Consider the following 144,179-nt stretch of genomic DNA (forward strand, 5'->3'; position numbering starts at 1 on the left):
AATAGACAAATAACCAAAATGAATGGAAATTATGCTTTTATATGATTTAAATATTAAATATGATTGGTAAGTTTGATTCATGTTATATGAACTTACTAAGCATAAATATGCTTATTAGATTTTATTTTCCTTGTCTTATAGTGCTTGAAAGCTCGAAAGAAGTGGAAGACGAGTCGAAGACTTCATCACACTATCATCTTGTCAATTTTGGTATAATGGTTTACTTATTTTGAAAACGGCATGTATAGCTAAATTAGTGAAATAATAAATGTTACACAATGTTTGGGAGTTAGCCATTGGTATGGCTAGCAATGATATATATATATAAACATATGAGTTCATAAGGTTATAAATGGTTCTCATACACACATGGATGAAATAGTATAAGTATGGTAAGAAAAATATGTATATTGATGTACCATATGGTATATTAATTAAGGATATATGATATTATGTAATAGGTATTTGTGATGTTAAAGTAGAGTTTTCTTACATGAGGAACTATGGTCATAATATGATAGTGAAGGAAAATAAAAGGAAGTGATAGGAAATATTGTAGTGAAAGGAAATAAAGGTGTTATAAACTTAGTCATTAATATTTTGTACTAAAACAGTCTTACATAATAGCTGTAGTCTGACTTTGAAAATCCACCAAAAATTATGGAAATTGAATTAGAGGTTGAATTAAATATGAAATTAAAGTATATTGATTCTAGTTTCATATAAAGAAAACGTTGTAAGCAAAAGAATTTCATATTAAGAGATATTTGAATTTGTGAAAGACAGAGTCAGAATGATTTTGAAATCCCCTATTCTGATTTTAGAAAATCATTAAAAAATTGTAAAAAAATAATTATGAGTTATAATTTATATGCTTAGAATCCCTGATGAGTCTATTTTCAAAAAAAATAAATGATAATATCATTCAAATCTTTTACGAAGAGATAATTAATTTTTTGTGAAGAGGGGTCAGGACTGTTGGACAGTGAAACAATGGTGAATTTAAAGAATAAAATGTACTAATTGGCTAGATCAAAAATTCAGAAAATTTTATGGTAAGAAGATATGTGAGTCTAGTTTCAGGAAAAAGTAGCGGTTCTCAATTTGGAGTTCTATAGCTCAAGATATAAATAATTTAATGACTATGACTCAGGTGGACAGTTTTGTTATGAACATAGGAAAATTTTTTAAATTATGTGTAATTATTCTGTAAACTTCGGTAACATCTTGTAACCCTGTTCTGGTGATGGATACGGGTTAGAGGTGTTACAGTCTTACGGAATTGAGTACTTCATTTTCTCGATGCCATAGTTCAACTATGATCTTACACATCTTCACATAATGATGTCATAGCCCAGCTATGGTCTTACACATATTCACATATCGATGCCATAGCCCAGCTATAGTCTTACACGAATCACATATCTCACTGATGCCATATCCCAGATATGGTCTTATACAGTTAGCATATATCACACCGATGCCATATCCTAGATATGGTCTTATACGGAAGCACATAATCACATCTCTCCGATGCCATAGCCCAACTATGGTCTTATACGGAAATCACATATCACATGTTGCCATGGTCCAACCATGGTCTTTTCCGTCAATTCGTCTTAGCCACATCTCTCCGATGCCATAGCCCAACTATGGTCTTATACGGAAATCACATATCACATGTTGCCATGGTCCAACCATGGTCTTTTTCGTCAATTCGTCTTAGTCACTGAACGAAAGTACTCAACCCTGCGTTCCACTCAATTTGAACATTTAGTTCAATTTTCATACTTTTTCAATATTTACAATTTAATAATGAACATATGAAATAAAACATTATATCATTACTAATTCAACATTTATTGTTTATAATCGGGTATGTAATAAATTTATACACAAGTCATTCATATATTTTTCCTCCTCCTCTTCTCCATCCACATCCTTGGTATAAATAACACACTTGTAAGTAACCTTATCCATAATTTTCACTAATTACTTATGTGAATATTCAAGCTATCCACCCGTGTCATAGTCACTAAATTATTTATATTTGGAGCTACGGAACTCCAAATTAAGATCCGCTAATTTTTCCTGAAACTAGACTCACATATCTTCTTACCATAAAATTTCCAGAATTTATAGATTAGCCAATAAGCACAGTTTATTCTTCAAATTTACCCCTATTTTGCTGATTAACAGCTTCTACCTTTTTTTTACTAAAAATTAATTATCTCCTCATACAGAATTCAGATGATGTTCTTGTTTGTTTCTTTTGAAATAGGCTCATTAAGGATTCCAAGCATATAAATTATAAAACATAATTATTTTTTCATAATTTTTAATGATTTTCCCAAATAAAAACAGGGGAACCCGAAATTATTCTAACCTTGTCTAACAAAATTTATTATAACTCATGATTTACAATTCTATTGCTTACATTGTTTCTTCTATAAGAAACAAGACTCAATAAGCTTTAATTTCATATTTATTCATCCTCTAGTTCGATTTCTACAATTTTTGGTGATTTTTTAAAGTTAGACTACTGCTGCTGCCCAAAACAGTTTTAGTGCAAAAGGTTGATTTCCATTTTACCCCAAATTTCACAGTTCATACAATTCAGTCCTTACTCAATTAACCCCTCAATTGTGCTAATTTTTCTCAATTAATACTTTATTCTATCATTCTAAACTACTTCATAACCCCTTGAAAATTAGAACTTTAGCACTAGACCCTATTTCCAAACTCTTTCACAATTAGGTCCTAAAATCAATTTCCATCAATTTTCCTTGATAAAATTATCACATATCAAAATTAAAGCTTCAATTCTATGTTTACTCATCATATGCTCCCAGCATTCATTCATAAAAACTTTAAAAATTAGCCATGAAATCAAAAACTAATGAAATAGTAAGTTGGACCCAATTGTAAAAGTCCAAAAACATAGAAATTTCAAGGAGAAAGCAAGCATTAAACTTACATACAGGGGCATAGCCAGGGGGGCTGGCATGGGCCCCAGCCCCCCCTAAAATATAAAATTATATTTTAGACCCTTAAATTTTTTTAAAAATTTTAAATTAGTAAAGGTAAAATTTCACTTTGGCCCCCCTAAAATTACAAAAATTTGATTTAATCATTTACAAATTATAAAGATATAAACTATAAAAAATTAAAATTTCATCCGGTCCCTCCTAAAAATTTTTTCTAGCTTCGCCCCTGTTTACATGAACCTAGAGTATGAAAACTAACTTGAACTCTCTTTCTTGGCTGTTTTTTTAGCTGATGAAAATGAAGAGAAATGAAGAGAATTGAAGAGAATTCTAGATATTCTCATTTGGTCCCATTTTTATTTAGTTAATTTTGGCAATTTTCTAATTTTGCCCTTAATTCACCCATTTCCTAATTTTTCTCAGCTATTGCCGCCCAAAATATCTCCTATGGGCTTATTTGCACTTTAGGTCCTTCCTCATTTGACAATTGAGCTATTTAATTCTTTTAACAACTTTTACACCTTTTTCAATTTAGTCCTTTTATTTAATTAACCACTCAAACGTTAAAATTTTCTGACGAAATTTTAATACTACCTTATTGATACTCCATAAATATTTATAAAAATATTTACGGCTCAATTTATAAAATCGAGATCTCAATACATGTTTTCCTCAATTTCTTGACTTAATAAATCTTTATAAAACACAAATTACTAATTTAAAAATCTCTCAAAAATCACATTTGGCTCATAATTATTAAATAAATAAATTTACGAGCTTATTTGTCAAATTTAGTGGTCTTGAACCACTATTCCCGACATCATTGAAAGTCGGCTATTACAATAAATCTTTCACCAATAAGAGGAATAACTTTTTATTGGTTTGTGTAAACCATGACAGGTGTTAGACTATCAAGACTTACTTGAAAATATAAATTAGATTCCTCTTTATTGGTTGGTGTAAACCATGACACGTGTTAGGTTATCAAGATATACTTGAAAATATAAATTAGTTGATAGTAACAAATGGGATCGTATCTACAAAAATCGATAATAATTTTATTTCTTAAATAAAAACAAGTACATATAAGGTGGTTTCCAAAAATAAATTTTAAATTTAAATTAGAAACTTAGAGAAGAAAAAAAAAATTAAAAGTTTGGAAAATCAATGGAGAAAAATTTAGCCAAAGGTAAAATCTCCTTTTGATTCATAAGTTCAATCATCGATACAAGGATATATTTAATGCTTTTGTAACTACCCAATTTTTATTGGTTTCGAAAAATATGGTTTCGAGACTCTGTTTTCATAAATCGAGACAATAAAGATTTAATAGAGATATTTACGAGGTTATCATATTGATGAATTGAAATTTGGTTAAGTTATTTAACCAAAATTGTGAGTAATTATGGCTCAGTGACTAAATTGTAAAAATTTAATTGTTATAAATTTTTAATTAGTTAAAGCTTGTGGACTTAAACAACAATTAACCAAAGACTTAAAATAGCAATTATACCATGTTAAAATGTTTATTAGTGGACGGTATGATTAAGAGACCATTAACTTAATTAAAATAAGGTTTGTTTAATTAAATTAAGGTTAATTAAGCTAATTTAAAATTTAATCCTAGTATATAAGTGGAACATCAGTGGAAAGAAAGAGAAGTTTATCATCTCCAATTGATTCCAATGACAAAATGGTGCTTGATGCCATTGTTAGGTTTTTCCAAGCTTTTGGCTTAATTTCAAGTAAGTCGTTAGCCATTTTTCTTTGATTTTTATGGAATTTGAATCATGAGAGCTTGATCTAGCTAACTCATGCACTAATTTGCAAAACTGTTAAAGTTATAGAAAGTTTTCATGGTTGAGAATTGAATGATTTAGGTGTTAAATTGTTAGAAATTAAGCTTAGTATATAAAAAAAGGACTAAATTATAAAGCTTAATTGTTAATTTTGTACATGAGGGACCAATTTGAACAAAATGCAAAAATATCATTAATTTTTGGTAGAGAGAAAATAGAGGGTCCCTAATGAGTTTTGGTGAAATCAAATTTTAATTTGAGGCCCTGAAATGGAAGTTATGCTTGTCCCGATTTTAAGGACTAAATTAAAATTTTTACATGAATTGATAATTACTTGTGAATTGGCTGGAATTTGATAGTATGTTATTTTTATGACTATTCCTAGCTAATGTCGATGTGAAATTATCGAGAGAAAAAGGAAAAATAAAAGTGGTTGACGAGTGGTCGGAAATTTTGGTTTGTGCATTTATAATTTAAAGTAATAAATTGCTTGAATTTTCATGTTAAATGCATACGGGAGTATCAAGGTAAGTATATAGTAATAATATAAACTATTATATTGAGCTTGAATGTGAATTCTCGGAATAAAAGATGAAAATGAAAAAAATGTAAAATAGCAGTAATTGTTTTAAATATGTCATGTGCTATGGAAATTGTATAAAAATGTAAGGAAAAATATGGGATGTGTGTGATGTATTGTTGAATTGAGTTTTAATAGTGGAAATGATTGACAAATGATATGTGTACTAAATTGTAAAAAGGAATTAAATATTGGTATCCTATTAACTAGTCGACTGAGTAGGATATAGTTGGTATGTCATAGGATTGATTTGTGTACGGGTTATGCATTTATGCGCCAAGATGCACTTCATGTTCCAGCACGTGCTTCGTGCACTAGAATGTGCATTATGTGCCAGTTATTTTTACTTCGATTTAATTAACAATGCACTTTGGTGTGTTGGCTGGACGATCGTGTATCCATCCAAGTCCGGTTAATAGGGTTGTAAAATGTAACTTGGTGAATGTCATGAATGTGTATAAATTGATAAAATTGAATGAATTGTACTTAAATGCAAAAGAAATGTTGAAATCACACAACTGAGTATACAAATCAAATGAAATCGAGCCCTGAGGGCCAAAATGGATATGAATAAGTCAGTAGACTCTAGAAACTAATAAATAATGTGATATTAAGAAGTGAATTATGTGTCATAAAATGTAAGTGATTCATGGAAAAGATTTATACTTGAATGCTTAATGTTGTAATTGGATTGGATTAAATAAACATTTGGTACATACTTAAGTATAAAGTTTGATGTTGAAAAGTATGAAAACTAATTTGTAAGTTAGTAGGATGTTATGTGCATATAGACATACATGTGTGGAATTCAAATGTTTTGCTAATGCTTATGATATATGCTTTTGAATTATAAATGTACCATTAAGCCTTATTGCTCAGCATACAGTTTGTTTTTCTCGTATGTAAGTTTAGGTGATTTTTTGTTTTGATCACTTAATTATTCGAAAGTTTTCATTTACGTCACTAAATTGTTAAAATCAATCATATATGCCTTTATTTGTTTGCACTGTCTGTATCAATCAAAAGCATTTTTTCCCCTTCTCTTCTATAGTTTAGTTTTTTTTAATGAAATAACTTTAGATGCCACGAATCTGCAAATCAAAATTCAAATAACTTTTTCTTTTATCTCCAACATAGACCGTCAGATTGACTTGGATCTAATATATATTTTTTTACTCGTCGATGGGTACCAATCCACCGTACCGGTTGTGAAATCGTCGCTTGGAGCTCACTGGCAGAACTTTTTCTTTTAAAAAGAACTTAATATCCCAATCACTTAAATAAAAACTTTTAAATAGTTTGTTAACTTAAATAAAAACTTTCGAATAGTTCAATGACTAAATTATAACTTTGTTTAATTTAGTGACCAAAACAAAAAAAAAAGACCATAGTTTAGTGACTAATGGTGTAATTTACCCTAACTCTAATTTCACAACCTCGATTGCGCCTCCAACCTCGTCCCACGCGGCCGCACCGCTACGATCAGTCGGCCTCTGTCGTCAGTCGTCTCTCTCAGCATCAATAAATACTCAATTGCTCACCCTCTCTTCTCTCAGCCGCCTCTCACAAACCGCACGTCTCCCACTCTCTCTCAGTTCGCTGAATCACACGTTTTATTTACAAATACTCACCCTCCATCGAATTTGATATTTTATTTTCAATGATATGCTCTTGCACTCTTCAGTTTTTCAATATTTGTGATTGTTTCACCATTTTGATTTTTACATGCTTGGCCTTAGATTGTTAAAAGAGAAAAAAAAATGAAATAATGTTTGGATTTTGATCTTTGGAATTAGTTAATCTTAATTGAATGTTTGCTATTTAACAAGTTTACAACCTTTTTGACATTTCAACTGGAGCTCTTAATCTTTAATTTTACTGTAATTTCAATACAAATTGAGTTAGATCATTGTTTATCTAGCTTTCGTTTTTTTTAAAAAAAAAAAATCAGTCTGGTCGGTATTATAAGACAATAATCAACTTTATTGTATCTAACAAGTAATCATATCCGACACTTACCTTTCGATTTTTGTAATAAAACATATAAACATACAAGGAATAAGCAAACGGAAAATGATAAACAAAACAAAAGAAAAAGGCTTTCACTTTATATATAATCATATGCTATACATAATACGAATATTTTTTTTTTTTTTTTTTTACATTAACTCAACATATTCACAGCTACTTGCTCATCAGTCACCCTTGAATCAAAGCAGGCTAGGCTCCAAAAAAAATAAATCCAAAAGCCTGCAACTCCCATGGAGGAGACAAGATGCCATTACTGGAATTTCATCCTCTACTAGCTTGTTCCTTTCTAACATGAATTTTAGTACATGAAAGTTGAACATGGAACTCTAGTAACTATACAATGGCAACTGTGGTGAGGACATTTGGGTCTGCCAAAAATATGCCTAACATCATCCCCGGGCACCAACCAAGGTTTTCTCCTCACTATCTTTACGGTTTACGTATGTTTTCTTTACCAGAATGTCTTCCACTGCAGGAACAGGATTGGGATCCAATCGAACTGGTTTTGGTTTGTAGTTGAAGGAAAGGTCCTTGTTGGCTGCCAATGCCAAAAGCTCCTTCTCATCAAGACCTTTTGTCAGTCCAAGGCTGCATCGATCTGCTGTGTGCCTGGCCAATGCATCCTTGAACTTATGGATCTGTGGAATCATTATTACAATTGTAAATGGAACATGTATCATGATAAAAATTGTGAAAAAAATTGAAAAAAACAACCTATATTATGCCAATGTTAAATAAGATGCAAAACCAGTTGCATCAGCTGAAGAGCAATCTATCTGTCAACAATCTGGAAAATTAAGTGAAAGCAACAAAACCAGTTTTGGTTTCTCATAAGAAGCCGATTCATAACTATTATGCACCGTGCAATGTTCATAAATGAGCACAGAATGACAGATAGGCTGCCCGTTCTCATTCTAATTACTAAACATATCTGAAAAAAATTGTACAAGAAGGGAGGGAAAACATGACTAACCGTTGCATTGGTGCAGCTAAATTGGCATAGACGCCCCTGAGCCCCTCTATAGAACCGGAAGAAAGGCAGCACATGGACATTAAGGGTATAACACATGGATTTGTGCTCCTCATAATTTACCTGAAGAAACTGCAAATCCGGATTCATCTTTGCCAATTGACAAATCTTCCAGATCCCAACATCCAAATTTACAATTAATCCTAATGCAAACAGTACAAATACAAGTATGTAAATTATTATACCTAGTTAAAAAGAGCTCGCAATCACCACAATTAACCCAAATACAAACAAAATAGTATAAGTACATGGAGATGCACAACCATGCAAAACAAAGCACATAAAAACTACGAGTCTAGATCATTATATCTTGGTAAAAAAAGTGCCTTCCAACCACCAAAAACCCAAAAATAATACATGCAGATACACAAATATGCAAAACAAAGTGTATAAAAGCTATAAGTCTATTTTATTATACCTTGGGAAAAAGAGCCCTGCAATCACCACAATTAGTCCAAATACATGGAGATACACAATTATGCAAAGCAAAGTATACAAAACTATGAGCCTACATCATTATAACCTTGGAAAAAAGATCCATGCAATCGCCACAAAGAATCCAAATACATGGAGATACACAAATATGCAAAACAAAGGATATAAAACTATTGAGTCTGCACTATTATAACCTTGGGGAAAAGAGCCCTGCAGCCACCACAATTAGGGGAGAAGAAATCTAATATAACGAGTTTATCACCAGCATTCAAAAGCGAGTCCACAAGGTCTTGTACAGATGCCACTTCTTTCATATTTGGTGGCAGTTCCTTCTCCCACCAGTTTTGAGTTCTACCAATAAGGCCACTTAGCATCTGACTCTATTGAAGAACAATACCAGAAAAAACAAAAGAGAAGCCAAATAGTATTTTTTATTGATCTTTGAAACATATTAAATTATAGGGAAAAAAGACTTTTAATCATAAACCTAATATACTACTAATTATGCTAATGTTTAGTATCATTTAATGAATAGCAAAAACCAAAACCGTTTTATAAATGTATAAGGTTTGATCTTTAGCATGTGAAACCTAAGATAAGAACTAACTACAGAAAGCTTATAAGAGAACATACTTTAAAAAACAATACCCACACTTCTCCAAAAAAGAAGGATCCAGAAATTGAAAAAGAAAAATAAAGTTAATTAAAACCAACCTGTGCTTTGATGGGAAATTGATAAAACCTTCTCTTGTTCACAGTTTTCTTCTCCAAATAGACTACTCTTTGCCCTTTAAAATCACACCTCAAAGCCATAGATTTCATCTTCAAAGAAGTAAATCTACTTTTTTTAAAACAAAACCCAGAAATTCTCTTAGAACAGAATGCACCTCCTCCTTTTTGATTCTTCTTCTGGCTATAGTCACAAGCTGCAAAGAGATTTGCTTTCCCCAAAATCTTAGCCATTGCTTCCTTTTTCTTTCTATTTTTCTCTCGACAAAAACCAAAACCCACATTGAAAAATGAACCCTGTCCCTCCAATTCCCAAAGAAAATCAAAATTAAATAAATAAAAGCAAGAAGAGCTTTTTTGCTGTGTCTATGTCATGTACTGTTTATTCCTTAAAGTTGTTGCCTTTTTCTTTTATTTCTTTATTGGCATTGCCAATTTGGTGTTTCCATTTTCATAATCGTAACACACTGCTAGTTTTTTTCATGGTTATTTTAAGGTGTAACGAACGACTTCAACTGTTGATCTGTTTTCTCTTGACTTGAATCTAACGGTTAATGATGTTTTGTAATGAAAAAGATTTTACATGAAAAAAGAAAAGTGTTGGGGCTTCTTTCTAAGGTTGGCCGCTATTTATGGTTGTCTGGAGATGCATGTAATTAGTGAATTTTTCAACAAGTGGCATTCATTATCCCTAAGATGTTGCATTTTTATAAGGGAAGTTTTCACTATGTTTTTTTTTTCTTTCTTTCTTTCTTTTTATTTTCAATGTTTTCATTTATGTCTGATTATCTTTCTAACATTCACACTATTTTTTTATGACATAATATTAAATTTATCCTTTATCTCTTGTTAATTTGTTTTTAAAAGTTAGATTTAGTTTTTAATTTTTTAAAAATACTTAATTTTATTAAAATGATTAAATTATTATTTTTAATTAAAATATTAATTAAAATATTAAATTTTAAATATCGCAACACATATAACTATCCACTTATAGTTCATGAGAATTTTAATATGTGAGTTAATGAGAAAATTATTGTATAATCCTTTTCAAAATTAATAAAAAATCGATTTAATCTTTTTAATGTTTGATTAAGGTAAAAAATTATATTTTTAGTCTTTTAAAAATTGGTAATTTAATTCAAGCATTTGTAATACAAAATTTTTAATTTTATACTCAAATTTTATAATCTTATCTTGATCTCTTTAAACAAAATTTTTACTTTACTCTTGTTGCCACGCTAATATGGTTAAAAATTAATGTTTTAGTTAACATTTTCGTTGAAAAATGATTTAACACTTTTGAAAGATTGATAATCAAATTAAATAAAAATCAAATTGATAAAAAAATGTAAAAGTTAAAAGCTAAATTTGACATCATAACAAAAATAAAGAATTGACGCTATTGAATACCCTTGATATTGCCAAGGTTTATGCATATTGCTTAAAGTTGTCTATGGGTTGGGTCGGGTTAAATCCTAATAAAATGTTAGACCCAATTGATATGCCTAGGCCCAACCTAAAAAAAGTTTAAATTTTTACCCAAGCCTAACTTGATCCAACCATATTAATTTTATTTTTTATATAATTTTTTAAATTTAATACACCAAACACACTAAAAATATAAAAATAAATATTTCTCAATAAATTAAAAGTATATTTAAAAAAAAGTCTTTATACTTAAATAGTTTTAAAATCAATACAACCTAACAAGTAAATGCCTCTAAAATAATAATAAAATTAACAAAAAGTGAGAAAACAGTAGCAAAACAATAGTTTAAAAAAATTTACAAATTCAAGCCGGGCCGGATAGAAAAACATTAACTAAGGTTAGACACATTTTCTAAACGAGTCATATTTTTGTCTAAATTCATTTTTCGAGCCTAAATTTTTACCCAAACCCTCCGATTTTTCGAGCGGTACTTCATGCTGGGCCAACTCTAAATTAGCAGCAACCTCTTCCAAATTCATATAGCATTTTGTGACTCTATGTTGAAACTGAAATTGCAGCAAAAAATTATGATCCTATCGATGACCGAACGATTACGAACCATAAGCAATAACTATGGTTGCACATTAGATGGTTGCACATTAGAAGGCACCAAGGTATCAGGTCAAACTAGAGCCAGCAACTTTGATGGCATTCCTCTCATCCATCAATCTTCTCAACCTCTGAGCATCTGCAAACCTTCCGGCACCAACAAGGATGTTGGACATAAGAACATAGTCACCTCCGTATCCCCTCTCCAGCTCCATTATCTTGTCCGTCGCCCTTTCCCCCATCTCAACATCACCGTAAAAGCTACAGGCACCTAGCAGTATTCTCCAAACCACTTCATTTGATATCTCACTAGGGATCTCTAGAGCAATCTTTTCGGCTTCTTCCAACCTCCCTGTCCTCCCCAACATGTCAACCAAACACCCATAGTGCTTAATGTCAGGCAAGATTTGATACTCATTAACCATCTTTTTGAAAAACTTGAGCCCTTCCTCAACCAGACATCCATGGCTACAAGCATTCAGAACACTCACAAAAGTGACCCTGTTTGGCTTCCAACCTTCTTGCTCCATCTTTTCAAAACTCTCTACAGCTTCTTTCCCCATTCCATGCATTGCAAAACCAGAAATCAACGACGTCCATGACACCAAATTCTTAGTGTCAGTTGAAATCTCGTCGAAGAACCTCAATGCACTTCCCATGCAACCGCATTTCGCATAGGTATCGATAAGCGAATTCATGACTCGAATGTCAGACACAAGAAACCCTCTCTTCTCTCCATAAACATGAATCAATCGACAAATCTTGACATCTCCAATGTTCCAAACAGCTGGCAAAATAGCTAAGAAGGTTATTTCACTAGGATCAACCCCATCATCCGCAACCATTCTTCGGAACAAACCTAAAGCCTCCCTATGCTGGTTCATCCTAGTATATCCATCAATCATCCCGCTCCAAGAAACAATATTCCTATCAGGCATCTTTTCAAACAAAAAACGCCCGAACTCAACATCTCCTTGCTTAGCCAAGCCAGTTATCATCACATTCCACGTAACACTATTCTTCTCAGGCATTTCATCAAACACCTTTTTACACTCAACCAAACCCCCACTTTCGACATACATGTTAACCAACACTGTTTGCACATAGAGATGAGACTCAAAACCCATTTTTATTTCAACCCCATGGAACTGTTTGCCTAAAGCTAAGTCTTTCAAACTAGCACAAGCTTTAATAAGGAAAGCATAAGAAAAGCTATCAAATTTGAAGTAAAGGTAGAAACTTTGGATTTGTTGGTAAAGAAAGATGGTATCTTTGGGATTTTCACTTACAGCATAGCATCTAAGTACAGCATTGAAGAGCCTAACAGAGTGGGAAAACGAGGCAGTTGTGATTAAGTGAGAGTGAACTTGCTTTGAGACTCTTTGATTTGTTGGGTTTTCGTTTAAAAATGAGAAAAGGTAGTATTTTTTATAGTTTTGTTTATGCTGATGTGAAAGGGAAAGATGGGCTTCGTTTTGTTTAGGTGAAAGGAAAGAAGTTAACGAACGAAAGAACCATACAGAAAATTTAGTTTTGGATGGAAATGGAGAGTTTGTGGACTTCAACATTGATAACCAATGAAAATGTTTTGGTTTCCTATCTTTTAAATCGAAATTTTTACTGAAAAGTTGTCAAAACTCTGTTTATCGTATTCTATCTTTTTCGGGATATGATTTTGAAAGACATCCAATTTGTGGAAAGATTTTAAGGAAAAACAAGAAATTCATTATGGCGCTGAAAATTTTAAGGGTCTGCTATACTTTTTACACAGCTGAGAGTCCAATAACTTTACCACATAAAAACAGGAATTTCTGGAAATTTTCTTGAACCAAGCAATGAAAAATGAAGAACGATGAGAAATTTCAGAACTTTGTTTATAAAATTAATAAATATTACAATCCCAACATTCAAGAGTAAGCAAAGCATTTGCTCTACCCACTACTAAAATAAACAAGAAAAGATTTGCGACCCCTTAGATGGATGGTTAAAGCCATCCAAACGTCGTACAGGTTTTAAAGCCAAGTGTCGACTAATAACACAAGCTTGTACCAAAATTTATGACTAACTGCCTTCAACTTTAAATACACTATTTACAAAGTGTGAATCTGATACAATTTTTCTACAAAAATTTTGATACGTTGCAAATATTTCATCCCAAGTTTTCTCATATATATATATATATATGTTTTAGAATCTTTCTTCTATCCTAGGAATTGAAAATGAGGGCATAGGAAGTAAACTATGGCTGAAAAATGACTGGTTTAGAAAGTTGGATTGAGTCATATCAGATTGAGCGGTGCTCTTAGTATGATTGCAAGAACTGATAAATTTCTTTGGTGGCTCCAAGTAATCCTGATCAATGCTAGAATATGGTCGCTTGAGTTTGTTTTCCATGGCTGGAACTACTGAAGAGGTCAACTGGGGAAGCTTTTGGGGAAACCTGCTGGTGTCACAGACCGAGGCCTGTTCGAAGTTTCGAAAGCCAAATGAAGAAGATTCATATCCAGCTGTGTTGCACTGGTTATCTGCAAGGAAACTACTAAGCATTGAGTAGTCCATGGCATCTAACAGGTTGGAGAAAGAACAGGACTTCTGGGACTGAAGTTTAAGATTACTATTGTTGTTGCTTGAAGGACTTTCAAGAGCTGGTAAAAGGGCATCTTGAATGAACTGTTCTGCTTCGTCTTCCTCTTGGTTTTGATCATTTGTTGCTGTTGATGTTGAAGATAAAGCATGTGATTTATTATAGATGCGGCAAAGAACCCAATCATCCAACTGAAAAAAACACATTCAACAACATAAAAATCAGAGATTTAAACTTATTCCAATGATAGCAAGAATTAATGAGAGCAGATTGGAACTGTGTAAATGCAATGTGAAGGGTATTTTATGCAAGAATAAAGAAGAGGTTTTCTCACCCTCATGGAGCAATCTTTAGACTTGAATGATCTATTATTAGAGTTGGGGTTAGGGTTGTGTGAGAGGCGATATTCATGCATGATCCAATTAGTCTTTATCCCTTTAGGAGGCCTTCCTTTATAAAACACCAAAGCTTTCTTTACACCAATATTGGAATACACTCCACCCCTCCCAGCTGCCATCGAAGATGCAACTATAATCTTATCAGTCCCAGTTGCTTTCCAATACCCAGATCCAGCTGCCCTGTTTGGCCTTGCACCATTAGGGTACTTTCTGTCTCTCGGGCTGAAAAAGTACCATTCTTTCTCACCAAATACAGCTTTATCTGATCCAACAAAAAAAAAAAAAAAAAGGAAAAAAAACATTACCACCATTAAAACAAGCTTTAAACATAACAAGAAGCTACGTTATGATTTATGAATGATTCTTTAGATGATAACATTGAAAGGGTTATTAAAGGGAGTCTCACCTGGTAAGTCCCAGGGATCGAACTTATAGATATCGACGTCAGCGATGATGGAAACAGGGAAAGGTGAGGAACTCAGTTTCTTCATTAGATAATGGAGGATGAGTTCTTCATCAGTGGGGTGGAATCTAAACCCTGGAGGCAAACTTGAATGAGGGTGCCTCATCGTTTAAACTAAAATTCCCCCCTACTATGTTAGTAAAAGAAGAAAAATAAGAGCACTGTAAATGGAAAGGATAAAGCGTTTAAGAGCTCTCAAACCAAACACAGAGGGGCAGAAGAAGAAGAAAGGCATTGAAATTTTTGAGAGGGGAAGAAAGGTTGGCATTTTATGGACGTAGGATTTCTGTCGTCTTGTGGAGAAAAAAAAATATAAAATTAAAACTAAAGCTAAAAAATAAAAATAAAATTGATACGAATATCTCATTTATACAATTCTGTGTTTTAGGATTTATAAACACTAATTCTTTTAAGTGAATCTAATTTTTCTTTGTATCGTACTCACCAAACAATTATTAGTATATAATATGAAATATCAACATCTATATATCCATAAAATATATTAGGATAATTTAAATGAATTTAATTTTAAAATTCTTTTTATGATATTAGCATAAAATTAAATATTATTTTAATAAAAATTAATACAATTTAAATTTTAAAAGGATAAACCCAAACTTTAAATATAAAACGCAAAAGTTACGAATATGATATAACAATAATAAAACATAGTCAAAGAGAGATAGGAAATGTGTAGGAATAATGGCATAGAAAGTGGGGAATGCGGAAGATGATTGGTTAATGGTTTGACATCTCCAAGGAATGGGAAAAGGTGGCGGCTTATGAAGGGATGAGGTTAATTTTCATGACGTCATTCCATTTTTGTCTTTAGTTAATTGCCACGTTTCTTCTCTTCCACATTCCCAATGTCTAGGCCTCTTATCCAAGGTTATCCTATTAAGTTACTCGTAAAGATTTAGTAATACCATCCTTATTTGACTTCATTTATATCCCATCTACAATGCTTCAGACCGATCAGATCATTTATTCTTAGTTCCATCGTTTTATTAAAATTAACAATATCTTCATGAATAAAAACAAAATAATATAAGGTTAATTCAGTTAAAAAAAAAATTAAACAAAGACTTGGTTGATTAAAGTGTACTAGTTTAGTATGCTAATCTCATTCCAAATGCTTCAACTGTAGGATGCAATAAACAAATATTTTCCCTAAAAACCCACCATTATCCACTATTTTTTTATTTAAGAAATTTAATAAGTGATCTCATACCAAATCTAATAGTTAATCAATCTTTTTTTTTACATACTTAATGACATGTCAGCTTATCCAAATCACGCTTCATTAGTAATATGAAAATATGCTCATTTTTATATATATAATTAATCAATAAATTAAAATGACAATGACATTTAATAAATGAAGAAAACAAAAGAATTGGGTTAAGTCAATTCTTGAATAATCTGCCTACACACTTGTGATATAAACATGGATTGCTTGTATTTATTTATTTATTTATTTCCAGTCATTTTTTTAAAAAATTTAATGGGTGATTTTTTGGTTTATTCATCAACTAATTATATATATATATAAATAAAACAACCAAGAATCTTGCCTAACTCCAAATCCCTAACCAAAAATATAGATATAAATTAAGTGGAATCCAGCTATTTTAAAAAGGTACAATTCATCTCGAAACTTATGGCTTGATTGGATTAAGTTAAATATTTTTTTTTTAAAGAAAATAAACTTCAGTTGAATAGTAAACCATAATTTGAATTAATAACCACTAAACAACACACATAATAACTTTTACGTGGAAAACTCAACAAATTTACGCGTTTTTTTCCCTAATAGACCACGTGCCCCAATAATCTAATCTCCAAATCAGTTTATTTCGTTACGATCTAATTTCAGGAGGAAACGATAACGTACTGTATGGGCTAGGAATTAGCCACCATTAATAATTTATTGAGGAAGAATTGTTGACAAAATCAAAAAATAAAATCCTATTTCTCGGTGCAGATGATTCCTCTACTAAAATTAACCATTATATATTAAATTAATGAGTAAACTAATCCTGTCTATTAAAAATTTTATCTATTTCTACTATTAAAAATTGATTTAATTAATAGAATAACCAACCAATACTTGTTTTGATGTACAAAACTAAATTTTAACAGTAAAATGGATAAACTTTTTAACAAAACAATTAATTTACTCTTTAATCTAATGAATATGATCCACATTAACTAATTTACACATTTTAAATAAATAGAGGTACAAAACCTCTAGGCGAAGATTTTCATGGGTTGCATAATTCTTCTAAATGTTATTTTTATATTAATAAATGTTTATAGAAATATTGTATTTGATTTCATGTTATGGTGTTTATTATATTTCAGGAAGCTTGTTGTTGTGATATGAAACATAAATTTTTTTCAATTTATTCGACACAGAAGAAGATGAATAAAATAAAGGGGAGGGAATAGATAGATGATGGGTTTAGGAGCATATGCTAAAGAAGAAGAATACTAAGAGTGAGAAAAAGTTGTTTTATGATTATCCACAATTTTATTTTATTTTTTGGAAATTTTGAGATTTATCCTTCAAAGATGCTTTTGTTTGGCTGAATACGAGTTTTTTCTCCTTCATTTTGTTCTAAATGCAAACAATAGGGATTCCATGCTTTGAATCTTATTATTATGTCATCTATGATGAAAGAAAAAACAAAAGTACCTGGGAGTTCAAGCATTCTTGCCCTCAACCTCCATTACTTTCCATGTACCAGGTAACTTGTTCAGCTGAAATTCTAATACCCACATGTCAAAATCACAATTATAATATCATCCCTTGATCCAGTAGCCAATGACCTTTGTTTTTTTCTAAAGCATTCGTGTTCGCTACTTCTATTCGATTCATATTCAAACATGAATATAAGACATGATTTTTACAAATACATAGAAAAAGAAAAAAGGTTTAAAAAGTTGAAAATATTAGTATTTAACACATATTGGTATCCAATAATCATCCCCAAATTCGAATTAATGATATTTTTTAAAAGTTGCCATTATCTGAGCTTGCAGATAGACATGAAGAGAATAGTGGAAAACTTTAAGAAAAGCCAATATGGGAAAGGGAAGGTGTAATACCTCCTTGATTGTTGATAAATACCTTCAAAAGCATCTCTTTACTTGGTTGTGAGAACCTTGACTTTTAATTCACCTGTGAAAATAAGCAATGGGCAATCAAATGTTAATCAGTTCCTTTTCAAAGTTCATCGTGTTATTTGGACTTGAACGTGAGTACCAAATACGGATATGTTCAAGTTTTTCTTATGTATTTCGAAAGTTCTTGAAGGATGTCCCACACCCATATCCAAAAATGTTTTCAAATTCGAGTTCAAGAATAGAAGCAATGGAATCAGTAATTTACATCAAGATAGAGATATTTGACTGAGAAAGGGATGATCAAATAAACAGACAAGTTAAGACTAGTCAAAGGCAAATGGATGGCATATAAGAATACGCATCAGCTAACTAAGTTCCAAGTGTAGAAAAAGTCATGAAAATGACCCCTTGTAGTTTTCCACGTGTAGTTCACCTAATCTATAGGCTAGTGGTTAACTCATGCAAATGGCAACACACCAGCTTTTTCCCATATGAAGGCACCCCACCAGATAATGAGTTAAGCCTAACTTGGAACTAAATCCATACTGGTTTACAATTATTCTGACTCTTCATTTTTCTTATCGAAGTATTTGGATCCGATAATTATACTTGGATATAGATATGATGCTTATGGATATGAAGATATGATACTCCAAGGACGCTCTAATATATGATAAAACTTGGAAGAATATATAATATACCAGTATCCAACACCTATCCGTGTCAGAATAACATAATCAAATGCCATCATCTACCGTGTCCAAGTTTTTGTATGGTCATATTTAATATCCATGCCCTGATATACACGGGACATGGATGTCAAAAACAAATATTCCAAAAATATAAGAATATGAACAACATAGTGCTATTTCATTCACAATCCTGTTCACAATTCACTAGTGAAATTTATGTGACATTGGAATTGAGAAGGCAAAGAAAAGTAGAGAAAGAGAAGTTTACTTACTTTGAAATGAAAGGACGTAGGGACAACTAGGTAACTCCGCCATTGATGAAGCTACAAGATGTCAAAGTAGGCTTTAATGAGCATTTAATTTCACTACCAAACTAAAAAGCTGGTGATTATTAGACCAACTTGATAGGCTGCTTTAGATCTTGACTTCAAATCAAATCTCAACATCTGTACTTCTAATCCATCAATTGTCAGCCAGATTTCAATGAATTTCTCCCCATAACAAAAGATGGATTGCTCAGCTCAGCTTAGAACATAACATATATGACGTATTAAACAGTATTAAGCTTTGACTATCCCTTGCTGGATGGAAGACCTTTTAAACTAAGACATGGACATGGCTTGGAGGTCAGTGGCTATAAATAGTATAAGAATGCTTGTAGTCAATAAACAACACACTTACAAAATGCAAGTGGGTAAATTAAGATTTTTGAGATCCTGAAGGAACAAAAAGACAAGCTATGTAGCTCAAAAATAAACATGAGTCTTGGATACAGGTATGTTCTTCACCTAAATCTTTACAGGTATTTAGTCATTACCCCCTACCCATGTCCAAATCAGAAACAAATTTCAAACATGGGTACCTCAAAAACGATGAAGAGTCAGAGCAACATAGACCAGAAGTATTACTAGATAAGAATAAATTGGCAATATGAAAGAGGCTCTATTACAGTCAACACAGAACAAAAGTATGAATGGATGAAAATGAATTGGCAATATAAAAGAGGCCGAGTTACAGTTGAGTGAAAATAATCCAGTCAATGGTGTGAGATTATGCATTACAGCTACCATATCATTATGTAAATCCATACATCTATACATGCATGAAAGCATACATAAGAACAAATATAATTTAATTAAATAATCTCAATAACTCTTCATTAAACCAACTACTTACAAGTAGGAATGCAAATGAGCTAAAGGATGTTGGGTTTAATCATTTTCACTTTTTCTTCAATGCAGTGAGTAGTTGAGGGAATAAAAGCAATCTGATTCATAGTATAGGAGACATGAAAAAGCATGGGAGAATACAGACTTCATGAGTTCTGGAGATTATTCAGAATGATTCATAATTCCAAGTTGAAAGTTATGCAATCTTTCATTATATGCTGTGTTGGCTTTCTAAGGAACTCTAATTTCCTCATCTCCAATGCTTTCTGGAGCACTGAGACCTTTCTTTCAAGGGCAAACAAAATGACAGAGAAAACAAGGTTTTATTGCTGGTCTCACGTTACACCCTCAAGCATAAAATATGTGAATTAGTGCCAATAATGTCTTACAGAAATTGTACTACTAGGAGCAGTGTAACCAGCATAACAGAGATGAGCTCACAGCAAAGGAACTGTAAACAATCGAGATACTTGGTTCTCGTGCCTAAAATGCTGCAAAAGTATAGCCATAGATGTCTAGGCAACAATATCCATTTAATCTTTTTACTGAAGCAACAGTTGTGCTAGCCTCCTTACTCTATGCCCATTAGACTAAGTAGCCACACAGTTCCATGTTAGATACACAAAAAAGCATAGTTCATATTAGGCCAAGTAAGATTTTGGATCCAAAAACAGTTTTGAGGAGCAGCACAATAACATCTTACCATCCATAAAAGGATGCCATTTGCATTTCATACAGATGTATAGATGACATTCATCGTGTAACACCCAATTAATATGAAATCAATGCATTTTTCGAATCGGATATTCAGTATTCAAAAAGAATATTCTCAACCACAATATTAGACAGTATTATCAAATAGTTGCAAGGGAATAAGGCATCCGGCATTGTTGTTGCTGATGGAGAATCCCATGCACTGGATAGAATCCAAGGTAATCTCAGTGTTGAAGCCTATAGTCCCATATGCAGAGTAGATATTGTGGCATTTTATGGTACCATGCAAACCTATTGCTCCTGAAAAGAAAAACCTCTTTCTCTGACAACTCTTCTGGTTTCAGGTTGCTTGAGAAAATCTTTCTCCTGATCATGTTTTTTCGATTGAACTCTGATCTGGTTGTTCAACTTTTTATCTAGCAATTGATTATTCTTCAGATCAGCCATTACTCGATCAGCATATTGCTTACCAGAAACCCAATCCTGAAGCATCTGATCTATCTTTGGTTCCGGCAAAAACTGCTTTTCTTTCATCTCCATGTAATATTTGTATGCATCATCCAACCTTCCATTTAAAAACAACCCATGAATCAATACAATATATGAACTACGGTCAGTGCCAACCCCCTTTTCAATCATCTCATTCCACAACTTGAAGACATTATCAAATTGGCACCATCGACTAAACTTTCTTATCAGCATGATATAGGTATCATTGGTTGGTTGACAGCCCAACTTTCTCATTTTCTTCAAGAGCTCAAACGCATCTTCCCCGTTTCTTAGAATACGAAAGAAAGCATGGTAGGTCTGAGTTGTAGGAGAGAGGCCCTTCTGCAACATTTCATCAAATAACTGTCTAGCCTCATCTACCTTCCATGCTTTACATAGAGGCTTTATGAGTGAATTATAAGTAACAACATTTGGACCAATACCATTCTCTTCCATAACTTTGAGAAGATTGATGACCTCTTTTACATGCCTAGCCTTTGCAAGAGCATGGATCACTGCATTGTAAACCTTCCTATCTGGTTCAATCCTCATTGATTTCATTTGGCTGAAAAGCTTAAGTACCTTGTTAAGATTAGAACCCTTTGAGTAGCAGGACATGATACTAGCATATGACACAACATCATGGCTAACACCTCTCTTGCTCATTTCCCTCCAAACCCTTTCTGCTTCACGTGGACTACGGATGGCATTACACCAGCCATTCAGTATAATATTAAAACTTTTGGTATTAAGTGGGAAGACACCCTTGTTACAAAACATCAGATGCTCAGCATCCTGCACATTTTTGTATCGACAAAGGGCAGATAACAGACTATGGAACTCCTCAATTCCCACATCAAACTTAAACTTTTTATACGCGTAGAATGTATTTATAGCCCTCCCCACATCATGCACAGCACAGTAACGCCTTATCATGATCAATAGAGTCTGTGGAGTCACAAGACAAGGGCCTGCTCGTCCTCCTCTCATTTCGTCAATCAACGCCCACGCAGTATCAAACTTCCTCATCTTTGCTAGAATAGAAATCATTGAATGATATTCACGCAATGAAGGAGCATAATCAGGTCGTTTCCCAGCCCATAAAAAGAATGTATAAGCCACTTCCCAATCATGTCGAACCCGAGAAAGCACCTCCACCACCATGTCAGAGGAAACCCTTACACCACATTGTTCAAGCTTAATCTTCAATTCAAGATAATTCCTGCCAGTTACACGGATTATGTACATAATTTCCTTTACGTACTCAATAACACCATCGCTTAAACTCAATCTCTTATTGCCCTCAAAATCATCACTATCTTCTCCACCATCATTATCATTATCACTATTTTCATCAAAATTTTCAACCTTTGGTTCTCTTGGGAAATCAGTATTCGAAGTACCAAAAGAAGATAATTGAAATGAGAAGCATAAATTCAAACGCTTGGTGGTAGCTATTGATTTTGTTGTTGTTACAACTGTTTCAAAGATGGGATTTCGATATTGGGTTGGTATTTTCAAATGGGCACTTGCGAAAAATGAAAAAGCATAAAGCTTTGATCTTGTAAACCTGATTCCCCACATCCCCAGATTGTACAGGAAGTGTTCGAGAAAATGACAGAATAAGTAGAAAAGTGTTGAGCAATAAATTATAAGAGGAGAGCAATATCTTTCTACTTACTGTCTCAACGATTTGACTCTGGGAGTGAAATAACTTTGAATCAAGCTTCTTTGTTTCTTGTAAGTCCGCTACTTTCCTCTCTGCTTTCCGTGCTTTTACAAATTCTCATGCGAGGACTCGGGACAGATAATTTTCCCATCTCCCAAGCAGTTCGCGCCTCTGATTACCGCACGTCGATTAAAACAATCAATCAAAATGGTACTGAATTGATCACGCTTTATAAATTTTCCCATCTCCCAAGCAGTTCGCGCCTCTTTTCTGAAAGACAATTGATCACGCTTTATTATTTATCTCTATGCACTATTTTGCCCACATGATAACCTTTCTCCACCAAGTATGCATATTTTTTTATGGAAATTTATTTATTTTACCGAATCCCTTATTTTTTGTCAAATTGGGCCAAATTTTTTACTAACAGTTTGGACTTGAGATTGATTTTGGTGATATAAAAAATAGTGAAATATATATTTGAATTTAAATGTAACTATAATGATGAAATGAGATTAAATCATATTGGGGTTGGGACATAACATTGCAAAGGCATTGCAATGGGAGTCAATTACCTTGCTAGGACGAGTGATCCTACATCTCACTTCTTTTTTGTCAAGGATTTAGATTTGTTTTACTGGATAAATCTTATATTGTACATTCTATCTGAGTTCAGATTAAACATTGAATTAATGCTTGTAAAACATTAATTTAATTTTCACCAAATACAAAGGAAGGAAAAAGTGATGATGGCAATCATTGATAAATTAGGTTTTTAGTCGGTTTATGATTTGGGGAAAATTATGGATGTTCCCTTGCTATATAAACGTGTAAGTAATAGCACATATCCATTCATTGTTGAGAAATTTCATAGTCAATTCAATAGATGGGATGTTAAATTGCTATCATTGAATGGTCAGGTGATCCTTGTTAAGTCAATTCTTACAACAATCTCTAACTATTTCATGCAGACAATGATGCTTTTGGTTTGCATATATAATGAGATTGAAAGGTTGGTTTGGAGATTTATATAGGGTGCTAATGAGGATGAAAGGAAATTTTTTTGGCTAATTGGGAATCCATACATCAACCTCTCAATAATGTGAGTTTAGAATTATATCGAATGTCTTTTATTTTAAGTTGGGGCTCACATTTATTACCAATGCTTATGGTTTTTTGGTATAGCTTTTTTATAGAAAGTATCGAACTCAAGTGATGTGTCTCGAAAAATTTAACCGATCGGATTGTTTTTTTTTTCTTTCTGTGAAGGTTTCTAATGTGGAGTTGGGATTACCTACGAAAGAGTATGGTATGTGATAGAAAGATAAATTTGTATTTTTAATGCATCTATTTTTGGCTAATTATTGAATAAGATGCTACTAAATTTAAATTTTTCTTATCAAGAATAAAGTTAGTGTGCTGAAATTCAAAATCATACAAAAAGGGGCTAAATTGGAACTAGAAGCAAAGAGAAGGGGTAGATTAAAAGATTGAATATTTAAAATTGGCTGGATAAAGATAAAATTATTTTTTGATATTGTTAAAATTCTATAATTAGTGTAAATTTAAACTTCAGTTTAAATTTAATTTTTAAATTTTGATTTATATAGTGATAATATTTAGGAAAAATCTAACTAAATTTTAATGCTAAAAGTGTGTATAAATACTTAGTTGCTATAACCAACTGGACGCACTTGTTTTTACTGGAATAAAATAATTCCTTCCTTTCTTTCCCTTCCTACGTCAGTTGCTTTTCATTCAGCCATTTTTATTTTCTTTTACTTTCAACATTTTTTTTTATTTACCTTCGAAGCCCTTTCCCCTTTTCACTTTCCACAATTCCAATTAAAAGCTACTTCCATACTACATTTAACATGATTTATTTCATGATTAACTAAGTCCTTTTTAGCCTTAATTCGGTTGTCGCTCTGACAAAGTAATCGTAAGATATGAACCCACACTAAATACTTTGCAATTCGATATTCGCTATAGTATATGAGATAGTACAAATTCGTCCCTTAAAGTTGATTCGATTTCAATTCAAAAAGTACACGTTGGGTTGGAATCATTTGGCGTATAGTTGGAAAGTTGGGTCGACCATGCTGTATTCAAAATCCCGCGAACAAATTGGTGTGTTCAGGTGGGAAAAACCAGTTGGACTCCGTCAAGAGAGATAGTGACCGAATTTAAACGTTCTTATTTTTACACTCATTTATTTTATTTCCTTAAATTTATTTTTCCAATTTCGAATTTGTTCTTATTTTTATTTTATTACATTGCGTATTTACTTATTTTATTATCTTTATCAATTAAAACCCTTTTTTTTTTCATTTTTCAGCATTGCTACACACAGATCATGGGCAGGACCGTGACTGCGATAGTGATTCTGGTCATGAAAAAAGGAAAAATTGGATAGCCAATCCCTGTGGATTCAACCCTACTGCTTTATACTGCTATTGAGTGTTATTTTGCTATAGGAATTTATATTTGATGTTTTTGACGCCCATCAAATTTTGGCATCGTTGCCGAGGCTGAACCTATACAATGCCGCCAGAACAAAGACTTCAAGGGTTTCTAAGTTTCACGACATTGGAATACCGAACAAGATACGTGGAAATTCAACATCAGCCAATTCCAATCTATAAATATATCTTTCTCTTTATCGTTGATGCACTTAATATGCGTGAGTCGGTATTTAATTATTTTGTTGCTATTAGTTGGACGTCATACGCGAATATTTACTATGCTGCATATTATGAACTTATGTTCGGATTTTATTCGACATTTAATTTTAATATGTCTGCAGTTAGGACTGTTGAAACCCCGAATGTAACTAAATTCAGATTGCTTGGTCATTCATTTACTATGTCTATTTCTGATTTTAACATAGCCATAGGTTTTGTTGACCCTGATGATGCTCAGACTGACTCGTACCATACTGTTCTTCTAAAGATTCCTAGTGATTTTGATGTTAATTCAGTTGGTCTTACAATTCTAAGACCTCTAAAGCTTTGTTAGTGCATGAATCGACCCTAAGGTACATTCATAGGTTTCTCACTTTTAATTATTCAGGCTGCAATGATTTTACGTCTGTCTTAACTAAGATAAACTATTTTTCTTATGGTGCATACATTCTGGTTTTAGGGTCAATTTAGGATATTGGTTTGCACGTAATTTTCATGTTGTAATTCAAACCCACCGACCTCTCATACTCGACCCTTACATCACACATTTAGCTAGAAATATTCTTCCATTCAGTGCTAATTTTTCATCCCTAACGTATGCTTATAATATGGATCCTTTGGATGAATATTGTTTGGATTCTATGGGTTTATTTGCTGGCACCTCTACTATGTTTTATTTTGTTCCCCCAAGTATACAAACCGCTCAAAGCAATAAAGTCTTTCGACGAAGACACGATTCGGCTACTAGAGATCAAGAGAAGCAGCTACCTTCCACTATGGACGAATGACTTCATCGCATTGAAGCTCGTCTTAAAACAACGGATGTTAACATCTCAAGCATCCTCACCATACTGAAAAGCGGTCATTTCTACCGTCCTCCAATCCATTGAATATACACGAGGAGTACACTTTACCTCAACTTTTGTTATTCTTTTTGCACATTGTGGGCAATGTAGGCTAAGTGGATGGGCATGCCATACTATTGAATCTTTGCATGTGTTCATTCACTAAGATAATTCCTCAATTCTTTTCGAAAATAAACCTTTATTTCTTATGCTAAGTTGATTTAAATAATTGGTTGAGTCATGAATAACTATTGCTTACTTGATCAATAAATATTTTGTAGAATTGAAAATGTTATGGCTTAGTCAATATTTCGTATAAGTTATTGGCTCTTTTAAACTTGCCTAATGAAAGTACTCATTTTAATAAATAAATAAATAAGTAATCTGTTAATGGCTTTGTTAAGAGTGAAAAACTGGAAATGTGATCAAATTGAGTAACCAGGGTGAGGTGCTTGGGTCGTCATCTCATTTTGCGTCAAAAGATTCGGTGATAAAGTGAAACTTGTAACATTCCGCTAACTGAGCTGCCTTAAGAAAAGAGAAATAAATTTATTAAGGACATGCCAAATTGAGTAACTGAGGTGAGGTGCTTGGTTGTCATCTCATTTTGCATCAAAAGATTTGGCTATGTCTCGAATTCGTAAAAAAACAAAATAATAATAAACAATAATAAAAAACATGTCTAGTTGAGTAACCAGGGTGAGGTGTTTGGTTGTCATCTCATTTCACGTCAAAAAAGACTTGATCATGTCTCGAATAAGTTTAAAAATATATATATTGAGAAAGACTGTCTTGCAAGTTTGATCAAATCTAAATTTAGTGAAATAGTTGAGTTTGACATACTGTTCGAGATTTTATAAAATACTTGTCGATTGAGTCTAGCAATTATTTATTTTTGATTCAACTAATTGTTTGCATTATACTTGACTAAGAAAGCGGGTTTGATTTAAAAAATGTTTGTCAAACGATTTTTAGTAGACATCATGCTTGAGGATAAATATGGGCTAAGTGGAAGGGGGATTTGATAGAAAGATAAATTTGTATTTTTAATGCATTTATTTTTGGCTAATTATCGAATAAGGTGCTACTATATTTGGATTTTTCTTATCAGGAATAAAGTTTGTGTACTGTAACTCAAAATCATGCAAAAATAGGCTAAATTGGAACAAGACGCAAAGATTAGGGGTAGATTGAAAGATTAAAGATTTGAAGTTGGCGGGATAAAGATCAAATTATTTTTTATATTGTTAAAACTCTGTAATTAGTTTAAATTTGATTTATGTAGGGATAATATTTAGAGAAAATCTAGCTAAATTTTAATACTAAAAGTATGTATAAATATTTATAGGCTATAACCAACTGGACATATATATATATATATATATATATATATATATATATATATGGAATAAAACAATTCCTTTCTTCTTCTTTTTTTCCCTGAGTTGCTTTTCATTTTGCCATTTTTATTTTCTTTTACTTTTAACATTTTTGGTTTACTTACCTTCCAAGCCCTTTCCACTTTTCACAATTCCTATTAAAAGCCACTTCCATACTCCATCTAGCACGATTATTTCATGATTAACCCACACTAAATACTTTGCAATTCGGTATTCGCTATCTCTCCGGTGTATGGGATAGTACAAATTTGTCCCTTAAAGTTGATTCAATTTCAATTCAAAAAGTGCACATTGGGTTGGAATCATTTGGCGTACAGTTGGAAAGTTGAGTTGGTCATATTGTATTCAAAATCCCGAGAACAAATTGGCGTGTTCAGGTGGGAAAAGCCAGCTGGATTCCGTTAAGGGAGATAGTGATCGGATTTAAACGACCCACGCGGTTGAGGCCATTAATTCAAGTTGGACTTTTTAAATCGCAAGGCTATCGAAGTCTTAAATTACGGGTACATATCACGTGGTTAGAAATTCGACAAGGGTCGATTTATAGGTCGTACCAGAACTGACTACAAAAGGAAAAGCTGGTGGTTTGAGGCATCATCGATCGCTATAACCAACTTATTTGTTAGAAGGAAAAACATTGAAAAACATTCTTTTAATGATCAGTTCAAGTTCGAGGTGTACTGAGACTAAGGCTAAGCTTAAAAATATTTTATTCACTCATTTATTTTATTTCCTTAAATTTATTTTTTTAATTTCGAATATGTTCTTATTTTTATTTTATTACACTGTGTATTTACTTATTTTATTATCTTTATCAATTAAAATCCCCCTTTTTTCATTCTTCAGTATTGTTACGCACAGGTTGTAGGCACGACAGTGATTGCGACAGTGATTCTGGTCACGAATAAAAGCAAAATTAGATAGCCAATCCTTGTGGATTCGATCCTACTGCTCTATATTGCTATTTAGTGTTATCTTTATCGAAACCATTTTTTTGAAAACGGGTCGACTTTTATTTTGAAAATGGAAACAAAAATTGGGAGTCGCCACCAATCTTTTTTGTTTAGGTGTGATCGGATCACCTAGAAATTTGGTCATTTTAATAAAACATTTCGATTTACTAAAATAACAATTTTGGTCTACGAAATTTGAGAAAACGGGTTCGGGAATCGGTTACGTACGAGGAAGGATTAGCACCCTCGTAACGCCCAAAATTGGTACCTAATTGATTAATTAATGTCTTAATGTCGAAATTTAAAAACTCGAAAAGAATTTAGAATACAATCCCTCTTTTCATTAATGTTAATTTTACAAAAATGTTTGAATAAATCGAAGTAAATGCTAAAGACCTTCTTGTCCCGAAGTAATAAAATGTCACATCCAGTACGTTAAGACACGACATTTTAAATCCTTGAGAATAAGCTTGTCTTTTGATTTTCAAAACTCATGTATTTTAATTTTAAAAGGATATTCGATTATTTGGTCAAGCGATAAATCGAAACACAGCATGTTAGGGCACGATTTACTCGAATGACCAAACAAGAAATATTGCCTTATTATTTTTTGAAGAAAAATGTGGACAAAATTTTAAAAGGGATGAAACTTAAAAGGGAAATCTGATTATTTAGACAAACGAAAGAACGAAACCCAACACATTAGGGCACGATCTCTTGAATTTCTAAGCATCAAACATCGCCTTTGTTTCATGGTTTAGAAAATGAGGACGAAAATTTGAAGGGAAGTTTGATTATTTAAACAAACGAAAGATCGAAACCCAACACATTAAGGCACGATCCCTCGAATTTCTAAACATCAAACATCGCCTTTGTTTCAAGGTTTAGAAAACGCGGACGAAATTCTAAAAAAGGTGTTTAGTCGTTTGGTCAAACGAAAAATCGAAACACAACACATTAGAGCACGATTTCTGCGAATTTCCAAATATGAAACATTACCTTGTTCTCGAAAAAATTCCTTTCATTGTAGTTTTAAAATAGAAAGAATTAATGATTAAAAGATAATTGATTGAACTAAAACTTTTAAATAGTCACTCATAGTAAAAAACATGCATGAGGATAACGACATATTATCTTGCCAAAACATATTGCCAAAGCATTTACGGATCATGGGGTTGGAAGACATAAACAATCAAATATGAGCAACATAAAAGCAATGAATTTAAAATGTGACCCATAAAACAAATAATCATATACTATTCTAACATTTATGCTAACAAGTTTCAAGAGATATTAAACAATATATTTAACCAATAACAGAAAATAAACATAAGGCAAATTAAAAAAAAAGAATCTAAATAAATAAATTTCAAACAAACAATGTGAAAAAGTAGTCTTAATAATCATTAATATACAATAATTTAAAACGAATGATATATAAAATATTTAAATATATATATATAAGTGTGAAAATAATATTGAAACACTTCAAAATAAATAAATAAAATCTAAAATAAGGTATTTAAAATAATTTAATATAAAAAATCATAAGAATAAGAACAATAATAAATCGTATGTAACATAGTAATATCGATTATTATTATTATTATTATTATTATTATTATTATTATTATTATTTAAAAAAACATTATGCAAGCAAAGAATTAAAGCAAGTAATATACGAGACAATGTATACATATGTATATATAAGTAAATAATATACATAAATTAAAAAGATTGTCTAATATAAATAATATATATAAAAATAATAGGTATTTAAGAATAAACATCATATGAATGTTTAAAACAGAGAAATATAAAAGAGAATTTTAAATTAAATGAACTATATAATAAAACAATTAAAATATATACAAATGCAAGTAAAAATAACATACTAAGACAAATGTAAAATCAATAATAATAATTCAGAATCATATACCCAAAAACTAAATAATAAATAAATTAATAGAAATTACATAAATTCAAATAAACAAACTTAATTGAAATAAATGCTAATTGAAATAAATGCAAACTAAAAGGGGGAATTAATAAGTAAAATGAATCATTGAAACAAAATCAAGGGCTAAAATATAATGCGCGCAAATCAAAGAGGACTAAAAAACAAATAAACCAAATATTAAAACGAAATATTAAACCGCAGACTAATTTGAAACAACGCAAAAATTCCAGGGGAAAATTTAAAAAAACAAAAAGGTATAAACAGGGCTTAATCAAATGATGGCGCAAATACGAAGGACTAAAAGCACAAATTCTCCATTTGGAATGAAAACATGCGGATCTGAGGGTAAATAGGTCGGGTCAAAGCGGGTCACCCAATATGGCGTCGTTTTGGACGCTCAAGGGGAGGACTAAAATGGCACCGTTTTACTTAGGGTATTTAAACCCAAAAATCTTTAAAAAATTTCATTTCAGCTATGCCTTAAAAAAATAGGAAAGGGGTTTTGGGGTTTCTCTGGGGTCCCCTTCTCCAGCGATCGGACCACCGTCCGTCTGTCACCGACGACCACCGCACGCGGTGGCCGGAGGTACAAAACTGGCCCCTTTTCACCCTTTTTCCCTTCCTCGACTCAAATCCTGTGTCCAAACACTCAAAAAAAGCCCCGCAAGCCGATAGAACGTGAAGGAACCTCTCGGTTTTCAAACCTTCTAACCGTCGAAAACGGGTAAAGTGGGTTGTATTTCTGTTTCTATTTGCGCATACGATATTTGACAAAACAACAGGATATGAAAATATCTCTTCAATTTTCAATTGATGCTTTCGTATATACCCAAATGAAAATAAAAGACTCGAGAATAAAAGCATAAAAAGATAGAGGAAATCACCTCCCGAAATTTGTTTTTGTGTTCGTTATGTGCGTGTGTATTACAGTGTTTTTTTTTTTTTGCATTCCAAAATCCCCCCTTTGAATTAGAGGTGTGCATGGGCCGGGTCGGGCCCACAAAAAATTTTAGATCTATTTTCTAGGCCCGGGCCTGGCCCGGCCCAAAATATAGGCCTAAAAATTTGTCCAAGCCCGACCCGAAATAAAATTGTTAAGCCCGGCCCATATTAATTTTTTAACTTATTTTATTAAATAAAAATTTTAAAATATATTAAATAATAAAATATATTTAAAACAAATATTAAAACAAGAAACAAATAAAAATATATTAAAACAATACACAAATTGAAAAATATAATAAAATTGATTATATTAAAATTAAAATTAAAATATAAATATAATTAAAAATAAAAATATATTTATTATATAATTGGGCGGGCAGGCCCGGCCAAAAAATTTTACCGAGCCCGACCCATTTTCTAAACGGGCCTCATTTTTGTGCCCAAACCCATATTTCGGGCCTATATTTTTACCCAAACCCTCCCATTTTTTAGGCGGGCCTTCGGGTCGGGCCGGGTAGCCCGGCCCATGCACACCTCTACTTTGAATACACTGATTTTCGAGGCTCTTATAGCCTAATATTACAATATATTTACTCCTTTTTTGTCCTATTTCTCTGCTCTGTTGTCTTTGTTGCGTGTTTGTCTCTCTTTTGTAGGTGATGGAATGGGAGCAGGTGGCTGCTTTGTTGGTCAGGCCTCGAGCGTTGAATGTGCTGACCAGGCACGTGGGGAGCGGCGGCTGAAAGTTTCAGAAACCCTAGAGTTTCCTGGTTTAGTCTTTTGGGCCTATTGGGGCCAATAGGAATTGGGTTAGATTTTTTGTAAAATGGGTTTGAGTTTATTGGGCTTGGATTTGTAAAATGGACTGTTAACAATTGTTCGGTTTGGGACTGTTCAACCCGGGCTAAAATTGGGCTCTACAATCTTATCGTAGGAATTTATATTTGATGGTTTTGACGCTTATCAATATGGTCAATCAGTAATAGAGAATCAGTTAGATTGTGGAATGATGATTGGGTTCTTGATATTGGGCAATTTTGCAAGGTGTAGGTTGGTGATAGTGTGCGAGATGATGGCATTTTGGTACGAGATCTCGTTGCTGTAAGGGGCTATGGAGATAGGACATTCTTAGTTCTTGGTTTAACAGCAATGTTCTGTCTCACATTGCCAACATCAAACCTTCAATTGTAAGATATAGCGTGGATGTTTGTATTTGGCGTTGGCATCGGGGATGTGTGGAAAGATTTTCGACCAAGGGGGCATATGAATACCTCATGAAGAGCAAATGGGATGCAAATCTCAAGCATTTGGAGAAGGTTAGTTCTTTACGGAACATATGGCTGCATAGAAATAAATATATTTTTACAGATGATTTTTACAGATGATGTATTGAGTGGAGCGTTGCGTAGTGAGGGTGAATGGTGTGAATGCAATGCAAAACCATCAATAGTTACTGCTGGTTCTAGACTGAAGAATGTGCCCTCTTTCTCATTAAAACAAAATTGTATACAATAACATTTTTTGGTTATTTGGTTTATATAAATTTGTTAAAAATATGTTAAACTACAATTTTATTAATAATATGTATAATGTTTTTATTTTTACATATTCATTAAATTATGATGTAAAATAAATATAATAAATTGATTACTTAAGTGAATAAAATAAATAAAAGTAAAAGCATCTCAATTTTGGTGTTAGTGAGAGAGAAGAAAAAAGGCAAGTATCAATAAGATTCCATTTCGTTATGGGTGAGATTCCATCAGTGCGTTGGGATCCCATGCACTAAATATTTGAAAATCCAACAGTAATTGGAATGTGTTTTTAGATGCACTTCGGTTGAATATTTAAACACACTCACACCTTCTAATTTCACCAATATTTTATTTTATTTATTTTAATTATCATTTAACATAAAAACAACCTTAATGAATATTTTAATTATATTTTAACACAATAATTTGTATTTGTATATTATTAGTTAATATGAATATAATTTTAGTTTTTTAATTATTTATTAACAGACATCTTTGATCTAATGTCTTTTAACTACAATTTTATTCTCATTTCATTACAACCACTATGTTTAAATTTAAACACATTTCATCATTAGTGATTTAATGTTAAACTCATTGCTATACAATTCAATTTCACTCCTCCAATAACTAATCTCATCGCTATTATTTTCATTCTGATTTAAACTAATTTCATTGCTCATCCAAACGAACCTTATATCTATCAAAATCAAATATCAAGTCAAAATATTTCAAAATAATCAAAAAGAACAAACATTTTCAAATGTGCTTATGAGCCTTTCAAATGTCATATTTTAAATTCCAAATTATGTTTTCTTTTCTAAGTTATATTTGATTTAATTATTATATGTTTATTTTAAACACATCAACATTAACCTATTTTATACTAAAAAGTTATAAAGAAGATAAAAAGTCTTTCAAAAGATCTAACTTAAAAAGAAAGACTAATTAATCATTACACAAAGTCAATTAAAGATCTTATTATAATTTTTATTTAAGTAAAAGAACATAAATATTCTTGTAATAATATTTGTTATTTATTTTAAAAAATATTTTAATTATTTCTTAATTAAATAACTTGTGGATGTAGAGATATTGAATTGAATAATCAAAAATAATCCGATTGAAAGGAGACCTTAATATAATTGTAGATAAAATGCTGCAGATAATAAATATGCCACGTAGTACGGAATTAGCTTCTAAATAATCTTACAAAATACAAATTCAAATATCTAATAATCTAACTAAATTTTTATTATCTAAATATCAAATTAAAAAAAAAGATTAGTGTATGTAATACAAGAGACAAATGAGAATTGAACATCATTTTAACTATAACAAAAAGATATTAGGGACACAAACACATTGGTAACATAACATAATCAGTTTACAAACTAAATGAACTAATTCAATTAACTCACAAAAATTATAAAAATCAGGGGGGAAAAATTGTAAATTACCAATGAAGAAGATTAAATGAAACTGTTTTCTCTTCCGATTATTCCGCACCAAAAAATCCAATTTCTGAGTAGTTCTGCAAATTTATCGACAGTGTATTCGGTTAGCAAATGCCAATATTAACCCAAGTCATGCAATTTTTCAGTGACTCATTTAAAGTTGATGATGCTGACCTGGAATTTTTACTTCATTGATGATACAGCTTCAATCGCACTGCCTAGCGGCCAAGCAGCTTCAACAAGGGAATTTCGGTATTTCACTTTCTTCACCAACGTAACATCTTGGTACGGATCAAGGCCTGACCGAGAAAAAGATAACTTCGGTCAATTAGAATCCTAGGAGGCCTATTTATTACGAAGTTGCATAACTTAAATTTGATGCTAAAAGTTACCGAATCCATCGACGAGCAACGTGTACTGGTAAACCAGATCCATGCATATATATGCCAGGTTACTCTCGCCCAAATCTTTATATATTGCTTTAGCATCTGCATACTTGGTTTGACAAGCACGTTTAGCAGCATCTGCAAACGAATGGGGCTGAACTTTTGCAACAGGATCACTGGCTTTAATAAAACCAGCCTGAATTCATAAACAATTTAGTTAGAATGTCTAATGGGCTTGTTTCAGGCAATAAGATTCTCAAACGGGTAAATACCTCGGCAGCCCTGTCAAAGAAAAATGAAGCAACAAACAGATTCTTCTGTCCATCTCCACCTCCGCCGTTCCATATGCCACCAAATGTGCACTTCATATGCGTGCATGAATCATTTACTTTAAGAGCCTTGAGAGTCACCCTCCTGCATTCTTCCATGCTTGAACCAGATGACGGCGCCGATGCTTTATATTCTTCTCCTCCATATTTATAAGTACCTTGGAAAGATAAAATTCCCAATATGTCAAGTACTTAAATGGCAAATATTCTGCTGAACAACGATGATAGGACGTTACAAACATTCGAACTATTCCATTATTCAGTGCATTCAAAGTTTCAGAATAGAGAGATGAATAGAGTTAGCAGTAGGAAGCAAATACAGACAATTGCCACATTTTCAGTCGTCGTAGCTATAAACTTAGTTACTGAATTCATAAATCGTGCCTGCCATTTGCAGCCCAAATACACACACATATATATATTTAAAAAAAGCAGCACCTTATAGTGTTGGTTGCGACCGAAGAAATTCAAACATACCATCAAAACCCTCCAAGATGCAAGGGTTGCCAGAATCTTCAGTGGCCTTCAAAATTTCTGCTCGAGCTGCCAGTAAGCCATAGTGCAAATAACTGTACACAAGAAAGCCATAAGTATATAACTAAAATATAAAGATTATACAAATGACTGAATAGAGACCTGTGAAATAAGACTGCTGAACGAATCACAAGCCATTAAGATTTCTCTTTATATTCAATTTCAAATCATTAATAGAATCCTATTTTGTTAAAATGGAGGGTACCTGTGTACATAGAGGTAATATTTTGATCCCTTGAGATACATTTCATTTACATAATTGTCCTGTCCAGCTGGTACACTTGGAGCCCTTGAAGCAGCATTCTCGGAGATGGCATACGCCATTTGAACAGATCCACCACCAAGATCAACTATGCCAACTGTGTCATGATATGTCCTTCCCAAATTCCCTAGTAGGTAATTTATTGTCACCTATAAAAGAAGATGGAGGTTAAGAAAGTCCAAATTAGGTCCATTCTCCATCAGTAGGAAAAATTACAACAGATCCTAGCCCCTGACAGCACCTAAATACTTTATTCTAGTTTCCCTAAGTTACCCTAGAGAAACCCCTCAGATTTCTCCAATTGGCTCCGGCACCACCATGAAATCATCTTAAGCAAGACTGATCATGTTGACCAGTTATAATATTAAAATATCAAGCCTTGTACTTAGTCAAAAGTACAATTTAATCCATTATATTACAGAATTGAGTCCTTCAATCTCTTCCATGTTTGACATTGGAGAAATAAGTAAAATTGATAGCAATGTTAACGGGAAACCATCTAAAACCTAGCATAGACCCCCGAAATCTGACAATAATATTGATCTCTAGATGGAACTGAAGTAGCAACATTTTTTCAATTAAGAACGTACATATTGTCGGATTTCAACTCATGTACAAATCATGTACTTTGTAAGATTTGAGAAGAAAAGTCCACATCAGCATTTAAATAATTTTACATCAATATTGTTATCAATTTTACTTGTTTGCACCTATATCAAATGTTTAAAGATTAAATTACTCGGTTCTATAATACAAGCATTAAACTGCATTTTAGCTATAATATAGGGACCGCCAAGATACTCTAACCCCAGTAACAGTATGCAAAGTAAAAGCAAAGTATAAAAGTACAAGAAAATTCAGCATATCATACCCACTCATAAGAACCTTCTTGAGAGCCGTCCAGAATTTTGACCCAATTTGCCTCGGATTTAAGGGTGCTTCTACTTTTCAAAAGTTCCCTAACCTAAATACATATTTAAATTGCATTAGCTTGAGGAAATGGTAAAGTAAATGTTGTGGCCATAACAAACATGTATCCGAAAATAAAATTACCGATTGCAAAATTTTATCAGATGCCTCGCCTCCTAATGCCCTCAGACCAGCAGTTGCCTACACAGACAGCCCCATTGTTCAGCAAATTAAAAGGCTTAGAATGCATAACGCATGAAAGTAATACCTACCCCAACTCTCACAGGGGTCCTTGATCGTAAATCTAGCGGAACAACACTTTCTGCCTTGTCAAGAAGAGAAGTTAATGAATTTGCAGCAGCCTGTGGATCTTTTGCATAGTAGCTCAAACCTGGTTTAAGCTGCAACAAAACAACCCACATAAAACTAACTAATACTCGGACAAAAACCTCCATCAAAATTGAAGAAAATGGTCCACAGCACACAAGTAAAATGGTACCTTGGAAAGAGATCAAAGAATTGATGTTTTGAACCTTTTTTTTTTTGTTCAATTCAGGTAAAATCCTTTTCTAGAGGATACAAGTTAAAATCCTACCTTACAATTTTTGAGTCAAAATATATCACAATTCACAAATATCAAATAAAGGTCACAAATATAATCTCCCCCCCTCCTCCCCAACAAAAAAAAAAAAAGCTAAGAAATAGGAAAAATAAAACCCATACTATGCCATTGAATTACCATATAAATTATCATCGTAAAGTCACGGTTCTCATCCAAATTCCAGATTTAAATCCACAAGTACATCATCGACAGAACTCCATTCCAAGAAAATATAATTCTGTCTGAAAAATTACTAACTGGGAAAAAATTAAATTACCTGTTCAAAAAGCTCTAAATCAGAGCCAATTGGAACAAGATCCAAATTCTGATCAAAACAATAAACATGAACTCGACTCCCGGAACTCCCCGCATCAAAAATCACCGCATAATTCCTATTCCCTCTGGAATTCGCCCCTACTCTCCTGCTATTTAACTCGATCTCCTCCAGCACGGCAGCATCAGACGCCGATTTCCCCGGCATGACGTATAAAAGAAAGGTTATAAGCACGATAGGGATGGAGATGACCAGAAGAACGCCTCGGTACTTATGGATCTTGTCGGAGATGGACTCATGCCTCGCCATTGAACGCTTGATCATCTTTTCTAGGTGATCGTCGGTGCCGTTTCCGGTCGGAGATAATGAGCCTCCGTTTGGACCGGACTCGAGGAGCTCGGCTGAGGATGGTGTTCGGTACCTGATCTGGCCGTTGCCGGTGGAAGCCGGTAATGGCTCCAGATCTTCCAGGTTTCTGAATTTCGGTATCTTCGAATTTATAATAAATTTAACCTTAAAAAACACAAAAAATTAAAAAATAATAATCTGTGAAATTATGATGTGATTTTGAAAGGATTGGTATTGAAAAGGAAAAGAAGGGAAAGAGAAAATGTAGAGGGAGGGATTCGGGGAGGAAACGAAGGGAATGGAAATAGCTTAGGGAGGGAGAAATTATTTTGTTCTATATAGATATACATATACGCACCGTCATATGCCGATTGTTGATGACAGTGAGTGATTTCAACAATTGATTTTATTAATTCATTTGATTATTATTGATATATGTAAAATGATTAATAAAGGATAGTAAATTCTACTTTTAAATATTTATTTATTTATAATATTTTATTTTTGTTGGGTGAAATTATTAAAATAAAATATTATTATTAAAGAGTTAAAATTTTATTATGAAAATTAATTAATGAATAAATTTAAAATTTAAATAAAACTTTTTATGAAAATTAATAAATATTAATAGTGTATATTATAAATTCTATTTTAACGATAATTATGTCACACTTTAAATATTTTAATTAATATAAAATTATATAAAAATCATTTTATATAAATAAATTAAAATAATTTAAGAATATATAAATATTTAAAAATAAATAAACATGATTAATATCCAACAAATTTATTTTGAAAGTGAAAAATATTTATAAGGAGATAAGATAGAATAATAAAATGTGAGGAAATCATGTTTGCGAGTTTAACGTACAAAGTAATTTTCTTGTTTCTCGGTTTAGACAATGTTAAGTATTCGAAGGTTTTATTATTTATTATTTTTAAAACTTATTATTTTTCACTCTAAAGTTTTGCTTAAAAACATCGCCTTCCTTAGAGAATTTAATAATTAAATTATTTATTTATTTTTATTTTTTAGTTACAAAAGAGGAAGTTAAATTTAAATCTTAACTAAAAAACTAAAATTACTATTTAATATTGATCTTGTAATAAAATAACTTGTACCACTAAAAGTGATTATATAAAGATATATAATTTAATTACGTAATCTCTAACCTATTTAGACATTGTATCTACTAATTAACTCTTCATATTGATTATCTATGGATCCAAAGGTTCTGTTAGAAAAGATTGTCTTTCTTTGGAAATATTGTGTTCTTAGAATATGTAATATTCTAGTTTTAAGGTTGGATTCATGGTTCTTGTTACTTATGTTTTCTTTTCCATGTTTTTATATATGGATTTTTTTTTGTTGGTCACTATAACTTTCAGGTAATTTTTATGCTCAGTTTGGGAACATGTTTTTTTTTTTAATTTCAATTTGAATTTCATTTATTATGTATTTGTGATGCATATATTATGAGTAAATTAATTGAGATTCAATACAATATATATTTTAAAAAATAAAAACATAAATTTGTCAAATTTAATAATAATTTTAAATTTTCAAAATCGTCACTAAATACACATTTAATAATTTCACAGATTTGAGAAATTATCATAAATATTACATTTCTAAATAGTTTAATACTCAATTTACTCTAACCTAGCTCATAAATTAAGATATAGTTGGATGAGAGATTTTGAGGAGAGATTTCATTTATGTAAGATTTTGAAATTCTAAAATTTTTATTTGATTAAAAGATATTCATAAAATTTTAAAAATATAACAATATACATAATGAATATTTTTATATTATTTATTTTTAATATAATTGTCCTTCTTTTATAATTAATTTTTAATTCATAAAAATCTAATAACTTACTTTTTCTTAATTTATACAACCTAAATAAAAATACATTAATTATATTTGTTGCTCAGGCTTTACCTTATTATTGTAATTCAAAAATAATTATTGTTAATTTTTTATAATCCTAAATAATGAACTGATATTAGAATATTTATTTCAAATTTAAAAACTGTACGTAAAATTAAAATTTAAAATTATCTTAAAATTAAAATATATACATAACTAAAATTCGTTATACGTGTCTAAAAATATAGTATCAAATTTAAAAATAATTTTTATATCTAAATGAAGAACGAATATTATTTGTTTAAAATTACTTATATTAATTTTTCATATATCTTAAATCATGAATGGAAATTAAATTTTGTATTTTAAAATTAATATATATATATCAAATTTAATTTTTTTTATATAAACAGGTTTAAAATTATTTTATTTATTCATTTAAATTGTTTTTAAAAAAAACATGATATCCAACATTTTCAAAATATTATCTACTTACTTTAAATATTTTCAATAAGGTAATTAACAAACTATATATCAAATTTAAAATTAAAAAATTATCTTAAAATTAAAAATATACCTAGTCAATTTCATTTGAAATTTCAAAACTATCTTTTCTTATCTAAAAAATTGAATATCAAAATTAAAAATTTAAAAATAATTTTTATATCCTAAATAATGAGCATATATTAATTATTTTTAAATTACAATATTTTTTTACAATTCGTCAACTTTAACCTTTTTTAATTCTGAAATAATATATTTAAAATCATTTCTCATTATAGAAAGATTATAAAATGATTTAACATGTTTTAATTTATACATGTATACATATAATCAACTTGTGTAGTGCATGGGTAAACAACTAGTTAAGATATATTTTATTTATATTATACTAGAGAGCTAAGAATGATTGGTCCAAAACGTGCAAAGTTCTGCATGAGTTCAGATTCTCTGCTGCCAAACATACTTCTGATACGTGTTTAAAATTTAAGAGCTGAAACAACATTGTTCTTCCAAAATAAGGATGGTTCTTTCATATTATCCACAACTGATTGAAAGAACCAAATCCAGAAAACAACTGTTTATTGCATAAAAGTTGAGCTTATCTGCTGTTGTTGATGAGCACACGAATCTTTTTAAGCCACCTTATGTTTTCTTCACCTTCACTGGTGGTAGGGAGAAGAATTGCCGGAAAACCCACCCAGCTAATGTAGCTCCGATGAACGGACAGATCCAATAAACGTAAAAGTGATCCCATGTGTCGTGTTGGTTGTATACATATGCCCAACCGAAGGCCTGCAATATGGTTCACAACTCCAAATGCATTAAGGGTTTATAACAATGTCTTCGCCGGTAATAAGATTTAGCAACTTATGAAATTTAAAGAATCCATGATAAGTGAGGAAACACATGCATGATAGTATGATATATATGTTAACATTAATGGGAGACAACATTAATAGCAAACAATACAAAGTGGTGCAAGTTTAGCAACCTAAAGTTGACTTTAAAAAAGTGGCATGGGATACTTTTTTTTTGGTCATTGAGATAATGGGCTATTTATTGTTTGGTCCTTGAACCTCAACTATAAATAGCTAGGCCTTCTCATTTCTCATTTCAATCATCCCAACCAATCTTTCTATCTTAATTTTCTCTCTTCTCCCATTTGAGAATTCTTAAGGAATTCTATTTGTTTGTAATATTTTGGAGATAGTAAAGTTATCATCTGGTGTTAGTACCCGAGGACGTAGGTATAATTTACCGAACCTCGTTAAAACTGTTGTGTTCTTTTTTGTCCTATTTTTCTTTCAATATTTGAGGGTATAATAGTAGTATTTAATTGTGCTATTAAATTACTATAGAAGGGATATTCTGACTAAGGAAAGACTTGGTATTTAAGAGATCCATGTGATCTACCTCTCTTCCCTGAGAATTGAACTTTGTGTGATTTTTTAGTACAATAAATCACACGCTTCCGACCCTATTGGAACAACAAGTGGTATCAGAGTCGAAGGTTAATCGTAGTATGCTCTGTGGTTGCAGTTTAAACTGATCTTCCACATCAGAAAAGATTTCCTTAGGTATATTGAAAGATTATGGAAAAGATGGACGGTTTAGGAGCTTCAACATCGTCCATGTGGACAAGACCGACAATTGCAAATGCAAGATTGGCCGTGGAGATCTTTGATGGTACAGGCCATTTTGGTATGTGGCAAAGTGAGGTTCTAGATGCCCTTTTTCAGCAGGGTCTAGACATTGCCATTGATGAAGAGAAACCAGATGATGTACAGGAGAAAGATTGGAAGGCGATCAATCGGTTGGCATGTGGCACAATTCGATCATACCTTTCTCGAGAGCAGAGGTATGCTTTTTCAAAGGAGACTTCTGCAAATAAGTTGTGGGTGGCACTTGAAGAAATTTTTTTGAAGAAAAACAGTCAAAATAAGCTCCACTTGAAGAAAAGACTGTTTCGCTTCACTTACGTCCTAGGTACCACAATGAATGATCACATCACCAAATTTAATTAGTTAGTCACGGATTTGCTAAATATGGATGAGACATTCAAAGATGAAGATTTGGCTTTGATGCTGTTGGGGTCACTTCCTGAGGAGTTTAAGTTCCTAGAAACTACTCTACTTCATGGCAGGAGTGATATATCTCTGAGCGAAGTCTGTACGGCCTTATACAGTTATGAACAGAGAAAGAAGGACAAACAGAAAAACTCAATCAGAGATATAGAAGCTTTAGTAGTCCGAGGTCGTTCGTACACTCGGAAGAAAACTCAGAAGGGGAGATCAAAGTCAAAGTCCAGACTTGGGAAAGATGAATGTGCCTTTTGTCATGAGAAAGGCCACTGGAAGAAAAATTATCCAAAGCTAAAGAATAAGGGAAAAGCTGCTGTAGATGCTTGTGTTGCAAAGCATGATACTAGTGACTCTGAACTATCACTGGTTGCATCATCATCGTCGTTCCATTCAGATGAGTGGATTTTGGATTCAGGTTGTACCTATTATATGTCCCCTAACCAGGAGTGGTTCTCTGATTTAGTAGCACTAAATGGAGGAGTTGTTTATATGGGCAATGACAATGCTCAGAAAGCTGTTGGGATAGGTTCAATCCAATTAAAGAATCAAGATGGATCAACCGAGTTCGATCGATGTTGAGACGTGCCGGTTTGAAGAAAATCTCATCTTATTGGGAGCCTTGGAATCCAATGGTTCGATTATTACTATGAGAGATGGGGTTTTGAAAGTAACATCTGGCGCACTTGTGATATTGAAGGGCATCGGGAAAAATAACTTGTATTACTACCAAGGTAGTACAGTTATTGAAGCGATCATTGCGCTTCGGTAACAAAGAATTGGACTCAATGCGGTTGTGGCATATGAAGTTGGGACATGCGGTGAAAAATCCTTGCAAATTCGGCAAAGCAAGGATTGTTGAAAGGTGCAAAGGCTTACAAATTAAAATTTTGCGAGCATTGTGTTTTGGGAAAGCAAAGAGAGTGAAATTCAAGATCGCTATCCATAATACAAAAGGTATTTTGGAATATGTTCACTCAGATGTGTGGGGGCCTTCCAAAACACCTTTGTTGGGAGGAAAACACTATTTTGTTACTTTTGTTGATGACTTTTCCAGAAGAGTTTGGGTGTATATCATGAGAAATAAAGATGAAGTGCTTGGAGTTTTTCTTAAATGGAAAACTATGATCGAAAACCAGACTGGTAAGAAAATCAAGCGGCTTAGGACGGACAATGGAGGGGAATATAAAAGTGATCCGTTCTTCGATGTGTGCCAAGAGTATGGTATTGTTCGACACTTCACAGTTAGGGATACACCACAACAGAATGGAGTGGCAGAGCATATGAATCGAACATTGCTGGAGAAAGTTCGATGTATGTTGTCCAATGCTGGGTTGGGCAAGCAATTTTGAGCTGAGGCTGTGACATAAGCTGGCCATCTTGTTAATCGTTTGCCATTATCTGCATTAGAAAGAAAAACTCCTATGGAGGTATGGTCTGGAAAATCGGCTACAGATTATGATTCCTTACATGTGTTTGGATCCACTGCATATTACCATGTGAAGGAGTCAAAATTAGATCCGAGGGCAAAGAAAGCTCTCTTTATGGGAATCACTTTTGGAGTGAAGGAATTTCGTATTTGGTGCTTAGACACAAAGAAAATGATCTGTAGCAGAGATATTACCTTTGATGAATTTGCCATATTGAAAAAGGTAGCAGATGAAGATATTCAGACAAGCGATACTCCACAGCAGGTGGAGTGTACTCCAAAACAGGTAGAGTTTGAACAGATAGGGATTTGCCCAGTTAATAAGTTTAATTCTCCAGCCATAATAGAGGAATTAGAGGTTGAAGAGGTTCTGACCCAAGAACTATTAAGTAAACCAGCACCAATTACAGTTGCAAGACCACGGAGAGAAATTCGTAGACCTGCTCGATTTACTGATATGGTAGCCTACGCCCTTCCCATTGTTGATGATGATATTCCTGTCATTTATCAAGAAGCAATGCAAAGCTTAGAAAGTGACAAATGGAAAGGCGCCATGGATAAAGAAGTGCAATCTCTCCGGAAGAACAATACTTGAGAGTTGGCGCAATTACCGAAAGGTAAAAGGGCAATCGGATGCAAGTGGGTATTCGCAAAGAAAGATGGATCTCCTAGCAAGAAAGATGTTCGCTACAAGGCAAGATTGGTAGCTAAAGGCTACGCTCAAAAGGAGGGAATTGATTACAATGATGTATTTTCCCTTCTTGTGAAGCATTCCTCCATTAGAATTTTGTTAGCCTTGGTAGCATAGTTGAATTTGGAGCTAGCTCAACTTGATGTTAAGACGACTTTCTTGCATGGTGAGTTAGAAGAGGAGATCTATATAACTCAACCTGAAGGATACACAGATGCTGGTGGTAGAAATTGGGTTTGTAAGCTGAACAAATCGCTATATGGATTGAAGTAAACCCCGAGGCAGTGGTACAAGCGATTTGATAGCTTTATGAGAAGCCAGAAGTACACAAGAAGCAAATATGACAATTGTGTGTATTTGCAGAAGCTGCATAACGACGAATCTTTCATTTATCTACTCTTGTATGTTGATGATATGTTAATCGCTTCGAAGAGCCAAAAAGAGATAGATAAGCTAAAGGCTCAGTTGAATCAAGAGTTCGAGATGAAAGATCTAGGTGAGGCCAAGAAGATTCTCGGCATGGAGATAAGTAGAGATAGACAGGGAGGCAAGCTTTGTTTGAATCAGAAGCAATATTTGAAAAAGGTATTACAATGTTTTGGTGGAAATGAAAACACAAAATATGTAAGTATCCCACTTGCTTCTCATTTGAAACTTAGTGCTCAATTATCTCCGAAAACTGAAGAAGAAAGAGAATATATGGCAAAAGTCCCATATGCTAATGCAGTTGGGAGTCTGATGTATGCGATGGTGTGTACGCGGCCTGACATTTCACAAGCTGTTGGAGTTGTGAGCAGGTATATGCATGATCCTGGAAAAGGACATTGGCAAACTGTGAAATGGATTCTACGGTATCTTCGAAAAACCGTAGACATTGGTTTAATTTTTGAGAAGGATGAAACACTTGGTCAGTTTGTAGTTGGATATGTTGATTCCGACTTTGCTGGTGATTTAGATAAACGTCGTTTAACTACGGGGTATCTGTTTACTCTTGCTAAAGCCCTAGTGAGTTGGAAGTCTACCTTACGATCTGATGTCGTGTATATCTGCAGAGGCGTAATATATGGCGATTCTGAAGTCATTAAGAAGGCTATTTGACTTAATGGATTGTTGAAAGACTTGGGAGTTGTTCAAAGTCACATTAGTCTATATTGTGACAGTCAGAGCGCTATTCATTTAGCGAAAAATCAAGTCTATCATTTAAGAACCAAGCATATCAACGTAAGATATCACTTTAAAGGGAAGTCTTTGAAAAGGAAAATTCTACTTGAAGATTCCGCAAGCAGATAATCCCGCAGATATGATGACCAAGGTGGTAACAACAATCAAGTTTAATCATTGTTTGAACTTGATTAACATCCTGAGAATTTGAGCACCTTCAGGTGTATGGCGCTCGAGAGCGTATTTGTAGGCAATATAAAAGATAGCTTTATCGAATTTGAGGAGTTGAAGGAAGTGTGTGAAGATGTGATTATCCTAATCAAATCTTCAAGGTGGAGATTGTTAACATTAATGGGAGACAACATTAATGGCAAACAATACAAAGTGGTGCAAGTTTAGCAACCTAAAGTTGACCTTAAAAAAGTGGCATGTGATAATTTTTTTTTGGTCATTGAGATAATGGGCTATTTATTGTTTGGTCCTTGAACCTCAACTATAAATAGGCCTTCTCATTTCTCATTTCAATCATCCCAACCAATCTTTCTCTCTTAGTTTTCTCTCTTCTCCCATTTGAGAATTCTTAAAGAATTCTATTTGTTTGTAATATTTTGGAGATAGTAAAGTTATTATCTGGTGTTAGTGCCCGGGGACGTAGGTATAATTTACCGAACCTCGTTAAAACTCTTGTGTTCTTTTTTGTCCTATTTTTCTTTCAATATTTGAGGGTATAATAGTAGTATTTAATTGTACTATTAAATTACTATAGAAGGGATATTCTGACTAAGAAAAGACTTGGTATTTAAGAGATCCATGTGATCTGCCTCTCTTTCTTGGGAATTGAACTTTGTGTGATTTTTTAGTACAATAAATTACACGCTTCCGACCCTATTAGAACAACAATATATTTATACACACACAAACACATTAGCGTAAAACTTTATTGAATAGGAAGTGTCATCAGGACTCTAAGGAGACAATGCAATAGGAGGACAAGGTCCTCCCAAAAGGACCCTCTAAATGCATAGAAAAACTCAAAAAAAAAAAAATTGAACATGCTCGTATTGGGCACGTACTGGTATCTAGCCCTCGTATCTAAGTCTAAATAACTATCCTTGACTGACCAACCAAAGAAGCACTGTGTAAAAGCGCCCTACCTAATCGAAATCCAAAACTAGAAACACGAGGCAGCAGTGATGGTCTATGTTACTCTAACTCTTCTTTTTTCTTGAAGAACCCATGTCCGACACATACGGAGATATGATCTTAGAGGCTCTCAATATTAATAGAAATCTAGGGAAAGAAAAATGAACATATTCGTGTTGGACACACATAACCTATGTTGCTACTCTTTATTTTTCTTTAACTATGTTCAATACCCATGTCCGATACATATCCAAATATAGGCAAGTTAGACACAATTCAAAGTAGAATACCATATGGAAATGGAAAGGGCAAAACTTACAAATGCAGGATTCATGGAAGGTCCAGTGTAAGCAGAGCCAAATGTTACTAATGCTACGATCACAATAGAAAGAAACCACGTCTTGAAGATTTCACTCTGCGGGCCTCTAAGCATGATTAAAAGAACAATAAAGGTGATTGCAAAAGTCAAGACCCCCTCAGCAAAGGCTCCCGTGTGCGTATCTACTTTCACAGATGGTCCCCCTATCATGTGCTTGTATTGTTCCGGGATTGCCTCCATGATCGCCAGGGCACCACCCACGGCACCAGCAGCCTACCAGTGAGAGACTTGTATTTTTCAGTAATGTATCTCAACATTGTAGCTTTAGCTAATCGTTTAAATTTGTCTTTTAAACAGCCTAAGATGACATGACTCTGTTGCTAGAAAGGAAAAGCAAGGCAAAGATTTTAACATGATTTGTTCTTTGCAATGCATTATTCTGTCTCAAAGTAATACAATCACGAGACAAATATAAGGATGTGTCAAACCAGCAAAATTTATTTTGTTTAATATTTTATAGTTTGAACTAGTAAAATGAATGTCTAACCAGTTAAAATATCAATAATATTAAACCACACAAAAAAAAATTCATATAATTTGATCCAAAAAGGTAAGAGAACAGCGGAATCCATGTCAAATCCAATAGAATTTCTTAAAGAAACCAAGAACCCAAGAAAGATACCAAATTGAAAATTTTTTTTTTACCTGAGCTGGGAAGCGGAGGGCCATGGAGATAAGGGTATCGGCGCCGGAACCGGCGGCGTAGAAGGCAGTTGTAGCAGCAGGATCAAAACTAGCCCCGCCAAGAAATCCACCAATAATATTAAAGATGGAAAGGAAAACGAAAAAGACGACGGTGATGATAACAATAGAAGCCCAAGGTACGGTTTGAACACCAGCGGCGGTGGCTATAAAATAAGTTAATAGACCAAACGCAGATGAACAAAATACCCACATGAAAGAGATCACCATGTCAGCGATTGCAATCTTTATTGGACCCTTCATTATTAAGTTTCACGGTTCACTCTACTGGGTTATTTGTTTCTCTTACTTTTTCTTTTCCAGAGAATTTTCAACTAACAAGCAAATGGAGAGGATAATTACTAAAAAAAGAAAAAGGAAAAAAGAAAATAGAAAATAAAGACGAAGGATTTGGTTTGTTACAAAGAAAAACTTTGGTTTAGACGGGGACCGATACGTATATATATAACTTTAAAAATTATAAAAATATATATTATTAAAATAATATGTAAAATATATAATTTAATTCTCGATCCTAAAATTAATTTGTCTAGCTCCAACATTGCATATAATCGACGTAAGATCTCCCCAAGACTTACAAGTTTAATACAAGTATAATCAATCGAATTCCAGATTCTGTTAAACTTACCAACTCAAAACATTATTGAAGCTATAAATACGAAAAACCATACCTACCTGACAGATGCTTTTACATCAGCTAACTACAATAAAGGCTTTGTTAACTATACTATTATTATTTATAAGAATTATAATTAAGTCTGTTTAAATAAAATTATTAGTAATTATTTATAATTATTTATAATTCTTTTAAAAAAATTTTATGCTATTTAATAATAAAATATCATGTGGTGATGTATGCAACTCATATAATGCATCAAATATATATATATATTTATATATATAAATCAGCTGAAAATGAATGAAGTACCAGTAATATCATTGTTCCTTAGGTCAATCACTAAAGTAGTAGAGGTGACAACATCAAACATTACACATAATTATTTAAAAATACAACACTAATAAGACATAAAATATAGGAGCATCTTCAATTTATATAAATTAAAATATAATTATCAACATGAAAAATATATTTTGAGATAAAATTATGGACTCTAACAAATCGAGAAAAGCCTTGAATAAAGAAACTATTGGGCTTAGATCCATCAAGAATTCTCGGCCCGATTTGAAATTTTCTTAGACGGTCACAAAGAAATGGAAAATTTGAAGTATACCCCTTTTGAAACGGAAAAAAGAAGGATTAATTAAAAACAACGGGCATCCAAAATGTAGCCGTTGAAATCTCGGAGCTTAGGGCTACAACGGCTATTTTTCTTTTCTTAAAGCAGATTTTCCCATTTCTTTTAAGTGCTATCTCTCAGCTAGCAATCAAATTCAAACACTGAGATCTCAGATTTCCTTTCCATTTTTCCTCTTCACTTTCTTCCTAATTTTCTTTCCAAGCCAAACACCCATTAATCAAATTCTTTCCTTTTTATCTTCCTCTCTTTGTCGGCTAATTCCAGAAATAGAGCAAGCAACACTGCTACATTCAAGGTATGGAGACATCCATTTCATCAGTTCATATATATATATATTGAAGAATTTAGTAAATATTAACCTGATCTTTTTTTTTATGTTCTGCTGATTTAAGAAACCCCGTTTCATCAAATTGGGATCTTTTTTTGTTGTTATGCTAAGTTTCAATTGGTGAACATGGCCCTGTTTCTCTACAGCTTTAGTCTGTTCGTCCTGTTGATATGATATTTTTGGGATCGTTTTCATGATACTAACTATTTCGCTTATTTATCTGATGGTTGTTGGGAATTTCAGAGAGCAAAGATGAATGATCTGATGACCAAATCGTTTATGAGCTATGTAGACCTCAAGAAAGAGGCAATGAAAGATCTTGAAGCTGGACCTGACTATGATCTCGAAATGTCTTCCAACGCAAGCACCATGGACCAAAACCTTGGTCTATTCCTTGAAGAAGCTGAGAAAATTAAGCAAGAAATGGCAGTAATCCGTGAACTGTTAGGCAAGCTCCAAGAATCAAATGAAGAGAGCAAATCACTTCACAAACAGGAGTCTTTAAAGGCCCTGCGGAACAAAATCAACAATGACATTGTCACTGTGCAAAAGAAGGCAAGGACTATCAAGGCACAGCTCGAAGAAATGGACCGTGCTAATGCAACTAACAAGCGCCTCTCAGGGTGCAAAGAAGGCACGTTAGCTTACAGGACTAGGATTGCAGTAACCAATGGGTTGCGCAATAAGTTGAAGGAGCTGATGATGGATTTCCAAGGTTTGAGGCAGAAGATGATGACCGAGTATAAGGAAACAGTAGGGAGAAGGTATTTTACAGTGACTGGCGAAAACCCAGATGAGGAAATCATCGAGAAGATAATATCAGATGGGAATGGAGGGGAGGGGTTCTTAACAAGGGCGATACAAGAACATGGTCGAGGGAAAGTGCTGGAGACAGTGGTTGAGATTCAAGACAGGCATGATGCAGCGAAAGAGATCGAGAAAAGTTTGCTGGAACTGCACCAGGTGTTTTTGGATATGGCGGTGATGGTGGAGGCACAAGGTGAACAAATGGATGATATTGAGCATCATGTGATGAATGCAAGCCATTATGTGAAAGATGGTTCCAAAGAGCTCAACACTGCGAAACAGTATCAAAGGAGCAGCAGGAAGTGTATGTGTATTGGGATTATTCTTTTGTTGCTCATTGTTCTAGTGATTGTCATCCCAATTGCTACTAGCTTTTCTAGTTCTTGATTGAGATGTTCTTACAGAGGATTTAATGTCCAGTTATTCCTTCTGCTTTATTTTACTTGAAATTGTATGATCTGGAGTATGCATATAGTCCTTATGTTGGGACTCCCATCCTCAAAATTCATTGTGTAATAATAGTTTGGATACATTCCTTAAATTTGGATTTTTATTTTTTTAGTTCATAAAGACTCTTGAATTATTTAAGTAGTTCGTACATATCTTAATAACAAATTATTACTTTTCTCTCCCAAGAAGGCTATCTATGCATCCTCGTCTTTAAAAGCTTCGATTTCTGCAGTTTCCACAAATTGAATCAAAATCAAGCTTTCATTTCGTCGGATTCAACTGGTTTCTCAGCAATAACGATTGTAATCTCTTTGATTTCTTGTTCATGATCTGGAAAACATGGATTTATATCCCTCACTGAGCCCTCCATATCTCCTTTTTGCATCTTTTCTGTTATTTCAACACCCTTGTTTCCATTCTTGTATATCACATAGATGACAATTTGAGCTGTTCCAAGCAGAAATCCCAACACATTTGGAAACTGAACAAAAAACAAAACATGTCAATGTTATGAAAGATCAATCATGGTTAAATTTAAGAACTATCAATGTATGAATTTGACTTACAGCCACGTATAAATCTTGTAAGAAAAGTCCATAGAAGAACCACATTGTGGAACATAATGTAAGAAAAAAGGAGAGAAGAAATGGCATGTATTCTACACTTTTTGTCCTTATCACACGTCTCTGCAATATAAATGGTGATTGCTTTGTTGAGATAATATCATCCCCACCCACCCCCAAAAAAAAAAAAAAACAAAGAAAGAAAGAAACTGTTGTAAACAAACCATTATGCCTAAAGGAGAAGCAGAGACTGCAACACTGTTAACAGCACAAACCCATCCCATCACTGTCACACGTTTAGACCTTTCTCTAAACAAATTGGTGGCCACCATTATCAAACAATACCCTCCTAGGTTGAATAAGATTATCCATTTCACTGTAAAAACCTGCAAATTCCAAAAATCAAATTCCCAGTACCGAGTTTAATTGAGTTCAGCTGAGTTAACAAATGTTACCTTATCCCTCTTGGGTGCGTATACAATGTATAATATAAGATAGATAATTTCGATGGCACATCCGAAGCAACTGATGCCGACGATCAGATTGGCGTTGGTCTTAAGCATACCGTAGTACAATAACATCATTGAACTGGAAAGTGCAACCATGTAAGGGATTGATTGGTACCCTTCAGCAGTTCTTTTCTTGTATATTGTATAAAAGGTTTTCCTGAGAGAGATAATATGAGTCAGATTTAATAGCAATGTGCCATTGGTTCATGAACTAATAATATGTATAAGGCTCTTACACTGGTGACAAGAACACCATGAATGAAACAATGCTACCTGAAAATTAAAAAAAGAACAGAAAAAGCATAGCAACATCAATAAGCAATATGTAAAAGCAAAGGCAACATTCATCTCTAGTCTGAATTACATAGAAAAATACCCAAGACCCCAAATATGAAAGCAAGCTGATGATGAGGTCCAAAGAATCCCATTTTGATCGATATATGCTTGAAGCTCTTTACACTGATTCTCAGTAGAAAAGAACTTAAGTCCAAATACACTAGAATCCCATTATTTATATATATTCAAAAATAAGAGTTAGGACAGTAATTGATGTTTCAAGTTCAAGCATACAGTGTCATGCTAGGGAGATAACTCGGCCGAGTTTAATTTTCCACTTCATCCTCATCATACATTGGTGGATGATTGAAGAACAACATTCTCAAATCTTTATGTTGAACTTTACAATTCCAAGAAAGAAGTTAGTTGTTCATCCTCATCAAAAGAAAGTGGGAGGCAAATGTGATCATCAGTGAATTTGAGTTAGAAAAGCAAAGCATTTTCAGCCACGTAAATGCACATAAGATCTAGCCCCTCTGTTTTGTTTACCATAAATGAGCAATACTCAAACCCAATAAGGACTAGATTAGTTCCAGCGTCCAAAAAAAAAAAAAAAAATTTAAAATATGAATATCCGTATAAACGAGAGATTGACTAAAGCTTTGTTCTAATGTGTAATTTTATAAAAGAAATTTGATTTTGTATAATTTTATATATAAAATTTTGATTTGATACAATTCTCATAAATTTTAACACAATTACTTATTAACATCATTTTATGTTTATTTATTACATATATATAATTATATTTATCAAATATAAAAATAAATTGATGTTGTTATTTCTTTAAAAATATGTATGATTGAATAAAATTAAAGTTTCATGTATACATTTAAATCATAACCAAAGTTGGTATATCATATTGCGAATGAATCTAAGTTCACGTATAATTTTAAGATTTATTTCTTTATTATTAGGGTTGAACAAACACTTTTTCAACTTAAATCTTGATTTAAAATTTTAAAAAATTAGTAAACAAACACCTTTTCAAGTTCAACCTTGATTTTAAACTGAGATTTTAACTCAAACCCACAAATTTTAGCTATTGACTTTTGGAAAAGTGTTTTCCAATGAAATTACATTTTATTCTCCAATTAAATATTTTACTTTATAATATTATATCTAAAATTAACATTTTATCTTTTAAAATTTGTTTTTGATGGTAATGGTAAACACAATCAAACTCTTTAAAAATATTTTTTACCATCCTTTTCAACCTTAATAGTAAACTAACCTTTAATAACGAGATTATAAATTTATAAATTCTAGAGTTTTAAGTTTAAGTTTTATATTTGTAAATTATATGTAAATTAATTAATCAATTCAATACTTGTAATAAATGATTTTACTAATATACATAGCAAGAAAAATATTTTGTTTTTATTTAATTTCAAGCTATAATTTTAACCAACAAAAATAATTTATTTGATCTATCTAAAGTTATATTTTTTATATGAAAGAAAACAATGCTAAAGGAGCTCAAGTACAAGTGCTTTTTGTGATAGAAATACTTGTGGACTTTATCTAATTCAAGAAGGAGCTTCATCCTGCTTTCTTTCTTAATAGCTTTCTTCAATTTCTTTGAAATCTTCTTCTTTTTTATTATTTTAAATTTAAAGAATATGTGGACGTTATCTTTTGAAATATAAATCATTAATCGCAGTGACTGAAAATATATTTTTCTAATTATATTTCTAACCTTTTCTTTTTAAATTCATCAAAGTGTTCATAGGAAAAGCTAATCATTCAACTCAACTTGAATCAAGTTAGATCCAAACAACGATATTTTGCAATTTTAATTGACTTAGCCAATCCCACTCCTAACTGCATTCTTTCTATTAAAAAATATTTAAAATTAATTTTATATATATATATATATATATATATATATATAAAAGAAGGATAAAAATCATAACTAGACCAGGCGATACCAAACTATTTTAGAACAATCATTATGTAGCAGTTGAAATTTTTTATCTTTTTCTATTTGTAACTCAAGATTTTTGTATTATCAAAAATTAGTATGGTTCTCACCCACACTTCGTGTTAGGCTGATTATTTATTTTTACTAAATTATAGGGTAAAAATTTAAAGGTTATAATATGCTCGTAGTCATTGCACTCTTTTATATATTTTGAATTTTATTTTCATACTTTTATTTTTAGGCAATTCATCCCTATAGTTTTTAATTTTAAAATTTAGGTCAATTTGTTAACACTGTTAAAATCTTTATGTTAAATTTTCTAATGGGACATTTTAAAATTTAAAACAAAACTCCTTTGGTATTCATGTAACAAAAATTGATATTATAATGGACTTGAATTTAATAGAGAATTTTAATGGTGTTAACAATTCTTAAAAATTCACCTTAGCATTTTAATAACAATAATATATTTACACTAACTAAAAACAATATAAAAGTTGAGGCACCAAATTATGTCAATATTTTAGTATAGAGATTAGATCTCAATTATGAGTGAAATCTGAGGATCAAAACTAAAATTTAACTATTCTTATATAATCTTAAAAAAGTAGATGGATTAGTACTGAAATTTAAAAATATTTTAAATTTTAACAAATTGAAGAAAATGTAATTAAAAATATTTTAAAAATATTTAACTAATTTTAAATCAATTATATTAATTTTATTTTAAAATATTAAATATTAAAATAATACAAAAATTCATCATAGTTTGTATGCTAATATTAATATATTATAATTTAAATAATATTATTAATAATTTCTTATGGGTTATTTATTATATATTTTAACATTAAAATTATTAATATTCATTTATTTTTGTAAATTTATTTTAATATTTCTCCACTTTAATCAATGAATGTAATTAAGTCCTATTATATTTGAAAAATATAAATTTAATTTGATAAATTTTATTAATATGTGTCTTTTAAAAAACTATATTTTAAGTTTAATAAATTTGTAATGACCCATATTTCACGGGCACCGAAAAGTGAGTTTAGGGCCTCCGTCTTAGGAAAAGCGAGTCCATAAATATTTATTAAAAATATTTACGAAGTTAGTTATGGGTTGAATTAGATTTTGATTAGGTGAATTTAGTTTAATTAGAAATAATTAGTAAGAAAGGACTAAATTGAATAGAGTATAAAACTTAATCATAGAATAGAGAAAGGATAAAAGATTAAATTAGTAATTAAACTAAATTAGTGACATGTGTAAGTTAGAAAATAAATACATGTGTATTTATATTATTAGTACAAATGTATATAAATTATATATTTACTTATATACTAAGTAAAATATATTTATTTATTTATTATTATTATTATATTTTATCAAATAATTGAGATAATGATAAATGTATGGTGATAAAATATTACATATGTACATGTGTGTATGAATACACATGTATTTTATATGTATTAATAAGAATATTTTATAATTAATTATTAAGTAAGTAAATGAAAGAAATAAAATGAAATAAAGAATAAAAAATAAAGAAACAAAAGAAAAGAGAAATAGTTACAGAGAACCAAACGAAATAGAAAGAAAGAAAGAAGAAAAGAAAAGAAAAAAAGGAGAAATTAGGGTTTTAATGCTTGAAGTTTTAATTGGTAAGTTTAATTAAGCTATTTTCTTGTGATTTTGATGTTTTTGAAGTCCTAGAGTTGAATACTTTTGAGTTGGTGTGGAAATATTGAAAATTAATAGATTATTTGAAAAGGGTTTATGTTGAGCAAATGATGAAATTATGGATTAAAGTGATAGAATCATTTATTAGAATTTATTAGAGGACTAAATTGTAAACCAGGCTATAAGTTTTGAGTTTATGGGCTAAATTGAAAGAAGTTTGAAATTATGGTAAAATGAGGAAAATTTGATGGTTATATTGAAGTTTTGATGGAAATTGAATAAGAAAATAATGTGAATTGTAAAAAGGAAGAAGATGAAAATGGTTAGGACAAATTTGGGATTTAGGTAAAAGTTGCATGAAAAGTTATTATTTTATATAAAACATGTGTGTTATTAATTAATTGTACTTATGCTAATTTTTGTAGCAAACAAGGAAACCGAGATGTCGAATACGAAGGGAAAGGAAAAAGTGATCGAGGAATAGCTCTAGAAAAATATCTGTTTGTATTATCATAATTCAAGTTATTTCTTATTAAATGTTTAATTTTAATATATGTGTATGGAATTTGAATGTGAGGTAAATATTGATATTTAAGTTGAATGTGAATTAGATTTATTTGATGAATAAATATGTGTATGTGAAATTGAATTGTATGATTGAATTGAGTAATGTTGGTATGCATATGAATTTGAAATATGTGAGAAAGTGTGGTCAAAGTGCAACTGATGTGAATTGACTGAAATAGAGGAAGTAATCCGATACCCTATTAACTAGTCGGGATTAGTGGATATAGTTGGCATGTCATAGGATTGGAAAAGTTCAGGGATACTTCGACTTCGAGTCGATGAGACACTTGGTGTGTCATTATTGCTTCAGATAGATTCGATGAGGTGTTGGTCGCCACTTTGTTTCGGCTTAGCCGATGAGACGTTGGTCTTCACTTATTTTCTTCGAACTATTCGGTGAGGCGTTGATCGCCATTCTGGTGTGTTTGGTTGGATCCGTGTATCCGCCAAAGTCCGAGTCATGTTAATAAGGGAAAATAAGTGAAATAATAAAATCAAATAAATTTGGTTAATTGAGCTATATAATGAAATGAGAAAGTGATATTGTAAGATGGAATGTGAGATGAAATTTGTAAAGAGATTGAAGGCATGAACCAAAGGTTCATGAAGTGTTCATATTTGAAATTTGAATTGAATAATTATATGTGGTTGAAAGATGAATCAAAGGTTTATGAGTTATTTGAAATCTCATTGATAATTTATTAGATCTATCATTGGAAATGATATAATGGAAATATGATAGTTTGGTATGAATTTATATGTATGATTTGTATGTATGATGTGCTAATTATCTATGTATGTTATGATATTTTATTGTTGTTATAATTTGTATTATGAAAATACCACTGAGTATTTCCAATCCTCAGCGTACGGTTGTTTTCCGTGCGCAAGTTAGGTAAAGTTGAAGTTCAGTCAAGCATCCGAGTCAATCCCAACCTCAGCTCAATTTTGGTGATGCATCTATCGTTTAGAAATGTGGCATGTACTAGGTTTGGTGTTTGTCTCCTATAAATGTTTTATATTTTGAATGTAAATGTAGTGCATAATCCTTAAGAGGTATTGAAATGAATGAATGAGTATTTGCTAAGTTTGAAAGGTTTGATGAATGTTATTTGATCAAGATTTATAAGTAAATGTTTTGGGCATGAATTAGGTTTGTTTAGCATGTGAAAATAGCTAAAAAATGGTGAAAAATCATGTTTTCACATGGCCAAGTCAAATTGTGGCTAAGTCAGAATTGTCTACAGGTTAGTTCCACGGTTGTGTGAGTAAGTCAGATCTGCCTACGGGCTGGCCCCACAGCCATGGGAGCCTTACGGGCAGGCCACACTGGCATGTCCCAGGCCATACGGGCGTGTGCCCCTATTCTCAAGAAAAAGTTTTCAAAGTTCTTGGTTTAATCCCAAAACACTTCCTATGTATATTTTGGACCTCATAGGTCCATTTTAGGGACTTAAAGATGGAATTTGAGAAATTTTAATTTGAAATATAGATTTATGATTCGGTGTTATTCGTTATCAGTGTTTAATTCTAGTAATGCCTCGTAATCCTATTCCGGCGATGGGTTGGGATTAAGGGGTGTTACATTATTATTGGTATCAGAGTTATTCGATTCTCGGACTAAATCGAGCTCGTAAGTGAGTCTAGAAGTACATGCCATAGTCAAGTCAAAACTAAGTTGTAATACCCTGAAAATTTTTACAGTAAGATATTATCCTTGATATAGTAAAATAAGAAAATAAAGTGACAAAAAGGAAAATTTTGAGTTGTGTCAACCTTGGGAAGTATATTATGATATATTAATTCAAGAAAGGACTAAATTGTAAAGATGAGAAAAGTCTTGCTGCACAAGAGTAAATACTCAATGAAAAAGTTAAAGACCAACAGTGCAAATATTTTAAGGGTAGAATAATCTAGAAACTAAGGAAAATGGATGAATTAGGACCAAATTGAATAGGTGAAAAATTATAAGGGACTAAATGGAAATTTTACCAAATTAAGTGATGACTCAAGGATGGAATTCTAAAAGATCATGAAGGGCAAAATGGTCAATTAGTAAGAGAGAGAATTCTAGAATGTAATGATTATGTTGATGATATTTTAAATTAATTAATTAGATAAATATTATTTTATTAATATTTTAATGAGATATTTATTATTATTTTATTATTTATTTAGTATATAAGGAAGGAAAGATGAAGAATTCTCATAATGAAGAATTCTCATCATCTTTCCATGCATGCAAACGTTAGAAGAGAAGAAAAGAAAGAAAGTTTTCTTTTCTTTACAATCTAGTCATTCCACCAAAAATTCACTATTTTCACCTAGAAATCAAAAGAATTTCCATAGCTACCAAGAGAGGAAAATGTTAAGGAGACTATGGGGAGTTAGAATGTCAAATTGGATTGAAGGAATAGAAGCTGGAGAGGGAGAAAATCAAATTAAAGATTGGAATCAATAAAACAAGGTAAGTACATCAAGATTTTAATATATTTTTAAGTTGTTATTATTGAGAAAACATGGAAATAATGTTATAGTAGAGTTTTCTTACATAAGGTCCTATGTTCTTGATATGTTAGTGAAGAGAAAATAAGAGAAAGTGATGAGAAATAGTGTAGAAAAAGAAAATAAGGGTGTAATAAACATGGTAATTAATATCTTGCATTAAAACAGTTTTGGACAGCAGCAGTAGTTTAACTTTGAAAAATCATAAAAAATGTATAAATCTAATTATAGGATGAATAAAACATGAAATTAAATCTTATTAAGTCTAGTTTCTTATAAAAGAAATTATGTAAGCAATGGAATTGTAAATCATGAGATATAATAAATTTTGTGAGACAAGATCAGAATGATTTCGGGTTCCCCTATTTTGACTTTGGAAAACCATAAAAAATTGGAGAAAGATAATTAGGGGCTTAAATTTATATGTTTAGAATTATAAATTAGTATACTTTCAAGAGAAATGAACAGAAACATTATTCAAATTCTGTACGAGGAGATAATTAATTTTTAGTGAAGAAGGGTCAGAACTGTCAAACAGCAGAACAGGGATAACTTTAAAGAATAAACTGTACTTATTTGCTGAACCAAAAATTCTTAAACTTTTATGGTAATAAGATATATGAGTCTAGTTTCAGGGAAAATTAGTATATCTTAATTTGGAGTTCTATAGCTCCAGATATAAATAATTTAGTGACTATGATACAGATGGATAGCTTGAATATTCATAAAAGTAAATAATAAAAATTATAGATAATGTTACTTACAAGTGTGTTATATACATTAAGGATGTGGAATGGAGAGGAGGAGGAGGAAAAATATGTATGAATATTCATCTAGCATGGCTAATTTGCATGTTTTAGGCTCAGAGACTAAATTGAATAAAAGTAAAAGTTTATGGGAAATTTTGTAAAAATGTTAGAAATGACCAAATTGCATGAAATGAATTATTTTATTATTTAAATTAAAAAAATTAAATGAAATTATTAATTTAGATCAAGATCGGGGGAAAACATGTTCTAGGGATTAAATTGAAAAGTGTTGAAATTATGGAAAATTCTGATATTTTATAGAATTCATGGACTGTTATCAATATGTATGAGAATAATAGCTGGAAATAAGAATTAAATTGAAAGAATTTTATTTTCCTGACCCTAAGGATGAAATCGTCATTAATTAAAAGTTTAGAGGCAAAATAGTAATTTTACCTAGAGCATTAATTAAATGCATTAGAATATGAAACGAATGAAAATAATGATCAAATTTATTTATAAAGATCCAGACGACTCAAATACGAGACTTGATTGTGGAAAAGAAAAGATATCGGATTAATGAAATTATAAATACAAACAAGCAATGAGGTAAGTTTGTGTAACTTGAATTTTATTTTTAAATACTTGAAATGTATGTTATTGATGTGAATATGATTTTAATATTCATTGTATGAAAATTGATGAAAGATTAATATATTTGATAAAAAGGGAAGAAATCCCGGTTGAATGAAAAGAAAATTCGATGGATCTCTGAAAAGGAATTGACGGCAAAAAGGATCTAGCCCGGACGGGTGATCCTATCCTGATATAGCCCTCCCGAAGAATACGTGTAAATGGATTTAGCCTGGACGGGTAATCCGAATTAGGGTCTGAATTTAGCCTAGACTGGTAATTCAGATCCAAGCTCATTAGAGTAATTGTCGTTGTAGGGGATTTAGCCTGGACTGGTAATCCCGACAATACTCTATGAGTTTATATTACAGGGGATTTAGCCTGGACTGATAATCCCACTGTAAGGATGAGGTTCGCGGGAGTGTGCTTTCTGACATGAAATGAATAAGACCATGGTTGAAAGATACTATAGCAACATGATATGAAATGTGTAAGACCATGGTTGAAAGATACCATGGCAACGTGACATGAAATGAATAAGACCATGGTTGAAAGATACCATGGCAACATGACATGAAATGAATAAGACCATGGTTGAAAGATACGATAGCAACGTGACATGAAATGAATAAGACCATGGTTGAAAGATACCATGACAACGTGACATGAAATGAACGAGACCATGGTTGAAAGATACCATGGCAACATGATAGAAAGTGAGTAAGACCATAGTTGAAAGACACTATGGCATCATGTCTAAGATAAATAAGATCGTGGATGAGAGACGCCAAGACATCTGTTGAACAACTAATATTCAGGTAATATGTATCAAATGATGAATGGTTTTATGAATTGGTTATACAAAATGGTTGTATGAAGTGTTTACAAGAATTGGTCATATGGAAATATATGTACAAAATAGTTGTACGAAATAATTAAGAAGATAAATAAATGAAATAAGTATAGGTACATGGAATTTAATTTATGTTAAGTTTAATATGGACTATTACTGAAATAAATATATATAAGATAGATGGAAATGATGGTGCATGAAATATTGATATAACGAAATGAATGATATATGCTTATGAAGAAACGGTAAGAGAATAATATGTTTTGTGACATATACAAATATGATTATCTTTGATATGTTGATACAAGGAAATTATGTAAGTAAAGAAAATTATTAAACTCAAGTGTGACATATCAAGAAAATAAGTATATCAATGTTGAATTTAGATGAAATATGTGCAAGTATACTAACAATGATGTTGTTTGACGCTTAGACAAGTGCCAAGCTATTGATTAAATGGTAACATGTTTAATTATAAGGAGCATTGAAATGGTAAGTACTTAGATGAAAATAAAATTTAAGATTTTGCGAAATTTTTTTTTCTATGATCCCGATTTAATTCCGGTTGGTTTCTAATGTATGTTTGGGGCTTCGAGGGCCTAATAGAGAGACGTTACGATTATTTTCAAAATATGAATAATAAATGACTCAGAATTATCTGAAAATGTTCAGTAAACTTCGGTAATGCCTTATACCCTATTCCGGCAATGGATACGGGTAGAGGGTGTTACATAAGTCGAGATTTTTGGATGCCAACCTATCTAATTGTTTTTGTTTTTTAGGTCTGATGAACACCTTGATGATATAAATGAAGAAATGTTCACTGGGGATGAAGAGTCGTATGAATTAGATGAAACGGAGTCAGCTACTCCTAGTGTAAATCCAGTTAGAAACTAACCCCCTAATGTAGAAAGAGATGAAAAAGGTAGAAATGAATCTGAATTAGTAAAAATATTAGCTAATGCTATTCAGTGAGCAGTGGAGTCTATACCTGCTACTCCGACTGTATCTGTTCCTAGACGGGCCCCAATTAAGGAACTAAGAAAATATGGTGCCATAGAATTCTCGGGTCTGAAAGTAGTTGATCCGTCCATAGCTGAAAATTGGATGGAGTCAACCAAGAGAGTATTGCAACAACTAGAATGCACCCCTTAGGAAAGTCTATTATGTGTTGTATCATTACTGCAAGGGGAGGCTTATGTATGGTGGGAATCAGTAGTTCGACATTTACCAGAGAATCAGATAACTTGGGATCTATTTCAGAAAGAGTTTTAAAAGAAATATATCGAAGAAATGTATATCGAAGACAAGAAGTAAGAGTTTTTGACATTGAAACAGGGTGACATGTCAGTAATAGATTATGAGAGGGAATTCTCGAGACTTAGTAGATACGCCTCAGAGATTATTCCAACTGAAGCTGACAGTTGTAAAAGATTTTTACGGAGTCTACGAGATGAGATCAAATTACAGTTGGTATATTAACGTATCACTGAATTTGTTGATTTGATTGAGCGGGCCAAGATGGTAGAGCAAGTCTTAGGATTTGACAAAAAGTCCGAAACTTATAAATTAGTTGGGAAACATATGGGAACTGCAAGTTTGAACCCTTTACCTAAAAGATCCAGGGATTCCCGAAGTGGATAGAGATCCAGTTTTAGATTAGATAAAAGAGAAAAGAGTCAGGGGAAACAAACTACAGTATCCATCGATAGTGTAAGAGGTCTGTCCCGAGATATTAATATTCCAGATTGTGAACATCGCGGGAAAAATCATAGAGGTGAATGCTGGAGATTGACCAGAGCATGTTTTAAATGTGGATCTACAGACCATTATTTTAAAGATTGCCCGAAGAATGATAGTGCTACACCTGTGACATCGCAGAGATCGGTCTCTACTGCTAGAGGTAGAGGATCGGGTAGAGGTGGATCAGTATCTAGAGGAGGAGGTACGAGAAGAGAGAATGAGATAGTGACCCAGCAGTCTGAAGCTAGGGTGCAGGCTAGAGCATATGTGGTCAAAACCCGCGATGAAGGTGATGCTGATGATGTGGTAACAGGTATATTTCTATTATATTCTAAGCCTGTTCATGCTTTAATTGATCTTGAATCTTTACATTCCTATATTAATTCAAAATTAGTTGAGTCAGAAAAATTAAAATCCGAAATATCTAGAGTGTCTATTGAGGTGTCGAGTCCGTTAGGGCAAACAGTGTTAGTGAACCAGGTCTATCCAAGATGCTCGTTGGTTATACAGAATAAAACTTTTCTGATTGACTTGTTAATTATGCCATTTGGGGATTTTGATATAATATTGGGAATAGACTGATTATCTGAACATGGAGTGATTTTGGACTGCTATAAAAAGAGATTCAGCATTCAGACAGCGAGTGAAGGTTGGGTTGAAGTAAATGGTATTCGTACTAGTGGGCCAGCACGAATTGTTTCAGCAATAAAGGCTAGTAAATTACTTCAGTAGGGTTGTCTAACATATTTGGCTTATGTTATTAATTCAAATTCAGTTGGAAGCCAGTGCGGTAAAATTCGGACAGTTTGTGAGTTTCTTGATGTAATTCCTGAAGAATTACTGGGTTTACCACCAGATAGGGAGGTCGAGTTCTCTATTGAGGTGTATCCGGGCACAGCTCCAATTTCTATACCTCCGTATCAGATGTCACCTACAGAGTTAAAAGAGCTGAAGATACAGTTGCAAGACTTATTAGACCGTGGTTTTATGCGACCGAGCATATCACCGTCGGGAGCTCCGATATTATTTGTTAAGAAGAAATATGGCTCAATGCGACTCTACATTGACTATAGACAGTTGAATAAGGTGACAATCAAGAACAAGTATCCACTTCCTCGCATTGATGATTTGTTTGATCAGTTGAAAGGAGCTTCTGTATTTTCGAAGATAGACTTAAGATCAGGCTACTGCCAGTTGAAAGTAAAAGGAAGTGACGTTCCAAAGACAGCTTTCTGTACAAGGTATGGTCACTATAAGTTCTTAGTAATGCCATTCGGGTTGACAAATGCTTCAACTTCTTTTATGGATATCATGAATCGTATTTTTCAACTGTATTTAGACTAGTTTGTAGTAGTTTTTATTGATGATATACTAGTTTATTCGAAGTCAGATTCAGAGCATGACCAGCATCTCAAGATTGTACTACAGATAGTACGGGAAAAACAATTGTATGGAAAGCTCAGCAAGTATGAATTTTGGTTGTCAAAGGTTGTATTCCTGGGTCATGTAATATCTGTAGATGGAATCTGAGTTGACCCAAAGAAGATTGAAGCGATTGTACAGTGGAAACCACCAAGAAACATATCAGAGGTACGTAGTTTTCTTAGTTTAGCTGGGTATTATAGAAGATTTGTAAATGGATTTTTGAAGATAGCTTTGCCGATGACCAAACTGCTACAAAAGAATGTACCATTTGTATGGGATGATCAGTGTCAAGAAAGTTTTGAAAAGTTGAAGCAAATGTTGACAGAAGCACCAATTTTGACGTTACCAGAATCGGGAAAGGATTTTATTATATATAGTGATGCTTCATTAAGTGGTTTGGGCTGTGTACTGATGCAAGAGAGGAATGTAATAGCTGATGTATCTCGTCAGCTGAAACCACATAAGCGTAACTATCCAACTCATGATTTGGAGCTAGCAGCAGTGATTTTTGCCTTGAAGATTTGGAGACACTATTTATACGGTGAGAAATGTTATATTTATACGGATTATAAAAGTTTGAAATATGTCCTCTCCCAAAAAGAATTGAATTTGCGACAGAGACGGTGGATCAAACTTTTAAAAGATTATGACTGTGTCATAGATTATCATCCAATAAAAGCTAATGTAGTGGCTGACGCTTTGAGTAGAAAAGCCGCAATTGATTTGAGAGCAATATTTGCACAGCTCAGTATCTGTGATGAGTTGATAGCTGAATTGAAAGTAAAACCAGTGATGTTCGACCAGATTAAATTAGCTCAATTGAAAGATGACAAATTGTTGAAGAAAAGAGAGATGATACATACTGGTACGGTAGAAAATTTCAGCATTGATGCACATGGATGTTTAAGGTACCGAGATCGAGTTTGTGTTCCTGCTAAATCTGAATTGAAAGAGTTAATACTCCGAGAGGCACATGATGGTTCATTTGCTTTACACCCGGGAGGCACAAAGATGTATCTTGATCTACGAGATTGTATTGGTGGCCCGGAATGAAAAGAGATATAGTTGAATATGTTAGCAAATGTCTTACATGTCAGTGAGTAAAGGTAGAACATCAGGTTCCTATTGGGCTACTTCAGCCAATAAGTATTCCCGAGTGGAAATGGGATCATATCACTATGGATTTTGTTACTGGCCTACAGTTTTCAGTGAGTAAGAAAAATGCTATTTGGGTTATAGTTGATCGACTTACTAAGTCAGCGCATTTGGTAGCAGTGAGAACGGATGGGCCACTTCAAAAACTGGCTGAGGTATATATTCAGGAAATCGTTAGATTGCATGGTATTCCAACATCTATAATTTCAGATCGAGATTCTCGATTTACATCAAGATTTTGAAGACAGTTACATGAGTCACTAGGCACACGACTTAATTTCAGCACAGCATTTCATCCGTAGATTGATGGACAATCCGAACGAGTAATTCAAATATTAGAAGATATGCTTCGGGCTTGCATCATTGATTTTGAATTAGGTTGGGAATGTTATTTACCTTTAGCTGAATTTGTGTATAACAATAGTTTCCAATCAAGTATTCAGATGGCTCCGTATGAAGCATTATATGGACGAAGATGTAGATCACCTGTGTGTTGGACCGACCTGAATGAAAGAAAAGTGATTAGACTGAAATTGATTCAAGAAACAGAAGAGACAGTCAAGAAAATACAAGATTAAAAGCTGCATTTGATAGACAAAAGTCCTACATTGATTTGAAACGATGGGACATTGAGTATTCAGTTGGGGGTAAAGTATTTCTTAAAGTTTCTCCGTGGAAGAAAGTGTTGAGATTTGGTCAAAAAGGTAAATTGAGCCCTCGTTACATTGGGCCGTATGAAATTGTAGAAAGAATCGGACTAGTTGCTTATCGATTAGCTTTACCTCCGGAATTACAGAAGATACACGATGTTTTCCATGTTTCAATGCTACGTAGATATAGATCAAGTCCTTCTCATGTCATTTCTATTGAAGATATCGAGATTCAACCGGATTTGTCTTATGAAGAAGAACCGGTTGAGATTCTAGCACGAGAGATAAAAGAATTAAGAAATAAAAGGGTTTCTCTAGTGAAAGTGCTATGGAAAAGTCATAAGGTGGAAGAAGCGACTTAGGAACCGGAAGAAACTATGAGAGCTCAGTACCCTCATCTATTCTCAGGTAAATTTCGAGGACGAAATTTATTAAGGGGGGAGAAATGTAACGACCCATATTTCACGGGCACCGGAAAAGTGAGTTTAAGGCCTCCGTCTTAGGAAAACTAGTCCGTAAATATTTATTAAAAATATTTAAGAAGTTAGTTATGGGTTGAATTAGATTTTGATTAGGTGAATTTAGTTTAATTAGAAATAGTTAGTAAGAAATGAATAAATTGAATAGAGTATAAAACTTAATCATAGAATAAAGAAAGGATAAAGGATTAAATTAGTAATTAAACTAAATTAGTGACATGTGTAAGTTAGAAAATAAATACATGTGTATTTAAATTATTAGTACAAATGTATATAATATGTATATTTACTTATATACTAAGCAAAAGATATTTATTTATTTATTTATTATTATTATTATTATTATACTTTATCAAATAATTGAGATAATGACAAATGTATGGTGATGAAATATTACATGTGTACATGTGTGTATGAATACACATGTAGTATTTTTATTTGTATTAATTAGAATATTTTATAATTAATTATTAAGTAAGTAAATGAAAGAAATAAAATGAAATAAAGAATAATAAAATAAAGAAACAAAAGAAAAAGAGAAATAGTTACAGAGAACCAAATGAAATAGAAAGAAAGAAAGAAGAAAAGAAAAGAAAAAGGAGAAATTAGGGTTTTAATGCTTGAAGTTTTAATTGGTAAGTTTAATTAAGCTATTTTCTTGTGATTTTGATGTTTTTGAAGTCCTAGAGTTGAATACTTTTGAGTTGGTGTGGAAATATTGAAAATTAATAGATTTTTTAAAAAGGGTTTATGTTGAGCAAATGATGAAATTATGGATTAAAGTGATAGAATCATTGATTAGAATTTTTTAGAGGACTAAATTGTAAACCAGTCTATAAGTTTTGAGTTTATGGGCTAAATTGAAAGAAGTCTGAAATTATAGTAAAATGATGAAAATTTGATGGTTATATTGAAGTTTTGATGGAAATTGAATAAGAAAATAATGTGAATTGTAAAAAGGAAGAAGATGAAAATGGTTAGGACAAATTTGAGATTTAGGTAAAAGTTGCATGAAAAGTTATTATTTTATATAAAACATGTGTGTTATTAATTAATTTTACTTATGCTAATTTTTGTAGCAAATAAGGAAACCGAGAAGTCGAATACGAAGGGAAAGGAAAAAGTGATCGAGGAATAGCTCTAGAAAAATATCAGTTTGTATTATCATAATTCAAGTTATTTCTTATTAAATGTTTAATTTTAATATATGTGTATGGAATTTGAATGCGAGGTAAATATTGATATTTAAGTTGAATGTGGATTAGATTTATTTGATGAATAAATATGTGTATGTGAAATTGAATTGTATGATTGAATTGAGTAATGTTGGTATGCATATGAATTTGAAATATGTGAGAAAATGTGGTCAAAGTGCAATTGATGTGAATTGACTGAAATAGAGGAAGTAATCTGATACCCTATTAACTAGTCGGGATTAGTGGATATAGTTGGCATGCCATAGGATTGGAAAAGTTCAGGGATACTTTGACTTTGAGTCGATGAGACACTTGGTGTGTCATTATTGCTTCGGATAGATTTGATGAGGCATTGGTCGTCACTTTGCTTCGGCTTAGCCGATGAGACGTTGGTCGTCACTTATTTGCTTCGAACTATCCGATGAGGCGTTGGTCGCCATTCTGGTGTGTTTGGTTGGATCCATGTATCTGCCAATGTCCGAGTCATGTTAATAGGGGAAAATAAGTGAAATAATAAAATCAAATGAATTTGGTTAATTGAGCTATACAATGAAATGAGAAAGTGATATTGTAAGATGGAGTGTGAGATGAAATTTGTAAAGAGATTGAAGGCATGAACCAAAGGTTCATGAAGTGTTCATATTTGAAATGTGAATTGTTATGTGGTTGAGAGATGAATCAAAGGTTTATGAGTTATTTGAAATCTCATTGATGATTTATTAGATCTATCATTGGAAATGATATAATGGAAATATGATAGTTTGGTATGAATTTATATGTATAATTTGTATGTATGATTTGCTAATTATCTATGTATGTTATGATATTTTATTGTTGTTATAATTTGAATTATTATAATACCACTGAGTATTTCCAATACTCAGCGTACAGTTCTTTTCCGTGTGCAGGTTAGGTAAAGTTGAAGTTCAGTTAAGCGTCCGAGTCAATCCCGACCTCAGCTCAATTTTGGTGACGCGTCTATCTTTTAGAAATGTGGCATGTACTAGGTTTGGTGTTTGTCTCTTGTAAATGTCTTGTATTTTGATTGTAAATGTAGTGCATAATCCTTAAGAGGTATTGAAATGAATGAATGAATATTTACTAAGTTTGAAAGGTTTGATGAATGTTATTTGATCAAGATTTATAAGTAAATGTTTTGGGCATTAATTAGGTGTGTTTAGCATGTGAAAATAAATTAAAAATGGTGAAAAATCATGTTTTCCCACGGCCAAGTTACATGGGCGTGTGCCCAAGCCGTGTAGCTAAGTCAGAATTGCCCACAGGTTAGTTCCACGGTCTTGTGAGTAAGTCAAATCTGCCCATGGGTTGGCCCCACGGGCAGGCCACACAGGCATGTCTGAGGCCACACGGGCGTGTGCCCCTATTCTTAAGGAAAAGTTTCCAAAGTTTCCAGTTTAATCCTAAAACTCTTCCTATGTATATTTTGGACCTCGTAGGTCCATTTTAGGGACTTAAAGGTGGAATTTGAGAAATTTTAAATTGAAATATAGATTTATGACTCGGTGTTGTTTGTTATTAGTGTTTAATTCCGGTAATGCCTCATAACCCTATTCCGGCGATGGGTTAGGTTTAAAGGGTGTTGCAAAATTAATATTCATTAATTTGAATATTATAACATTAAAAGTTAATTCAATTAAGTAAAATGTTAAAATAAAGAGAATTTATTTAAAATCAACTTTATATTTAACATGTAAAAATTATAAAGAGAAATTTTAAACAAAAGGTATGGAATAACTTTAAAAAATTAAAAAGTAAGGAGTAAAAGAGTAATTTACCAATATTATAAATAATTTCTTCATATAAAGAGTGCCATGTGTCAAAAAGCGCAATGTGAACATTAATATTTATTTCCTTTTTGTAACCTCGTATTGCTATTTGTAACCCAACAAAAGGAAATACTAAAAAATACAAAGCTAACCCAAATTTTGGTAATAAATTTAAATATCTAAGATATTTGTATTAAAATCAAAGTAAATTTAAGTAATGGATATTTTGTGTCTCATATTTACATTAACTATAAATTAATACAAAGTAATAAATCTAATATTCAAATATAGAATATATAAATTCGTGAAAAAACTAGATTGAATAGTGTTAAATATTAAAAAAATGAAATTTTCTTGTCTTCCTCTGTTGATACTGGAAATGGTCATGGAGATGATATCTCCATTGCCGATGATTCAAATACAAAGAAGGTTTGTTTTAAGGACACAGATGCAGACCCTGATGACATGATGGCTGTAGATCCACTACCAGTACCTTCACTCTCGTGGAAGGACATGTTACTGGGGAAGGATAGTTTCGATCAGGACAACAAGAACGAAAGCCAGCCTGTTGCTCATAGCTTCTTTCTTTCTGAGCAGGATGTAAAGAAGTCTATTGTAGATGGTGTTCCCTCTATCGACTTCTCAGATAGAGTGTACCAGATCCTGGAAAAGGAAATGTCATCTTCGATTATTCTTAAGATGCTGGGTAGGAATATTGGTTTATCGACATTACAAAATAAACTATATGGGATTTGGAGACCATCGAAACCCTTTCAATTAATGGACATTGAGAATGGTTACTTCCTTGCAAAGTTCCAGAACTCCTCTGACTATCACAAAATACTCTCTCAAGGCCCGTGGATCATATTCGACCATTACCTCACTGTTTAGCCGTGGTTGATCGAATTCAACTCCGATTTACCCTATCCTAATTTGGTTCAAACCTGGATCTGTTTTCCTGGACTTCTTAGTCACCTGTAGAAAAGGCAGATTCTCATGGAAATTGGGGTCTGATTGGTAAGGTCACAAAACTGGATTTTAACACGGATAGCAGGGCAAGGGGACGGTATGCTCTTATGGCAGTGTTTGTTAATTTAGGGAGGCCACTGATCTCTAAGATCCTTATCAATGGCAACCCTCAAATAATAGAATATGAGAATCTACCTGTGGTGTGTTTTAAGTGTGGTTTTTATGGTCATACTAATGAAACATGCTCGTTGAATATCCCATCTCTGGGGGTGGTTGAGAAAGTCGATTCGTTGGAGCAAGCTACTATAGTTACTACGACGGTCGGAGAAGGAAAGTACGGGCCTTGGATGTTAGCGGAACGGAAATCTAGACGTGGCAATTTGGAAGGTGCGAAGAAAGGAAATAATTTGAAAAAATGGGATTATTCGGGATTGCGCTTTCATACTTTGGTAGATTTAGAGGCGGGTTCTTTGGAGCAAGAATCATCCAAGAATCCCCAATCGCCGCTGGTAAGTAAAGGTAAAGAAATTTTATTAGATTCTGACGTTAATGTGGATGCAGGAAGGAAAGTTGTGGGTAACGGCTTTGTTAAAGCAAATCCAAGCGGGCTTGTTCGTAAGACTCAAAAGGGTCAGTCTTGAATCCCTAAGTCCAAGAACGCCACGAATGCCCATTCTTCAGGTGTGAGTAAGAAGGGCCTGAAGAAACTGATAGTCTTTAGTGAAGTTAATTCACTTGCTTCGTCCAAAGCTGTTAAAGCTCATGGAGTTTGGATCAGTTGGCCACAGCAGGAGGTTCTTTCTTTGGAGACCCATAAAGAAATTAATCCTAAGGAGCCTAGTGCCACAAAGCTGCCTATGCCAACTACAGAAGCTATTTCCAGGCCATTCAATGCAGGTAATTTAGGCTCAATTTTTTCTTCAAATTTAGGTAAACATTTTAGTGCTGTTGCAGGTCAAAGCCAAATGGAGCACGATTTTTCTTCTATTAAACAGGCAGAACATGTGGTGGTTTTTAATCCAGTATTTAAGGAAAATTCTTTTGTGAATGTGAAAGTAAAAGAAGGAGTACTGGAAGCTGGAAACCATTCGGTAATAGTTTTTAATAATAAAAGAACTGTGTAGGTTGGAGATGAGGAACCGGGGGTAGTTTTTTTGCTGGTAGTAATCTGCCTACGGTGGGTGGTAGAAGTCAGTTTGCTAATAGGTCCATTTCTAAAGGTCGTTGGAAGCTTAATAAAACCTTAAAGGGCCCAGGTAACAGATTTAAAATGTCTGAAAAACCCCGAGTTTCGTTTGTTGTTTCGATGAAGAAGGTAGCTACCCTTATTACTTCTGAAATTGAGGAGCTTTCTGCTAAGGATTTGTTAAGGCATCTTGAAGAGAAAGCTGATTTTTCTTCTTCTGATCGACAGTAAGATAAGTTTTCCTGTTTTTACTCTTTTTTTTTATTCCATGAATTTTTCTATTCTTTCTTGGAATGTACAGGGATGTGCATCCGGTAAATTATTGCATGCTTTTCGCGAATATAATTTTCAACATAAGCCAGACATTGTTAGTCTTCTAGAACCTTGAATTAACGGGTCCAAAGTTGACTTAACTATTGCAAAGATGGGTTTGGACAAGTTGCATCGCGACAATTGGTTTCTTAGGGGGCATTTGGATCGGTTGGAAGAATTCGATTAATTTGAAGGTAGTGAGAAATCACCCTCACTTTATTTTGACTCGTATTTGTTCAGATTTGTTCCCTAGGTCGATTCTTGTTGCTTTCGTGTATGAGAGTTAGGATAAGGTAAAAAGAAAAATAATGTGGAATGATCTCAGCCGTTCAGTTCCTTTTGGTGATGAACTGTGGATGGCCATTGGGGATTTTAACGCTATCCTCTCCCCTAATGATAAAAAAGGAGGCCATATCAGAGGTCACAGATGTCAGTTTTTTGGAGCTGTTATGGATAAAGCTAATTTGCACGATCTTGGTTTTCAAGGTCTTCCTTTTACGTGGCATCGGGGTATGCTTTCGGAAAGACTTGACAGGGTAGTAAGTAAAGGAAGTTGGTTGGACTTTTTTCCTAATTGTGTTGTGACTCATCTGCCTAGGATTAAGTCTGATCATCGTCCGCTCCTTCTTAATCTTTACTCTGAAGTTAGGAATACTCCTAATCGTCCTTTCTGGTTTTTAGCTGGCTGGTTGAAGCACCATAATTTCTCTAATTACGTTAAAGAAAACTGGAGTTTTGATGGAAATATGATCAATGTGATTACTAGTTTCATAGACAGGCTTAAGAACTGGAATAAATGTGTTTATGGTCATATTAGCCAAAGGAAGCATCTTTTGATGCACAAGCTCTCCAAAGTGCAAAATACCATGGATCTCTTAGGGTCTAATTCTCTTCGGCATCAAGAATTTGAGATCGGAGAAGAGTTTGAAATTATTCTTTATCATGAAGAGATTCTTTGGAAACAAAAATTGAGATGTGAGTGGCTGAAGTTGAGGGATCGTAACACCAGTTATGTAACACCCCAGCCTCGGCCTAGACATTATGACCGGATCCGACGTGCCACATAAAAAACGTTAAAAACATTTTTCCGTTCTAAGTTCAGAAAATCGCACTTGATGTTCAAAGGATTAATTCATTAAGGGTTAAAGTGAATGGAAGCTGTGCACCAGGTAGGAAACCGGAAAAGAGGAGGTGAGTCCATCGGACTGCTTAAGTACCAAGCTCTTTCGGATCCAATCCTAGACATGCACACCGCCATTGCCACACTCTAACATCGCGTATATTTTTAGGTTACCATTGTAATTATGTCTATTTTAGAATAAAACATATTTAAATTTGGAAAACATTATCATAGCAGAAGCCTTGTTTGTAATCGTGTTACTTTGAAATCAGTTTATGTTTTTGGAAAACGAACCCTAGATCTAGCCCATTTTGATAGTTAATATAATATAAGATCATCATAATAAGTTATAAATCAAAACCCAAATAAAAATAATCATAAGCGGCCTTATTACATAACAAAACCCAAATCATCAAAGTAAAGAAAATTTAAGTCCAAATCACCAGAAGAAATCCATATTGTAGAACGAGTGGCCACTCCGAATCCCTCGCAGCTCCAAGCCCACTATGGTTGGGGATTACCTGCATGGATGAAAATAGGGGATGAGTTTGGGGAAACTCAGTGTGTAAAATTAACCCAACCATAGCCCATATCAGCTCAAACCACGTAAAGTAAGCAGTTGGCCTTAGCCGAGCGAATCTTGAATTAAGCCCATAGGCCCATAACAGATCAGATCAGATATTTCATGTATATGCAAAACCCAACCCATATCCAACCATGTACACCCCCATACTATCTTTTCACCATGTGGGGAGACTACTGGACCCACCCAACCGCTACACGCCATAGAAATATGCAAGCATGGGCGCGAGCAGAATAATGTGACAGAGTCACAGATCTGAATAATCGTGGCGAGCCACTAGAGCGAAAATATATGGCAGAGCCACCAGATCAGATAATTGTGGCATAGCCACCAGGACGCTTCCTCCAAAATATAACCCATGTCCTCAAGCAACAAATATTCATTCATGGCATACATCATACAGATTTAAATCAACATGCTTTTCAGACAAAATTAACCCTAGGGCATATTGGTCATTTAAACCTAGGGGTATCATGGTAATTTCCCATACATAAGGGTATTATAGTAATTTAGCTACTTTTAGGGTTTTCATGCATATCCTAACCATTTACGTACTATCAGAACACTTACCGTGCATACTTACCGAATTGGGCTCGTTGGCCCATGAACCCGATTTTTGGCCCATTAAGCCCAAGTTATCAAAATGCACGAAACCGCACGTACTGCAGTTTATTACCTTCAGAACACTAAACATACAAACCCCACTATCTTACGAGCATTCGCACACTCGCAAATTCCCAAAATACCAACTTTTCGGCATTTCGGCTTTTCGGCTTTTGCCGATCTAGTCTATGAAAGGGTGTCAGTTACACACCTGTTTTATGACGATTCGTTGTCGAGATCCACGCACGAACTGCCTACAATTAAATCACTAACACATTACTCTAGATATCGAATGAATACTGAGTAAATAGCCCCTTACCATATCCGGCCAAACATGCTTAGAACCTTCTTGCAGAACCTTGTTGCCGAACTATGTCTTAAATCCAAAGATCTGATCGTTCCACTTGTCCAAGCCCTTGATCAGCAGCCTCTAAATCACACCATTTATCAAAGCAGAACATTTATTACAACCCCTTAGGGCTACAAGTACAAAAACGACAACCTCCCTAACCTTTTAGGGATTCCGGCTTTTCTTAAAATATGAAAGATAGACTAAGTTGGAAAGACTTACCACCGATTCTTTCAGTCAACGTTCCCTCTTAGTTCCTACTTGATTCTGATATAGTTCTAAGCCCTCAAACGATAATAAAAGTTGAGCCTTCAGTGATCTCAGTATTCGGCTATGTCCCTAGGATAGTGTAGGAGTTTCGACTTTTTACAAAAGTGTAGAGAAAGATAAAATATGAGGGTTTTTACTTGTGGTATTATCGACAGAAACCTGGGGTTTAAAGGTTGAGAGATTAGGCCAAAGATGATGAGAAAAATAAGAGATTTGGCTAGGGAAAAATCGGCACAGAAGAAAGTGTAGCTTTCGGGATTTCGGCTTTTTATGGCCAAAGGCTATGAAGGTTTTGAAACGTCTGAAGGGAAGGATGGAGATGAACAAGAGGTTAGAAGAGTTTGGCTATGAAGGAGAAAGGAGAATAAGAAAAAAGGTTTGTAACACCCCGAATCCGTGACTGTCACCGGAGTTGAACACGAGGTGTTACCGGGCTTACTTCACTTATTTCCCCCTTTATTTTTTTTTTTACATTAAAGGCGGGCTAGCTAAGCTGCGTCCATTGTCACCTTAAAAATCACGAGTTCCAGAACTCGAAAACCAGTTCCGTAAATTTTTCCTGAAACTAGACTCATAATTCCATTTAAAAAATTTTTTCTAGAATTTTTGGTCGAGCCAATTAGTACAGTTTATTAGTTAAAGTCTCCCCTGTTTCAGGGTTTGACTACACTAACCTTTGCACATTACGACTTGGATATCTTCCTGTACAGGGCTCCAACACTTATGCCGTTTGTTTCTAAAGAAACTAGACTCACAAAGAAATCTGTACATATAGAGCATAACTTCTAATTCTCTCTAGTTAATTTATAGTGAATTTTCGAAGTCGGAACAGGGGATCCAGAAACCGTTCTGGCCCTGTTTCGCGAAAACTTGAATATCTCTTAAAAATCCGACTCATGTGACCGTTTCGTTTCTTCCATATGAAAGTAGATTCATCAAGGTTCAATTACATAACTTATTCACTATTTAATTCCACTTATACTATTTTTAGTGATTTTTCAATCTCACATCACTGCTGCTGTCAGCATCTATTACTAAAGCAAACAATGCCTATTTCATAATTCTTCCATGACCTAACTAATAATTCATCATACATAACACAAATTATGACCACCTTATCAAAATTAAGATTTCTAAGACTCGTGACTATAGGTTTTAGAACCACACTCAACCGACCACATAGGCCATTTTCGTATGGCTTAAAGTTTACAACCCAAAGTTCAACAAAACAAAAGAGCCTATACATGCCAAATGTTCTCCTAGATCGACTAAGAAGACAATACCCAAAGATTGCTAGCCGGTGTGATGACTTCGATGACGGTCCCGAGCACGCAAAAAAAGACGAGTCCAAGAGACGAGTCCAAGAGACCTAAAATAGGTGACAAGCAAACACCGAATGAGTATATAACTCAGTAAGTCATAAGCATTCCACAACCATCCATTAACAAAATTATCACAAAATGAAACAATGAAACGAGGCTAAGTACTCCATCCATACCGAACTATACCATAGTTCCTTGGACCTTTCGGTTCAATCTCATACCAATTCACCCAATGACATTTCATATACTATTCAATAGGGTAATTGAGGCATTTCCATACATCATCTCATTTCCGCAACAATCATGCAAACAAATGAACTTTCATCTATTCCACGATACCTTATTTACGTGGATCGCAATTGTAATCATCACATAGATTTAAAACTTACCAAGCTCCACCCGAGCATGAACATAGCGCCTATCCGCCATGAGCTCAAGGTACTTACTCTTTCCGCTGTCCATGATCAACTCGATAAAGTCACACCCTCCATATAAAATAATCGATCGAAGATATGTATTGAGTTCGCACACATAGTGCTTAATAATCGATCACGCACACTTAGTGCCATGTGATTTAAGCTCGCACACATAGTGCCATATAATTTAAGCTCGCACACTTAGTGCCATACATTTCAAGCTTGCACACTTAGTGCCAATCTCGTCACCATGCACACTTATTGCCCACACACTTAGTGTCGAAACCAAACACTCTACACATTCATTACCTTTTTACATTCAACAATGTCATCATTCCATACACATACATTTTTATATACATTTCGTTTTATTGAACGTAATCGCATAAATATCATGCTCATTTAAATCAACATCAAACATGTGCTTAATGACTTACCTTGTATTGGATAAAATAAATTCCAAGTCGACTACTCGATGACCTTCGTTTTCCCCTTGTTGGACGCCTCTCCTTTAGGATCTTGAGCTTAAACAATTAAATTAACTCATTCAACCACTTTGTAAAATATTTGTATCAAACATTAAAATTTCATTTCGTAGGATACACATGGCAAATTCTTATCCTTCTACCCCATGCTTTTGAACTATTTGGCTCACAACCTTAGGCTATCACCCTATTGCCCACTATCCAAATCAAGGATAGTATCACAAGTGTGTACACCTATATGGCCGAATGTGCAAGATTAAATTCAACACCACCTATGTGCTTAATTAGGTGGCCGAATATACCTTGTTAGACTTGACATTTTACGTCGCAAGAACTTTAATTTAAATTTGCCAATTGCTTGGCCAAGGACTCACAAGTGCCTTATCCATAACCCATTCGGCCTTACTACTTAAACTTAGCCTTTCATACACTTATCTCTATTTTTATAGAAGGCCGAATCCTTATGTGTTCCAATATCTAGCTTACTCAGTTCAACACATCAAAACCACATCTAGGCCGACTTTGCTAGCACACAAGCCTTTGGCCGAATGTCCTTGACCTCTAGTCACCTAAAATTTCTTTGTTCTTTAAAATTCATCCAAGACCACATTCGGCACCTCCAACTAATAATTTAGATACTCTCAAGTTCATTCACAAGTACTATTATATATCACATTAAGCATTAATCATTTTGCAACATGAATTCTATAGCATGGCCGAATACTCATGCACATACACACATAACAACAAGCACTCAATGACACAAAAGTTTCCTTTTATTAAACATTCAAACTCACTCATCTTCATGCTTCATCACAACAACATCAAAACACCAACCAAGAAAGACAACATCCATGGCCAAATATCATCTCCATCAAATAGCAAAAGAAATCTAAACCATGGCTAAGTAGAACTCAAGCTAACAACTAAAAATATACATGAATCTCATGGAGCAACATCAAACATACCTTAGCCTAGTTACATGCATGGCCAAACCTCTTCAACCTTTCTTCTTCCTTAGGATTTTCGGCCAAGAATGCCAAAGGATGAACATATTTTTTTTTCTTTCTTTTTCTTTGTCTAGTCACGGCAATGGGGGGGCATTCACACACCTTTTTTTTTTGCTATCATCATTTTCCATTTTCCATTTCTTTATTACTAGCTTTTATTTTATTGTTTCCTACATACATCACTAACATAACATGTTTGAGACATGTTTCCACCCATAGCATGGCCGGCCACTATGCATTAATTTGGCTAATTTGACATGCAAGGATAAGCACTTTCCCACTTATATTAATAGGCCACTTTAACACTTGCCTAGCATATTTCTAAATTGTCTCACATAAGTCCTATTCACTAAATTCACATACAATCAACTAAATTGAGGTTTGAAACTTTTACACATCCTTATTCACATATAATAAACATAGAATATAACTCTTAATTATCTTTATGACTCGGTCTTGTGGTCCCGAGACCACTTCCCGACTAGGGTCACATTAGGGCTGTCACAAGGTTGATGAAGAGAGGGGAGAAGAATGAAGAGGGAAATGGTCAGCGAACGGCACAACTTCCCCTTAATGCCAAATTTATACTAACCTTAACCCTAGCCGAATTTTGCCTCCCTAAAGCTCCCCTTGGCCGGCCAACTCTTGCTCCTCAAGAGTCCATTATTCGGCCAACACAGCTCTCCCTAATCAGCTCCTAAATTCTCTCCCTTATCCCCTCCTTACTCAATCTCCTGAGTAGCTCCAACTCTTCCTAACAGTCTTTCACTTCAGTTCCATTACTTATCTTTTCTGTACATAAAAATTAATATCATTAATTTGCTTACCTTGTGACTCGAACCTTAGCCCTCCTTGGTCATCCACACGCCACTCTAAAGCCCCTAAGTGGCGTCACATAGCCACTTTACCACATGCTTCCTTGTGATTTATTTTACACAATTAATACCTAAAAGCCCAATTAACCAGAACCCCTTTTCTTATGGAATTAAAATTAATTAAACCTACCGGGTTTTACCTTAAGCTTGGGCCTTCTAGAGGCCCACTAACGTACTTAATCCTACGACAAACAAACAGAACACAGAATTTTTAAAATTTTCCAACATTTTTAAAATTCCCGAAAATTGAGGCATTACAACTCTACCCTCCTTAAAGAAATTTCGTCCTCGAAATTTACCTAGTCCGAACAGATGAGGGTATTGTTGCTGCATCGCCTCCTCTGGCTCCCAAGTAGCTTCCTCTCTGCCATGATTACACCAAAGCACCTTTACTAATGGGACAGATTTCCTTCTCAGAATCTTAACATCTCGATCTAAAATTTGCACAGGCTCCTCCTCAAAAGTCAAATTAGTTTGCACCTCAATTTCTGCAACCGACACGACATGAGTAGGGTCAGAACGATAACGCCTTAACATGGAGACGTGGAAAACATCGTGAATCTTGTCCAACTCTGGAGGTAATTCCAACTGATAAGCTACTGGGCCTACTCGCTTCAAAACCCAATAAGGCCCAATGAACCGCGGACTCAACTTGCCTTTCTTACCAAACCTCAATATCTTCTTCCAAGGAGAAACCTTTAAAAAGGCCATATCCCTTACTGAGTACTCAATCTCCTTACGCTTCAAATCTGCATACGATTTTTACCTATCAGATGCTTCTTTCAAACGGTCCCTAATTATTCTGACCTTAGCCCTGTGTATCAGCCACCAATTCCGGTCTAAGAACTTGTCGCTCCCCTAGCTCCGTCCAACAACTAGGTGTATGACACCTTCGACCATATAATGCTTCATACGGTGCCATTCGAATACTCACCTGATAACTGTTATTGTACGCAAATTCTGCCAACGGTAAGTAGTCCTCCCAACTACCTCGAAAGTCAATCACGCACCCCCTTAACATGTCCTCCAGAATCTGAATGACCCTCTCCGACTGACCATCAGTTTAGGGATGGAAAGCCGTACTGAAGTTCAACCCCGTCCCCAATGCCTCATGCAACTTTTTCCAAAATCGAGATGTGAATTTGGGATCCCGGTCAGAGATAATCGAAACTGAGACTCCATGAAGTCGCATAATCTCTGCCACATACAGTTTGGCTAACTTTTGAAGCGAAAAGTCGGTACGTATTGGTATGAAATGGGCCGATTTGGTCAACCTATCCACAATCACCCATACCGAGTCTTTCTTCGATGGTGTCAACTGCAACCCACTCACAAAGTCCATGGTTACCCTCTCCTATTTCCAAAGTGGTATCTTTACGACTGCAACAGTCCAGAAGGTAATTGATGCTCAGCTTTCACTTGTTGACATGTCAGACATTTCCCCACGAATTTCGTTACTTCTCGTTTAAGTCCAGGCCATCAGTACAGTTCTCGTAAGTCGTGATACAACTTATTCCCTCCAGGATGTATGGCACAAAGTCCCCCATGAGCTTCCTTAAGTATTGACTGTCTCAAGTCAGAGTCCTTTGGAACACAAATTCTTCCTCGAAAGCATAGAACTCCTTCGTTATTTAACCCAAACTCAGAAGTTCCTCCCTCTTTAACTTGTTGAAAACGAGCGACCAAAGACTCATCTTTCAACTGCTTTTCCTTAATCTGATCTACCCAGGTTGGCCTTACTTGTAATTCAACCAACAGACTTCCATCATCATACAGACTTAGACGAGCAAACATTGCTCTCAGATCAGATACAACTCTACGACTTAGAGCATCGGCTACCACATTAGCCTTGCTTGGGTGATATTCAATCGAACAATCATAATCCTTAAGCAACTTAATCCACCTCCTTTGCCTAAGGTTTAGCTCCTTCTGAGTCAACAAATACTTAAGACTCTTATGGTCTGTGTATATAATGCACCTCTCTCTGTACAGGTAATGTCTCCAAATCTTAAGTGCAAAAACCACTACTGCTAATTCCAAATCATGAGTAGGATAGTTCCCCTCGTGAGGCTTAAGCTGCCGTGACGCATATGCAACCACCTTACCCTCCTGCATTAACACGCAGCCCAAACCTACATGTGATACGTCACTGTACATAGTAAAATCCTTCCCAGACTCTGGCTAAATTAACACAGGTGCTTCAGTCAAAACTTTCTTCAACTTTTCAAAAGCTTCCTGCTGGGTCTCAGTCCATACAAATGGTACCCCTTTCCTTATGAGTTTAGTTAGAGGTGCAGCCAACACCGAAAAACCTTCCACAAACCTTCTGTAGTATCCTGCCAATCCCAGAAAACTCCGTATCTCCGATACTGACCTAGGCAGCTTCCACTCCAAAACTGCTTCAATTTTTCGAGGATACACCTTAATCCCCTCAGCAGAGACCACATGTCCTAAGAAAGTTACCTCCCTCAACCAGAATTCACACTTGCTGAACTTTGCATAAAGTTCCTTCTCCCTTAACACTTGTAGTACTATACGGAGATGCTCATCATGCTTTGCTTCCGTTTCAGAATATACTAGAATATCGTCAATAAAGACGACTATGAATTGATCCAGAAATGGTTGAAACACCCGATTTATCAGATCCATAAATGCCGCAGGAGCGTTCGTCAGCCCAAATGGCATAACCAGAAATTCGTAATGACCATACCGAGTCCTGAATGCCGTCTTATGGATATCCGTCTCCTTGACCCTTAACTGATGATATCCAGATCTAAGGTCGATCTTAAAAAATACAGAAGCCCCCTTAAGCTGGTCAAACATATCGTCAATCCTTGGCAGTGGATACTTATTCTTAATGGTCAGTTTTTTCAACTGGCGATAATCAATGCACATCCGCATTGTACCATCCTTCTTCTTCACGAATAACACCGGTGCTCCCCATGGAGACATGCTTGGCCTAATAAAGCACCTATCCAACAGCTCTTGAATTTGTGCCTTTAGCTTCACCAACTCCTTCGGTGCCATCCTATACAGTGCGATAGAAACTGGCGCCGTTCCAGGCAACAAGTCGATTCCAAACTCCACCTCTCAGTTTGGAGGTAATCTCGGAAGCTCATTCGGAAAAACATCTTGAAACTCCTTTACGGTCTTGACCTTATCCACTGTCAATCCCTTCTCTCTCGACTGGCTTACGAATGCCAAATAGGCCTCACAACCTTTTCGAATCCACTTTTCGGCCCTCAATGCTGACACCACATTAGACAAATAATCCCTTCGCTCACCTATCATCAAAACCTCCTCACCCTCCGTGGTCCTTAAAACCATTCGTTTTCCAGCACAATCCAAAGTTGCCCTATGCTTAACAAGCTAGTCCATTCCCAGAATGAGGTCAAACTCTCTGAACGGCAACTCCATTAGATCTCCAAGAAAGATCCTACCTTGAGTTTCTAGGGGTACATCCCTATACAGTTTGTCTACCCTAACCGAGTGGCCCAAAGGACTTAACACAGATACCCCACTCACTATCTTTTCAGAATGCACTCCCAATGACCCAGATATGGCACATGCAACATAGGAATGAGTAGATCCAATATCCACCAAAGTAGTATACGGCATGCTACAAATAAAAAACGTACCAGTTATGACGTCAGGTGCGTCGCCCTCCTCTCGACGACGAGCCGCATACACCAACGCTGGCTGTTGAGCCTTAGCATTTCCGACACCCTGCCAGGCGCCCCTCGACCTCGACCATTTCCATTACCATTTCTGCCCTACCTTATCCCCGTCCTCTCGGTGGTTGTGGTCCACCTCTCGCGGGTTGAACAACCCTCAGACAAAGAACTCGAGCCTCGATCGGCTCTCGTGGCGATCCTTAACTCTATGCTCCATAGATCCATATCGGAAACAAGCACCGAAACGTTTCCTACACTCACCCAAATGTACCTTTTCACAGTCTTCACAATTTGGCGGTCTAACCACATTCACCGGAGCTGCTCGAACTGGCTCCTCCACTCTCGCCTTTTTGACATTCTTATTTGCTCCATCCGAAGGTCCAGAATCCCTTCGGAAATGGTTTCGATCTTTCTCACGATTCTGCCTCTCAGCACACTTTACCTCCTCAGCTATCTTAGCTTTTTCCACCAGAACCGCGAAATCCCGCTCCCTCTGCGGAGCAATCAGCACCTTAAGGTCATCTCTGAGTCCATCCTCAAAGCGAACGCTACGCTCATACTCCGTAGCGACTATCCCCACAGCATACCGGCTCAGCCTCAGAAATTCAGCCCCATACTCAGCAACAATTTTACATCCTTGGACCAGATTCAGGAATTCCTTCCTGCGGGCATCCACATAACTTGCCCCGACGTACTTTCCTTTAAAGGCTGTCTTAAACAGCTCCCAAGTAACCCTATCAGCTGGGGTTCTATCCCTCACGGTGGGCCACCACTGATAAGCCTCATCTCACAGCAGCGATACGGCCCTCTTCAACTTCTGCTCCACCGAGCAGTCCAAGTCATCCATAATTTGTTCTGTGGCCTCCAACCAATATTCCGCCACATTCGGGGCTATACCAGATACGCCCCTAAAGATCTTTGCTCCGTTAGCTCGGAGTCGTTTAGAAATCGATCCTCGAATTTCGTTGCCCGAACTTGCCCTGGCAACCATTTCCAGAACTCGAAGCATAGCTTGCGACAGGGCGTCATCCCCAGTACCATGATCATGAGACTCCACTTCTGTTTCCGATGGTACCGGTGCATCTGCCGCTGGCATATGTCTCGAAGATGAAGATACCGCTCGAGCCATTCCTCGGCCACGTCCACGGCCTCTTCCACGAGTGGCTCTTGTACTCATATCGTTTTACCTGATTATGAATTTTATGCATTAATATCATTCCAATGTTTATTACAGATGTTTTATGATTCAGACAGTGATTCAGAGTTGGTTTTCGCAGAATCGATGTCTAGCTACAATTTCAGTCTTTTAGCAAGCTTTTCTAGGATTTGGTAGCATCCTATCTAGAGTATTCTAGTAAAGTTTCAAGATCTGAGACAGATAATTGAGAATATATTCGAAAAATTCGAATATTTACGAGCTTGGTAGGAGATTTAGAATGCCACCTTCAGAAGTCCAGATTTTAAAAATCAATTTTTCTTTTTGAAAATCTTCGTTTTTGTAAACCCATTCCACAGCCGAGTTGTTGTAACTTAGCTCTGATACCACTAAATGTAACACCCCAAACTCGGCCTAGACATTATAACCGGATCCGACGTGCCACATCAAAAACGTTAAAAATATTTTTCCGTTCTAAGTTCAGAAAATCGTACTTGATGTTCAAAGGATTAATTCATTAAGGGTTAAAGTGAATGGAAGCTGTACACCAAGTAGGAAACCGGAAAAGAGAAGGTGAGTCCATCGGATTGCTTAAGTACCAAGCTCTTTCGGATCCAATCCTAGACATGCACACCGCCATTGCCACACTCTAACATCGCGTATATTTTCAGGTTACCATTGTAATTATGTCTATTTTAGAATAAAACATATTTAAATTTGGAAAACATTATCATAGCAGAAGCCTTGTTTGTAATCGTGTTACTTTGAAATCAGTTTATGTTTTTGGAAAACGAACCCTAGATCTAGCCCATTTTGATAGTTAATATAATTTAAGATCATCATAATAAGTTATAAATCAAAACCCAAATAAAAATAATCATAAGCGGCCTTATTACATAACAAAACCCAAATCATCAAAGTAAAGAAAATTTAAGTCCAAATCACCAGAAGAAATCTATATTGTAGAACGAGTGGCCACTCCGAATCCCTCGCAGCTCCAAGCCCACTATGGTTGGGGATTACCTGGATGGATGAAAATAGGGAATGAGTTTGGGGAAATTCAGTGTGTAAAATTAACGCAACCATAGCCCATATCAGCTCAAACCACAGAAACAGAACAAATTAGCCTTAGCCCAGAACAGAATACAGAATTAAGCCCATAGGCCCATAACAGATCAGATCAGATATTTCATGTATATGCAAAACCCAACCCATATCCAACCATGTACACCCCCATACCATCTTTTCACCATGTGGGGAGACTACTGGACCCACCCAACCGCTACACGCCATAGAAATATGCAGCATGGCTGCCAGAACAGATAATGTGACAGAGTCACCAAATACAGATAATCGTGGCAAAGCCACCAGAACAGAAATATGTGGCAGAGCCACCAGATCAGATAATTGTGGCATAGCCACCAGGACGCTTCCTCCAAAATATAACCCATGTCCTCAAGCAACAAATATTCATTCATGGCATACATCATACAGATTTAAATCAACATGCTTTTCAGACAAAATTAACCCTAGGGTATATTGGTCATTTAAACCTAGGGGTATCATGGTAATTTCCCATACATAAGGGTATTATAGTAATTTAGCTACTTTTAGGGTTTTCATGCATATCCTAACCATTTACGTACTATCAGAACACTTACCGCGCATACTTACTGAATTGGGCCCGTTAACCCATGAACCCGATTTTTGGCCCATTAAGCCAAAGTTATCAAAATGCATGAAATCATACGTACTGCAGTTTATTACCTTCATAACACCAAACATACAAACCCCACTATCTTACTAGCATTCGCACACTCGTAAATTCCCAAAATACTAACTTTTCGGCATTTCGGCTTTTCGGCTTTTGCCGATCTAGTCTATGAGAGGGTGTCAGTTACACATCTGTTTTACGACGATTCGTTGTCAAGATCCACGCACGAACTGCCTACAATTAAATCACTAACACATTATTCTAGATATCAAATTAATAATGAGTAAATAGCCCCTTACCATATCCGGCCAAACATGCTTAGAACCTTCTTGCTCTTACCTTGTTGCCAAACTATGTCTTAAATCCAAAGATCTGATCGTTCCACTTGTCCAGGCCCTTAATCAGCAGCCTCTAAATCACACCATTTACCAAAGCAGAACAGTTATTACAACCCCTTAGGGCTACAAGTCCAAAAACGACAACCTCCCTAACCTTTTAGGGATTCTGGCTTTTCTTAAAATATGAAAGATAGACTAAGTTGGAAAGACTTACCACCGATTCTTTCAGTCAATGTTCCCCTTTAGTTCCTACTTGATTCTGATATAGTTCCAAGTCCTCAAATGATAACAAAATTTGAGCCTTCAGTGATCTCAGTATTCGGCTATGTCCCTAGGATAGTGTAGGAGTTTCGGCTTTTTGCAAAAGTGTAGAGAAATATAAAATATGAGGGTTTTTACTTGTGGTATTATATACAGAAACCTGGGGTTTAAAGGTTAAGAGATTCGGCCAAAGATGATGAGAAAAGTAAGAGATTTGGCTAGGGAAAAATCGGCACAGAAGAAAGTGTAGCTTTCGGGATTTCGGCTTTTTATGGCCAAAGGCTATGAAGGTTTTGAAACGTTTGAAGGGAAGGATGGAGATGAACAAGAGGTTAGAAGGGTTTGGCTATGAAGGAGAAAGGAGAATAAGAAAAAAGGTTGATGAAGAGAGGGGAGAAGAATGATGAGGGAAATGGTCAGCAAACGGCACAACTTCCCCTTAATGCCGAATTTATACTAACCTTAACCGTAGCCGAATTTTGCCTCCCTAAAGCTCCCCTTGGCCGGCCAACTCTTGCTCCTCAAGAGTCCATTATTCGGCCAACACAGCTCTCCCTAATTAGCTCCCAAATTCTCTCCCTTATCCCCTCCTTACTCAATCTCCTGAGCAACTCCAACTCTTCCTAACAGTCTTTCATTTCAGTTCCATTACTTACCTTTTCTGTACATAAAAATTAATATCATTAATTTGCTTACCTTGTGACTTGAACCTTAGCCCTCCTTGGTCATCCACACGCCACTCTAAATCCCCTAAGTGGCGTCACATAGCCACTTTACCACATGCTTCCTTGTGATTTATTTTACACAATTAATACCTAAAAGCCCAATTAACCAGAACCCCTTTTTCTTATGGAATTAAAATTAATTAAAACTACCGGGTTTTACCTTAAGCTTGGGCCTTCTAGAGGCCCACTAACGTACTTAATCCTACGACAAACAAACAAAACACAAAATTTTTAAAATTTTCCAACATTTTTAAAATTCCAGAAAATTGGGGCGTTACAAGTTATTTTCATAGACATACTATACAGAGGAGGAAGTTCAATAAAATTACTGCTTTACGTAGTGCTGATGGGGAGTGGGTTTTCGATCAAGATACTCTCAAGTCGGAAGCGGTTAATTTCTTTCAGAAACTTTATGGGGAAGACTTTGGCCCGTTTCAGAATTTTCCTCAAATTGCTTTTCCTCGCTTAAAATCTAAAGATGTGGATTTTCTTGGGCATAATGTGACGAATGAGGAAATAAAGGCTGCTCTTTTTGACATGGCGCCTTTCAATGCCCCTTGTAGCGATGGGTTTTAGGTTGTTTTTTTTCAGAATTAATGGGATCATATCGGAGAGGACATATGTGGTTGGGTTAAAAATGTCTTTCATGGTGGCATTATTGACTCTGAGTTCAACAACACTCTTATTGTGTTAATCCCAAGGTGCAGAATTCAAAAAATTTCTCTCAATTCAGGCCGATCAGTCTTTGTTCTGTGCTATACAAGTTAGTCATGAAGATTATTGCTAATAGATTTAAGAACATCTTTCCAAAGATCATTGGACAAGAGCAAGCAGGCTTCATTACTGGACGGAGCATTATAGACAATGTCATTATCGCTCAGGAAGTCTTGCATTTTATGAGAACTAAGAAGAGTCTCCAGTGGATGGCTATTAAGGTTGATCTGGAGAAGGCGTTTGGTATGGTTAGATGGGCCTTTGTTGAGGCTTCGCTCATCGCAGTAGGTATTCCTTCTCATCTGATTAAAATTATTCTGAATGCTATCATGCTTTCTTCTGTGCAGGTTCTATGGAATGGTGTGCCAACCCAGAAGTTTAAGCCGGTGAGGGACATTCGCTAAGGATGTCCTTTGTCTCCATATCTTTTTGTTTTATGTATGGAATGGCTGGGTCATAGATTCCATAAAAGCATCTCAGAAAGGGAGTGGTGTCCTATTCGGTTGTCGAAATCTAAACCGAATCTTTCACATTTGTTTTTTCCTGATGATTTGGTTATCTTTAGCAGGGCTAATGTGGTGCACATCAATTTCCTTATGAAGTTTCTTAGTAATTTTTGTGAGATTTCTGGTCACAAAGTTAATGCCAGGAAAACAAATGTGTTCTTCTCTAAGGGGGTTAATATATCTTCAAGGAGTGAGATTAATGACATACTTGCTTTTCATGAAGTTGATGACTTAGGGCATTATCTTGGGGTTCCACTATTTCATAGAAGAGTTACCAAGAGCATTTTAGAATTTTTGATGGAAAGAGTTCACAGCAGACTTTCTAGTTGGGATGCTAAATGTCTTTCTTTTGCTGGAAGGGTTACCTTAGCGCAGTTCGTACTGTTGTCTATTCCAAGTTATCTTATGCAATCATCTCTTGTTCCTAAGGGAGTCTGTGATGTTATTGAAGGTTTTAAAAGACAATTCATTTGGGTTACTGTGGAAGGAAAAAGAAAGATAGCTTTAGTAAAATGGGAAGATCTCTGTCAGCCTAAAGTTAATAGAGGTCTTAGTTTACGTCGATTGAGCGATCAAAATAGTGCTTTTATGATAAAAATTGGATATAATCTTATTTTTAAGACTGAAGCTCTTTGGGTTTAGGTTCTCAGAGGTAAGTACAGAATGAAGGAAAGTATGCCTGAATCTATAATGAGGAGTAATTGTTCTTATACGTAGAGAGTTGTTGCGAGAGCTTAGCCCCTGTTGCTCAGTTTTATGATTTGGTCCATTGGTGATGGTATGACTGTTCATCGGGAGGATAGTTGGGTTCCTAATAAAGGGCCCCTTAAAAACTTTGTTTCGAGGTATGGTTCTTTTAATCCTAGAACCATTGTTAGTGAGATGGTTTTGCCTAATGGGGATTGGAATCTAGACCTTTTTAGATTATGGCTTCCTGAAGAAGTGGTGGAGTGTATCATTAGCATTCCTCCTCCCATGATTCAGGCTAGGCCTGATAGTTTCTCTTGGTCAAGAACGACGTCTAGAGTTTTTTCGGTGAAGAATGCTTACTATGCTTTGAAATAGGAATCTTGGCATTCGCAAGAGTTGAAATGGAGCAAGATTTGGAAATTTCCAAGTCCGCATCGAGTGTAACACTTTCTCTGGTTAATTCTTAAACAAAGACTTTTAACCAACTCGGAAAAAGTTAGAAGGGGTATCGAACATGACGTGTCGTGTCATTCTTGTGGCCATTCCATGGAGGATGCTATGCATAATATTAGAGATTGTCCTTTCGTGAAGGAAATTTGGCATTAGATCATTCTTGCTACCCAGCTTAGGAATTTTTTCTTACTTCTTTGACCGATTGGCTTACCTCGAATTTGCAACTTTATTCTTCCAGCAGGCAGAGTGATTGTTCTTGGCCGTGCCTTTTCGGGATTATCTTTTGGCACCTTTGGAAGAATCAAAATTTGATTATTTTTCAAGGACACGGCTTGAGTCCGAAGGATATTATCAATGCTTCTTATAGTTGGGCAAAACATTTTCTCCACACATATGATGAATGGATGGTTTTGCCGCCGATGTAGTGCTCACTTCGACAGGACCCAGGTATGTATGTAGTTCTTAATACTGACGGTGTTGTTCACTCTGTGTCCGATCTTTCTGCTGTAGGTGGTGTGCTGCGTAATAATAAAAGAGAATGGATCCTAGGCTTTAATTGTTTTTTGGGGAAATGCTCTGTTACGACTGTTGAGTTATGGGGTTTGTTGGATGGATTGCTCATCGTTCAGAAACAAGGTTATAATAAGGTCATAATTCGATCGGATAATTTAGAAAACGTTATCTTGATCTGTGAGAGCAAGGCTGAAGGTTCAAAGAATACACTCATTAAAAGGATGCAACAAATTCTGACGTTAAAAAGAAATTGGTTCTTGAATTTTGTTCCCAGAGAAACCAATTGGGTCGCTGACGCTTTGGCTAAAATGGCCTATCAAGTGGTAACTGCGTATTTTCGAGTCTCCTCCTATTAGGATTAAAGATATTTTGTAAGAAGATAATTTTGTTGATAATCCCCTCATGAATCTTCCTTTGTAATCGTTGTTCCGTTTACCAAAAAAAAAATAGTGTTAAATATTTAATTTTTATTATACATTCTGTAACACTCATACCTGACCGACCACCACGTCCGAGCTACAGTGTGCTACATTTGTTGTCAAAGTAACAACAATAAAAATAAACGCAATTCAAGCCATTTATCATCCAAATACAAACATTATAGGCAAATAATATGACAAGTTTACATTTTCAAGTCTTATACGAGCTTACGTAAGCTTTAAAGTTAACCCGAGATTGAATCATAACTTAATTGTAAAGAAAACAAATTATAGGGTTGACGTCACGACATGAGAGAGTTCCTGATTGCGATGTGATATACTGACTTGGCCACATCGTGATGACAGGGTTCCTCATCTCGATGTGGCCTGGAGTCTAGCCCTCATCGCGACGTCACATATTGTTTTTGTAATTTCTAATGTTCTTTGACCTGCAAATATATCCAACCACAAAGTAGATATAAATTCCATCCAGTATTCAACTTACCTATGCCAATTTCAATACTCAAACATGAATATCTCAACCTTATTCAGCAATACACACAAAAGCCTCGTTACCTATAAGCTAGTTTCTAATATCATTCAATCAAAACATAAGAAATCCTACCAAATTCACTAAGATCATTAACATCTTAAGGATTTTATAGCATATCAACACATATTCATCATTCACTTAAACATACTAACAATTTAACTAATTCATACATTAACATCTTATATAAAAAAGGGCAAATAACATGGCATAATACCAAAATAACTTAACCTAGCTAGGTACATGCCCAATTCAATACTAAAACATAATGTAACAAAATTTGGTGAGTCAAGAATGTGATTCAAAGATGCCAGACCAATTGCTTTCACAACCGAGAATCTATTGTACCTGCACACGGAGAAAACAAACTTATACGCTGAGTAAAACACTCAGTGGTAGTTTCTATTATCCAAGCATTATAAACAAGTTTATGTACTGCACATATTTAATTTCTAACCTAATTTCATTCCATTCCAGTCAAGCACCTTATTTCATATAAAATATGCTTTTATCAATCTTACATGTCAACCATTCACCTATTCATACCAAAAACTACCATTTATATACATATAAATTTAAACATCATTATCTTTGGAGCTTATTACATAGGCATGTCTAAACATATCATTCATTTCTTCAAGTATAGTTTACCCACTTGAACCCATTAAACACAATTCCATGTTAGTAAATCAATTATTTTTGAGACTAAAATCTCGTCAGAACTCGACCGGCCCCTAGGGCTTGTTCTCTATTCAATTCACTTTCTATAAAGTTCACATTTCATTTCATTTACCATTTAACCAATTTACATGTTCTTAACCCTATTAAATTGACACAGACTCAGAACGAATACGCAAATATGTCACCTTAGGTTGCCTGGCAAAGATGATGCTATAACGATACATAATACCATCCCGAATTGCCCGACAATAATGATTTTCTCAACTCAATCAATATGTCAACCTGAATTTCCTGAAAATGATGACTCAATATATAATCTACTATCTTGGGTTGCCCCGCAATGATTGCTACCAACAATACTCTGACACTATAGCATGCCAACTATATCCGATTTGGTCTGAACAACTAATCGAGTATTCCACTTCCGATTCATTATATTCAACTCAATTTACAATTAAAAAATATAAAATCAATCAACATATCATAATTCCATAACTTATATAACATATTTCAACACAAGTCCATGCCAATTAACAAATATCAAGTAAATTCAAATTTCGTACTTTATTCAATTTAGTCCTTATATCAAAAATCAATCTCTTACATACCAAATCAACTCAAATAGTCATCAACGACTTACCTAAACAATGAATGATGTGAAACGACGTGAAAATGCAGTAATTAAATAAGTTTTGAATCTTAGAAACACAAACCAAAAATTCTGAGCTACTCGTTGACGACTTTGGATTTTCCTTTCTCTCTCAATGAATCTGGGTCGATGTTACTTGCAGATTAACATAAAACATGTGAAATTATCAATAATAATCCAATTTACAATCAATTATCAATTTATACAAATTTTGTAATTTATTCAATTTAGTCCTTAAAATCGGGACTAGCCTAACTTTCAATTTAAAGCTCCAAATTGAATTCTCATTTCACTATTACTCATTAGGGACCTCCTATTTCTTATGTCTACTATCAAATTTACATTTATGAAATTTATTCCCTAATGTACAAAACTATCAAGTAAGTTTTATAATTTAGTCCTTTTGCATGTTTAAGCTTCAAATCTATCAATTTAACACCTAAAACTTCCAATTTTCAACAATTGCATCTTTCAAAACTTTAACAATTTTAAAAATTGGTACATGGGCTAGCTAAATCAAGCTCTAATGACATCAAATCTACAAAAGTTATAAGAAAATGACTAAATTCCACTAACCAATTTAAGGATTGAAAGCTTGAAGGTGCATTAATGGTGGCTTCTTCTTCTTCTTCTTTAAGTTCAGGTGGAGAAAATATATTTCTCTTCCTTCCCACCGAACACACATATATATTAAGTTAAAAATGGTTAATTTTCATAATCAACCTTACTTTAATTAAATTAAATTTTATTTTAACTAATTTATTAATTATATTATTATACCGTCCACCTACATACCTTTTAACATGGTCTAATTTGTATTTTAAACCTTAGGTTAATTGCAATTTAAGTACTCAATTCTTTTTCTAATTAAAAATCTATAGCGATCGGACTTTACAATTTAGTCCCTAAACCTTAATAAATTACTAATTCGACAAAATTAATTATTAAAAATTCAATTTATCTATATAATAACTTCGTAAATATTCTTATTTAATAGTAATGTACTCGGTTTACAAAAATAGGGTTCCAAAACTGTATTTTTCGATACTACTGAAAATTAAGTCGTTACACATTCAATTACTATATATATTAGGAATGATTGTGTTAGGTATAGATTTTTCTAAGGTCGTATTAAGGTATTCATCATTCTATTATGCTTAAATTTATAATTTAATCTCTATACTTTTATTTAATTTATTATTGTCCTTTATTATTATAATCTCATTAGCTAGTCTAAATAATTAACGCATCTTAATGAATTTAGTAGCTAACTTGTATTTAAAAAAAATTACACCAATTCATCATTTGAAATTGATTTTTTTTCGTTAAAATAGTAGCTTTTTTTTAAAAAATCATGTCAAAATTTTAATCGATATTAACTATTTGGACTAACAAATAACATTATAAAAAATATAAGGACTAAATTATGTTAGAAATTAAAGTATAGAGGTTAAATCTAAAAAAATAGGCATAATAAAGAGACCAAAACCGAGATTTCACAATTTTCCTATAAATGTAAGAGAAGAAAAGGAACCCATATGTCAATGTGGGATTTTTATAACATTTATTCCAACTTACCATGCTGGTTTTTTTTTTTAAAAATCAAGTTAACAATTTAGTTAAAATAATAAAATATTAACTATTTGGACTAATATTATAATAATATAGGAAGAAATATATTAAAAATTAAGGAATAGAGAGAGATTAAATTCTAATTTAGGCATATTAGAAGGACCAAAAATGAGATTTGACCAGTTTTTATAATGTAGAAAAAAGATATTGTGTGAAACGGCGGGGCATGTGTCACCTTAAGGTCTTCCTTCTATAAATAAAAAATCACATCAAGGATTTAATCGAAAATGCAACATTGTCAAAACCTCATTGGTAGAAAATAATATGAGATAAATTCTTAGTGAAATAAGATATAAAGAAAGCAAAAGACATGAGATGTTACAGAAAAATGAAATAAGAAGTAGGTTGTGAAATATTAATTTGAGCCAGAGACTAAATCGTAAGGGTATGAAAAGTTTTGTGATCCAAATGTAAATATTTAAAATATGGGAGGGTTAAAGTGTAAATATAAAAAAGTTGAAGGGCCAATAATGAAAATATATTAAAGGCGGATGAGTCTATAAAATAAGGAAAATGGATGAATAAGGATTAAATTGAATAAATGAAGAATTGTGAGGGACTAAGTCATAATTTTACCGAATTAAGTGACGATTCAAGGATGAAATTTTTAAAGATCATAAAGGGCAAAATGATCAATTAGCATGAGAGAAAATTCTAGAGTGTAATGATGACATGAGAGATATTTTAATGATATTTTAAATTAAATAATTAGATAAATGTTATAATATTAATATTTTAATTAGATTTTTATTAATACCTATTATGAAAATGTTAGTATAAAAAGGAACGAAATATGAAGAAAAATCGTCATCTTCCCATGCTCCAACGTGAGAGAGAGCTAGAAAAGGGAAAGTTTTATTTTTCTTGCAATTTGGTCTTTAGCCATGAAAACCCACTTTTTCATCCAAAGTTCCTGAAATATTCTGTTGAATGTCTCATATTTCAATCAAATTTGAGAGATAATCTCCCAATTAAACTCTGTTTATTTGTTTAAGTTGAACTCTAATTAGTCTAGGTTATTTTGTTGTTATTTGAGCTACGAATTTATCCTATAAATATGCTCTTTTACAACTGTATAAAATACACCTGAAAAACAAGGTTTGACATTGAGAAGTTCGATGATGTCACAAATTTCAATCTGTGGCAAGTTCGAATGATGACAAGTCTAGTTCAGACCAGGCTAAAAAAGGTCGTTATTAGGAAAAAGCTTGAGAATCTAAATAAGACACAATGGGAAAAGCTTGATGAAGAGGTCTTGTCTGCAATCCAGTTGTCCTCACGAATAAGGTATTACAAGAGGTATTGATAGAGAAAACCTCATCCACCTTGTAAAAAAGGTTAGAAACTCTTTATGCGACTAAGTCTCTAGCTAACTGTTTAGTGTTGAAACAACGTCTATTTACGTTTCGCATGAACGAAGGTGAGCTTCTTAGAGACCATATTAGTCAATATATTACTCTTTTGAATGATTTAAAAAATGTTGAGGTTAAGATTGAAGATGAAGATCGAACTATGCTATTATTGTACTCTTTACCCTCTTTATACAAGTCTTTCAGGGAGACCCTGATTTATGGAAGAGACAAACTCTCATTTGAGGATGTGAAGGGTCATTTGTTGAGCAAAGACAAACTCGAAAACGGGTTTAGTTCAGATAAGAAGGCAGATAGGCAAGCTTCCGTTTTGGTAGCATCAAAAAAGCGAGACAAAATGTGTCACTATTGTAAGAAGTTAAGTCACGTCAAAGCAGATTGTTATAAACTTCTAATTAAAAGGGCTGCTGAGAGTAACGGGGAAGATGTAGTTGGTGCTAATTTGGCCGACTAAAGTGGCGATGATTACTTATTAGTGTCAATGAGTGATAGCTCCGAGCTTATGTCTGAGTGATAGCTCCGAGCTTATGTCCGAGTGGATGCTAGATTCGAGATGTTCTTTCCACATGTGTCCACATGTGTCCTAACAAAGAATGGTTCTCCACATACAATTCGATTGAAGGTGGAATTGTGCGTATGGGAAACGATTCAAGCAGTAAGGTAATCAATATTGGTACTATTAAAATTAGGATGCACGATGGAACGATTAGGACACTCTCAGACGTTAGGTATGTACATAATTTATGAAAGAATCTCATCTCATTGAGTATTTTAGACTCGAAAGGTTGTAGAATCAACATTGAGTTGAGTGGCATTAAGGTGTCTCATGGGACTCTTCTTTTATTAAAAGGTAAAATGACCGGCAATCTTTATATTTTGGAAGGTTCTACAGTGACCGTTGAAACCGGACGTCCCTCAACGTTATGCAATCAAAGACAACTCATTTGAAGCAGAGGCAACTTGGTCATAGGAGGGAAAAAGGTATGACCGTTTTGTTGAAGAAATGTTCTCTTTTGGATGCATATTTTGAAAAGTTAAGGCACTGTGTTCATGAAAATCGGACCCGGGTTAGTTTTGATTTAGCAGTGCACAAGTTGAAGGCTAGAAGTTTTCCAACTTCTAAGCACAAATTTGACTCAGTTAATTCCCTGCATAGTTCAAGATAGGCCCGTGATGGGCTTTGGCAAAGATGGCGTTGTGGAAATATGAGTCAAGGTGGAGATTTGTTGAGTATGCCTCATATTTCAATCAAATTTGAGATATAATCTCCTAGTTAAACTCTGATTATTTGTTTCAGTCGATCTCTGATTAGTTTAAATTATTTTAGTATTATTTGAACTACGAATTTAGCCTATAAATAGGCTCTTTTACAACCTTAGAAAATACACCAAAAGAAGATTAGAACTCATAACATTTTTGGAGAATTTTGTGTTTACGTTTTGAGGGTTCTTTTTTTTTGGGGTTTAGGTTTTATCTCCATCTTTTGTACTCTTCGTTCTTTTTCCATTATTGTGAAATTATCTTTGCCCATGGTTTTTTTTATCATATTTGGAGGGGTTTTTTCACATTAAATTTGTGTGTTCAATTTCTCGATTTCTTTCGCTATTTTTACTTGTTTGTTGCTTAATCGGGTTGATCCCCAACAAATTCCTTAGGCACCAAAGGGAAAATATAAATTAGAGATTCTATAGGATATGTTCATCAATTTTGAAGTAAGAAAATAGTAGATGAAAGTGAAGAAAATGAGAAGAAAAGGGGAGGAAAATGGTGAAGATTAGAAAAGAATGGAAATGAAGAAAAAAGGAAGAAATTCTTGAAAAATGAGGTAAGTTTCATACTAACCCTACTTGTATTCAATATATTGAATTAAATATGTAACGCCCCAATTTTCGGGAATTCTGTGAATGTTGGCATAGGTTTAATTATGTTAGTGGGCCTATAGAAGGCCCAAGCTTAAGATAGAACCCGACAATTTTAGTTAATTTTTGTTCCATAAGAAAAAGGGGGTGAAATTATGAAATAGGACCTATGTGAAAATGTTTGAAAATGCTATAGGCTAAATTGAATTGGCCAAATAAATAGGAGTGCAAAATAGGAGGATTTACATGACAAACCTCCCATTTTACATGAAGTGGCCAGCCATCATGTTGTTGTAGACAAAATGTGCACTTGATATCCATAATTTATGGTACAAATTGATACAAATTGATAATGGGTTAGGTAAATGTTCCATGATAATGGGTTAGGTAAATGTTTCATAATAATGGGTTAGGTAAATGTTCCATGATAATGGGTTAGGTAAATGTTCCATGATTGGAATTTCATATCTTTTGTATTAAAGAATTAAATGGATGAAATATGAAATTTTATTAAAAGAAAAAGGGGTGAAAAGAACAAAGTTTTGTCCATCTTTGTTCATCATAGCCTAAAGTTAGAGAAGAGAAAGGAGAGGAGAAAGCTCTTGAATGTTCGGTCACTTGGGGAAGAAAATTGAAGGTAAGTTCATGGTAGTTTGCTTCTATCTTAATGTTCATGAGTTCTTCTTGATTCTACCTTAACTCTTGAAGCATATTTTGGTTTTTGGTTGTGTTGTGAGCATTTGGTCATGAATTAAAATGAAGGAAATGGTTGTTGTTTCATGTTCTTTTAATGAAAAATGGAAGATATGTGAAGTTGAGCCAAACAAATGAGCATGCATGTGCTTAGATGCTAAGGGGAAAAATCGGCTAATATGTTGTGCTTTAAAATGATGAAATGGAGATTATACTTAAGTAAAATCATAGATATGTGATGATTGATTGGTGATATACATGTTTAAAAAAAAACATGCATGCAAGTTAATGTGTGAAAGAGTGATTTGGTAATAAATCTGCTTGGGACAGCAGCAGTAACGTGACTTTGGAAAATCACCATAAATTGTGAGAGATGAGTTAGAAGCTTAATAAATTATGTAATTAAAGCTTAATGAGTCTAGTTTCAAATGGAATAAACGAGAACATATTTTGAATTTTTTACAATGAGAAATTTGATTCGTAATGAAGAGTGGTCAGATTAGTCAAACAGTGAAACATGCGAAACTTTAAGAAAATTCTGGTATTGATTGGACAAACCAAAAATTCTGTAAATTTTATGGATAGAAGATATATGAGTCTATTTTCAGAGAAAATTAACGGCACTTGATTTGGAGTTTCGTAGCTCCAGTTATAAATGATTTAGTGACTGTTGCGCAGGAAGACAGCTTGCAGTGAAATTATGATTATGTGGTAAACATTGACAAAAATTTGTTAATGAGTTGCTTATTGATTTCTTATAAGCATACTATGATCTGTAGGTGTGGTTGGCCGAATATTGTAAGGGGTTAATACGTAGTTCGTATTTGAATAGTTAGATTAATGTGTTAGTAATCTAATTGTAGGCAGTTCGTGTGTGGATCTCACAAGATATCGTCGCAAACAGTGTGTAACTAACACCTCTTTCTTAGTCTAGATCGGCAAAAGTCAAAAAGCGAAATGCGAAAACCGTATTTTGTAGATTTGCGAGTGTGCGAATGCTCGTGAGGTAAATCGATTAATGTTTTTGGTAAGCTGCAAAATTTGGACTGCAAAGTGCATGATTTACGTGCCTCGATATTTTTGGGCTTAATGGGCCAAAATTGGAATGATGGGCCAACGGGCCCAATTCGGTAAGAACCCTCGGTAGTGATTCTGTTAGTACATGAAAGGTAGGAATATGCATGAAAAACCCTAAAATAGATAAATTACTGAAATACCTTTAAAAGTGAAAATTTATAGTTTTACCCCTAGGAGATAAATAACCGAAACACTCGTAGGTTTAAATTGACCTAAATGCATGTTTGACTGTTGTTATTTACTACATGCCATGTTGTTATTATCGATGCATGGGATGGGATATTGACGGAGGAAGTACTGAAAGTGGCTTGTCCACGATCTTGGAGGCTTTGCCTCAATTTATGATAATCGAGCGACAAGGTCGCAAGCGTGGAGTGTTAATGAGTGGGTTGAGCTATTCCCCACATGGAGTGTATGGCTGGTACGGGTGGAGTGTAGTGGTTGGTGGGTTGAGTAGTCTCCCCAAATGGGCTTGCATATGTTATTGACGCTGCATGTGTTTTGAAATGGGCCTATGGGCCATACTGTTATCTGAATAAGGGGCTAAGGCCTAGTTTATTGTAATCTGAAAAGGGCTCTGGTCCAGTGCCACTGTTACTTGAATGGGCTTAGGCCCAATAGGCTTGAGCTAACTTGGGCTTTGAATGGGTTTTCCTTACACACTGAGTTTCCCCAAACTCACCCCTTTTATTTTCATCCACGCAGAAATTCCCAACCATAGTGGGCTTGAGTCTGTGAGGGAATCGGAGTGGCCACCCGCTCAAAGTTTGATTTTCTTCCGTGAACTGGACATCCTTTTATTTACGTTTGAAGTTTTTGGGCTTTTAAATGTAATAAGGCCGCTTAATTATTTTTGATGGTTTTAATATGTATTACTAAGATAGGTAATACTTATTTTAACTGTTGAAATTGGATAACTTTAGGGCGCGTTTTCAAAAACAACAATTGATTTCAAAATAACATGACAACAAGCAAAGCTTCCGCAATGAAAGTATTTTCCAAAATTAATCACTTTTCCTAAAAATGACTTAATCAAATCGGTTTCCTAGAAATATCCATGACGTTAAGGTGTGGCAATGGCGGTATGCATGTCTAGGATTGGATCCGAAGGGAGCTTGGTACTTAAGCAGTCCGATGGACTCACCACCTCTTTTCCGGTTTCCTACCTGGTGCACAGCTTCCATTCACTTTAACCTTTAATGAAATTATCTTTTAAAGCACTAAGTGGGTTTTTTTCTGGATCAACAATATAAAATGTTTTGAACGCTTTGATGTGGCATGCCGGATCCGGCCATAACTTCTGGGCCGGGTTTGGGGTGCTACAAAATATGTTGTGAATGAGATGTATGAAACATTTATTTTAATCTAAATACTAGAAAAAGAAAGTATTTGGTAAAGTATAGATACTTAAAACACTAAATTGATAAGTAGGAGAGAATGTGATTTGTATTGTGAAAAGTAATAAGATTAAGAAATGAATATGTAATATAAATATAAACATAAGTGATTAGATTGAATAGTAATCAAAAGTATGGTGATTATGTATGATTGAATGAATGATGGAGCAAAGAACCATGGAAAGAAAATATTTTCATTAAAACAATTTAGATAGTAGCAATATCTTAACTTTGAAGATTCACCAAAAACCATAGAAATTTATTTAGAGGTTTAATTAAATATGACAAAAAAAATCTTATTGATTCTAGTTTTGTATGAAATAAACGGTTTAAGTAATGGAATTGTATATTTTGAGATATATTAGTTTTTGTAGGACAAGGTCAGAACGGATTTGGGTTCCCTTGTTCTGACTTTGGAAGTCATCAAAAATTGTAAAAAAAAATGTTTAGGAGATGAAATTTATATCCCAAAAAGCTTAATGAGTCTATTTTCAAGTGAAACAAATGTTAATATGATACAAATCCTAAACTAAAATATAATTAATTTTAGTGAAGAAGGGTCAAAGCTGTTATGCAACAGAACATGAGAAAATTTGAAAAATAATTAATTAGCTCATGTAGAAATTCCAAAATTTTTATGGTAAAAATTTCATCGAGTCTAATTTCAAATACAATAAGAGGATCCTAATTTTGAATTATGTAGCTCAAGATATAAATAATTTACTGACTATGACACAAGTGGATAACTTTGATATGAATATATAAGTAAATCTGAAGTTATAGTTAATGTTACATATAAGCATGTCATATTAAATCTAAAGATTCTAAATTCTGATATATATACATAAAGGATATGGAATTGAGAGGTGGAGAAGGAGGAAAAAAATAGTAGATGAATTTGAAATGTTACAGAATGGTTATAAGTGATGGAATGATTAATACATGTGAGAATGTTTAAACGAACTGATACATAATAAGTGAATAACTGTTAATTGATGTGATTTTGGAATCTTGGCTAAAAGTTTCTGAAGAATTAAATTAATTGACACAATTTAGAAATAAATATGAAATATACATAAAGTGGGTAAACTACATTAGAAAGTACAAGTCCTCTAATGGAATTATTTGTAAAGCTTTAATTGTAACGCCCCAAATTTCTTATTTTTATTCTTGTAAATTTTGACATAAATCTGTATCTGCTTTAGTAGTTAAGTGTTCTGGGTGTGTGTGAAAGGTCCCAAGTTTAAGCCATGCCTTCGGCAAATTTTAAAATTTTTTCTAAGTTAAGCCTCACTCTTGTTCTGTAGGCTTTTATTTAATTGTTTGTAAAATCATATTAGAATGGGCCAACTGCTTCAGTGGTTACGTGGAGTGTTTGTGTGTTGGAGGTATTGTGTTTGATTCTCTGCGATGGCAAGGAGTAGTATTTTTGCTTAAAGCTTGGCTTAGAGTTGAGCTGAGCTGGGATTCTGAGTTGAGGGAGAAAATTAAGGGATTGAGATAGGGTAGGTAGTGAGATTTGAGTAAAACAGTTCCCCAAGAATTCTCTTTGCAAAAAAAAAAAAACTGATCATTTTCTCCTCTACTTCTTCTTTTTTGTTTTTTTTCTTCTTTCTCTTCTTCTCTGTTCTCTGTCGAATTTTTGGTTCTTTGTCCTTTCTCTCTATTCGATTTTTCCTTTAGTCTCCATTCTGATTAGCAATTGAAAGAACACGTTCTCTCTTCCACTCTTCTTTTTGCCATCACCCCTTTCATTCTTTGCTGCCGATTTCCTTGTTTGATTCCCCTTCTACTTCTAAATTTTCTGTGGCTCGTTAATTTAACTTTTGCACAATATCGGTAAGTTTCGGTTCTTGCTAGTCTTAATGTTTCTGTTTGCTTTCTAAGAGGGGTTCTTTTTTGGTGTTTAAGAGTTAATCAAGGGACCGAAAATCGTTCCCAATCGACAATTTGAGTGCGTGGATTCCTCGTTTCGATCAAAGGTAAGGGTTTCGATAGTTATGGATGAACGTCTAGTTATAATATCATTTAAGTCTCAGTTATGTTACTAAAATTAGGGCTTTGATTTGTCGCTTTTAGGTACTAGAGTTCTCGTGAGTGATTAAGCATAACAACGATACAGGTGTGTACTCGATTGCGCAAAAAACAAGGTTTCAACAAAATCTGAAAACCTTACTATCGACGCCACCCGGGCGTCTGGTTGCCCTTGTGCCCTAACACGGCCGTGTGATCGACGAGGCCATCCCATCACAGCCAAGGCCAATTTGGGTCGTGTGGGCCACATGTGCGTGTGGGCCCACACGGGCAGGCCACATGGGCGTGTGAGCCTAGTTTTACTGAAATGACTATTAAAGTTGCACGGGTCACCCAAGTTGACTGTGAACCTTCTGTAAGGTCAGTAAGCACTACTTAGACCCTTTACTGTGTGATTGATTGTGTGAATTATGTACTGAGCATGTTATATACAAGCATGTATACTGAACTGATGTGTATCTGACAAACCTGTGATAGCATTTCATTGTATGTTGTATTGCATTGGGTTGGGTTGATATTATCTGGAGGAAGTGTACTAAAAGGCTTTTAAGCTTAATATATTGGCAGCTCAGTTGCAAATTATAGTTTTGTGCCACATTCGGTACTATTTGGAGTGTAGGGATGCGTGGGTTGATTTAATCCCCACAGGGAGTGTAGGGTTGGACGGAGATGGTGTGTAGAGACTGGTTGGGTAGGACTTTGTTACTGAAAACTGCATGACTGATACTGATACTGAGATAGGCTAAGGCCCAAACCGTTACTGATACTGAAAGGGGCTTAGGCCCAAGGTTGTTTGACTGTGCCCTGTGATTACTGTTTGTTTGTTGTTTTCTGTGGGATTACACACTGAGTTTACAAAAACTCACCCCTCTCTGATTAATGTGCACAGGTAATCCCCAAACCTAAATGGATTGGTGCGGCAGAGGACTCGATGGTGACCACAGTTCTAGACTGTCATGGTTTTAATTTATGATTATTGGTTTTATTTTTAGTCTATTTTTACTGGTCACATTTTTGGGTTGTAAATGGACTTTCGGACTTTGGTTTGGTTTTGGGTTTTAATTATCTTTACCTTATGGATTATAGCTGCTAGTACTAGGAAACCTCGATTTTCAAAAGAAACAAATGATTTTTGGAAGCGCCCGATTGTTTAAATTGTTTTAAAAGCTTCCGCAACGAATAACATTTTGAAACTATTGGCTAAATGAGTAACACGATTTTGGAACTAATAAGATATTAAGATAAGTAATTCAATGGAAATGGTTTTATTGTGATGACATGGTTTTCAAACACCTTATCATGTGACATCGCTAGATCCGACCATAACGTCTAGGTCGGGTTTGGGTGTTACATTAATAATTGTGTTAGTTTTCTAAACTTTGTTATCTTTGATTGAATATCACGTTTTAATGAGCTCTTTTAACTCATAAATAGTTTTGTCATAAATTTAATTATTACTAAAATGAGTAAAATGGTCTTCAATAATAAAATATTATGATAAATCAATATGAAATTTTTGTAGTTGCTTCGACAACGAATGTGACATCTCAATACCTTGACCTGACGATCGAGTCGGGTATGAGGGTGTTGCAAAAAAAGAAAATAACTATTTGAATTAATCAGTAACATTATAATAATATAAAAATCAAATTATATTAGAAATTAAAGTATAAAGATAAATTCTAATTTAGGTATATTAGACATACCAAAAATGAGATTTGGTCATTTTTTTTAATGCAAGATGAAAAGAATTGGTGAGAAACGATGGGACATGTCACCTTAGGAAGGCCTTACGGCCTAAAGCTTTCCTTTTATTTAATGGAAATCGATCGAGGCATCGATTCATAAAAAGGTATCAGATCAGTTGATCTAGAAATCAGTACGGGTTGGTTGAACCAAGTTGTTAAAAAACTAGTTGAATCAGTTTTTTTATTTTTTAATAATTTATTTACTCAATACGAACCAATAGCCTAACCAATTTGACCACTAGTCCAGTTCTAAAAATATTGCTTAGAAGGGTTGATGCTTTTTCAAAATTGTTTTTAATTAATTTTTTTAATTAGTAAAAAAATCATTATAATTATTTTAATTAAGGTTTAAAGATGTAAAATATCCTCGAACTTTTCAAAAAAGTATTAAGCATTTGCCTTTTCTTTTGTACTCAATTATGTACTTAAATTGCCAAAATGCATAGAAAAAACCCTTTGACCATTAACTTTAATAGTTAATCGCTAAAGTTAACAACACTTGCTTTCTTTGGTTTTCTTAGCCATCTGCGCCCTAGTTGTGACACGTGGCAAAAAAATGAAAAAAATCAATAAAACTATTAAAATATTAAAATATAGAAAAATATAAAAATCATAAAATTTTAGAGTTATTATCTCTATCACATGTCACACTATGGTTGTGATAGGTGATGAAAATGATAAAAATTAAAATCAATAAAAATTATAAAATATAGAAAATATTTAAAATTTATTAGAAAATAAAAAATGTTCTTAAAACTATTTAAAAAAATATAAAAAATTATTCCTTTTCCCAGCTGTCTCATGCTGTTCATTTTGACGGGGAAAAAGAAGAAATTATAAAGCAAATAAATTGAAGAAAGCGTGGTTGTTTCACTAGGATGTGCAGTGACTGCATATGATTCTTTCTTGGCTCGCTAGAAATTTGTTAATGATATCAACCTAAGTTGTTTTTAGCATATTTGTTGTTGGCTCATCTTCTTCCCTCTCAATTTTGATTTTTTTACTCAACCAATATGTATCTTGATCACACTCTAAAAGCAAAGTTTTCCGGTATATATTGAAAACCAAAATAATGAGACCATTTACTCTAATCAACTGATAGAAAGATAAATTTGTGTTTTAATGCATTTATTTTTGGCTAACTATCGAATAAAATGTTTAATATTTGAGTTTTTCTTATCAGGAATGAAATTGATGTGCATAAATTCAAACTCATACAAAAATGGCTAAATTGGAACAAAAAGCAAAGAGGAGGGTCAAATTGAAGGATTAAAGATTTAGTGGTTGGATGGATAAAGACCAGATTATTTTTATATTGTCCTGTAAATATTTTGAATTTGATATTTAGTTTAAATTTGAAATTTGATTTTTTTTTAGTTGATATTATCTTAGGATAAACATGCTAAATTTAAGCATAAGGGATGTATATAAATACCTAGTGTTGGTGACACTGGAGAACACACTTGGCTTGTAACACCCCTAACCCCTCTCTGTCGTCGGATTAGGGTTACGAGCATTACTAACAAATCAAACTATTAATTCAATCATAATCAACATATAAGCTAACTAATAACATTATAATATGTGGGGGCTGGTCATGGCAATCTAATACTTTCATGCTAGATTCTTATACATTCAAATAATAAATTATGGTATGCATTTCTAAACTTGGTCTTCCACTGTCTACATTCTTATAACTATTTATCTTTTTTAGAATGTCAAAATTCGGGTACATACAAGACTATTCCAGTTATTAGCATCAGCGTATTAGTCCATACTCTGTCTACGATTTTCTTTTTAATTTATCTTTGATGATGTTAGTGGAATGCACTTAATTTAGGTTCGCTAATCCACCCTAATTCAGAGTAAAAGTTACACTTACAACCCTTATTACGAGTCTACAAGACTCTAAAGTAGTTTAAAAAATAGGTAGGGACTAATTTGAAACAATTATGGAAGTTTAGGAAATAATTAAAAAAATTTATTTCAGGGGTCACACACCCACATGGCCAAGCCATGTGCACCCAAAAGTACCTTAAAACTCAAGTTTACCATTTCCTACTTACTTGGGCACTAAGCAACTCAATTACCAATCATTTAACCTATTCAAAACAAGATTAAACATGCCAAAAATACACCAAATTCATCACTTAATATGCCTAACAAATGTACCCTCATTGGTGCCACATTTTATATGTTCAAAACATATCATCAATGCATCATTCAAATCAATATTTTAAGCGTACCAATTCATTCACTTTAACCTAACTTATAACTACCTAAAATATCAAGCTTAAGCTCGCATACACTTCACAAACAATGGTTCTAAAATGACATGTCAATTTATTGCTTCAAACACAAACACGTATTTATATACTCAAACCATCATCATACTTATAACTCCATTTACAATCTATTCGTAACATAACTATTAACTAATACATCCTAGGTACATGCCATCACAAACGGTAAACATCACCAAATTTGAGATTGGGATTGTTGTTGGATGTTGAGTCGGCGATCAAAAGAGAAGTACCTAACCTATGTACGGAAAACAATACCGTACGTTGAGTAAAACTCGATGATATTTCTATAATCCGAACAATTAAAGACATAAGGGTACACGAATGCATAATTTGAATTATACAAACATATTATTGTCTAAGCTTACCATTACCATATACCATCATTTTAAGTTCATGCATATTACCATATCATTTCATACTATGCTCAACTTTCACATACTATCATATTTGATTTGTTAAATAAATATCTCAATTCACATTACTTGCTATATAAATATCTTTTCACATATCAATCCACATTTCATTTAATCAATGGCATTATCATTCCATATTCAATTCATGAGTACATAACTCATATATTCCATTTGCTCACAACATATTTCACATTTCATTTTCAATCCACTATCTCATTTCCATATCACATGCCATGCCATTTAGAACTTTATTATTTATTTACCCATATTAACACGACTCGAACTTGGAAGGACACACAGATCCAACCAACACACCAGTTTGATACCCAGTGCCTCATCGGATAAATTTGAAGTAATAACTTCGCCTAGCGCCATATAAATTGACACCCATTGTCTCATCGGTTAAACCGAAGCAAATTGGCACCCAGAGCCTTATCGACTCGAAGTCAAAGAAATCCCTGAACTCTTCCTATCCTATGGCATGCCATCTATATCCGACTCAACCCGATACAACTAATAGAGTTTCATTTCACTTTTCAAATGCAACTAATATCCAATTCTTTTATTTGCACATTGTCACATTTACACAAATATTCATTTTAATTCAAAAAATCAATACATTTATAATGTATATACCAATTCAATGCTTTTCAATCAACAATAATTTGAATTCACTATCAAAGTGCCAAAATACTCACCTCAACCACTTACCATATACATTAAATTGAAATACAACAATTAACAACTAGGTTCAGATTTATAGAAATACAAACCGTGGATTCCGAGCTATTCGACGTCGATTTTATCCTTCCCCCTTTTTAGTCGAGGATTCCAGTACGACGTTAGCTACGAAATTAAAACAATTAAAATACATCAATACAACACAATTCAATTTCACATTAAATATTTCAATTTTTACTCAATATTTGCTTGAATTCCAATTTAGTCCCTAAATCGAGACTAATTTTTATTCTTTCATGTAATCTTATATTTTTATACTAATTTCACTTTAAGCTAAATGTAGCTCCCTATTTTCAATTAAACCTTTAAATTTTTAATTTTTCACAATTTAGTCCCTATTACTCAAAATTTACAATTTGTTCTACAATTTAATCCTTTTCCATTTCTAACTTAAAAATCTATCAATTGAATCACTAATACTAAAACTATTCAACAATGTCAATATTTAAAATCTTGAACAATACTAAAAATTACAATATGGGTCTGGTAGCCCTAAGTACCAGGATTCCAAAAATATAAAAATCACAAGAATAGGGACTAAATTGCACTAACCAATTTAGATTTGAACTTCCGCCATGTGTGACTTTCTCCTTTTTCTTTCTTTCTTTTGTTTGCATGTAATAGAGAATGAAACATTATCTTTCTTTTGTTTTTATTATTATAACTATTATTATTATTATATCTTAATATATAATATATATACATAATACACACATGCATAATCATTAAAACATGGCCGATCATTATCCCACCATTTAATAAATGGTATTTTTGCTACTTTAGTACCTTTAGCTTATTTCAATTTTATAATTCAACTTTTAACCTTTACGCGATTTAGTCCTTGAACTTTAATAACTCTTAATTTCACAAAATTCACTAATCTAAAAATTAATTAGTTACTAAGCTAGTTACGGGTTCGGTTTACAAAAATAGAATCCCGAAAATACATTTTTTGACACCCCTGACTATCGGGTCGTTACATGGCTTTTGTAATTAATCAATTTTCTTCTTTCTTTTCCTTTCCGCTTCAATAGCTTTGTATTTTTCCAATCATTGATTTTTTTCATTTTCAACATATTGACTTATTTGCCTTCCAAACCTTTTCCCTTTTCCACTTTCCACAATTTCTGTTAAAACCATTTCTATACACCATTTAGAATGAATTATTTCATGATTAACTAAGTCACTTTTAGCCTTAGTCTAGTTATCGCTCCAATGAAGTAATCGTGAGATATGAACCCACACTAAATACTTTGCAATTTGGTATTCGCTATCTCCTTGGTATATGGGATAGTACAAATTCATCCCTAAAAGTTGATTCAATTTTAATTCAAAAAGTACGCATTGGGTTGGGATCGTTTGGCATACAATTGGGAAGTTGAGTCGATCGTGCTGTATTCAAACTTCTGCAAACAAATCGGTGTGTTCAATTGGGAAAAGCTAGTTGTGTCAAGGGAGATAGTGATCGGATTTAAACAGCCATACGGTTGAGGTTGTTGATTCGTGTTGGGCTTTTCAAATGATAAGGCTGTCGAAGACTTAAATTACGGGCACGTGTCACGTGGTTAGAAATTCGACAAGGGTCGATTTGCAAGTCGTACCGGAACCCACTACAAGAGGAAAAGCTGGTGGTTTGAGGCGTCCTCAATCGCTATAACCAACTTATCAGTTGGAAGGAAAAACCTTTTTTTCAAGGATCGGTTCAGGTTCAAGTGTACCGAGGCTAAGGCTAAGTTTTGAAATATTTTATTTACCGATTTATTTTATTTGCTTAAATTTATTTTTGTAATTTCGAATCTATTTTCATTTTATTACATTACATATTTTTTATTTTATTTTCTCTATCAACTTAAACTCCCATTTTATTTTTCAGCTTACAACACACAGGTTGTGGGCACGACTATATCGCGACAATAATTCTGGTGTCAAAGGCATGAGGACTCAAGGTTGGTCGCAATGTTGCATCATGAAGAGTTCAATGTCGCAACATAGTGAACAGAGTGCCAAATACCAAGTCTGCTTTTGGTGTCACAACATAGCCAGTGGATGTCATGACACACCCCTGAAGCTGAGCTTGAGCCAAGCAAACTGCCTTCAGTGCCGCGACATAGGCGATGGAAGTCGCGACATCAGCCATGTATGTGAAAGCATTAATGAGCTGAGGGTGTTTTGGTCCATACAATGAAAATTAACATAAAAACGTCAGCCAACCTACGGCTAAGGACAACAACTAACCCTAACATTATAAGTAGAGTACTCATTAAACACTTAAGGGGACCTCTTTTGCAACCTAGAATTTTCCTTCCAATTTAGTTTTCAATTTTATTTCTTTTTAGGCTTAGGATTTATTTCAGTTTGTTTTAATTCGTGACATTCGGAGAATCTGATTTGTTGATTCAGCCAAATACTTTGTGGATTTCTGCACTTCAATCAATCAATACAATTAGGATTTCTTTTTAAAATTTTATTCTTGATTTGTTATTCATGTTTACATTCTTTATCAAGTTTTTTTTTATGAGATCCACGAAGAACTAATCCTTCTATGGGGGATTAGTGAGTGGAGGTGTGATTAATTAATGTCTATGTAGGGTTTTCTTAGTGGATTAGTTGTTTGAGATATGAAGAACTTAAACCCGAGGCCTGACAAACCTAGGAAGTCATTTAGGTCGAAATTAAACCAAAATTGATATTTTCTATCTGTGAACCCCTTACTCTAATTCGGCCTGGACTGTGAGGTCCAGAAATAAGTAGTTATTACTGACTTGCTAATTTAATGGAAGATCGAGAGGTCTTGATAGGGTAACGATTAGTTGAGTTATACATTAGTTTTTCGTTTTCATTATTTTATGCAGGTTTTATTTTTTTTCTTATAAAACCTAAATTTTTTACTTTATAGTTTTTCGTAATATAATTTACCTAAAGTAATAATTAGATTTATTTATGTTTATGTTAATATTAATTTAGTATTCCCTTTTCTTGGGTACGATCCTTGGAGTACTTGCTGACTCTGTTGTAAAAACTATATTACAACCTAACTCATATACTTGCTGACACTGCCTCAATTTCATATCTCTAGTTGCAATATTCACACTTTGGACATTAGTACGTCCAGAGGCGATCAAAGAGGAAGCAAGATAGGCTCTGAGAATAATGCTTTTAGGAGTAATTTGAGTTCTAAGAATAAATCCTCTAGAAGGGTTGGAAGATCAACAATGTTGATGGAGAAACTTGATGCTATGATTTAGGTTGTTATTGAGAGGAGCATCAAAGATACGGAGTTAATGAATCTTGAAGGATGCACACTTGCTGATTCTTCTCATACACTTGTTGATTCTCTAGTGAAGTTAGTATCGTTGCCTAGTTTAATACCTATTACTCCAAAATTTTGTTTTGGTTGCAACTTGATTGAGGATCCCTAGAAAATGACAATTCTTAATGGTCTACCAGATGACGATGCTAGACTCCTTTGGATTAAATACTTGTATGAGAGTGAAAAATGAATATCATACTAACTTTAATATAGCTGTTATCTTCTAGTTAGCTCTATTATCGATTTGTAAACATATTATGAAGTCAACTTTTAGTTAGTATTTAGCAGTTAGTATTTAGCAAATGTATGCTTGCTTAGATTTTGTTGTTTGATGCAATATGTGATGACATTTTAAAGAGCAAGCTGATGCTACATATACATTTTGTAATGGATCTTATTTGTAATGTGAAAGTGGCTTATCTAAAGTTTGGTTCTTACTTTTGATTTTTGTTTTGATTTTGGAAGCAATGTTTGTTCTGTTAATTTTTTTTATGTAGGTGATATTGAAGCAATTATAGTTTATTTATATATACATATATATTCGTAGGCATGGATTTGCATGTTATATGCAATAGAATACGTAAGAGGCACAAAAATAGTGAATTCTAGGACTTGGTAGTTGTGCATTTGGTTATATATCTCTTTATTATGTAAAGAACATACATAAGGAGCCATGCATGACTTCTTTTCAAACGGGAGAAAAGTGGATGCAAGAATTGTTGAATGGTCATGAAAAGTGTTGTTTTAATATGTTTAGAATTACGCAACGCACATATAGCTAATTGTGCATGGATTTCGAAAGTAAGTATGGGTTGCTTCCTTCAGATAGAATATCAAATTTGGAGAAGTGGGTTTATATGTCTTTACTCTTAGTAAGGGAGCCTCCTATCAGGATGTCCAAGAGAGGTTTCAACATTCTGGTAAAATTGTAAGTAGAATTTTTAAAGAGGTTTTAGAAGCCATGGATGGCTTGTCAAGAGACATAATAATACTAAGAGATCCTAAATTCAAGGAAATTCCTTCACAAATTGCTAATGATACCAAATATATGTCACATTTTAAGGCGATTATTTATGGATATTGTTGTTCCTTATGTTATATTCTATAGTAATAATTGACAATCTCATCAATATCTCATATCATAATAAATGTTTTCATTTTAGGATTGCATTAGAGTAATTGATGGTACTCATATAGATGTTATAATTTATGAAGAAAATCAATTGCATTATAGAGGAAGGAAAGGGACACCCACAGTTAATATATTAGCGACATGCAATGTTGATTTGCTTTTTACATATGTGCTAAGTGGTTAAGAGGGATCAGCTCATGACTCTCGTATTTTCCTAGATACAATTGGGGACCCAAGTCTAAATTTTCCAAAACCTCATCCGATTAAATTTATTCATTTTAGTTAATATTTTATTCTTATTTGTTTGTTCATATTCATTTTAATTTTAAAATAAAGGCTTTTTAATTTTGTGGCTATATTTGGTCATACTTAGGCAAATATTACTTAGCAGATAAAGGGTACCCTGAAAGACAAGGCTACTTGACATCTTATCATAAAATAAGGTATCACCCATCAGAGTTTCATGGTGCAAATCCAAAAGGGGCAAGAAATTTTCAATCCGGCCCATTCATCCTTAAAAAGTTGTATTGAGAGAGCATTTGGCATTATAAAGGTGCAGTGGAAGATTTTAGTGAAAATGTCAATATATTCGTGTCAAAATCAAAATAGAATAATTTGTGATACATTTGCATTACTTAACTACATTAGATTAAGTAAAGTTCTTGATCCAGCATTTAAGGTCATAGATGGAGAACCAAATTTTATTCCTCCCGAAGCATTTTCGGATGTCGAATACATTTCCACTTAAGAAGTTGATCGTATGAGTACTAATGAAATGACAAAAGTTCATAAAGACATCACTACTAGTTTGATGGCAACTAGACAACAACATTGTGTTTCTTAAATATTTGTTTTTATTACTTGTTTGGATATGTATCAATTTCTTGAATATTTATGCACTCTTAATTTATTTTCAATTTACTTGTGTAAAATGATTTCTTATGCAAATTTATATTAATTGAAATATGTTACTTGACAAAATTATTCGAGCATGGCATAATTATCACTAATTTACATACTAAGAACATGACATAATTATCATTAAGAATATAGTTTACAATTATATTGATACATTATTAATATTTATTAATTTCCACAAGGTTAATATTTGCAAATAAGGAACTTAAAAATTTTATTTATTTAAAATTTTATAAATTATTCGCTAATTAATTTCCATAATAGATGTTTTAATTCCTTGGTAATAGTGTTTTATTTCAATAATTTCACCCAATAAATACTAAAGTATTGAAAATAAATAAATACTTAACAATAAAATATGTCATATCCTTATTTGTCATTTTACATATATCAACTTTCAGCTACCAGTTAAATTTTACCAAATACTTTTAAATAAACAGTTAATAGAATCAGTTTATCAAATCAACCACTACAATTAGCTATCAACTATCATCCAATTGCCAAACCTGGTCCATATCTTTGTGTTAAATTACAAATTAAAATAAATTTTAAAAAATTAATTACAAATATACAATATTTTTAATACAATCATTATATATAGTAGATTATTAAATTATGACACAGATCACGATAGGAATAAAATAATTTTATATAATAAATTAAAATTTTATCACACATGCATGTAAAAACTACATATTTAAAGCACATGTGTAAGTTTTGATACAAGTTCATTCAATGTTAATAGTTATGAATTTTTATCTTATGGGATGAAAATCAAACGAAGTCGGCTACACTTTTTTTTTTAATATTAATCTCATTAAATATTCTTATCATATCTCGTTATTTTTATTTTTGATACAATACATTTGAATTCTTATTTTCCTGCACTGATAACAATATTAATACTAATCGAACTAAAATTCAATAAGCCAAGTACACTTAAATAATACACAAATAAATTTTAATAGAAGCAACGCAATTTTTTGTTCAATCAAAGCACAAACCCTTCCTTAGTTAACAGGCCTGCAACTCAACAAATCCTGACCTCATATCTTTAAATCAAAATATGAAGTTTGAGGCGCACCCTTTTGATAAATGAGTCTACTTTTGATGGGCTAGTTTGGATGCAATGCAACACTTCTTTTTATATATATATATATATAAAATGGAATCCAATAAAAGGACTCCAATACTTAAATAAGATATGTAGGGGAAGAAAGAAAATCTGAGTCACACATTTCATTAATTTTCATTTAATTGGCTCAACCCTTCATTCCAAATTTGATTTCACTTTGAGATATATAGATGGATCTCATCCAAATTATTATTTTAAAAAATATATATATTTCAAGTAATTTCTTGATCAATTTGTTATCTCATCGTAAATCAAGATGAAGAAATTCCAACACTCGCATTCTAAGTAAGGAATACAAGCAAGGCTGTGTACATGTCTGAGGCTAGCATGACATAAATATAACAATAACAACATGAACTACATATGCTTCGGTGCCATTGATTGCGTTCTTAATTTAAATCCGAGAGCATTACAATTTCTGGTTTTATATCTGAAAGGATCACGCCAAGAGAGGAGACTAGAGAAGTAGATTTAAACCTCTTTGTTTATTACATGATACTTAGCAGAATAGTACGACTTGATTTAGAAAAATGCATGCAAACATTATTTCAAACAAGCAAACAAACTTCTGGGGTTTTGATTTGGCTCTTAAAGTAGTAGCTAATCCCATTAGTATCGAGATAAAAGGTACTTAACCACATTCTTTTATTCTATATTTCAGAAATAAAATAAAATTTAATTTTACTATAAATAACAAATGACAAATTCAAACATCATTCGAACATTACTTCGGTTGTTGTCCCATCAGAATTTGGATTGAAGATTCTTCACCATTTTCCTATCCAAATTAAAAGCCTTGGCAAGAATATCAGCATTAATGGAAGGGTCTGAGCCAAATACTGCATTAGCGATAGTGATAAACCCTGGGTTTTCACTGCTAAGACCAGCAAACGTGATAGCATAGGTGTTCCCTATGTTGTACTGAAAGTGAATGAGACCCACAGGAAAAAAAAAGACATCTCCGGGATATAGGACTTTAGAAATCAAACGATTATCTGGATTTGATGTAACGAAACCAATATGGAGTGTGCCTTCCAGAACAACTAGAATCTTTGAGGCACGAGGGTGAGTGTGAGGAGGGTTCAGGCCACCGTTAGGTGCATAGTCAATTCGAACCATAGATATCCCCAATGTGTGAAGTCCTGGCATTTGTGCAACGTTAACAGGTGTGACAGTTGATCCAAATGTGTTGGATGTGTTTTTGCGGATATGGAGACTTGAAAAGTAAAAGTCATCTGCTTTGCCAAGCTTTGCATCTTTGCAGAATTTTCCGTTGACAAACACTGCATGAAAGCAAGAAATGTTCGTCAATACCAGAAGAAAAAGAAAAAAAAGATGAGTTTATGTTACTAAAACTTGAGTATAAATGTCGAATATATGGATGGGATAGATACGAGTGTGAAAGGTCTTAAGATTCATATCTCATATGTTAGAATTAAGTGACCCGAATCTATATTTAAATAAAATACAGTGGTAAAATAAAATAAAAGAAGAATCCATATAGAATTACACTTTTTTATTTTATTTTAGAATAAGGTTTTTTAAACCTTATTAAATTCCATCTATTTGATATTGATTAGAATAAGGTGTTTCAGTCTTACTAGAATATGGCTTTACAAGCCTATAAATAGACATAGTCCATTCCTCTTGTAATTATTCGAATTTGACATAGTGAATTTTCTTCTCCTCTGCCCGTGGTTTTTTCTCGAAAGGGTTTCCATGTAAAAAATTGTGTGTTCTTTATTTTATTTTATTTTTACAAATTGGTATTAGAGCTTCCTGGTTGTTCATCTCGATCACGGTAATGGCATCTTTGAAGTATGAAATTTCGCTGTTGGATCGCAACACTAGATTTGCGTTGTGGCAGATTAAGATGCAAGCAGTTCTTGCGCAGATGGATCTGGAGGATGCCCTGCTAGGGATAGATAAGATGCCTTCGACATTAACAGATGAAGAGAAGAAGCGTAAGGATCGAAATGTGTTAACACAATTACATCTGCATTTGTCCAACGAAATTTTACAGGATGTGATGAAAGAGAAAACCACCACTGCATTATGGAAGAGGCTAGAACAAATATGTATGTTGAAAACTCTAACAAGCAAGCTGCATATGAAGCAGCGTCTTTATGCTCATCGTTTGGAGGAAGGTGCGTCTGTACACGAACACTTAACAGTGTTTTAAGAAATTCTCTCAAACTTGAAGGCCATGGAGGTTCAGTATGACAAGGAAGATCTAGGGTTGATTCTAGTTTGTTCGTTGCCCCCGTCTTATTCAACCTTTAGAGACATGATGATCATGAAACTAACTAAAAATTCGACTAAGGCAAGCGCACCTATCGAACAGTAGTATAGTTATGGTGAGAAAGGAAATATCGTATCCATGAGGACTAAAAGTACTAGTAATTATTATCTTTTTATTATCTAGCCTAAGAACTAAAAGGTGTTTTTAAACTAAACTAATTTTCTAATATTATGACAGAGATGAAAGTTGGAAAATACTTTAGAAAAACTAATGGAGAAGACAATACCTAAGAAAGAATACACCTAGACTTCACTTATTACCTTTGACTTAGACAATTTATTCACTTGACTTATTCTATAGGAATCCCTGATTTATGTTAATATCTCTTTCGAGACTAAAAACAACTGACTCTAGGTTGATTAATTGAAATCTCTTTCTAATTAAAACCCCTATTGTCACATTAACTCGATCTATGGATTCCCTTATTAGATTTGACTCTAATCCGGCAGATTTATATCATCCTATCTCTAGGATTGCATGCAACTCCACTTAATTATAAATGATCTACTCTTAAATAGGGACTTTTCCTCCACTGAATAAGCACATTAAAAACTTGAATTAATATCCTAAAATATTAAAGCAAGGATTAAAACTCACAATTAAGAATAAGAACAAGTTTTTATCATAAAACTCAAAAAATAATAAAATCTGTCTTAGGTTTCATCTCCCTTAGGTATTTAGGGAATTTAGTTCATAATAATAATGGAAAACATTTCAAAGTTTGGAAAACAACAAAACATAAAGAAACCCAAATAACTTTTAGGAGATTGAGTGGAAGTCTTTAGTCTTGATGTAGATCCTGCCTCCGAGGTGATTTTGATGGCTTTCCTTAGGTATTTTATGCCTTCTACTCTCCATGTCCCCAATAATCCACTTCTAGGGTGTTTATATAGCTTTAAAATGCTTCCAAACCCTCAAAAGTGGCCTTTTTCTAGTAGAACTAGACTTGGGCTCGACAGGGACACGGCCGTGTGCCACGCTCGTGTGCAAGTGCTCAAGCCATATGTAATTCTGAGTTGATTTCTAGTCGACACGGCCATGACACACGAGCGTGTGGTCTGTCTGTGTGCCTCACATGAGCATATGGTTTACCCGTGGTGGAAGTGCCTATGCCGTGTGAAACACTATTTTAAGCCTAATTTGTCTGTTTTTGGCCCGTTTCTTGCTCTTTTTGCTATTCTAAGTTCTCCTGAGTGTAAAACATGAAATTAAGGATTAGGAGCATCAAATTCACTAAAACCAAGGAAAAATCATTCATAAATATGCCAAGCATGGGGTAAAAATATGTATAAATTACGGTTTATCAAGACACGATATTATATAGCCGCGAGTCTCTCACAGTTGATGAGGTTTATGATTCTTTGACCTCGTATGATAAGATGAAGCATCTTGTGGTTAAACACGACTCTCAGTGAGAGGGTCTTATTATTCGCGGAAGACAAGATCGGAATGCTGATGATGATCGTGGAAGGACACAAGAACGGAATCCTCGCAGTAAATCTAAGGGTAGATCAAAGTCTTCAAACAGAGGTAAAACTTATAACTTCTGCAAGAAGAAAGGGCACATTAAATCTGAGTGCTATAAGCTACATAACAAGATTAAAAGGGAGGCTACAAATCAAAAGGGAAAACAACCAGAAAATTTCGATGAAGCTGATGTTGTAGAAGATTACAACAATGGTGAACTTCTAGTCGATTCGGTTAACAATTATAAAGTGAGCGAGAAGTGGATATTTGATTCATGCTGCACTTTTCACATGAGTCCCAATCAGGATTAGTTTACAACTTACAAAATAATGTCTGAAGGTGTTATTTTGATGGGAAACAATGCTTCGTGTAAAATCGCAGGTGTTGGAATAATTAAAGTTAAGATGTTTGATGGAGTTGTCAAAACACTTAGTGATGTACGACATGTTCCAGAATTAAAGAGAAATTTAATTTTATTGAGTACTCCTGATTCAAAAAGGTACAAATACACAGCTGAAAGTGGGGTTTTAAAGATTTCCAAAGGTTCCTTTGCTGTGATGAAAGGGCAGAGAAAGACTGCCAAGTTATATGTTTTGCAGGGTTCTACTGTTACTGGTGATGCAACTGTCGCTTCCTCTTCTTTGTCAGATGATGATATTATTAAACTTTGGCATATGCGCCTAGGGCATATGAGTGAGAATGGCATGACAGAATTGAAGAGGACTTCTTGATGGGCAAGGAACTTGCAAACTGAATTTCTGTGAGTACTGTGTTTTTGGGAAGCAAAAGAGAGTTTGATTCACCAGAGTAATCCATAACATGAAGGGAGCATTGGAGTATATTCATTCTGATCTGTGGGGGCCATCTAGAGTGCCTTCAAGAGGTGGAGCTAATTATATGCTAACTTGAAGCAGAAAAGCGATACGTTTTTTGCATTTAAGTATTGAAAAATTATGATTGAAAAACAAACGGGAAAATAAATAAAATACCTCCGCACAAACAATGGCTTAGAGTTCTGTTCTGATGAGTTTAATATATTGTGCAAGTCAGAAGGGATTGTGAGACACTTGACAGTTCGCCATACTCTACAGTAAAATGGCGTTGCAGAATGAATGAACAGAACAATCATGGAGAAGGTTCGATGTATGTTGTCAAATGCTAACTTACCAAAGTCGTTCTGGCCTGAAACAGCCTCTACTGCATGTTTTTTGATCAATCGATCCCCATCCGTTGCCATTGAGAAAAAGACTCCACAAGAGGTATGGTCTAGTATTCCTACTAATTATTCTAATTTAAAGATCTTTGGGTGTCCTGTGTATGCTAAAATTGAAACCAAGATCTATTAAATCTGTTTTTCTTGGTTATAAAGCTAGTGTAAAAGGGTAAAAGTTATGGTATCCTGAAAATAGAAAAGTTATGATTAGTAGAGATGTTGTTTTTGATGAAAACTGCTATGCTACCTAACTTATCCCTTAAAGGCTCTTCCAATAAATAAAATCAAAAGTAGGTGGAGTATCAGATTAATACAGAGTTGACTCCTCAAGCCAGTACAAAAATTAATAATAGAGTTGCTTATTCACCGCAATACTCTATTGCCAAAAACAGAACTAGAAGAGAAATTAAACCTCTAAAAAAGTATGCCGACGCTGATTTAGTTGCTTATGCTTTAAATGTTGCTAAAGATATAGATACGAATCAAGAGCCATCTAATTATTCTGAGGTGGTTAGTTGTGAAGACTCAGAAAAGTGGATGTTTGCTATGCAAGAGGAGATAGAATCACTCCACAAAAATAGAACATAAGATCTTGTGAAACTTCCTAAAGGTAAAAAAGGTTGTTCGTTGTAAATAGGTGTTTAAAAAAAAAAGAAGGAACTCCAGGAGTTGAAGAACCTAGATATAAAGCAAGGTTTGTTGCAAAAGTACAGTCAAATTCAAGGAGTGGACTTCACAGATGTGTTCTCCCTAGTTGTGAAGCATAGTTTGATTTGAGCTTTGCTTGGTATTGTGGCCATGCATGATTTGGAGCTTCAGCAGTTAGATGTAAAAACTGCATTTTTGCATAGAGAACTTGATGAGGATATTTACATGCAACAACCAAAGGGTTTTACAGTCTCAAGAAAAGAAGACTATGTTTGCTTACTGAAAAAGTCCCTTTACGGTTTGAAACAGTCACCAAGGCAATGGTACAAGAGGTTTGATTCTTTATGACTTCTTATGATTTCAAAAGAAGTAGTTTTGACAGTTATGTTTACTTTAAGAAAAACAGTGATGGTTCTTTTCTGTATCTACTTCTTTATGTTGATGACATGTTGATAGTAGCAAAAGATAAATGAGAGATAAGAAAGGTCGAAGCCCAACTAAGTGAAGAATTTGAGATGAAAGATTTGGGACCAGCAAAGAAGATACAGATTCTCAGGGATAGAAAAGCAAGTAAATTGTACCTAAGTCAGAAGGGGTGCATTGAGAAAGTTCTTTGCAGGTTCAATATGCAGAGTGCTAAGCCTGTTAGTACTCCTTTAGCAGCCCATTTCAGACTTTCATTGGCTTTGTCTCCACAATGAGATGATGAGATTGAGTACATGTCACATGTTCCATACTCTAGTGCAGTGGGATCTCTCATGTATGCTATAGTTTGTTCATGTCCAGATTTATCATATGCAGTTAGTGTAGTTAGCAGATATATGACGAATCCCGGTAAAGAACATTGGAATGCAGTTCAGTGGATTTTAAGATACTTACGAAGTACTACTAATTTTTGCTTACAGTTTGGAAGAACTAGAGATGGAGTCATTGGGTATGTTGATGCTGATTTTGTTGGAGACCTTGATAGAAGAAGATCTCTCACAGGTTATGTCTTTATAATTGGAGGTTGTGCAATCAATTGGAAAGCCACATTGCAAACTATAGTCGTTTTGTCTATCACTGAAGCTGAGTACATGGCGATTACTGAGGCTTGTAAAGAAGCTATTTGGTTGGAGGGACTCTTTAGTGAACTCAATGAAGACCTTCAAATTAGCACAGTATTTTGTGACAGTCAAGGTGCCATCTTTCTTACAAAAGATCAAATGTTTCATGAGAGAACAAAACACATTGATGTTTGGTATCATTTTATTCGTGATATTATTGCTCGTGGTGATATTGTTGTGAGCAAAATTAGTACTCATGAAAATCCTGCAGATACGATGACTAAGTCACTTCTTATAACCAAGTTTGAGCATTGCTTAGACTCGGTTGGTGTTCATTGTTGAAGTTAAACCCTTAAAGGGTTTTATGGAAGAGGTGGAGAACTTGTTCGTTGAGAGTTCGCGATGAAAAACTTGTTCATTGAAAATTCGTGTCAAGGTGGAGATTGTTAGAATTAAATGACCCGAATTATTATTTAAATAAAATACAGTGGTAAAAAAAAAGAATCCATATAGAATTACACTTTTTTTTTATTTTATTTTAGAATAAGGTTTTTTAAACCTTATTAAATTCCATCTATTTGATATTGATTAGAATAAGGTGTTTCAGTCTTACTAGAATATCGCTTTACAAGCCTATAAATAGACATAGCCTATTCCTCTTGTAATTATTCGAATTCGATATAGTGAATTTTCTTTTTCTTTAGCCGTGGTTTTTTCCGGAAAGGATTTCTACGTAAAAATTTGTGTGTTCTTTATTTTATTTTATTTTTACACTGTAAATGTTTGGATGTTCATTAGACACAAACACAAGTAGCTCAAGAAAAATGAAAGTATTTGAAGAGAAGACATACCAGAGCCCTTGGGATCATTAATGGCTACGTACAAAAGTCCTGAAGAGGGCTAGGATCAGAGGCAAAGGTCAAAGACGATGCAAGAGCCAAGATGAAAATGGCTACGAAAATCTGAAGGGCTTCCATTTTTTGTATATGGTAGAATTATAACTTAGATTCTTAATTCTATTTCTTTGAGAGGCTCTGCATGAATGAATGGCCATTTATAGGTTGAAGTCATTGAATTAGTCTATGATTTTGGCTTATTTTATTTCATTTCTTTAATTTGTACCACATCCAACAGTACGTGCATACTGAAACAGAAGAATCGTTTTTTAATTACTTTTTGTATCATTCTTCAGCAGGCCTGCATGAATTAATCTTCATTTTTCTCAAATTACGACTTATTGAAACAAAAGAGTCTTTTATTTTCTTTTTTCAGTAATTAGATGATTTGTCTTTTTCTTTCTTGAAATTTGGCTCCGGCAGGATTGGGTCAATTAAAGCTAATTAAACAATGGGCTGCTGGCTTTTTCTGGATTGAGGGTGACTCAAACAGAATCTGAAAATCATGTTTGATCCTGATTTTCATGACTCATACATTACGAGACACAGTTTATACTAAAGAATATTATATATATTTATTATCATTTATAATTTCAAACAATAATTAATGCTTTTGGTATCATTCATATAGTTTTATAGTTCATGTTGAAGTTTTGTGATTATTTTTTTCTTACAATGTTATCTTTAAGATTTGAAGTTATATTTTCTTTATAAATACTATATATCTTATTACTACATTCAACACAATTAATGAATGCTTTGATTCTTAGTAGGATAAGGAATTTGGTTCCATCAAAATCTGCCAATGTGGACTGATATCACATGTACATACAAAAAAAGTCGCTTTTGAAGAAATAACATAATAGCATTTTCTTGGTTGAGAATAGTGGAAGGACAAGCCTCTTTTGATGGCCCATTTTACTCCAAGGAAAGGAAAATAGAATTGAAATTTGAGAATTCGTTGATTTTGTATTCTAATCCCAATTGCAAATGGATTTTTATTCACAGAAGTTTTATTACCTTGTTTGGAAATTTTTTATATCTGCGGCTTTTACCTAAAGAGTAATACCATATAAATTTATTTGTATAATACATAATTTAAATTCAACTCACTTATCTAATATTATTTTTATAAATAATTTTAAATATTTTTCACTAAGACTTACCCATAAAAGCTTAGTTGCAAACTGAACAACTTGTTTACAACAATTTTACTAAAAGTAAGTTCCTAATTAGAATGGATTAGTGTTTTCTCAATCTCATCCTTACAGTAAAAATAAGCCTTCTCTTAAATAAGTATAAAACGACTTCTTTAATTACAATAAATGTGAATATCTAATTCTTTGAATTTAACTTAGTAAAAGTCTTCAACATCGAATGAACTAAAAAAGATCTTCTCAGTATAATTTTCTTGACAAATCAAATTTCTTTAAATAAGAAAATACGATCACATTGAAAGTCTTCAAAATAACCTTACTTTTATTTGACTTTCTCTACAAGTTTACTTCATTAGAGTGCTGTTAAAAATTTACAAAAATACGCATTTAAAGAGTTCTATAATTTTGGTAAAAAATACCAATTAAATATGACAAGTTACATTGGCCAACCAAATATAAGCTAAATTACAATGGGAGTTATATCTAATTCATATAACTAACAATTTTTTTATTAAAAAAAAAAAAAAAACTAAAAGCACATTCAATCAAGGTAAAACCCTGTCATTCCCCCTTAATCTATTAATTCAATTATTATCATAATTATTGTGATCAAACATTTCCAACCACCTTTTTTTCATCCGGCGAGAGAATGGTGTTAAAATCCTCGATGGCCATCCATGAAAAAAGCCCTGGCGGAATAGACAAACTCAAATCCCTCCAAAGGAATCTTCTTTTCTGCCTATCAAGACTACCATACACAAAGGTGATAAAGATCGACTGTGATTGGAGAATGGAGCAAATGCGAACCAGAATAAATTGGAGATGATTTCAAATCACCTCTACATCAATTGATTCTTTCTAGCCTAACTAAATACCTCCAGAAAAGCCAATTGCTTTCACTTGATGAAATTTTTCAGAAGATTGACTATGTCCGGTTTGTATTCTATACTGTACTCACGAAAGACTCGTGAGAATTTTAGATTCGCACACCCCTGCACATTCTAGGATAAGATAGATAAATTCATAACGTTATCTACCCATTCCCCTTCTTTTGTTGACAAGTTCTTAACAACTTGCCTATCCAATTCTAATGAAATAAGGTTTGCTGTCATTTTCATAGTTTCAGCAAAGGAAACTCGAGAACTTTCGGTGGCCTTAAATCGATTACCCGGAACCTTTAAAGTTTTATTGATTTTCCACCCTCCTTTCGAGCCGAAAGCTTTGACTCCACTCCTTCTACCATTAACCATAATGGGATGATTTTTGGAGATAGCCAAATTGCCTCCAACCGCCTCTCCTGATAAATTCGAGTGGGTGTTCTCCTTAAATACTACCGCTGTGTGATTTTTAGCATCCAAAATCCCTTCCTTCACAACCATCGACTTCCGTCACCTCCTCAAAAGTCAGAATAAAATGTAAAAAATGATCCTTTCGGAGCCCGCTAGGGATTAAAGAAACCATATCCACGTCGCATGTAATAGTTTTAACTGGAATAATAGGAGGAGAAACTGGAACAGATTTACCTGAGGCAGCAATCAGATGGACCTCCCTTATACTATCCAAAGAGATGCGAAAACCTTCTGTAGGGCTTGAAGGACCCGCTCTAGCCGTCACCTTAATTTCAAAAACATTGGATGGCCCAACACCTTGACCGTTTGCAGCCTTGGCCTCTGTTAAAAATTTAACAGATGGCTCCAGTCCACTATTATGTCCAATAGGAAATTGGCCCTTAAGAGGGCTTTTGGATTTGGGCTTTTGAACCTGGCAAAAACTAAAAACCTCCACCGACTGGCCCAAAGTCTCATTTCTCGATCCTTCAACTATAGAAGTTTGTCTTATTTGAGACTTTCCCAAATTTTTAGTCATAATTCCTTTTCCATGCCTATTTAGATCCGGTGTGAATTCCTTCCCCAGATTTTCCTTCAACATTTCAGAATCTAAATTTTTTAAAGATTGAAACCTCGATCTCGATGATAATTTATCATCAAATCCAAACTTTCCTAATTTGTTAGCTACCAAGTATTTTCCTGAATGATTTTGGAACAACCTCCTTTGGCAAAGCGGGTGTTATTAAAACATGTGGACAAGAATCCTTATTATGCCCATAACACCCACACAAGAAGCATACACCAATAGGCTCTCGTACTCAATTCTTTGAATATTTTCATTGATTAGAACTTTTGAGATCAAAGGTTTATCCAGATTTACGTAAACTTCCATACGTGCATATCATACCCTCGCCCTAATGTCTGTGTTAAAATCCAACTTAGTTACTTTGCCAACTATTCCTCCTACTCCCATAGAACCTCTTTTTTTGTAAATATAACTGGGAAGACCTGGGAACCAAATCCAAGTTAGAATCATATTGGGGTTAAGGTAGCGTTGGGTTAAAGTCAATTGTCCAGTGCTGAACTGTTAAGTATTTCCCAAAAATAAGTCACGATCTGTAACATCTCGAATTAGGGTTTAGTCAAAACAGTGATTTTGAGACCACAAATTTGAGGTAGAAATAATTATTTTATGATTATTATGAGGTCTATGGTATGATTTCATGCTTGTGTAAAAATTTCATGAAGAAATTTTATGGATAAAGTGTCCAATTTGACATTTAGGACTAAATTGAAAAAGTTGCAAAATGTGAGTTCTAGAAGCTTTAAGCATGAAATTGCCATGGATTATTAATTAGAGGTCCTTAAATAGCAATTTTCCCAATTTCTATTTTTATGCACAAAAATGGGCATGAATAGGAAAATTTTGAAAGAAAGGCCTTAAAAGCATTTTTGTCATTTCGTTAATAAAAGAATAAAAAGGGAAAATAAGTCAAAAACCGTGTCCATCTTCTCCCACCTTGGCCAAAAATCTCAAGGGTTCCATAGCTATGGTTTCTTCAACTTTCAAGCTTAATAGTAAATGCATCCTAGCCCCGTTTTTAATACTTTTACATTTTTGAAACCTTCGTAACCCGATTTGTCTATTTCTAGTCATATTGAAGTAAGGTTCATATTTGAAATTTGACCCATGCATGACATGCATGATTTTTGATGTTTAATGGAAGAATATGAATGTTTGGTGTGTGATAAACATCTTGTACTAAGTGATTTCTAGTGAAAATGGCTAAAAAGGACTTATTTGTAAAGTTTATAAAATGAGTAGTAAGATGTATGATTTAATGAGAAATGTGGGCTGCTATGAGCATGTACGGCTAGGCTTGGGTAACAAAGAAAATGAACACATTTCATTTTATGAGCCTAGGGACTAATTTGTAAATATGTGAAAATTTAGGGGTAAAATTATAATTTTTCCAAATTATGATTTATTGACTGTTTTGAACAATGTGATAATTAAATATGTAAAATTTTCTAGTATAGATTAAGAAAAATAAAGTCCGGACCTAAACCGAGGAAAGAACAAGGTTGTGGATTAAATCGAATAGTTAGCCATATTTTGGGTACCAAGGTAAGTTTGTGTGTAAATAATGCAACGTTACATTATTTTGTATTTAATGCTTTAATATTGCATAAATTGTGTAAATGTCTTGGTGGATTTAATTAATGATGACTCGATGAGAATTCGATGAAGTTGATGCCTTGAAATCCTGATTTGAACTTTGGGAATAGTTAGGATACAAATGTCATCACATTAGGGTTATCTTTGATCCCATGTAAGACCATGTCTGGGACATGGCATTGGCATCGATATGTGATCCCATGTAAAACCATATCTGAGATATGGCATTGGCATCGATATGTGATCTCATGTAAGACCATATTTGGGATATGGCATTGGCATCGATATGAGACATTATGTAAGATCATAGCTAGGCTATCGGGTTCGATCTGTGATCCCATGTAAGACCATATCTGGGATATGGCATTGGCATCGATATGAGACATTGTGTAAGATCATAGCTAGGCTATCGGGTTCGATCTGTGATCCCATGTAAGACCATATCTGGGATATGGCATTGGCATCTTACTATGTTTATGAGAATTCGCGAATATCCTTTAGTATTCTAAGTGGTTCAACGGGTAATTTAGAGATTGTGTCAAAGAGATGACAAGGTATGATCATGTTGAAAGGGTACAAGTATGTACACAAAGCTTATAAATATTGAGCTTATGAATCAATGAGACCTCGATAAGAAGCGAATGAATGATTCATGATTATGCGTAATATTGTACACTATGTAATTGGTATGATTCAAAATGTATCTATAATATTTGATTACATTGTAATAAATTATATTATGTTACGTGTATAATAATGCATGGTTAATGTTGTTAATTAAATTACATGCAAACTTACTAAGCTTTATGCTTACTCCCCTTTTCTTTCCATTTCCTTATAGTGTCGCCAAGCTAGCTCGGGGTTTGAAGGACGTCGGAGCTCGATTCACACTATCAAACTAATCTTTTTGGCGTTGTGGATTTAAGTATTTTGGGTATGGCATGTATAGGGACTTGGTAATTTTGTTATATGTCATATTGGGTTAGCCAAACGTGTTGGCTTATAATGATTTGATGATTCATTTTGTCTATGGCCATGAGATATGGCTCATATTAATTATGGGGATGTAATCCTACTTTTATATGCATGCATGTGCTAAGGTCATTCATGATGTGGTTAAATTTATTTGGCATGGATGAATTATGGATATGACCATGGACATTTGATGATGGAATTGTGAGTAAATGGCATAATAACGACTATGGCATGAATGTATAAAATGGAAGTAAATTGATGTTGCATAATATATGTGATTTGATAAGCTTGTTTTGAATAAAATATGGAGTCTTAAACAAGTATCAATTGACAAGAAGTTGATATGCATGAGTCATGTTTATGAATGTATAAGTGTTCATTCATGCCATATAGAATGTCATTGAAATGTGTAAGTGTGCATGTGTTATTGAGGGTGACAAAATGGCTTGGAAAATAGCCTTAAAGTTGTCCACACGAGTAGACACACGGTCTGCCCCATGGGCGTGTGATCTGGCCGTGTGTCCCCTGCACCCTAATAAATGCAAAATAGAATGCCCAGTAGTAAACACACGGGCAGAGACACGACCGTGTGTCTCAGCTGTGCGAAGGACACGGCCTTAGGACCTGGGCGTGTTTCCAGGCCGTGTGAAGTCTGCACTTAATTTTTGGAATTTAATTAGCCACACGGCCTAGCACACGGGTGTCTGACTTGACCGTGTGACCCTAATTGTGTTGATGATGTCATAAATAGAGAGCTACACGGGCTGAGGACACAGGCGTGTCCCAAGCCACACGGGCTTGTGACCCTGTTTCCGATGAAAATTTTTCTAAGTCTTCCAAATATTTTCAAAGTTCTCGGTTTAGTCCTGAACCACTTCCAATGTATGTTTTGGTCCTCGTAGGCCCGTAATAGGGACGATATGCATATGCATGAAAGGTTTTAATTTGGGAAAAATTTTATGGCCTGGTTTTGTATGATTGTTTATGTTTAAGTCCGGTAGCGCGTCGAACTCTCTCCTAGCATCGGATACGGGTAGGGGCTGTTACACAATCCCTGTGATAATATTTTATTATAATCATCAGGACTTTGAAATTTAGGTAAGAAAGAGCCATTTTCAATGTCCATCAATTGAAAAGGCTTGGATGGCCTCCAAATTCCATAAAGTCTGTTTTGCAAAGCCACAAACCCGATATTTCTTCTCAACAAATTGAGAACCACTGAAGTGGACATTTCCTTGACAAGAAATTGATGTATTCTTTTTGAGAATTCAAGATAGAGGGAATACCATTAACTACTAACTTCTTAACATCCCATTTAAGGAAAGAAAATTCAACCCCACTCACTCCATTTTGTTCAAGAGAACCTTTTCCCAATACCAAATCCTTCCAAGATAGAGTTAGTGTTGGCGCTAAATCCACAACCATCACATCCTTTGGATTAGTCACCGACTCTTTAAAATGGACCTTCTTAGTACTCGAATCAGCAGGAACAACCATCACATCCTTTAGATTAGTCACCGACTCCTTAAAACGGACCTTCTTAGTACTCGAATCAGCAAGAGGGTTATCTCCTTTACCATTCTTTATCACAAAGAGAAATCAAATTTTCCATTTTTTCCAAGCTTAAAATAACTTAAACTTTATTGATATGAAATAATTTATTTATTGTTCACATTGTTTAAATTTAATTAATAACTTACATTCATTAATTAATAATTAAAATTAAGTTAGAAACTAAGTATAGAAATAAATTTTCATGCAATCTGTTAGTTCTTTAAATTCATTTTAATGTCACTTGTTATGTTTTAAAATTAAAGTTAGGGTAAATTACACCAACAATCATTCAACTTTGAGGTAGCTAACAAAGCAATCACCTAGGTTCCATTTCAGTCGCTCAATTTTTGAAAAATAACAAAACAGTCACTAACGTTATAAAAAAGTGACAAAATAGTTAGTGATTAACAGTTTCCATTAGTGTTAAGTTAACTGCTGATGTGGCTAGTTAACTTGCCACGTTGGATATCCACAGTAGAAACCCACCCAATTTAAGAAGAAATTGAAAAAAAAATCCTAAATAACAAAGGAGGAGGAGGAGGAAGAGGAGGAGGAAGAGGAGGAGGAGGAGGAGAAGAAGAAGAAAAAGAAGAAGACTGTAAAAAAAGAGAGTCTTATTTGCCTAATTTGGCGGGGTTTGATTCTTTGCCATTAAAACACCATGTCTTTACTCTTCTTCTTCTTGGCTCTCTTCCACTGTAACCTTCCACCATTGAAACACCATGTCTTTTCAAGATGTAATGCAACCACCAAATAGATAAATCCCAGCTTCATTAAAACACCCAAAAACAAAGATAAAATTTCTTTTAGACTTGAATCAAGGAAAAAGAAAAAAAAATTGACCCAACGATTGAACTAGGGAGTTGAATAAATTTGAAAAAGACCCAGAAAAGAAAATCTTGCAAAAAGTGGGTCATTTCTTCAAAATTTGAAGATTTGAACATTACCTGCCATGGTCAAAAGTGATGAGAAGCTTGGGTAAATTGCCTTCCCCTTATGTTACTGTGACCCCCAAGGAAACAACAGTTTGAAGCTGCAACAACCATGCCTGAGTAACTGTTGAAGAATATGAAGCAATTGGGTTAAAGCTTTGGCCTTAGATAGTTACCTTTGAAGTTTGGAGGAATCACTTGTAGAGATGCAGTATGGGATTGATTTGAAAACTAGAGGCATCTCCTTTATTTCTCTTCTCCTTTTTCTTCTTCTTCTTCTTCTCCTTTTCTTCTTTTTCTCTTCTTAAACCATAAATTGGTACTATTATGGCTATTAAATTGGTGGTAACCGGTCAGCTAGAGGGTTTTTTGAAACTAAGCACGGCGTCATCTGCCATGATGTCTATGATGGAAAACGACAAAAAGGATTGTTTTGTCACTTTTCCAAAGTTGAATGACTGAAATGAAACTAAGGTGATTGTTTTGTCAGCTACCTTAAAGCTGAGTGACTGTTGGTGTATTTTACCCTTAAACTTATATATTATTTTTAATTTTATAATCACATTATTAACGAAATATTACAAAAATATTTTTAAAAATAAAAAATTAAATGTAATTAAGAGAATTAGTTACACATTATAAAAAGAAGAAGATAAACTACCTATTTAGCCAATCGAATTTATCTGCGTTTTATTTAAAAAGTATTAGAATATATAAAGATATATAAAGTAATAAAAAATTATAAAAAGATTATGCAAAGCAAATTACTCGACATATTTCTAAAAACTAATTTCATAAATAGCCAGAAATTTTGCGTTTACAATCTCTATCATTAACTGAGTATACACTTTTTACAGTTAATGCCACAATCTTGTGTTTTACAACTAAGAAAACATTAATTACAAAATTGTATCTAAAAACTAATTTCATAAATACTTAGTAATTTTGTTTCATCAAGAACTTCAACTAGTATCTTTGTAACATTCATCTTTAAAAAATCCATCAAGAGTTGCAAATCAACCAAAGTTATATATATACAGATCTGTATTTAATTCCTGGCTCGATATAACCTAGACTTGGTTCATCACATAAGTCAATTATCGACCTAGAAAAAAAAAATGAAGATTTTGATATACCATCTGCCATGAAGTTCCCAACTAAAACTATGAATAAAAAAACCAATATGAGGGGAAAACGATTATATATTTAGTAGTTTACAAAAAGAAAAAAAAAGAAGTTAAAGCCTTCATGATTTATTTTCTTCCATTAATTCAAATCCTTGAGGTTCATCTCCAATGAAGGTTTCCAAGAATGATATATGTCGAGTACTTTGCTCTACATCATTATTTTTATATATAATTTTTTGAGGATTTAATCATTTGTTGATTTTATGTATTTTCCATTTTTAAATTTTAATTTATATTTTCTTAAATTTTAGAATCATGACTAAATTAGTATAATGTGTAAATATTAAGGATTGAATTTATTTATTTTTTCAAAATCAGAATTAAATTAATAAAATGGATAAACATTGGGGCTGGTTTTGTTATTATTCCAAGCCACATCAACTTTCTGTTTGGTGATCAAACTCATTTTAATGATAGAGTGACTAAAATTGATGACTTATTTAATAGAAGTGACTAAAATTAATAATTTATCTAACATAAAAGACTAAAATAACAAATTTTAAAATAGATAACCAAAATAGAAATATGAGTAAACTTAATGACTAAATAAGAATTTACAGTTTTTTTTTTTTAATGAGCAAGCGCATTAGCTGATCTGATTCTTTTGAGTGAAAATGATAAATCGGAGATTTGGAGTCTGCTAAGAGGATTGCTTGAAATCAAGAAGCTGATTGGGCAAAGTTGACGAGGTTTTAATTTAAGGGTTAGTGAAAATTTGTTCACTAATATTTAAATGTTTTATCAAAATAACTTTAATTGTATTTATGAGTTTTTTAGCTATTAATCTTTGTTCTTTTTTTCAAGCTGTTTTTGTAACAGATTTAAAGTTAATAGGATAATGTAAAATTTTGTATGTGAAATATTTTTAATAAAATGTAATTTATTACTTAAATAACACATAATTACATGTGGAAATAATAAAATAAATAAATAATACATTAAATTAAAAACTACTCTTAATTTAAAGAAAATAAATGTAATTATCTAAAAAATAAACTTAATAGAAAAATTTCTCAATAAACAAATGTATGAAAGATTGAAACCTTTTGAAAGAAAAGAAAGACTAAAACCTTTAATTTATTCATTAAATCATTAGAAAATTTAGTTTGAAAAAAAATAAAGGTTGATGGTAAAAAACTTAAAAATATAATTAAGACTATTTTTACAAAATATGTAAATGTTAGTGATCAAATTTATCATTTAAGCTTTAATTTAAACATCACTATTTATTTAAACCCCGTGTGTTAGTTTGATTGTCAAAGTATTCACTACCCTAAGTATAACTTGATTTCAAATCATATTAGTTATGTTATTGTTAAGCCTTTACGCTTCTCTTATAATTCAAAAAACAAAAAAACATCACTATTTATTTCCAGAATCGAGATAGTTCGAATAACTTTGCGTCATTATTACTATATTAATCATGTTTTTCAGAAGTACCCTTTTGTATACGTAATTAAACTCATTAAATTTTCCATATCTCAATATTCAATTGTGGACCTCAAGAAGCATATAATTGGGTTTTAGAATTCGCTTAATTCAAGCCCTTAAATCGAGTATTTAAATTTTATTAAGTTAGCTCTTATCGTTTTAAAAAAATTAATCCATTAAAGTATAATTAAAAATTATTTTAGATTAATATAAAATAAAATAATTATATAATATTAAAAAACAAAATAAACAAATACCCCTCCCCCATCGTCCCTATCCCCAACCATCTCTCAATTATTACCTTCTTGATCTTTAATTCAGTTCTGATTGTCTTGTTTGTTTGTGTGGATTTGAGGCATGCAGCCATGCTCCCTACATAAATAGTATCATGCTTGACTTTTTTTCTCCCCACTTGGCCTTTATGTATAGCTAGCTTAATAATTGATAGATTTTCATCACCACCTCCACCCATTGTTGTTGACGTTGAGAGCTCAATAGATACTGAAGCTAACCCTACTTTAATGGTGGACGGTAGGGAAAATGTTGTGCCTGTTAAGTTAGGTTTTGAACTAATGTCCATAATGAGAATATAGAACTATCACAAAACAATAAAAAAAAAAAAGAAAAGAAAAATAAAGCATACAGATTTTACGTGAAAAACCGTTTTGGGAAAAATTAAGGGTAGAGGAGAAGAAAATTCACTAATTTCGAATTCGAATGATATAAGAGGAGTTTAAACTACATCTATTTATAGGTTGAAAAACCTTATTCTAATCAATGTCACATAGATGAAGTGTAGTAAGGTTAAAAAATATTATTCTAATCAATGTAAAATAAAAGAAGTATAGTTCTATATGGATTTTACTTTTATTTTATTTTACCATTGTATTTTATTTTAACAACGACTCGAGTCACTCAACTCTAACAATCTCCACCTTGACACTAACTCTCAACAAACAAGTTCTCCACCTTTTCCATGAAACCCCTTAAGGATGTTCTTCAACAATGAACACCAACCAAGTCCAAGCAATGCTCAAACTTGGTTATAGGAAGTGACTTAGTCATCATATCTGCAGGATTTTCATGAATACTAACTTCGTTCACAACAATATCAGTATGAGCAATAATATCACGCACAAAATGATGCCAAACATCAATGTGCTTTGTTCTCTCATGAAACATTTTATCCTTCATAAGGAATATGACACCCTGCATGTCACAAAACACTGTATTGATCTGAAGGTCTTTACTGAGTTCACCAAATAGTCCCTTTAACCAAATAACTTCTTTACAAGCCTCAGTAATCACCATGTACTCAGCTCCAGTTATAGACAAAGCAATTGTAGTTTGCAAAGTGACTTTCCAATTGATTGCGCAACCCCCAAGTGTAATGACATACCCTATGAGAGACCTTATTTTATCAAGATCTCCAGCAAAATTAGAACCAACATACCCAATGGCTCCATCTTTAGTTCTTCCAAACTGTAAGCAAACATCAATAGTGTAATAGCCTGATTTAGGGCCAAAACGAAATAGTGGTTTCGAAACCACAAATCTGAGATAAAAATAGTAGTTTTATTATCATTTTAAGGTCTATGGCATGATTTCATGACTGTGTGAAAATTTTGTTTAGAAATTTTATCGATAGAGGGTCCAATTTGACATTTAGGACTAAATTGCAAAAGTTGTAAAATGTGTGTTCTAGTTCACAAAGGTACTAAGTACTTGTGAGTAATGGGCTTTTAAAGTGGAGGTCCTTGTATAGTAATTAGACCATTATACTAGTTTGGACAAAAATACCTAAAGGAAGATAAAACATCATAGTTTTTAATGAAGGGTAATTTAGTCATTTAGTAAATAAAATAATAAAATGGGCAAACAAAGCCAAAAATTTGGTATCATCCTCATCAAGTTGGCTGAAACTCTCATATACACCATAGCTAGGGTTTTTCCAAGCTTTCAAGCTCAATAGTAAGTGCATTCAAGCCCCGTTTTTATTGTTCTTTACATTTTTGAAATCCTCGTAGCTCGGTTTGCCTATTTCTACCATTATTTCGAGTTAGGGTTTATGTTTAAAAATTTACCCATGAATGATATGCATGTATTTTGATGTTTGATGGTAGAATATGAATGTTTGAGGTTAGGAGAACGATCTTTTCTAAGCGATTTTTAGCGAAAACGAGCAAAACGGTATAATCGGTAAAAATACCTAATGCTCATAAGTACATGTTAAAGTGAGAATTTGATGTTGTTATAGAAGAGAAAAATGTTCAACATGTCATAAAACATAAGAATAAGGGCTGAAATTAAATTTCCGAGCCTAGGGGAAAAATAATAATTTTGTAAAAGTTAGGGGGCAAAAATGTAATTTTTTCATAATGTGATTTTTGGATTGAAATAAATAGTGTGAGTGTTAAATGAGCTAAATGTGTTGTTATAGATCAAGAAAGGCGTGGAATCGACCTCGAACGGGGGAAGGAAAAGGTTTTGGACTAAATTGCAAAATTTCCATATTTTGCACCGAGGTAAGTTTGTATGTAAATAATAAATTAACTTCATTTACATTTTTGTATTTCAGCCTATTTTATATATTTTAGTTGATTTTGAATCATAAATCGACTATTGGAAGAATGGTAATAAGTAATAGTGAGAGAAATCCCGGTTGAACTTTCGGAAAGATTGAATAATATAGATGAAATGTAGCTAGGTCACATGTATGGTGCTGAGTGCACATCATGTGTACAAGAGAGCTACGAGATACTATGTAGTAGCTAGGTCACATGTGTGATACGGGATGTATCCCATGTAGATAAGAGAGCTACGGGAAAGGATAAATGTAGCTAGGTCGCATGTGTGATTCCAAGTGAAGGACACCATGTAGATAAGAGAACTATGAGATAAATTGGCTAGGTCACATGGGTGGTACTAAGTGTTCACCATGTGTACAAGAGAGCCGAATTATATGAAATATGATGGTGGAGCTGTGTGCTAAAACCACCAAGTATCGAGGATTGATCCGAATTGTTCAACGGGATGATTTTATAGTGACATTGTAATCATGAACCTACACTTGTGATGTATGAAATATGGTGAAAGTGAATTGTGATATGTAGGCTAAATGAGGTAAATACAAAGAAAGTGTGAAAGAGTGAATTAGCAATAATACTGTTTTGGACAGTTGCAGTGACGTGAATTTTAAAAATCACAAAAAATAGTAGGAATTTAATTAGAGGCTGAGTGAGATATGAATTTAAAGATTAATGAGTATATTTTCATGTAAAAGAAACAGAGAAAGTAAAGGAACTCTGTATTTTGAGATATTTATATTTGTGTGTGACTTGCTCAGAATGACTATGTGATCCCCTGTTCTAACTTTGAAAAATCATCAAAAATTGTAAAAAACTAATTAAGAAATATAGTTTATATTTCTAGATTCATTATTGAGTCTAGTTTTAAATTAAACAAATTTCATGGCTATTTGAATTGTGTACTGGGATATATTCAATTCGTAGTGAACAGAGGTCAGATCAGTCGAGCTGTATAACAGGGGAAATTTTAACTAATAAACTGTACTAATTGGCTCAACCAAAAATTCTAGAAAAAAATTACTAAGAAGTAATATGAGTCTAGTTTCAGAAAAATTTTACGGATTTGAATTTCAAGTTTTGTAACTCGAGTTATGATTTATTTAGTAAGTATGACGCAGTAGAGACAGCTTGACCAAAGTGGAGTAAATGGTGAAATTAAAAGTAGATAAACTTGAGTTATTGTGTAAACATATTAGATTCTTTATTCATTATTTACATACTTGCTTACTAAGCTATAAGCTTACCTTCTTTTCTCTCTTTTGTCTTATAGTGTCATCCAGCTTGCACAGGAGTCAAGGATCGTTGAAGATCTGCCTGCACTATTAATATTTTTGGCTATTCGAACTAAATATTTTGAATTATGGCATGTATAGTAGACTTAGTTATTTTGTTACGTGTCATAATTGTCTAGGTTTTACAATATTAAGTATAGTATTTGACCGATTATATTGTACGAAGCTTTTGAAATTGGCTAATATTATTAAAGGCATATGTTATAATGATTTATGATCTAATTGTATGCCATATTTTTGTCTTGGTTTTATTTAATGGTATGTACTATGATTCGGTAATACCTCGTACTCTGTTCCGGTGACGGATACGGGTAAGGGGTGTTACAAATAGTACCTCATAAGTATAAAAAAATCCACTAAACTATTTTTCAGTGTTCTTTACCGGGATTCACCATATATCTACTAACTGCACTAACTGCAAATGACAAATCTGGACGTGAGCAAACCATAACATACATGAAAGATCTCACTGCACTAAAATATAGAACATGTGACATGTAGTCAACCTCATTATTTGATTGCGGAGACAAAGCCGATGAAAGTCTAAAGTGGGCTGCTAATGGAGTACTAACAGGCTTGGCATTCTGCATATTGAACTTTCGGAGACAAAGCCTTTCTGACTTAGGTACAATTTGCATGCTTTTCTATCTCTAAGAATCTCCATCCGAAGTATCTTCTTTGTTGCTCCCAAATCATTTATCTCAAATTCTTTATTAAGCTGGGCTTTGACCTTTCTTATCTCTTATTTATCTTTGATTGCTATCAATATGTCATCAACATGGAGAAATAGATACATAAAAGAACCATCATTGTTTTTCTTAAAATAAACACAACTATCAAAGCTTTTTTTTTTTTTGAAATCATGAGTAGTCATAAAAGAATCCAACCTCTCGTACCATTGCCTTGGTGGCTGTTTCAAGCCATAAAAGGACTTTTTCAGCAAGCAAACATAGTCCTCCTTTTCTGAGATTGTAAAACCCTCTGATTGTTGCATGTAAATATCTTCCTCAAGTCTCCATCTAACTGCTCAAGCTCTAAATCATACATGGCCATAATACCAAGCAAGACTCGAATTGAACTATGCTTCAGAACTGGAGAAAACACATCTACGAAGTCTACACATGGAATCCGACTGTAACCTTTTACAATCAGCCTTGTTTTATATCTGGGTTCTTCAAACTCTTGGAGTTCCTTCTCATTGGGGCTTGAAATAGGCAAATGTTTCCACATAGGGGCTTGAATTTTTTTATCCAAGTTAGTCCTTAAAGTTGACAATTGTTTCCTCATTAGGGCATGAGCTTGGCAATTATTCCTACATTAGGGTCTGAACTCTAGGGTTTTAAAAAACTAACTTGGACAAAAAAAAGTTCAAGCCCTAATGTGAGAACAGTTGCCAAATTCATGGCCTAACTTGGACAAAAAAAAAAGTTCAAACCCTATGTGTGAAAAGTTGCCAAGTTCATTTAATTTCTTTTTATTTTTTGTGCAATGTATGTTTATAGATAGAGGAGGAGTTGCAAATATAAGAATTTAAGAGTATATTTAGATGGAAATTTTTAAATTTTGAGATTTTTAAAATGATAGTATTTTAGAATTCATTAATTCAAAATGTTAGAATTGGTAATTGCTATCGTTGTGTAAATAACTTTTTAGGAAAAAAATAGATAATTGAGATTTTACGATTTAAAAATAATTATAAAAGAATAGTTGTATTAAAATAAATAATACAGAATACTTAACATGGATATCATGATATTTTATCTTATAATGGGATCATGTATATTAATTCAAATAAAATTATGAGGAATTTGAAAACTACATCTTTAGGTAGAATTTGAAGAACGAAATTGACCTATTGAAATTCCTTTTGAAATTCTCCAATATATTTACTTGAACAAATAAATTCATTTTAGTATTTTGAAAATCTTGATATCAATAAAATTCCTACTACAAATCTCTCACCCCAAACACATCCTAAATCATGAATTTTCTAATCCTAAAAGTAGGATGAATAAATTAATTGAATTATGCAATAAGATTTGATGCACAATTAAATAATAATAAAATGACACATCATCATTGCTATTAAAAAAAAGAATAATTAAAAATAAATGTAAATAATTTTATTTTTAAAAATAAATACTAACTATAATCATTAAACATAAATAAATACAAAACATCAAACTTCAAATAGAAAATAGAAAATTCTAACTCAAAATTAAAACTTTAAAATGCGAAAATTGAAAATCAAAATCCAAAACTTATATCCTTAAATTCAAAATTCGAAAAAAAAAATATAATTAATATGGGGCCATATAAACTTCCTCTTCAAACTTTCTTGTGTCAAGTTCCAATCTTCAAGCAAAATCATAAAAGATGTCATCTTTGCAACCAGTGAAAAATCAAGATAATCAATCCCCTCATATTGAGTGAACCCAACCGTGCCTTGTACCAATCAACCGTTCCATCATACCTAAGTTTGATGTGATGACCCATTTACAGTCAATTCCCTTTTTTCCCTTCGGCAATGGAACCAAGGACGTGAGTGTAAGACCTTTTGTTCCTATAGTTGACACAAATGAGAGATATGACCGAAATATTTACGAGTTAAAAGCATTTAAAAATGAGGTTTTCGCAACTCACATCAAGTCTCGAAAAGTCGAAAAAGATCAAAACATTGTAGGCACATTAAGTAAGAAATTAGATTAAATTTTAAATTTTAAATTTTAAAACATTTTTTTAATAAAATCTAAATCGGTTTTCAATTGTTCGGGGTGATCAAATTCAAAACCGACCTCATATGGTTAAAATGGTTTAAAATAGCATAAGGACCTTGATTTGACACTATGATATTGGTACAAGTCTCCAATTATATCGATAGAAGGTCCCTGTATTGTAGATTTTTATATTTTGTTTAACTTGTTTACTATATTACAAGATCTAAGTATTAATATTTGTACATTAAATGCAAAAATTTTCTTAAAATTCTCATATTTTGATATCTAAGAGTTCAATATGAAATTCTATATTTATAAAACTAAAAACTGAATATAAAACACCAAAAAAAAAAAACTGAAAAAACATACTTAAAGTTATCTCAATTTGGCTAGTGTCTTCACAAAACTTATTAAATCATAGTTCAAAGACACCATAAAAGAGCAAACTTGATGGACTTTAAAACCTTCTTCAAGTGAAGAGGTAATTCTATGAATGCAATGATGGATAAACTTCAAACACATCAAGCTTATACATGTTCATTTAAAACCTCTAACATTACATCAGAACTCAATTATTAAAAATAATAAACTTAGCATATTGACACCTAGATACATGTCACAAGACACAATAATTTTACGCATTTAATTTTTAATTAATTTTAAATTATATATCTTTAATTATTGTTACTTATAATTTCTCTTAATTTTTAAATAATAGATAATTTTAGCACTATATAAGAGAGTAAACAATAATTTTAATTAGAAAAATAAAAAAGTTAAAATAAAAATTATAATAATAATTCAAGATAAATACAAAAGATACAAACATTAAATCAATAAACACATTTAATAATAGTTGTTAAAAATAATTTTGAAGTTTGAGTTTCTTTTCAAAACAAATCCACAAGTCATTTTTCACATACACTAAATAATTAATGGATAGCTTACTTCACATAATTTAAATAATTTATAGAAAAATAAAAAGATAATATGGTTTTTTATACAAAAGAAGAAGAAGATAATATCGATATTGACTCTTTGAATAATCATTATTTTAACATTTTGTTCTTTCTTTTATATAATTCTAACTTATTAATGCTATCAATGATTTATTCAAGTAATAATTCTATTTTATATCAATAAAATTAACACATATCTTTTTTTAAATTAAGACAATTTTTTATGTCAAATCTTTTAACTAATAATTGTAAATTAAATTATAATTATAATTATCATAATATATTTTTATATTTTATGATTAAAATTCTATTTAATTAATAACTCTATTTTAATATAAATATAAATATTTTAACTAATAATTTTAAATTAAATTATACATATTTTTAAAAATATTATCGAGAGAAAAAGCTAAAACCTTTCTCGACCGTCTTAGAAGTCGAACGTTTGCCAAACTTAGTTGTTTAATGGAAGATACAATTATTATAAATAGCTTCATAAACGTTTTTTTCTGGTCGTATGATTTTATTTTTCTTATATAACTATAATTTAAAATTTTAGAAAATAAAGTGAGAATTTTCAGATTCTTTTTAGAATTTTTAAATAGTTTATAAAAATATTATTAAAAATTATAAAGTATCAAATTGAATATTTTAACTAATGTCAAATTAGATATTAACTCTAAGTTAATTATCTACATTAAGGGGAACAACATTTATCTAAGGAGTGATTAACATATTACAACTTAACAATGTGAGTGACGATATTATAACATTTGATAGTTAAGTAGCAATTCCTTAATTATTCCAACTTCTTGTTGATGATGTTATGCCTTCATGTCATTATTTTTAAAGCTACGAGCTAATGAGACTTCACAAACTCTAAGAATAAAAAGAATTTAAAGTTAAACCCCATGTGATGGCTTGATAATAGGGTATTCACCACTTCAGATATAGCATGAGCTCGAGTCGTGCTAATCGTGTTTATTGTTCAGGCATTGCTTTGTTATTGTAATTCAGAAAAAAAGAAAAAAAGAATTTAAAGTTAAGAAAAATTAAAATATAAATGCTAATTTAAGAAAATAAGTAAACTAAAATATAAGGATTCATTATAAGATTAGATAAGTTATACTGAATGTCATTAAAGTATTAGTAATTTTATGTTTTGATCACTCAATCTCAAAAAATTACAAAAGTTACTAAATTATTAAAAAGTTTTCATTTAAGTCATTAAACTCTTAAAACGTATTTATTTAAATCATTGGATTGTTAAGTTTTTTGTAAGTTCAACTAGCGAGCTTGATAGCAATCTAATTTTGTGTGTTTAATGTACCTATTTTTGGTCAATTTTTGAATAGAATGCTACTAAGCTTGTGATTTCTTGCTTAAATTTTATCAAGGACGCAATTGGAATGTTGTAGTTCAAAAATAAGAAAAATTGAGCTAAATTGGAACAAAAAAGCTGTAACGCCCCAATTTTCGGGAATTCTTTGAATGTTGGCATAGGTTTAATTATGTTAGTGGGCCTCTAGAAAGCCCAAGCTTAAGATAGAACCCGACAATTTTAGTTAATTTTTGTTCCATAAGAAAAATGGGGTGAAATGATGAAATAGTACCTATGTGAAAATGTTTGAAAATGCTATAGGCTAAATTGAAGTGGTCAAATAAATAGGAGTGCAAAATAGGAGGATTTGCATGACAAACCTCCCATTTTACATGAAGTGGCCAACCATCATGTTGTTGTAGACAAAATGTACACTTGATATCCATAATTTATGGTACAAATTGATACAAATTGATAATAGGTTAGGTAAATGTTCCATGATAATGGGTTAGGTAAATGTTTCATGATAATAGGTTAGGTAAATGTTCCATGATAATGGGTTAGGTAAATGTTTCATGATAATGGGTTAGGTAAATGTTTCATGATAAGAATATCATGTCTTTTGTATTAAAGAATTAAATGGATGAAATATGAAGTTTTATTAAAAGAAAAAAAGGGGTGAAAAGAACAAAGTTTTGTCCATCTTTGTTCATCATAGCTGAAAGTTAGAGAAGAGAAAGGAGAGGAGAAAGCTCTTGAGTATTCGGTCATTAGGAGGAGGAAAATTGAAGGTAAGTTCTTGGTACCTTGCTTCTATTTTGAGGTTCATGAGTTCTTCTTGATTCTACCTTAACTCTTGAAGTATATTTTGATTTTTAGTTGTGTTGTGAGCATTTAGTCATGAATTAAAATGAAGGAAATGGTTGTTGTTTCATGTTCTTTTGATGAAAAATGGAAGATATGTGAAGTTGAGCCAAACAAATGAGCATGCATGTGCCTTAGATGCTAAAGGGAAAAATCAGCTAACATGTGCTTTAAAATGATGAAATGGAGATTATGCTTAAGTAAAAATCATAGATATGTGATGATTGATTGGTGATATACATGTTTAAATAACATGTATGCAAGATAGGTGTATGAAAGAGTGATTTGGTAATAAATCTGCTTGGGACAGCAGCAGTAATGTGACTTTGGAAAATCACCATAAATTGTGGGAGATGAATTAGAAGCTGAATAAATTATGTAATTAAAGCTTATTGAGTCTAGTTTCTAATGAAATAAACAAGAACATATTTTGAATTCTGTACAATGAGAAATTTGATTCGTAATGAAGAGTGGTCAGATTAGTTAAACAGTGAAACATGGGAAACTTTGAGAAAAATCTGGTATTGATTGGCTAAACCAAAAATTCTTAAAATTTTATGGATAGAAGATATATGAGTCTATTTTCAAGGAAAATTAACGGAACTTGATTTGGAGTTTCGTAGCTCCATTTATAAATGATTTAGTGACTGTTGCTCAGCAAGACAGCTTGCAGTGAAATTATGATTATGTGGTAAACATTGACAAAAATTTGTTAATGAGTTGCTAATTGTTTTCTTATAAGCTTACTATGATTTGTAGGTGTGGTTGGCCGAATATTATAAGGGGTTAATACGTAGTTCGTATTTGAATAGTTAGATTAATGTGTTAGTAATCCAATTGTAGGCGGTTCGTGTGTGGATCTCGTCAGCATATCGTCGCAAACAGGTGTGTAACTAACACCCTCTTTCTTAGTCTGGATCGGCAAAAGTCGAAAAGTCGAAATGCCGAAAATCGGTATTTTGTAGATTTGCGAGTGTGCGAATGCTCGTGAGGTAAATCGATTAATGTTTTTGGTAAGCTGTAAAATTTGGACTGCAAAGTGCATGATTTCTGTGCCCTCGATATTTTTGGGCTTAATGGGCCAAAATTGGAATGATGGGCCAACGGCCCAATTCGTAAGAACCACAGGTACGTGATTTGTTAGTACGTGAAAAGTAGGAATATGCATGAAAAACCCTAAAATAGATAAATTACTAAAATACCTTTAAAAGTGGAAAATTTACGCTTTTGCCCCTAGTAGATAAATTACCAAAATACCCCTAGGTTAAATTGACCTAAATGCATGTTTGATGTTGTTATTTATCGCATGCCATGTTGTTATTATCGATGCATGGACTGGGATATTGACGGAGGAAGTATTGAAAGTGGCTTGTCCACGTCTTGGAGGCTTTGCCTCAATTATTGATAAGCTGAGCAAAGCAAGGCAGAATGTGGAGTGTTTGGGTGGGTTGAGCTATTCCCCACATGGAGTGTATGGCTGAATACGGGTGGAGTGTAGTGGTTGGTGGGTTGAGTAGTCTCCCAAATGGGCTTGCATATGTTTACTAATGTTACATGTATTTTGAAATGGGCCTATGGGCCATATCATTATCTGAATAAGGGCTAAGGCCCATTTTATTGTAATCTGAAAAGGGCTCTAGCCCAGTATCATCACATTACTGAATGGGCTTAGGCCCAATAGGCTTGAGTGACTTAGGCTTTGAATGGGTTTTCCTTACACCGAGTTTCCCCAAACTCACCCTTTTATTTTCATCCACGCAGAAATCCCCAACCATAGTGGGCTTGGAGTCGTGAGGGAATTCGGAGTGGCCACCGCTCGAAAGTTTGATTTTCTTCGCTAACTGGACATCCTTTTAATTACGTTTGAGGTTTTGGGCTTTTAA

General features: G+C 33.3%; 8 protein-coding genes, 2 long non-coding RNA genes and 1 pseudogene across 10 annotated transcripts; 2 read left to right on the forward strand and 9 right to left on the reverse strand.

Annotated features, from left to right (window-relative positions):
- Nucleotides 1-7,440: 7,440 nt before the first annotated feature.
- On the reverse strand, nucleotides 7,441-10,220 carry LOC108461981 (thioredoxin-like 1-1, chloroplastic). Its single transcript, XM_017761980.2, has 4 exons — nucleotides 9,577-10,220; nucleotides 9,057-9,242; nucleotides 8,371-8,535; nucleotides 7,441-8,035 (listed from the first exon to the last, which is right to left on the reverse strand). The coding sequence occupies exons 1-4, from the start codon at nucleotides 9,823-9,825 to the stop codon at nucleotides 7,787-7,789; spliced, it is 849 nt and encodes a 282-aa protein (XP_017617469.1). The 5' UTR covers nucleotides 9,826-10,220; the 3' UTR covers nucleotides 7,441-7,786.
- Nucleotides 10,221-11,248: 1,028 nt separating this feature from the next.
- On the reverse strand, nucleotides 11,249-13,367 carry LOC108461776 (pentatricopeptide repeat-containing protein At1g09220, mitochondrial-like). The gene has a single exon (XM_017761710.2). The coding sequence runs from the start codon at nucleotides 13,198-13,200 to the stop codon at nucleotides 11,701-11,703; it is 1,500 nt and encodes a 499-aa protein (XP_017617199.1). The 5' UTR covers nucleotides 13,201-13,367; the 3' UTR covers nucleotides 11,249-11,700.
- Nucleotides 13,368-13,492: 125 nt separating this feature from the next.
- LOC108461777 (NAC transcription factor 47-like) lies at nucleotides 13,493-15,342 on the reverse strand. Its single transcript, XM_053024088.1, has 3 exons — nucleotides 15,021-15,342; nucleotides 14,551-14,876; nucleotides 13,493-14,407 (listed from the first exon to the last, which is right to left on the reverse strand). The coding sequence occupies exons 1-3, from the start codon at nucleotides 15,181-15,183 to the stop codon at nucleotides 13,820-13,822; spliced, it is 1,077 nt and encodes a 358-aa protein (XP_052880048.1). The 5' UTR covers nucleotides 15,184-15,342; the 3' UTR covers nucleotides 13,493-13,819.
- Nucleotides 15,343-17,821: 2,479 nt separating this feature from the next.
- Nucleotides 17,822-23,312, reverse strand: LOC128286691 (uncharacterized). The gene is made up of 3 exons (XR_008277314.1): nucleotides 22,952-23,312; nucleotides 19,171-19,221; nucleotides 17,822-18,261 (listed from the first exon to the last, which is right to left on the reverse strand). It is a non-coding gene; the product is annotated as an uncharacterized LOC128286691 (long non-coding RNA).
- LOC108461521 (pentatricopeptide repeat-containing protein At5g15010, mitochondrial) lies at nucleotides 20,858-22,955 on the reverse strand. Its single transcript, XM_017761386.2, has one exon. It carries the CDS (start codon nucleotides 22,852-22,854, stop codon nucleotides 21,073-21,075), a length of 1,782 nt encoding a protein of 593 aa, XP_017616875.1. The 5' UTR covers nucleotides 22,855-22,955; the 3' UTR covers nucleotides 20,858-21,072.
- Nucleotides 23,313-34,484: 11,172 nt separating the features above from the next.
- On the reverse strand, nucleotides 34,485-38,809 carry LOC108464588 (apyrase 2-like). Its single transcript, XM_017764953.2, has 11 exons — nucleotides 38,720-38,809; nucleotides 38,017-38,526; nucleotides 37,411-37,539; nucleotides 37,283-37,339; nucleotides 37,101-37,193; nucleotides 36,173-36,378; nucleotides 35,911-36,002; nucleotides 35,377-35,591; nucleotides 35,111-35,300; nucleotides 34,893-35,017; nucleotides 34,485-34,795 (listed from the first exon to the last, which is right to left on the reverse strand). The coding sequence occupies exons 1-10, from the start codon at nucleotides 38,723-38,725 to the stop codon at nucleotides 34,902-34,904; spliced, it is 1,614 nt and encodes a 537-aa protein (XP_017620442.2). The 5' UTR covers nucleotides 38,726-38,809; the 3' UTR covers nucleotides 34,485-34,795; nucleotides 34,893-34,901.
- Nucleotides 38,810-41,101: 2,292 nt separating this feature from the next.
- Nucleotides 41,102-48,760, reverse strand: LOC108461274 (aquaporin SIP1-1-like). Its single transcript, XM_017761068.2, has 3 exons — nucleotides 48,269-48,760; nucleotides 47,564-47,836; nucleotides 41,102-41,534 (listed from the first exon to the last, which is right to left on the reverse strand). Exons 1-3 carry the CDS (start codon nucleotides 48,566-48,568, stop codon nucleotides 41,385-41,387), a joined length of 723 nt encoding a protein of 240 aa, XP_017616557.1. The 5' UTR covers nucleotides 48,569-48,760; the 3' UTR covers nucleotides 41,102-41,384.
- Nucleotides 48,761-49,668: 908 nt separating this feature from the next.
- LOC108461732 (syntaxin-related protein KNOLLE) lies at nucleotides 49,669-51,289 on the forward strand. The gene is made up of 2 exons (XM_017761657.2): nucleotides 49,669-49,879; nucleotides 50,156-51,289. Exon 2 carries the CDS (start codon nucleotides 50,165-50,167, stop codon nucleotides 51,104-51,106), a length of 942 nt encoding a protein of 313 aa, XP_017617146.1. The 5' UTR covers nucleotides 49,669-49,879; nucleotides 50,156-50,164; the 3' UTR covers nucleotides 51,107-51,289.
- Nucleotides 51,252-52,902, reverse strand: LOC108462129 (bidirectional sugar transporter SWEET9). The gene is made up of 6 exons (XM_017762114.2): nucleotides 52,618-52,902; nucleotides 52,478-52,514; nucleotides 52,188-52,398; nucleotides 51,957-52,118; nucleotides 51,736-51,855; nucleotides 51,252-51,650 (listed from the first exon to the last, which is right to left on the reverse strand). Exons 1-6 carry the CDS (start codon nucleotides 52,667-52,669, stop codon nucleotides 51,423-51,425), a joined length of 810 nt encoding a protein of 269 aa, XP_017617603.1. The 5' UTR covers nucleotides 52,670-52,902; the 3' UTR covers nucleotides 51,252-51,422.
- A 62,082-nt stretch (nucleotides 52,903-114,984) lies between these two features.
- Nucleotides 114,985-121,893, reverse strand: LOC108463447 (germin-like protein subfamily 1 member 7; annotated as a pseudogene).
- Nucleotides 121,894-134,448: 12,555 nt separating this feature from the next.
- Nucleotides 134,449-136,667, forward strand: LOC128286541 (uncharacterized). The gene is made up of 3 exons (XR_008277146.1): nucleotides 134,449-134,526; nucleotides 134,996-135,080; nucleotides 136,414-136,667. It is a non-coding gene; the product is annotated as an uncharacterized LOC128286541 (long non-coding RNA).
- The last annotated feature ends 7,512 nt before the right edge of the window (nucleotides 136,668-144,179 follow it).

The sequence above is a fragment of the Gossypium arboreum genome, chromosome 13, assembly GCF_025698485.1.
Source record: "Gossypium arboreum isolate Shixiya-1 chromosome 13, ASM2569848v2, whole genome shotgun sequence".
Taxonomy (NCBI): domain Eukaryota; kingdom Viridiplantae; phylum Streptophyta; class Magnoliopsida; order Malvales; family Malvaceae; genus Gossypium; species Gossypium arboreum.

Coding starts and splice junctions, on each gene's coding strand:
- LOC108461776 (XM_017761710.2), bottom strand. CDS start 13,200: ATGTTGAAGTCCACAAACTCTCCATTTCCATCCAAAACTAAATTTTCT.
- LOC108461981 (XM_017761980.2), bottom strand. CDS start 9,825: ATGGCTAAGATTTTGGGGAAAGCAAATCTCTTTGCAGCTTGTGACTAT. Junction 8,536..9,056: donor GCAGGGCTCTTTTCCCCAAG/GTTATAATAGTG, acceptor GGGATCTGGAAG/ATTTGTCAATTGGCAAAGAT. Junction 8,036..8,370: donor TTAGCTGCACCAATGCAACG/GTTAGTCATGTT, acceptor ATGATTCCACAG/ATCCATAAGTTCAAGGATGC.
- LOC108461777 (XM_053024088.1), bottom strand. CDS start 15,183: ATGAGGCACCCTCATTCAAGTTTGCCTCCAGGGTTTAGATTCCACCCC. Junction 14,877..15,020: donor CGATCCCTGGGACTTACCAG/GTGAGACTCCCT, acceptor TTGTTGGATCAG/ATAAAGCTGTATTTGGTGAG. Junction 14,408..14,550: donor CTAAAGATTGCTCCATGAGG/GTGAGAAAACCT, acceptor TGTTTTTTTCAG/TTGGATGATTGGGTTCTTTG.
- LOC108461521 (XM_017761386.2), bottom strand. CDS start 22,854: ATGTGGGGAATCAGGTTTACAAGATCAAAGCTTTATGCTTTTTCATTT.
- LOC108461732 (XM_017761657.2), top strand. CDS start 50,165: ATGAATGATCTGATGACCAAATCGTTTATGAGCTATGTAGACCTCAAG.
- LOC108464588 (XM_017764953.2), bottom strand. Junction 37,194..37,282: donor CTGATAAAATTTTGCAATCG/GTAATTTTATTT, acceptor ATATGTATTTAG/GTTAGGGAACTTTTGAAAAG. Junction 35,018..35,110: donor GTTGCTCGTCGATGGATTCG/GTAACTTTTAGC, acceptor TTTCTCGGTCAG/GCCTTGATCCGTACCAAGAT.
- LOC108462129 (XM_017762114.2), bottom strand. CDS start 52,669: ATGGGATTCTTTGGACCTCATCATCAGCTTGCTTTCATATTTGGGGTC. Junction 52,399..52,477: donor ATGGTGTTCTTGTCACCAGT/GTAAGAGCCTTA, acceptor TATCTCTCTCAG/GAAAACCTTTTATACAATAT. Junction 52,119..52,187: donor ACGCACCCAAGAGGGATAAG/GTAACATTTGTT, acceptor TGGAATTTGCAG/GTTTTTACAGTGAAATGGAT.
- LOC108461274 (XM_017761068.2), bottom strand. CDS start 48,568: ATGAAGGGTCCAATAAAGATTGCAATCGCTGACATGGTGATCTCTTTC. Junction 47,837..48,268: donor CCCTCCGCTTCCCAGCTCAG/GTAAAAAAAAAA, acceptor TCTCACTGGTAG/GCTGCTGGTGCCGTGGGTGG. Junction 41,535..47,563: donor CTTCCATGAATCCTGCATTT/GTAAGTTTTGCC, acceptor ACCATATTGCAG/GCCTTCGGTTGGGCATATGT.